We start from the raw sequence: 128,189 nt of genomic DNA on the forward strand, positions 1-128,189 counted from the left end.
TGTAACTTTTGTTTATGTTGTATTTGTTTAGCTCTGTGAAGCTGTGTGACTGTGCCTTTCTAAAACTCTTAGTGGTCTAATAAAGAGTTTAACAGCCAATAGCAAGGCAGGAGAGAGAAATAGAGAGGACTGGAAGGCAGAGAGGATAAATAGAAGGAGAAATCTGGAAGGAAGAAGAAAAAGCAAGAGAACAATGAGAGGAGGACACTAGGGACCAGCCACCCAGCCAGCCATGGAATAAGAGTGAAAGTAGGATATAGAGAAGTAAGAAGGCTTTGTCCTTTTTTGGTTATTATCTCATTCTGGCTTAGACTTGAGTACATGTTGTTCTCCATGTCCTGCTGACAAGGGTGTTGGAGATTGATTGTCCTTTGTTCATGGCTCTCTTAGAAACTGTTTATTCAGTCTCAGGAAACTGAAATTGAGGCCTGATCTCTGAGAGAAGACCTAGCAGCCTATTATATGGTGTTTGCTTGGTCCTCTCAGAAATCATGCATCTAGATTCCTCCTCCCAATTTCTCTTTCTCTGCCCAGAAGTCTGGCCTATCCTCTCTTGCCTAGCTATTGGCCATTCAGCTCTTTATTACACCAGTCACAGCAACACATCTTCACATGGTGTACAAGTATCTCACGACAAAGTATTGATTTATTGACTTATTTAGTGGTTAACTTAAAGCACTGCCCGCACTACTTATTTGCCAAGCATGACTTCACTTGGTAACCTGGAAGAGAATGACCTGGAAAAATAGCTGAAACAATGGATCATTGCCCTTCATAGCCTGCTGACTGCCACGCTGGCCTCGATAAAATCTCAGTGGCTTGCCCGCCCCGCTGTGTGGTTTTAGAGTATGACGGTACAAGTGGACCAGCATTGAAGCCTTTCAGGAGCTGTCCTGGCTTCAGTCCACCAGGGACATCTCCTCTCTTCCGCTCCCACTGGTGTCAGAATGCTTATTCTAGAAAGATTCCCACAACAGTCTCATCCCTATAATACAAGATTGGCTCTACAGTGGAAACCATTGTGCATAACACAGCCATAAAGACAAAATCATGTGAGTTTCTTGTAACTATCTCAAAGTGTAAGAAGTCAAAATGAATGTTTTATTCTGTTGTAAAAGTTTCGAATAAGCAGACCTGTGCGTGAAATCACAGTAAAGTGACCAAAGATAACTAATAAATGTAATCAACGTTACTGTAAGATCTCCACTCACATTCAAACGTCTTCGTTTGCGAGCCCAGGATTTTGAGAGCAGCCGGACTCCCTGCGTGGCTCCCTCTAGCGGCAGAGATGGCACGTTTCACCCCTTTCCCGCCGCCACGCGCCTCCAGCGACCCCGGGGAAATCTCTGTTGCACAGACTTATGGGAAATGTAGTCTCACCCGTTGTGACGTCGCAAGCCAGGCTTGGCCGGGCGGCGCCTTCCGAGTTCGTTCTGTGCACGCGCGCTCCCCCCTCACCCGGCTTCCCTCTCCGATTTGGGCTCACGTTTCTTACTCCCCTGCTGGGGTGGCATCCCTGAGTGAAGGTTGGTTGGTTCAGGGTGCAGGGCAGCCCCCCAGGCCTGAGGGGTTGATTGTGCAGGGTGAGCCGGTAGGTCCATCTTGGAAGCAGTGGGCACGGGGCACACGGGAAGCAGGGCGGGAAGAAGCAGCTCCCCTTGGAGGTGCTGTTCGAACCCAGGCTGGGCCACTGAGCCTGGATTGAGGTCCGTGCTTGGGAGAGGGCGGTAAGGATCAGTCTGCTGCTGCTGCTGCTGCTGCTGCTGCTGCTGCTGCTGCTGCTGCTGCTGCTGCTGCTTCAGGCCACCCAGGGTCTCGCGCCCTCGCTCCCTGGCAGGGCGGGTTAGCTGACTGCCGGCCCCCGAGGCTGTGCCGGGGTCGGGGGCTCACTTTCCAGCTCGCCTCGGGAAGCTTGCTGGCACCGGCTGACTCCCTCTTACCGGGCTGCCGTCAGGTTTCTCAGCCTGTCTAGAGAAGAAAGTGGAGTTTCTGGTCCCCACTGCACTTTAGAGCCGCGTCGTGCTCGTGTTTATGGAGTTGGTAAACCACCTAGTATTCATTCACGCTTGTGAAGTTTATAAACTCTTATCTCAGATTCGAGAAACCGAGGGAGGCAAGAGGCGGGGGCAGGAACAATGTAGCTGACAATGTAGCTGGACTGGAGGAGAGCAGTCAGATGTCTCTGGCTTCTCTCACAAAATCTCCAAGGCACATGGACAGGAGTCGCGAGACTTCTCATGACTTCCTCTCTCTCCATTTTGTTGTGCTAGGCTTGTGTCTAGGACCAGCTTCCATGGAAGGAGGGCGCGACAGAGACTCCGTATTCTGATTAGGGGATGAGTATGAATGCGCAGCAATTCTTAGGGAATCACGTTTTGCTCCCTGTCCGGAAAGGATTTGCTTTTCTTTCACCTAGAGAGTAACCTTTGCCAGACTCAAATATTTGAGTGTCCTCAGATATTTCCTTTTAAGACCCCCCTACATGAGACCATGGCGGCAGGCCTTCTGCCCTCCACCCACAGGCAGCCCACAGTGAGGACAGTGGCCTGTGCTGGGCGGCATTAGGGATGGTCCTTGCAGTTAATTCTTCCATTGGGAATCTGCACTAGTTCTTTACCCAGGGTGGTCTTGAACTCCTGATCTGCCTGCTTCCTCCACCCAACTGCTGAGATCAAAGGTGTGTGCCACCACTGCCTGGCCTCTATGGTTCACTAATGGCTAGCTCCGCCCTCTGATCTCCAGGCAAGCTTTATTTGTCAGAACACAAACAAAAGATCCCCACAGGTGTCACTTTTCATTGGCCTTGATCTACCGCTCAAAATGTGTAATGCTCTTTCACTTGGAGGTCGAGGGAGGCAAGTCAGAATTCAGTGCCTTGGTCAGGCCTGAAACAAGCTAGAAATTGGAAGCCTGTCCCACTCAAAATCCTGAGGAAGAAGTCCAAATGTTGGAGACTGTCCTCTGAGTCACGCCTTGCTGCTCCACGTGTAAGCAGGGAGCGGGCAAGCACAGCATTGTGACTTGTTCTCCTGTCCGCCCCTCTGCTGGGAATTGAACCCAGGCCTCACACTTCTAAGAACTTGTCCCCTGAAGCTGTGTTCCCAGGCCTTGCTATTCTTTTCTATGTTCCTACCCTCCACCTGTCATCGTCCTGAGTGCTACAACTCGGCCACAGTTGGTGGGTTCCCCCCACAAGTCTGTTCCGGCGGAGCTTGTCTTGGTCAGCACTCAACCGTGCATTTCCATCGGGAGTATTTGGATCTTCCTGTATTTCTGAGGGATTGGCAGTGTTTTCTTCGTATTCCATTGGGTGGCTTGATCAACTTGAAATTCGTGAGTTAGGAAAAGAACATTGGAAAGAAATCCATTCAGCTCCCACTTGATGTGCAGAATGCATTGGGGTGTACTGGGAGCAAGGATTAAGACTGAAAACAACTAAGTGTATTTTGGCTTCATTCATGTATCTGAGCTATTCATGGAATTCATATTTTAAAGAAAATTTGCTACAGTGGACAGATGGCTGAAAATTGTAAACTATAGCTCAGAAAACATAAAAAGGGAAACATTAATATAGAAAGGAACAGCTGCCCCATTGTTATTTTTTGTTTTCTTTCATGCTCCTCCGTGGTGTCCATAGAAAGAGCCAAAGCGCCCTCCTCCCACAAATGCATGGTCTCACAGTTGCACAGTTTTCCTGTTGTCAGCCAGGAACACTTCCTGGTGCTGCTTCTCACGCATAGCCCCGTTTTCACTCTTGCAGCAGCAGGTGAAAATATTACTCTACCTTGTCTCTATGTGTGATAGTTCTTCGTAATAGTTTTCTTATTTGTCACAAAAGCAGATCTCAGCACTATTTTGATGCAGGTATGTTAATTTTTTATATTCATTTTTTTTCTAACTAGAAGGTCATCTAAAATGGGATGGAATGCAACTTGTAAAAATCACTTAAATTTAGCTGAGTGGTGGTGGCCCACGCCTTTAATCCCAGCACTTGGGAGGCAGCGCAGGCAGATCTCTGTGAGTTCAAGGCCAGCCTGGTCTACAGAGCGAGATCCCAGGACAGGCACCGAAACTACACGGAGAAACCCTGGGTCGGAAAACAAAACAAAACAAAACAAAACAAAACAAAACAAACAAACAAACAAACAGTCACTTGAATTTTGACAATGTCCTAAATGAGAAACGAACAAGAAGTGCTGTACATGTGCATAGAAAGTGTTCAGGTGCACAGGTGTTCAGGTGCACAGGTGTTCAGGTGCAAGGAGGTGTTCAGGTACACAGGTGTTCAGGTGCACAGGAGGTGTTCAGGTGCACAGGTGTTCAGGTGCACAGGAGGTGTTCAGGTGCACAGGTGTTCAGGTGCACAGGTGTTCAGGTGCAGAGGAGGTGTTCAGGTGCAGAGGAGGTGTTCAGGTGCACAGGAGGTGTTCAGGTGCACAGGTGTTCAGGTGCACAGGAGGTGTTCAGGTGCACAGGTGTTCAGGTGCACAGGAGGTGTTCAGGTGCACAGGTGTTCAGGTGCACAGGTGTTCAGGTGCACAGGAGGTGTTCAGGTGCACAGGTGTTCAGGTGCACAGGAGGTGTTCAGGTGCACAGGTGTTCAGGTGCACAGGAGGTGTTCAGGTGCAGAGGAGGTGTTCAGGTGCACAGGAGGTGTTCAGGTGCACAGGAGGTGTTCAGGTGCACAGGAGGTGTTCAGGTGCACAAGTGTTCAGGTGCACAGGAGGTGTTGAGGTGCACAGGAGGTGTTGAGGTGCACAGGAGGTGTTCAGGTGCAGAGGAGGTGTTCAGCTGCACAGGTGTTCAGGTGCACAGGTGTTCAGGTGCACAGGAGGTGTTCAGGTGCAGAGGAGGTGTTCAGGTGCACAGGAGGTGTTCAGGTGCAGAGGAGGTGTTCAGGTGCACAGGAGGTGTTCAGGTGCACAAGTGTTCAGGTGCACAGGAGGTGTTGAGGTGCACAGGAGGTGTTGAGGTGCACAGGAGGTGTTCAGGTGCAGAGGAGGTGTTCAGGTGCACAGGAGGTGTTCAGGTGCAGAGGAGGTGTTCAGGTGCACAGGAGGTGTTCAGGTGCAGAGGAGGTGTTCAGGTGCAGAGGAGGTGTTCAGGTGCACAGGTGTTCAGGTGCACAGGAGGTGTTCAGGTGCAGAGGAGGTGTTCAGGTGCACAGGTGTTCAGGTGCACAGGAGGTGTTCAGGTGCACAGGAGGTGTTCAGGTGCACAGGAGGTGTTCAGGTGCACAGGTGTTCAGGTGCACAGGAGGTGTTCAGGTGCACAGGAGGTGTTCAGGTGCACAGGTGTTCAGGTGCACAGGAGGTGTTCAGGTGCACAGGAGGTGTTCAGGTGCACAGGAGGTGTTCAGGTGCACAGGAGGTGTTCAGGTGCATAGGAGGTGTTCAGGTGCACAGGAGGTGTTCAGGTGCACACACAAGGGTGGGTTTCTGCCTGCTTTCATGTTCCACTGAATTTGGTTACTTTTTTTTCTTTTATTTCCTTTTCTTTTTATTTATTTATTTATTCATTCATTCATTCATTTAGTCACTCATTCATTTATTATTTATTTATTATTTATTCATTCGTTCATTTATTTATTTATCTAATATTTATTTATTCATTCATTCATTCATTTATTTATTTATTTATTGAGACAGGGTTTCTCCTTGTAGTCTTGGCTGTCCTGGAACTCCTTAGACCAGTCTGCCCTTGAACTCAGAATCTGCCTGCCTCTGCCTCCCCAATGTTGGGATTAAAGGCGTGTGCACTACTGCCCCAGCTTTGGCTACTTTTTTTTTTTTTTAATCATTTACTTTAAGTCAGTGTGTTTTTTAAAACTAAGATTAATTTCCTTTCAAGAACAGAAAGATAGGTTTCGTTTCTTAGTCCATTTAGCCTGTTTTGTGATGGGAAGGTCTATTGATATTTAACGTTATTATTGCAGAGTGTGCATGGTTGTGGCCCTTTTGTTGTTGGGCTGTTTGTGTTTGTGTTTGTTGTTTGCATTCATACTTTGAGTGTGAGTAATTCGACCTCCCTTGTTTCCTTTCTACAGTCTCGTGGCTGTGTTTGTCCACTCTCCAGTCTAAAGTATTGCTGCTAGGCTCTCTTTGGGGCTGGTGTGATTGACATGAATTCTGTTAACCTATTTGTATCCCGCAAAGTTTTCTTTTCTCCTTTTAGTTGCTGAGCATAGTAGTCTAGGTTGGGATATCTGGTCTCATGGAACTTGGAGTGAAATATCCCAGGATCTTACAGATTTCAAAAAATTTCTGAAACTTAATGAACTTAACGTAGTCCTATGATGAAAATGTATATCTTTAAGAGTATTTGTTAAAAATCATAAAGAACACAAATAAATGACTTCATGATACCTCAAGAATTGTGCAAAAGAGCAACAAACCAAACACAAGTCCAGTAGACAAAAATGATAAAAATCAGCATGAAGTGGTGAAGTAGAAACCAAGAAAACTATCAAAACAACCAATGAAACTCAGAGCTTGTTCTTTGGGGAGAAGGCAGACAGACTGTTGGCTCCACCAACTAAAAGGAAGAACTAGTGAAGAGGACCAGGGATAAACAGGGCCACACTACAGCGGACACCAAAGCAACCCAGCATTCTAAGGGAGCACTCAGAACCTTTCCTCCATTCCACTGGAAAATAGAAAAGAAATGCTCACGTCTAGATTCCTCCAAACCATGTATTCCAGACTAAGAGGAGGTCAGCAGCCTGAGCAGACCCTACAAATGAGGGGACTGAAGCAATAATTCAAAGCCTTCTCTCTCACACACACAAAAACCAACAACCCTCTCCCCACCAAAAAGTAAGAAAGAAAGAAAGAAAAACAATCCCAGATGGACTCACTCAAGAATTCTAACACGCTTTTAAAAGAATATCTACAGCCAGTACTTCTTAAAACATTAAAAAGGAAAAGAAGAAAGGAAGAAAAAGAAAAGAAAGAAAGGGAAGTACTTTCAAACTCCTATAAATTCAGTATTACTACTGAACTCCGTGCCTACTAGGAAATTCAGACAGCGTCTGTACCAGAATCTGCATTTTCATTTTATTTCACATTTATTCTGTGTGTTACCTGCTGAGAAGTAACTTCTCACACACTATGACTTTCTCCTGTGAGAAATGTGTAAAAAGTGTGATGCATATTACAAGTGTGTGTATGATTTTTATCCCCTACTAGATATATTCATTTGACATTAACATTCTTAATTGTATGATAGCCATATGCACTTATAGGACCTTTTACCATTCATTCTCTTTAGATGGGTAGTTTGTGAGATCATATGACTATATCAAAAATAAGTTAGTAATATCATTTACCCATATCAGAAGCATTTCTAGCTCTGTTTTTCCCTTAGGTAAACTTTAGAATGGTGTTCACAAGCACATAATGCCTATTGGCATTTATATTACTATTAATGGTTTTAATTAGCTTAACTAATGGTTTTAATTAGTTTAATGTGTGATATTTATTCACTGATCTTTATTTCAGAACATGCTGTCATTCAAGGATGTGGCCATTAATTTCTCTGCAGAGGAGTATGAATGCCTGGACTCTGCTCAGTGGAATCTGTACAGGGATGTGATGCTCGAGAATTACAGCAACCTTGTGTTCCTGGGTGAGGGTCATGTCCATAGTGAATTCCTAATTCACTATTAGCATGTAACCTCCTTTTATAGACCATCTCATGGGAGCTTGCACTTTCTAACATGGTCCATATAGGCCTGCTCTTTTGTTTGTTTTGAGACAGGGCTTCTGTGGCTATCCTGTAACACACTCAGTAGACCAGTCAAGCTAGCCTTGAACTCAGAGATCTGCCTCTTGCCTCCCAAGTGCTGGGGTTAAAGGCATGAGCCACCATGCCCAGCTCACAGCACCACTTTTCAGGCAAAATTGTTGATATAACTAAGACAAATTTCATTTAATTTCTTCTTGTGCTTTTCATCTATTTATTTGAGTGCGTGCATTCTTCACTGTAGTTATAATGTCAGAAATTAAATGGAGTGAGGCATGGAACACACATGGAAAAGAAAATGTTTTATTCTTTTCTGATGTTAAAATTTTCCTTGTAAATGACAGAAATGAAGATCTGTGATTATAAATCCCTCCTAAGGAAGTATTCTAAAATGCCTATCAGGAACAATTTGAAAAGCTAATTTTCTAGTCATTTATTTACTTATTTATTTATAATTTTTTGAGATTTATTTATTTTTTATGTATATTGTGCTCTATCTGTATGCACACCTCCATGTCAGAAGAGGGCATCAGATTCTATTATAGATGGCTGTGAGTCACCATGTGGTTGCTGGGAATTGAACTCAGGACCTCTGGAAGAGCTGCCAATGCTCTTAACCACTGAACTATCTCTCTAGCTGCCTCTACAGTCATTCATTGTATCCTTTTTTTCTTCCTTATAAGCGTAATAATGGAATACAAATGTTAATTCTCTTCTTTGTCCCTTCACACAGGCCTTTCTTTCTCCAAGCCATTACTGGTCAGATTTCTGGAGAAAAACCAAGAGCTTCGGAAGAGTCAAGCAGCAGCTGTGCGCCAAGGTGTGTAGGAATGAGGGGTCGGAGGGCAGGGTCAGGGGTCAGATCCAACAGAAAGCCAGGCTTTACCATGTACATTGAGCTGGCATTTTCCGTTTGCTGGTAGAAATAAGTTTGTAGCTCTCCCTCTTTATGGCTTCTGTTGTCCGAGAAGGGCGTCTCTCAGCTGATTATAGTGCTTCAAGTCTCTAAGCGTGGAGCTCTGCTTATATTTTTAGTGATTGCCAAAGTACTTCATTTTGGTGAGAATCTACATTGCAGTAGACTTTTCACTATTTCCTACACCTCTGAAAAATTGCACACATTTCTAAAGATATACCTGTGAAGTCTTTGTATTCAGTAACTCATAAATACACTTAAAGATTATTTTTTTTTTGAGATTATATCATTTCCTTCCTTTCCTTCTTTCCAAACCCTCCCATATACTCCCCCTTGCTCTCTTTCAAATTCATGGCCTCCTTTTTAATTATTTGTTGTTAAATGAGTGTCTGTCTGTATACTTATATTCCTAAATACACCGCCCAGTCTGTATAATGTTACTCATATGTATGTTTTCAGGACTGAACATATTGGATAACCAATTGGTATGCTCTTCCCTGAGGAAGACTATTTCTCCTTCTCTCCACATTTCTTGGTTGCCTGTAGTTCTTTGTGCAGGGTTAAGGCCTTGTGGGCTTGCCCTGTCCACTGTGGTATGTGTGTTTGCTGTCCGTCTAGCTCTTTTTCAGGGAGTCAAGTTGGTGAGACATTAAGTGTAGTTTCTCACATCACTAGGAGACACTATCCCACAGTACACTTCCTGGTCCTCTGACTCTTCCCGATTGTTTCAGGCCCTCTTCCACAGTGGTCCCTGAGCCGTAGGTGCAGGAGTTGTTTTGGAGATGTGTGATGAACTAGGCTCCACAGCTGTACATTTTGATTATTTGAGGTTTCCTATAATGGTTTTTTGTGTATTGCAAAGAGAAGTGCCCTTGATGAGGGATAAGGACCGCACTTCCCTGGGGGTGTGAGGACAAACATTTAGAATGCAGTGTTAGAGATTATGCTAGTTTAGAAGAGTGGTGGCCGTAGGTTCTTCTTCAAGATCCATGATTTCATTAACCCTGGATAGTTGGCTACGTTTCCCATACCAGGCATGATTTCTCTCTTATTGAGTGAGTCTTAAATTAGAGAGCTGTTGGTTACCACAGAGGTATGCTTGGCAATACTGAACCCTTAGGGTTGTTGTGCCATGCTGGTCATTGTTGGGGTTCATAGGCATCAGGACTGGGTAGGACTTTTGGTTGCTCCCCTTCTTTGGATGCTTGCATGGTGCCATCTGTTACCATGAAAATTAGTCCTCAAGGAGGAAGCATCCAGGTCTTTTCCGGCTCTCAGGACTCTGGACCCTGTGTTTTAAATGCATGCTGTTTTCAGCAATAGGAACTCACCAAGCAACCAAAGGCGTTAATAATAGTCTGCAATGTTGTGGGAGTCTCTTGGACAACCCTGACTAACTACTCAAAAGAAGCTTTCTCGTGCCTGGTGTTCAGGTTCTTTTTTTTTTTTTTTTCAGATGGTCTTTGCTCTTGGAGGGAGCATTGTCAGCTCAGATGGGAAAACTTCACTGAAATTTTATATGTATATTTATACCCAGATTTCCATGTATTACAATACATATAGTTTTAGGTAGATACTTAATAGTATGAGTCCTTATAACTTTTTAAGATAACCTTACTGTTATTTTTCCTCTTCCCTCCTTCTGTATTATCTCCCTCTCTGATTACAATTCCCCCTTCTGTCCTGTCATGTTTCTTTTTTTCTTTGATTTATTGATTTACTTATTTAGAGACAGGGCTTCTCTGTGTAGTCCTGGCTGCCCTGGATCTTACTTTGTAGGCCAGGTTCACCTTAGACTTACAGAGATCCACTTGCCTCTGCCTCCCAAGTTCTGGAATTAAAGGCATGTACCACCATGTCCAGCTCTGTCACAATTCTTTATATCATGTTAATTAAATTGCCTTATCAGAGTGCTATCTGAATCATTGTATTCATCTTCATGTTTTCTCCCAAACAGTGTGAGTGATTTAACATGCATGCCCTTTGTGGGTAGATAGTCATGTGTGAAAACTGTACAAGTTGTTAAGCATTTTGGGGATTTGAGGTTCTTTGTTCTTCATTTTGCAGTTCCATTTTCTCTATTCTAATTTTGCCGTCTAAGCTGCCTGAAATCACCTGTTTGCATGTACTCCATGCCTAAACATTTATGAAAAATCTATATTAAAGTATCTATTTCTGTGACAAACAGAATTGTATACTTCCACTTACACCTGTAAACATGGCCCTCATATTTTCATGACTTGTCTCTCTTTATTAGTTACTCAGTGGCTCTTTCTCTTGTAAATAAATAGTTCTTTTTTAAAAAAAAATTTACCCATAGGCAATTTTATATATGCCTACAATGTATCTTTTTTTGATTTATTATGTATACAGTATTCTGTCTGCATGTATCCCTGCAGGCCAGAAGAGGGCGCCAGATCTCATTACAGATGGTTGTGAGCCACCATGTGGTTGCTGGGATTGAACTCAGGACCTCTGGAAGAGCAGTCAGTGTTCTTAACCTCTGAGCCATCTCCCCAGCCCAATAAATAGTTCTTTAAAATGTGTTAATTGACATGTGTGTTGTTAGCAAAATTTGACATTTTTCCTAATATTATCTTTCTGATATTTATACTCTTGTCATTAAAATATAATATAAAGCCTACTAAATAAATTGATGGAAGATATTATTTAATGGTGTTATGAACAGTCTATGAAAAGTTGTCTGGTTATGCAGCCTATGTTTTCTATGTTCCACAACTAAAACTTCATGCTTAGGATAAAACATTATCTGTTTCCACGTCTACCCAGTTTGGCACAATCGTCATTAACTTCCTGTTTTCCGCGTTTGGCTACTTCATAATTTTCTGTGTATACACTCACATAGTTTCTCTGTTTGTTTAATGGACTTCTTTCTGTTAGCATAATGCTTGAAAAGTTTCCATTACCACCCATGTTACAACTTTGGGAGCTATTTAAATTTGAATTATGTTCCATTATTCCTATATTCTATTTTATTTTTTTCTTCCTATTTCAATTGAAGTTGAAATGATTTCCACATACAGTGGAAATTTTAGGTGTTGAACATGTTATAGTTTCTTATTTATCCATGGAAATGAGTTATAGTCTCCATGTTAAATATAAACATTATAAATATGACAAATGTTCCTAAGCTTTTCTTCATTTCCTTTTACTCACCAGGAAAGAAACCTTATAAATGTAAAGAATGTGGCAAAGCCTTCGCTAAGAACTCATTTCTTACTTATCATCTGAGAATTCATACCGGAGAGAAACCCTACAAGTGTGATAAATGTGGCAAGGCCTTTTCAAAGCTTTTCATACTTACTAACCACCAGAAAGTTCACACTGGAGAGAAACCCTACAAGTGTGAAGTATGTGGCAAGGCCTTTACTGTGCTTTCCACACTTATTAACCACCGTACTGTGCATACTGGAGAGAAACCCTACAAGTGTGATGTATGTGGCAAGGCCTTTTCTTTGGCTTCCACACTTATTAACCACCAGAAAATTCACACTGGAGAGAAACCCTATGAGTGTGAAGTATGTGGCAAAAAGTTTTCCAGTCCTGCAGACTTTAAAAAACACCAAAGAGTTCATACTGGAGAGAAACCTTACAAGTGTAAAGAATGTGAAAAACCCTTTAGTAGTCTTTCAGACCTTAGTAAACACAAAGTTGTTCATACTGGAGAGAAGCGTTACATCTGTGAAAAATGTGGGAAAGCCTATAGTAGGAGACACCACCTTAATCGACACAAGCAGGCTCACACTGGACAGAAATCCTATAAGTGCACAGAATGTGGCAAAATGTTTTACTATGCTTCAGGCCTTAAAAGACATCAAAGAATTCATTCTGAGGAGAGACCCTATGAGTGTGAGGAATGTGGCAAATCCTTTCCCTGTCCTTCAGATGTTACTCAACATGCGAGAACCCATAAGAGACTGAAGCAATACACCTGCGAAAAATGTGGTGAGTGCTTTACTATTCAAACAACGTTTTCCAATCTCCGTAAAATTCGTCTTGAGGGAAAACCATCTGAATGTGAAAGATGTCGAAAGAGCTTTTAAAGGCTTTTAGTAAAACACACAAAGTGTTCAGACAACTAGCCTGCCAATGTGAAAGATGTCGAAAGAGCTTTTAAAGGCTCTTAGTAAAACACACAAAGTGTTCAGACAACTAGCCTGCCAATGTGAAAGATGTCGCAACGGTTTTGTGTGTCTTTTAGTTGTTGCTCAACCTCACACAATTCACACCTGAGAGAAGCCCTGCATGTGTGCAGGAAAGGGACCAGAGTTTAGCTGTTCCTGTGTCTGGTGTATAAGCATCGGCAAATCCATTCCAATGAGGGAGCCCACAAAAGCAATCAATTTGGCAAGTCCTTTACCTGCTCTTTGCACCTTAAGTATCGCCCCTTCATGCTGCAGAGGCACTCTCCATGTACAAGCATTGTGCCAAAGCCTTGACTAATACTTCATCTTCATCACCACCAAAGAACTGACATAGGTGAGAAACTCTGCAGATGTCCTTGTTAGCTTCAAGTGTCAACTTCACATAGCCCTATCATTATCTGAGGGACTTTCAACTAGGTATTTGACTCAATTGGATTAGCCTATAGGCATGTCTTTGGGGACATTTTCTTGATTTTTAAGTGATGTACATTAGTCTATCCAAGGATAAGGAGTGCCACCCCAGGGCAGATGTTCAAAGCTATATAAAAATTCTTGGTGAGCGCAAGCATGATGGAGCAAGGAAGTAGCTGTTTTCTATGGCAGTGATTTTCAATCTTCCTAGACTGTGACCCTTTAATACAGTTCCATAAACGTATTTCATTGCTACTTTGTAACTGTAATTTTGCTAGTTATGCTTTGTAATGTAAATATCTGATATGCAGATGGTCTCAGGTGACCCCTGTGAAAGGATGGTCTGACCCTACAGGTTGAGAACAGCTTCTCTGGTTTCTGCTTTAGTTGCTGCTCTGACTTCCCTGGATGATGAACTATAACCTTTAAGGTGAAACAGAGCTCTCTTCCCCTAAGTTGTTGGTGGTCATGGCATTTGCCATGGGAAGAGAAATCAAAGTAAGAAAGCAGTGAATGTGGGAAGCTTTCCTTCTTCTGTCTACTTTATCTGTCACCAGACTGTACGGGAGATAATGTCACACAGCCTTTACGTTTGTTCAACCTTCGCTGGCCACTGGAGCATTCCCATTGGAGAAAAGCCCTGTTTATGGAAAGAATATGACAAGGACTAGAAAGGAACTTTGTGAAAGTTATGGGATAGCTGTTGAACAGATTCCAATCTCCTGCAATGTTTTCAATTTATGCGTAAGAGAAACCCTGCAAATCTAAGTGTTAAGAGACATTGTTTATTCTTCATATATCAGAGAGTTTGTTTTGTTGAGAAACCATATATATATGTGACACACCTCCTTCAACAAGGCCACATCTCCTAATCCTTCCTAAACAGTCCACCGACTGAGAACCAAGCGTTTAAATATATGTATGAGCCTGGGGGTCCATTTGTACTCAAACCACAACAGTAGTGGACAGTAGCCTTCAACCAGGAGCCAGATTAAACGTTCCTTAAAGATGCTCATGTACATTATCACAGCAATTGGAAAAGTTACTAATAAAAATAATAAAAGTGTCCATTCGACATTTGATATGTATGTATCAGAGTGTTTTCTTCCTACTCCCCTTTAGTTCTGCTTTGCCCCCTTATTACCCTATTCTCTTTCTAAACTGTTTTCTGCTTATACACACACACACACACACACACACACACACACACACACACACACACACACACACACACACACACAGAGCCATGCACAGACACAGATGTAGTATCAGTACAGCTTTATGTATAATGATTATTCATTATGTATAATGAATAGCACAGACATGTTTCAATGTTTCCATGTCTCTGCTATTAGTTACTATAATAATTGTAGTATTTCAGTGTTAATATCTTTCATTCAGTTTGAATTTATTTTTGTGTAGGGTAAGCAAAGTGGATCTAATTTCATTCTTCCTTTGGGAAGAATTTGGATATCTAATTTTGCTAGCAGTATTTGTTGAAAAGGCTGTCTATATTTTTGGAAATTTTGTCAAATGTTATGTGTCCTTTACCTCAATGTTTTCTGTCTGGGTGGTAGTTTGCATTCCATTATTTACATGTTTGTTTTATATGAGTGCCATGTAGTCTTCATCACCAAGGCTATGTAGCATAGTTTGAAGTTGAGTAATATGATACATTTGACTCTTCTTTCTTCATAAATTGCTTGTGTGTGGTCATTTTTGTTTCCATGTAAGTTGTGTGTTTTTCTAGTTCTTTGTCACTGAGATTTTGCTGTGGATTGCATTGAATGTGTAGGTTGCTTTCATTACACTAGGTGCTTTCACAAAATGGGCTCTGCAAATCCCAGAACATGTGATGTCTTTCTGTCTTATAATGCCTTCCTCTAAGTGATGCTTTTTGATATTTTCAAATTTTGCTTGTAGAAGCCCTTCACCTCTTTGGTTAGAGTCATTCCCAAATATATTTCCTTAAAAACAAAACAAAACAAACAAACAAAAAGACTATGGTGACTAGGTGCTATTTTTCCTAATTACTTTCTTTGCAAGTATCTTGTTGTTGTATATAAAGGCTAATGATGTTTTATGTTGATTCTGTGAACAGCTATTTTATTGATAGTATTTATCTTTGTCTTAGGGTTTTCGTTGCTGTGATAAACCACCATGACCAAAAGCAAGCTGGGGAGGGAAGGGCTCATTTTGTTCTATAATTCCAGGTAACAATCCATGACTGAGTGAAGTTAGGGTAGGAGATCAGGTGGGGCTGGAACCTGGAGGCAGGAACTGTGGAGAAGCTTTGGAGGAGGTGCTGCTTGCTGGTTCCCTCTCTACGGCTTGTTCATCCTGCTTTCTTACAGCACCCAGGACCTCCAGACCCGTTGTGGCACCACCCACAATGAGCTGGGCCCTCCAGTGTCAATCATCAGTCAGGAAAGTGTATCACAGGCTTGCCAACAGGTCAGTCTGGTAGGGGCATTTTCTCAGTTGAGGTTCCCTCTTCCAAAATGACTCTAACTTGTGTCAAGATGACATAAAACTAGTCAGCACCATTATATTTAGAAGTCTTTGGTGGAGTATACAAGAAGATCTTTTAGAGTACATTCGTGTCATCTGTAAACTGGCATAGTTGAATTTCTTCCTTTCTAATTTTTCCCTTTGCCTATTTCTATTTTCATCTTTCTTTAGTTAAGAATTTCATTATAGTATTGAAAATGTAGAGATATTAGGAACCTTTGTCTCATACTAGAGTTTTCATTTTTCTTCATTTATTGACGGTTACCAATAGTTTTATCATCCATAGCTTTTTGAAGTTCGTCAAGTGACTTTTCTACAAGAGATGATTTCTGTTGGTCTCCTTTATGGTGTATTATATATTGATTTGCATATATTGAGCCAGCCTTCCATAAGGGGGTGGTGCCAAACATAAGATAAAGTTTGACTATAGTTAATTTTCTCTAAAAAAGTCTATATTAATTAGAGCTATTTGTCGTGTGTGTGTGTGTGTGTGTGTGTGTGTGTGTACTTGGAATAATAGTGTTACAGTGGCTCCTTAGAATGAGTTTGGTAGTGTGCATCTTTTTCTATTTTGTGGAAGGGTTTGAAAAGTGTTGATACTAAACTTTCTTTGAAAGTTTTAATTACTGCTTCAATCTCCTTAGTGCGAGGGGTCTGTTTAGGATGTTTATATCTTCTGGTTTTATTTTCACAGGGCCATAAGTACTTATAAACATAGCTGTTTCTTCTAAACATTTCTGATGTTTTTGGAATATAGGTTTCAGAGTATCCCATGATCATCTCTTTGCTCTGATTTGTTTGGCTAGCGGATGGATACTGCAGAAACTATCATGTGACCTTTAGTAAAGGACCACTCTTTGCTTAATTCTATATGTTGTTCTTCAGTCTCTAACTTATGAATTATGCCTTGGTTTTTTATTATTTTTATTGATCACTATTTCTTGTTAACATCTGTATTTCTGTTTGGCTTCTTTTTCACCTTGGAGTTGCATCTTAGATTTTTTTTTATTTGAGACCTCTTTGCTATTTCAGTTAAGAACTTCTCAGTATAACTGTTCCACTTAGAACTGATTTTCTAATCCTTCAGTGCCACTGCTCATTCAAAGGTGTATCGTTTAGTCACCAATTATTTGTGCATTTTCTTAGGTTAGTCTTTTTATTCCTTTCTAGTTTCAGTACAGTGTGTTTTGATAGGATGCACAAGATTATTTCTTTTTTTCAATTTATAGTGAATTGGTTTGTGGCATGAAATGTGGTCCATTTTAGAGAAGATATCTTATGCCAGTGAGCAAAATATGTATTCCTTATCTGTTGTGTGTCATGTTCTGTAGTTATCTTTTAAACTCAGCTGATACCTTGGAGGATCCTTTGCACCTTGTTTGGAGGACCTATCTAGGATGTGAGAATGCAATGTTGAAGTGTCCTGTTTTTATTTTCTCTGAACTGTTTGTTCTTCATGTCTTTTAATGTTATCTAGGTGGAATTGAGAACCTATTGATTTTGTGTAGAAACATTTGCATTAGTTATGTCCATTTTTATGTACGTGTAGTGACTTCATTTCTTCTGATTAGTTTTTGTTTGTCATCTCTATCAGTTCAGATTATTTTAACCAGGTTTTTGTAGCTTCATTTGCTTTATGGTTTGATGATCTGGTCCAACAGATCATACTTCAGTGATGGGGTATTGAGAGAGAGGACCAAGAGATCAGAAAATGCAGAGGAATGAAAATTGAGAAGATTGGGATGGCTGAAGAAACTCTATTTTATCCTAGGCAGGTACCTCCTAGACATTTGTCTCTGGAGGATAAGTTCCCAGTAACCGCACACACAACAAATGTACAGCCAGACTATCTGCACGTTATGATATGACGGACTGCTTTTTGGCTTCTGTGACCTGCTTATGCAGACATTCGAGGACAGATTTGAGGTGACTTTGACTACCTAACCTTGGCAGAACAGAACAGCTCTTTGGCTGCTTGTGCAGCTGCTTAAGGTCTTCTTGTGGTTTTTGCCTTTAAAAGTCCTTCCTTTATACCCACCCCACCCCCCTTTCAGATGGCATCTCAAGTTTGGCTCAATGAGTATTGTTCTGCTAGCAGCTTTAATAAATTTAATTAATTTTATAATCCAGATCAGGTCTATGGTCTTTTCCCAGGAGTCACAAACTCCGTAACAAAGGTAAGAAAGTTTGAGGTCAGAAGGTCTTGCACAAGCTATACCTTATTCCAAACAAGCTTATTAAGAAGTACAGCATTTTATACAGTCTTATGGAGGCTAGACTGACAAAGTCAGCAAAAACTATCATACAGTGGGACCAAGTCAGCAGGAAGCTAATCAAACCACGTGGCACAAAGGGAACACACAGTATCTCAAGAATATTACAGACTGAGCACACAGCAGCCTTGGGACTGATAGCCATTCCCTGTGGGGAGTGTTGATGTCTCAGGATCTGAAGCCACAACTCTCGCAAGGTCCTGGCACCAAGCTTTTCCAAGCCTATTTCTGGTCTTGGAGAAGGAGCTGTGTTCCTTCTCTGTACACCAAGTTCTTAGGGAAAAGCTCCCCAGGCCCTGGCTCTGGGCCATTACTGGCTCTGCTAAGCATGTGCCTGGTTTTGAGAAGGCCAGGGCCTTTTCCATATTTGCGGCCCCTCAGTTATTCAGATTAGCCCCCCACAGTTTGATTTTCCAGGATTTAGCTCTATTTGTGGGTCTCTTTACTAGCTGTTTTTCTTTTGAACTCAGTACATTAATCTCATTTATTGGGTTTGGTAAGTCCACTTGCATTCAGGGTTGGTTATAACTCAGAAGGGTTGACTTTTGAATAGGATTTCACTTTTTCCCCATGGGTGGCTTCTCTCCACATTGATTCCTTTCCACATTGGCAGTCTTGGATTATGCTAGAGAAAAGTAGAGATGCCTGTAGGTTAATGAAAACTGTTCCAGTACTGACATATATCTTGTTTATTTGATAGTTGGCCTTTGATTAATAGGAAATTTCTCATTAAATACTGTGCTGGATGGTTTTATGACACAGGCTAGAGTCATCAGAGGAAGGAGCCCCAGTTGAGAAAATGTCTCCATAAGATTGGGCTGTAGGCAAGACTGTAGGGCATCTTTTTAATTAGTGATTGATGAGGGAGGCCCAGCCTATTGTGGGTGGGGCCATCGCTGGGCTGGTAGTCCTGGGTTCTCTAAGAGAGTAGACTGAGCAAGCCATGAGGAGCAAGCCAATAAACAGTACTCCTCTGTGGCCTCTGTATCAATTCCTGCCTCCAGGTTTCTGCCATATTTGAGTTCCTGTCCTTCAGTGATGGATTACACTGTGGCAGTGTAAGACCAATACACCCTTTTCTCTCTGACTTGCTGTTGGTCATGGTGTTTCATCATAGTAATAGAAACCCTAACTATGGTACTATAAAATATATGTCTTCAATTTTCTCTCCTGTTCCTTATTGTGGGTTGGTGTATTTGTTTGTGTTCAATGGTGGCATTTCTCCATGAGGCACTGGGAAAAGAGCAAAATGAATGAGATCTAGATCTGTGCACAATGACCGTAAACTGGAGCTCCCAGTAGGAATAACACCTACAGCTGTGTTCGATATCTGTTCAACAAGAAACATCACAAATACCATTATGCTTTGGTAGCTAGGTGTGGTGGAGTTGGCTTATAATCCCAGCACTTAGGCAGTAGAAGAGCCAAGGTTAGATGTTCAGGGTTATCTTCAGCTACACAGGAAGTGTGAAATCCATTTGTACTGTATGACACTCAGTATCAAACTAGAAAAGAGATTATAACTCTTAATGGGACATGTATTGAATTATTTATTTTTACTGATTTTATATTGCAGCATTCCTAGTTCAAAACTCTATAAAATATGTCCCCCTTCATGGATGGGGTGTCTTTGTTTATATGTGAACAAATGAATTTATGTGCTGTATGTACACTGGACTATAATGTGATTACCTAAGCCAGTTGCCCATAGGGTGATGGAGGTGTGAGTGTGTCTACCTTTTTTTTTTTTCCTTTTAAGATTTGTCTTAATTTTATGTGTAAGATTATTTGGCTTGCATGTTTGTCTGCACCGTGTGAACACTTTGCCTCCAGAAGCCACAGTGGGCTTTGGATCCTCAGGAACTGGAGTTACAGGTGACTGTTAGCTTCCATGTTGGTGTTAGAACATGGGTGCTCTTGGCCACTGGCCCATCTCTAACTTCTTACATGTGTGGCCCAAGCTGGCCTTGGCTCCTGGTCTTTGGGCCCCCACCTCTTTAGCCCACCATAACAGTGAGCATTATTACAAATGGATATTTCTTTTTCAGCTCCTTTTAAAAAATACTATTTCTTTTATCTTTTGAGATTATGATTACATCATTTCTCACCTCTTGTTTCTCCCTCCACACTTTTCCATATATTCCTTCTTGCTCTCTTTCAAACTGATGGCCACTCTTCATACACACACACACACACACACACACACACACACACACACACACACACACACAAACTTCTAAGTCTATATTACCTTGTCTGTATTTATGTATTTTCAAGGCTGACAATTTGGTATTGGATAACCAAGTGGTGTGCTCATTCCTGACGAAAACTATTCCTTCTCCTCTTAGCATTCCATAGTTGCCTATCATTCTTTCTGTAGGGTTAAGGCCTCCTGTGTGTTTTCCTATCCATGTTAGCATGTCTGTGGTACCAACTTCTGTTTTAGGATTACTATTCTGTGATGAAACACCATGACCAAAAGCAAGTTAGGGGAGAAAGTGTTTATTTGACTTACATTTCCATATCACTGTTCATCATCAAAGGAAGTCAGAACAGGAACTCAAGTAGAGCAGGAACCTGGAAGCTGGAGCTGATTCAGAAGCCATGGAGGGATACTGCTTACAGACGGATTGCGCAACTTGCTTTCGTATAGAACCTAGGACTACCATTTCAGGGATGGCACTACCTACAATGATCTGGGCCCTCCCCCATTGCTAATTAAGATGTTTTACATGGTTCTAGCAATACTCTACCATCCTGGGACCAACTTGTGTCTTATATCGGATTACTATTTTTATGATAAACCTGACCAAAAGCAAGTTGTGGGATGTATTAGGGTTTTCTAGAGTAACAGAACATAGAGAATGAATCTTTATACATAGAAAGCGGATTTATTTATTAGAATGACTTACAGGCTGCACAGTCCAGCTAATGCAACAGTGATGTGCAGTGAATGAAAAGTCCAAGAATCCAGTATTTGGCTCAGTTCATAAGGCTGGACCTCTCATCTGGTCTTCAGTATATGATGGGATCCTGAAGAAGTAGGCTCCAATGCCAGTGAAGGAATGAATGTGCTAGCAAGGTGAGAGGCACTAGGCAAAGAGCCAAAGCTTCCATCTTCCATGTCTTAATACAGCAGTGCGTTTCAGCCTTCCTGATGTTGCAACCCTTTAATACAGATCCTCAAGTTGTGGTGACTCTCAACCATAAAATTATTTTTGTTGCTACTTCATAATTTTGGTACTATATGAATCATAATGTGACTATCTGTATTTTTCTAAGGGGGTTGCAACCCACAGGTTGAGAACCACTGTTATATAGGCTTCTAGCAGAAAGTGTGGCCCAGATTAAAGGTGTATCTTTCCACCTCAATATCAAGATCAAAGGTGTGTGTATTCCTACCTCAAAGGTCTAGACTAGAAGTGGATCTATCCACTTCAAGCAAAAAAAATTCCTCACAGGTGTAATCCCTCCATTACAGTTAATTCCAGATGTAGTCAAGTTGACAACCACGAATAGTAATCATAGGAATGAAAGTGTTTATTTGGTTTACATATCCTGGATTACTGTCCATTGGAGGAAGCCAGGGCAGGAACTCAAACAGTAGAACTTTGGAGGCTGGAGCTGATGCAGAGTCCAAGGAGGGCTTCTTCTTACTGGTTTGCTCTCCAGGACTTGCTCAGACTGCTTTCTTAGAGAACCCAGGACCATCAGCCCAGGGGTGGTACCAGCCACAATGGCCTGGTCCTTCCCACATCAATTATGTATTGAGAAAATACCCTCCAGGCATGCCTACAGCCTGATCTTTACAGATCCACTTTCTCACTTGAGGCCTACTCTGATGACTTTAGCTTGTGTCAAGTTGAAAAAAAAAAACCAAAAACTTGTGGTAATAAAACAGAGCAAAACCACCTTCTGATCTGGGAAATAATTTCATTGTGAATCGGTGTCCATGGCATAAAAATGAACATTTTCCTCTCGTGGGGTTATAGTTGAGCCTCAGACATTACCAGTACAGGGATAAACACAACTGAGATGAACTGTGTAACTGTGGGAACACCCTGGTGTCAATCTAGCCTCTTTGATCTTCTCAGGACTGTATTTCTGATGCCTTTGTACTAAAGGAAGAATCATTTCTGTGTTCTGAGATGGGGAAGTGGTGGGAAGCTCAAGAAAAAAAAATACCCATTAAATACTGTCACACAGGAGCAATGGCAAGAACAGAAAAAAAGACAGTGGTCAGTTCCCACACCGCACTGATATCAACGCTGATTTTCCTCAAGAGGAGCAGAGAGCTCAGAGAATGCCCGGTGGTGAATACTTGCCTGGGTTTGAGAAAGACTGGAGAGAAGTGGGTGAAGCTCTGGTACAGCTCCTACAACATTAAATTGTTTACCCAGGTAAATGGATAAAAATGTGGACAAGGGACCCACGACCGTTGAAAAGAGTCTCAAAGGGATTCTGGGGCTTATCTGTAGGTGTAATAAGAGATACATGTTTCCTGGCCCATGCTCCAAACTGAGTTCCAGTGTACACACTAAAACCTTTTTTTTTTTAATTTGTAGTTATTAGGTATTAAACCAAGGCCTCTTTCGTTCTATGCAAATGCTTTATCGGTAAGTAACCCCGTCTCTATTCCTACTTTGTGATTTGGGACATAGGCTTGTGATCCTTCTGTCTCAAGACCCAGAGTAGCTCAGATTACAGAACATTTCCAGGAAACTTGGGTTCAAAAACAATTCTAAAAAGAATTTGTGGTGTGTCCCAACTTAGCTTCTTGCTCCGCTTTTTTGAAGTAAAATTGAGTCAATGTGATTTTTTCCTCTTGCCATAAGATTCTATGTACACCTGAGCTTTTAAAGTCAGGACACATTGATTAGAGCCAGAAGTAAGCCCAATACTCTTTGTCGTCAAAAGCTGGACTCACATCCCCTCAACGCCCTTTGCAAATCTGTAAATCTGGGATTTTTAAAGCAGCTTAATTCCAGTTAGAGTCCCTGGGTAATCAACTGTACATCTCACTCTCTTAGGTGCGGGGCAGTCCTTCGCATAGGCTTGTGGGAAATGTAGTCTCTCATCATGAGAGACAGGACTCTGCTGTCTGTGCTTCCGGGTTCATTCTGCATTTTTGTTTCTCCAAACTCTGCATCTTTCTCAAAGTTGGGAGAGTGCGGCTTGTGCTCGGCGTTCGACATGGAGGTTGGTCAAGGGTGCAGCGTAGCCTTGCGGGCCCGAGGGCCGGTGCGGGGTGGGCAGGTCCGGTCTGCAGGGAGCGGAGGTGGGGTGGGTGGGAGGCGGGGAGAAGCTGACTAGGAAGAGCCGTGTTGACACCGGCTTGGCCGGGGTGCTGGGGAGGGATGGGGAGAGGGCGTGCGGATGGTGCCGGGAGTGAATGCTCCGTTAGGACCGGGAGGCTGCCTGAGTACGTCAGTCTTGTGCTTCAGGGACGGGAGAGCTGGCCTCCTAGTGCAAGAGCGGAGAACGTGGAAGGTCCAGGGTTGCTAGAGCTGGGTGGCTTGGTCGACTGCTTGTGCCCGAGATGGTGGTGGGAGCTCACATTCCTGCTTGGCTGGGGAAGCATGCTGTTTTTACCTCTCACACTGCGCTTGTCAGACTTCTCAGGACGTCTAGAGCAAGTGGGGTTTTTCTGGTCCCTCCTTGTACTCTACAGCCGCCCGAAGAATCTTCGAGTTGACAAAAGTTCATAAAGCCCATAGTTCCCGAGACAGAGAGTTCTGCGAGAGAGTTTGGTTATGGGATGTTAGTCTCATTTTTTTTCCCCCCCCCCGGAATAAATTGTTATTTTTTAGGATGGCTCACTTTGGGTAGAGATCTCTTATGTGTACCCTCCTTGACCTGAATCCTCACACTCACACACATATGAGGCCGAAAAATCCCATAAAGGGGACACTCTAAGCTTTGCACGTTCCAACGACCCTACATTGCAGAGTGAAAAATACGAGAAAACATTACCACATCCAATTGCACCAGAGATTGCGATGTCAGAACTTTAGACTCCTTTTTTTTTTTTTTTTTTTTTTTTTTTTTTTTTTTTTTTTTTCCGTTTTTGAGACAGGGTTTCTCTGTGTAGCTTTGCGCCTTTCCTGGAACTCACTTGGTAGCCCAGGCTGGCCTCAAACTCACAGAGATCCACCTGCCTCTGCCTCCCGAGTGCTGGGATTAAAAGGTGTGCGCCACCACTGCCCGGCTAGACTCCTTTTCTGAAAGGAGAGATTAGTTGGTGTGAGGGTTATTAATGGAGTGGCTTGAATGTCTCTGGGGAGGAGGAATAGTCGGGTACAGGCTGTCTATATTGCTCTCTAGTCACAAACTTTTCTTCCATCCTAGCAGTGTCTAGAAACTCTGAAACCAACAACAGAGTTCTTCGTAACAGTTATTCTTGGGGAGTAGGGTGCCCAACTATTTATACAGTGTCAGAAAGATCAAAAGATGAAATTGATCTGTGGTTCACTCAGTGTTCTATGATTTGTATACAGTGGGCAGCTCACCCTGTCTATTTTTGTTGTTTTTTGAGACACAGTTCCAGCTGTCCTGGAACTCACTCTGTAGACCAGGCTGGCCTTGAACTCACAGAGATCTCCCTGCCTCGGCCTCCCGAGTGCTGGGATTAAAGGCGTGTGCCATCGATGCCTGGCTTGCTTTATATTTTGCCACACTACCACATGTGGGGAGGCACACCCCTTTAATCCCAGCACTCGGGAGGCGGATCTCTGTGAGTTCAAGGCCAGCCTAGACTACAGAGCGAGATCCAGGAAAGGCACAAAGCTACACAGAGAAACCCTGTCTCGAAAAACCACAAAAAAAAAAAAAAAAAAAAGCACGAGCTTTAAAACACATTGTCATAAATACTAATATTTTGTATGTATTATCTAACTAATTAAAATAAAGGAGACACTTCCTAGTTATTGTCATTAATCTGCAGGAAACTAATAATATGCCATTTTACACTGTTTAAGGTATAAAAAGAATGTTTTCTTGTACCTCAAATCTTGTTTCTTAGAAAGTAGAAGTGATACAGCAATATGCTCATTTATATTATAGGTCACACACATACACATTTAACACACACACACACACACACACACACACACACACACACACACACACACACACAATTTAACATGTATCAAACAGACCTGTGATTGACAAGAAAAAGCAAGTGTATTCCGTGCCATGTTCTGCCATCTCTGCATTGGGAAGGTGGGAGCAAGGTGTCACTTGTTCAGGGTCACTTGCTGCTTTGTAGCAAATTCAAGGCCAGGTATGCTACATAAGCACTTGTTTCTCTAGCAGAGGAATTGTTCAGTCCCCAGCACCAACATGGGGCTCACAGTTGTCTATAACTGTAGTTCCAGGGGAACCTCCAGCAGCACTGTGCTGTGCACCTACATTTCGAGCTGGCAAACACTCATGCAGAAAAAAATAAAAATAAGTAACTTTAAAAATGAAACATCATGTGACCTGGAGAGGTGGCTCAGGGGTTGAGAATACTTGTGTTTCTGTGTCTATGTATGCATATAATGTATAATTTTTGGTAAGTATAAAACAGTATGATTTTCTGAGGTTTTATCGAATAACCTTGGTGTTATTTGCTCTCATCCTCCCCCTTCTGCATCTGTCTTGACCTCCCTCCCTCCCCAGTTGAAGCTGCCTCCCGTTTTTCCCTTTCCCACTTCAGGCACCTCTCTCATGCCCCAATCCCCACCGGATCCCTTTGTCCTTTCCTCGTTTTTGTGGTTACTCCATGTTGTATCCTCACATCGGGAGATTTTTTTTTTCATCATGAAAGTATATTGGATTTTGTCCAAGGCTTCCCTCTCCATCTACTGAGATGCTCATGTGGTTTGTGTCTTTAAGTTCATTTATATGATTTATTATATTTATTGACTTATGTATGTTGAAACAACCCTAAATTTCCAGGATAAAAGCAGCTTATGCCACCAGGACCATATGCCCAGTATTGGTTCCACCGACAATGAGTTTGGCCCTCCCACATAAATCATTAATCAAGAAAATGCCCCGCAGACCGGCCCAGTGGCCCATCTGATGGTGGCATTTTCTCTCTTTCAGTTTCTTCTTGCTAAATGGTGTCAACTTGACAAAAGCTAACCAGTTGTCTGTCTCTCCTCTTATCTGTTACTTTCTTCAAATAGTGTTGTTGGGAAGCATCTTTTTGAAATTGTTCTCCTTTGTTTCTGATTCTGATTGGTTTTTAGTTTTTTTTTCTTTTGTTGCTGTTTTTAGAGAGGATCTTCTACAGCCCAGGCTCCCTGTGGACCTCTTCTTACTTCCTCTGCATCCCACGTAGTAGGGTTGCTGGCTTATTTCCCCTTTCCTGGCTTCCTCTTCCTTTTTCCCACTTGTCGTGTTTCTTGAATCCTTTAGCCCCTCTTTGGTGGTTTGTTTGTTTGTTTGTCTTGTCTGCCTTCACAGTCCTCGTGCTTGAGGAAGGCCTTCACATTTGCTCAGGCTCCTTCCACAGGCTCTTGTCTGGGACTGGTCTCCTGTGCACATCTGGCCATTCAGTGTGTCATTTTAAGCCTCACCGCTTTTCTTTTCCTACTACATCTCACAGTTGGTTTGGTGACGTTCCTCCTTATTTCGCAGCCATTTTCTTGGTGTGTCCGTCTGTATTCTCCTTCAGGTACCATAGGTGGATTCTTCGGAAATTTGGGGGATGTTCTCTTCTTTTCTAATACAGTTTTCCTTGTTTGGGTTATGCCTTAATTCTTATTTGATAAGGTCTTACTATGCAGCTATAGCTTGAATTCTATGTAGACCAGAGTAGCCTTGAATTTATAGAGATCTGCTTACCTCTGTCTGCTGGGTACTGAGATTAAAGGTGCACCACTATGCCCATGCCTTATTCTTCTTCTTGATGTGTGGAATTTATTAATAACAGTGACCTTTACTGTGCTAGAATTTCTGGAGCTTCTCAAAGCTATCCCAGGGACGTGTGTAATGGCCTTTTGTAGTGGGAATTCACTCTGCCCATGACCTTCGGCTATTGGCCTGATAGAGGTGGTCCTGTATCAGTGAGTCTGTTTTCCCCATAGAACCCCTTAATAAATTTATATATATATATATATATATATATATATATATATATATATATATATATATATATACACACATACAATAACAAAGACCGTTACAGCCTTTGGCCTGTGTTTTCATTGGCATTGTACCTACCATTCAAGTTCCAATGCTCTTCCCATTGGCTCTTTGAGAATGGTGAGTCAGAATTCAATGTTTTGGTCAGGTCTGAAACAAGACCAGAATTGAATGTCTGATCCACTCTTTTTTTTTTTGGTTTTTCGAGACAGGGTTTCTCTGTGTAGCTTTGCGCCTTTCCTGGAGCTCGCTCTGTAGCCCAGGCTGGCCTCGAACTCACAGAGATCCGCCTGCCTCTGCCTCCTGAGTGCTGGGATTAAAGGCATGTGCCACCACTGCCTGGCATCTACTCTTAATAACATCCCAAGGAAGGCGCCAGAAATTAGGCTATTCTCCAGTCCCTGCCTTGGTGATCTCCATGTAAGCAGGGTGTGAGCAGGTACAGCATCATGACTGTTCTGCCGTCTACTGCTTTGTGCTAGGAATGGAACCCAGGCCTCACACAGCCGAGCAAGTGTCTCTCCAACACTTGCTTTCCCTTTTCTATTTTGTGTCCTAGTCTTTGTGCAAGCAGCGACAGCTGGTGAATTCCTCACAGAGGTTTATTTTGGCACATCCTAAGGAAAAAACAGAGACCGTGTTCATTTTAGTGCTGGAATTGTTTTCCACTCCATTGCACTTTCAGCCATATCTCTATGTTAATTATTATTGATTGTTGTAAAGGTTTAAAACCTGAATAATTAATATACCACCATATACTTTGAGCTCTGTTTCAAGCCTGTGCACAAACCAGAAAAACTTCTGTAGTGGTTTGAATGCAATGGACCCATAGCATCATATGTTGGAATACCTGGTCTCCATTGGTGAATGGTTTGTGAAGGATTAAGAGGTGTGGCCTGGTTGGAGGAGGTGTGTCGCTGGGGGCAAGCTTGAGGTTTTTCCAGACTGGCATAATCTGCAGTTGGTTTCCCCTGCCTTCTGCTGGTTTCTCTTCAGCTGGGGCTGAAGAATGAGCTGTCATTATCAAGAGACTAGCACTACTGACATGGATCTATTGCTTTCCTAGGACAATTGCCATTTGATAGCTGGGACTGGGAAATCAGCTGTGATTAAAAGTAGAGCAGAATCACTGAGGTACTAGCTTCTGGGAGTATTTCCTCAGTACACTGAGCTATGGTCTAGAGGGGGTCAAGACTGAATTTCACGCTCACAGCTGCACTTGGTAATGTATGAGTCTCCACGTGGTACTGATTTTGAAAGCATGAAGAGGTAATGGAGAGCAGCTGGTTGGCAGTGTGAGAGGCCTAGAAAGGCCGTTGTTGAGAGTGCCTGCCTCCTTTGCAGTGGAGAGCCCGTGAGTGACAGGGTCATGGAAACTGGATGTATGGAAACATCAAGACCAAGACCATCCACTATGGTCAAGTCACTTCTATCCTAGAAATGCAGGCTTGGTTCAGTCTCTTTGGAGCTGTCCACCTATGAGTGGAGTAGTCATATCATTTAGATAGTTATAGTTTTAGGGTTTTGAAGAACATGCGCAGTGTTTTTCCCAGTGTCTGTGCCAAGTTACAGGGGCACCGAGCATCAACGTTGTTGTTATCCATGATCCTAACAGCTTCGCTTTGCACATTTCACGTGAGAGTAAATTCTGAGACTAGGCTGCAGACAGCTGCGGGAACCCTTGTGACTTTGCATTTTATTGTTACCATCAGAAAGTCTTTTGACAAGGTGTAGAAGATCCTGCAGAGAAAGGAAGGTAGAGGCTCTACATGTGTTCATAGGCGCGCACACACATGTCCAGTGCAGTCCTGTTCAGGCACAAAGAACAGAATCTTGTCTGTGATCATATAGATAGGATTATTATCTCAGACATGGAAAGACAAGTAGCACATGATCTCAGCCATAGACAGACTCCAGAGAATTTGATGTCACTGAAGTTGAAGGTAATACGGGTATTTCCAATGGTCTAGTGACGTGAGGAAGAGATGCTCGGCGGGAAGTATTGATCAGTGGGTGCACAATGCACTTAGGTAGGAGCAGGATGCTTAGGGTACTGTTGCACAGAATCGTGACAGTATACAGTCCTGGAGTGTGTATTTCAGAAGCCTGGAAGTCAGGCTTTTGGACATTTTAAATATAAAAGAAATTTTTTGAATAACATATTTAGAATTACTTAAAGACCATGAAAGGATATATCTAGTATTATCTAACAAAGTATATATCTAATAGTATTTAGTCATTAATATGTAAATCTTGTTTTTATAAGTTAACATAAACAGTAAGAATATTACTGCCTTCATAGATCATTTTGAACATTATATACTAAGAAAAACAGGGGAACTGAAATGTAGAAAATTTACAAATAAGAGAAAAAAATAAAAGGTTGTGTCATGTATTGATAACGCTAGACCTCTGAAGAGCACTGCAACTGGGTCATGAGTTCAAAATCTGCTTTAGGAGCACAGCAGATACACGAATACCTGAAGGAGAAAGAGAAATAAAAATATTAGAATTACATTTAGTGTATTTAAAATATTCAAAATGCTGTTTTTGCTGTTTCAAAATTTTTAAATGTGTAAAATCCTTGCAATTCCATTTTATCTGTGAATTCTTCTTTATTCTGCCCTTGGCTCCTCCACCCCATGCTCTGTGGTGCACTTTCCTAGTTTCCCCAGTGAAGTTAGTGCAAACTCCGAATCCTCAGTCCAGAGCTGCATCAGGGTCTCCATCTTCACGGCGGTTCAGTTTCCGGATAGTATATCCTAAGTGAGAACGTATGGAATGTGTGGCATATAATGTAAGCATACCGTGCTAAATGCATCTACTTGTGGATGCCTACATTTTACCTTTTATATTCCACAGAGTTATATTCATGTAACTTTACTAGCTCTTAGTCATTCTCTTTTCTTTTAAGTAGGGATAATTCAGGAGATAATATAACTTCATTTTGAAGAATCCAATTAACATTACATATCAATCCCAGAAGCATTTCTGACTCTCCTTTCACCTTTGGCAAAATTTAGAATTGCGACTGCAAGCTTGTTGACTTTGGTGTAATTGTCCTATTTAATTAATTTATGATATTCACTTATTTTTACTTCAGGAACTTCTGTCATTCACAGACGTGGCCATTAATTTCTCTGTAGAGGAGTGTGAATGCCTGGAGCCTGCTCAGTGGAATCTGTACAAGGAAGTGATGTTGGAGAACTACAGCAACCTTGTATTCCTGGGTGAGGATCACGTCCACAGTGAATTATTTCCTCATCGTCAACATATAAATAACTTCCTCCATTTGTAGAATATCTCATGGGAACTTGTGCTTTTGATTGATTAGCTTTGTTTTTTTTTTTTTGGTTTTTTTGTTTTTATATTCCTTTTTTTCTTTTGCTTTCTTGAGACAGGGTTTCTCTGTGTGGTCCCGACTCTCCTGGAAGTTGCTCTGTAGACAAGGCTGGCCTCTGCCTGCCCAGTGCTGGGATTAAAGGCATGTGCTACCACCATCACAGCTGACTGATTAGTTTCCTATGCCCATTTTTAAAGGAAAAATTAGGGGAATTGTCAATACAGCTAAGAAACATTTTCTTTTTCCTTTTGTGCTTTTAACAGATTTGTTTTCAAAGTGTGCATCCTATAGTGGCAATGTTAGAAGCTCAGTGGCGTGAGGCATGTGTGTTAAAGAAAGCGCCCCACCCTTCAACTGTAATACTCTTCTTTCTAATGAGGTTCGGGATCTGCAGGGTGTAAATTACTCCTAAGCTCCCTGTCTTTCATGGAATGTTTAAACACAGAATTTTCCACAATCATTTGCCTTCTCTTTCCTTATAAGCACAGAACTGGGGTTCACAGGTTAATTTACAGGAGAAAAGTGGTGATATTGTGTTCCCCAATATATTGTGTACCCAAATAAACTTATCTGGGGTCAGAGAACAGAACAGCCACTAGATAGACATAAAGACCAGAAAATGATGGCACACACGCCTTTAATCCTAGCATTCTGGAGGCAGAGATCCGTCTGGATCTCTGTGAGTTTAAAGCCACACTGGAAACAGCCAGGCATGGTGACTCAGACCTTTAATCCCAGGAAATGATGGCAGAAAGAAGAAAGGTATATAAGGCGTGAAAACCAGGAACTAAAGCCTGGTTACGCTTTTAGGCTTTTGAATAGCTGTTCAGCTGAGATCCATTCTGATGAGGACACAGAGGCTTCCAGTTTGAGGAAATGAGATCAGCTGAGGAATTGGTGAGGCGAGGTTAGCTATGGCTGGTTCTGTTTCTCTGATCTTTCAGTGTTCACCCCAATACCTGGCTCCGGGTTTGTTTTTATTAATAAGACTTTTTAAGATTCATGTTATAGCCAAGCATCTTGTTCCCTTTTCCAAACAGGTCTTGTTTTCTCTAAGCCATATCTGGTCACATTTCTGGAGCAAAATACAGAACCTTGGATTGTGAAGAGAAAAGCACCAGCTGCCAGCCGTCCAGGTGTGTAGGAATGAACACCGTAGAGCCCACAAGTGACAAGTCAATTGGTAAAGTGTGTATTGAGAAGTTGTGTTTTGATGGAAATCTCTTACTGTCAACGGCATTTCCTGCATGATGTTTACCATAATAATCCCTCCAGGAAGCTCTGTATGTGTTTGTAGTGATTGCCAAAGTCCTTTATTTAACTTGTTTTTTTGTATCTCTGTGTAGTGTTTATCTGTATTCATATTTGCATGTGTCCGGGTGCTTGTGCACATACAGGCTCACATGTGTTTGGGGAGGATCAAAGTTGAAGTTAAGACTCTCCCTTGATGGCTCTTCTGTCTTAATCATTGAGTCAGGGTCTCTGTCAAACTCAGAGCTAGTCTAGTCCGTTTGCTCTAGGAATTTCCCAGCCGTCACTTTCCAAGCCTGGAGTGACAAGCTGGACACCTTGCCCACCCCACATTTCCAAAGGTTCTGGGTGTCCAGTCTTCATACCTGTGTGGCAGGCATGCCAACCGCCGAGCCATCCTCCCAGTCCCAGTCCTTTCTTTTTGCCCGAGAGGGTCTAGGTTATTACAGACTTTGCTTTGCTTTCTATAAATCAGAAAAGGTCTAAACATTTCTAAAAGCCTTAGTACCACAGTAACACCACAGATAAGCATCTCTAACAGGTAAGCATCTCTAATTTCATTAGCTCATCAGCCAAACTAGTTTCATCAGAGCTGTCACGTGTGTGCATGTGTGTACACATGACACTGCTCATTTTGAGGTCAGCTGATAAAATACAAGAGTTGATTTTTTTTTTCCCTTCTACCATGTGAGTTGTGGGGATGGAGAAGAGGTGTTCAGGCTTGGGGTCAATGCTCTTTACCTTCTAAGCCATCTTGATGGTCCGATAATGTATTTTTATGAGAGTTGGGTTTATTTTTATATTTTCTTTGCCACACACTAAATGACAGAAATTTTAAATGCCATGCTTTTGTAAGTATGTAGTCATAGCTGAAAACTACACATTTAGATAAGTTTTGTCTAGTAGATCTTTGATACTCCTACAAATTGTTATGGGTCCCAACCTCATTCTCTTTTTTTCTTATTTTGCAACTCTATTTTCTGTGTTTGATTTCTTTATTCTAGACTCCTTTACATTATCTGATAATATACTTAGCTGCACCCAGGATATTTTTTTCTAGATGACACTACTAGTTACTGTATTCTTTAGGACAATGTAAGATATTAAGACACCTATGCCCTAGGTCTGTTAAGAGTGAAATTGTTATCATTTGCGTATAAAAATATTATTCCTGACTTCAAGGCCATTGTATTTTCTTTCTTCATTGGTTACTCAATAGTTGTTGTAGCCCTCTAAATGGGTGTTCCAAGAAATTGTGCAACTTATATATTTATTGACAAACATGCTCCCCTTAGCTGAACTTATGCCACTTCTAAGTAAACTAGAAAGTTTTTCATAATTTCATTTAAAGTATTTATATTATTGTTGGCAAAATAATACTCTCTTAAATATTTCATGTATATTGTGTAAAAGTGTTATGCGGCACATCTTTACAAGATTCTATAGCTTTGAAAACTGAAACTGTATGCTCAAAAAAATTGTATTTCTTCCTCCAACTAATCTATGACAATCACCATTAGCTTCTTGTTTGACATGTGTTCCAACCTGACTTTTCATGTAAGACCAAAACTGCAATCTTTATATAATGTGCTTATAGATTAAAGCTTATAGGGCTTTATATCATGCCCTTTCAGAATTTTTTATTTAGGTGTTATATCAAGTTTGGCTATTTAAAGTAAAGTTATTTTTTGTTCCACATTGTCTTCATATTGTCAGTTCAGTGGTAGATTAGGTTCTTTACACCAATATTTTCTAAATGATGCTACTGGGAATATAGGAATATAGCCTATAATTTCCCATTTATGTGATGCTTATATTGTCAAAATATAGTCAAAATTTTAATGTATTCATATTACAAATTGAGCAGTATAATTATAAAATATGGTTGTATGCTTTTACTGATATGTCAACCTCATTTCAACAGGATCAAAACCCCATAAATGTAAAGAATGTGGGAAGGCCTTTGATAGAAATTCAGTCCTTATTCAACACCAGAGAATTCATACTGGAGAGAGACCTTATACATGTGAAGAATGTGGTAAATCTTTTAACTATTCTTCCAGCCTTAAACAGCACCAAAGAATTCATACCGGAGAGAAACCCTACAAGTGTGAAGTATGTGGTAAAGCTTTTAGCTGTTCTTCATATCTGGGTAAGCATCAAAGAATCCACACTGGAGAGAAACGCTACAGATGTGAAGAGTGTGGTAAACCTTTTACTAACTGTTCAGGCCTTGTTGTTCACCGAAGAGTTCATACCGGAGAGAAACCCTACAAGTGTGAAGAGTGTGGCAAGGCCTTTAGTGTTCGCACAACACTCTCTAAACATCAGATAATTCATACTGGAGAGAAACCGTATAAATGTGATGAATGTGGAAAGACTTTTAATGTTCACTCAACACTTTCTAAACACCAGAGAATTCACACTGGAGAGAAACCTTATAAATGCGAAGAATGCGGCATGGCCTTTAATGTTCGCTGCATACTTTCTAAACACCAGAGGACCCACACTGGAGAGAAACCCTACAAATGTAAAGAGTGTGGCAAAGCCTTTAACTGTTCTTCCAGCCTTCATCAACACCAACAAATACACAGAGGAGAGAAACTCTACAAATGTGATGACTGTGACCAGGCCTTTAGCTGTTCTTCTTATCTGTATAAGCACCGGCGAATCCATAGTGGGATGAAACCCTACAAATGCAAGGAATGTGGCAAGGCCTTTTACTGTTCTGTAAACCTTATTTACCATCAGAGAATTCATACTGGAGAGAAACCATATAAGTGTGATGAGTGTGGAAAAGCCTTTAGCATTTGCTCAACTTATATGAAACACCAGCGGATACATAGTGGAGAAAAACCCTACAAATGCAAAGAATGTGAGAAAGCCTTTAATAATTGTTATAATCTAATTCAACACCAAAGAATTCATACTGGAGAGAAACCCTACAAGTGTAAAGACTGTGGCAAAGCCTTCAATTATACTTCAAGCCTTGCTCAACATCAAAGAATTCACACCGGAGAAAAACCCTACAAATGTGAAGAATGCGGTAAGGCCTTTAATTCTTCTTCAAACCTTAAACATCATTGGAGACTTCATACTGGAGAGAAGCCCTACAAATGTGAACAATGTGGCAAAGCCTTTAAAAATTGTTCAGGCTTTACTCGGCACTACAGAACTCATATCAGAGAAAATGCAGATTAGTGCAAACACTGTCAAAAAGCCTTCAATAATTGTTTATTGATCCTTCAACATTAAAGAATTCATATGAGAGAGAAATTTTAGAAATGAAAGGAATAAGGGAAGACCTCTAATAACAGTTCAACCCTTATTCAACATCCAACATTTCTTTCATACCAGAAAAATCTTGTAGTGGTGAAGAAGATGACTGTGTTGAGCAGTCTATATTTATGCAACATCAAAAATTTACATTTTAGAGAATCCCTATAAATGCAAGTAATGTGGGAAATCCTCATTAACCATGAGTGAATTATAATCAAACTTTATACATGCGTAATGACTTGGGAAGGAACAGTAAAATATATAAAACTGAGAAAAGCTACTGGTAAAAAGCAGTGTAAGCAGTGTTGCAAGACTTTAGTCATTAGGTAGACCTAAAGAGAATATAAGGGAATGATCATAGACAAACTTCATGAATTGTATGTATAGAATTTAACAAAGCATGAAATATTGCTTTTAATTTCTAGGGGAATTGTTGTTGTGATAGAAAAACGCATTACAGACTTTGGGGTCATGCAGATAACTCAAATCTTTGAGGATATGAGTATGCTATAAATCCAAATTATAACATAGGCTCAATTTTGAAAAAAATGTAAAGATCACAACTGCTAGATAATTTTATCAGAAGAACATGACTGAATCCTGAGGCTTGAGAGTCTGTTTTTTTTTTTTTTCCCAGAGATCATACAATACATTATTGGAATATGAAGTTTAGTGACTTTTGTAAATAAAAATAAGTGGTTCTTAATGCACTTTTAATGTTGTGTATAGAATTACATTCCGCTACAGACATTAAAATAAAATCTACCTTAGTGAGGTATGATGGCTAATCTTGGCCATCCACTTGACACATCTAGGAAGAGGGAACCTCAATTAAAGGATTGTCTCTGTCAGATTGGCCTGTGAACATGACTGTTACATTTTCTTGAGTACAATTGATATAGGAGGTCCCAGTCCACTGCGGACAAAACCATCCCGAGGCTATATGGGCCTGGGCTGTATAAGAAAGATGACTGAAAATGAGATGGGAGTAAGCCACTAAGTAGCATTCTTCCATGATCTTTGCTCAGGCTCCTGCCTTCAGTTCCTGCCTTGGATTTCTTCCGTGATGGACTGTTTTGTATAAAATGAAACCCTTTCTTACCCAAGTTGCTTTTTGGTCGTGGGGTGTGTCAAAGTAACAGAGAAACAAACTAGAACATAAGGGATCTAGGTAATATTTTACTTACACACTACTGAGGATTAGTGGGATCGTCTGTTCCCAATGTTCATGTGCTTCAGGTAATTTGTAGCATATTATCTTTTATGTTATATCATTATTCATCCACCTTTCAATTACTTTCATATCATGTGTTTTATAGAAATAAAGTTATACCCTTTTTGACTCTTGTATTTTATATCAAATTCTATCAAAACTTTTACTGTAGACCCTCTTCAGCATAACAGTGCGCACACTGCTAGTGGTCATTCATATCAGCTGAACTATGCAACTGTAATATGAACTTTGGCATGAAACTAAGGGAACTTGAGAATAAAGGGATTGCTCAAATATAGGATGTCTTAGTTAGGGTTTCTGTTGCTATGAAGAGACACCACGATAACAGTAATCTTAGAAAGGACAATATTTAATTGTTGTGGCTCACTAACAGTTCAGAGGTTCAGTCCATTATCATGGTACATGGTGGTGTGCAGGCAGAGGTGCTGCAGAGGTGCAGCATGGTGCTGGAGAGGGAGCTGAGACTTCTACATCTTGCAGGCAACAGGAAATGGATGGTCTCACTGGGTGTGGCTTGCGCATATATGAGACCTCAAAGCCTGCCTTCACAGTGACACACTTCCTCCAACAAGGCTACACCTCTTAACAGTGCCACTCCCTTTGGAGGCCATTTTCTTTTAAACCACCACAGAAGGTAATTTTGAAATAGTTTTCATTATCAAACAGTCAACCACATATTCTGAAACACACACATACCCCTGATCTTCACAGAACTCATTTCTCTGAAATGATTGCTTTTCAGTCTTTTGATGCTAATTCTAGCATTATTGTTAGTCTTTTACCACATAATGCATTGTTTATAAAAGAATGAAGGTTTATTTTACCAATTATGTGCTTTTAATAGTGTCTAATATTTTTTAATCATTTTCAGAAATTGCCTTTAAATTATGATACCAGAACAAATATACTAGGTTACGCATCCATTTATTATTACATCTCATTTTTTTTTAAACTTATTCCTCCTTTCCATTTTGGTAAGACACATCTTAATATTTGATGCTTATTGAGATACTGTGTTAAGGTGAACACAGGGAAAGCTTCATATAGATTATTGTTAGAAACAACAGAACAAAATAATCTTCCCTAGCAATAAAAAAACTCAGAATAGGATTCTTGCTTTTTTGAAAAAAGAAAACTGAGGAAATGGTGTGAAGAGACTTCAGAACAAACACTGAGTTTATGAGACAATGTTCCTTTTCCTAGTTGTCTTATTCTTTGGTGTTCATTTTAACCTGCAGCTGTAGGTGCTTCACAGCCATTGTCCTTTATAACCAATACTATGGCTCTCATTTTCTCATCTCCCCACTCAACTTCATCTCATCAGAAATGACTGTTTCTGATGTGTACTTCCAGTTACTCTAATATAAGGGTAGTTTTGTTTAGGTAGTCATGGCACCCTTCATTTCAAGGGTTTATTCCTAATTGACTCAAAGTAACTGCAGTTGTGCATGCTGTAGAATATGGTTTTGGTATATTTGTCAATTATATAATAAATAAAATTAGCAGATCTGGCTTTTCAAACATTTATGATTTTCATGGTAAAGATATTTAGGATCCTTCAGGCTACTGTGTTACTGAATTGCAAATTATGAGCTGTCAGTATCCTGTAGTGATATTGAGTGCTTCCCATGTGTATTAGCTATTCATATGTCTCATTTGGAGAAATAATTTCTGCGTAATGTCCAATTTTGAACTGAATTATTTTAGCAATTTTTGCTATATTGTTTGACAACACTATCATCTGAATTAACCATTGAGTGACTCATTTTGGATAAACATTCACCATTGAATTCTAGAACAGATGGAATGCACATACTCCTACACGTTGCACAGATTTTGGCTCTTTCTACCAGGTAATCGTTAGGGAAAAATTCATTAGTGAAGCCTCTCTGGAAGCCCAAAGTTATAGTTTTTCACTCTCCCCTGGTCTTCATTTCCTGTTTGCAATCTAGAATCCTACACTGCTGGTTTTTTTCTTGGTAGTATGTGAAAGAATACTGCCTTCATAGCAATCTTTATTAGGGAGTTAGGATCAAAGCATTTACATTCTGTGTTTTCAGTTTCCATTGTTTTGTTTGTGAGCGGGGTGCCACATACACCAAACTTGTTTCCGACTTGCTCTGTACCTAAGGATGACCTCAGCCCTCTGATGTCTCTGTCTCCAGTACCCAAATGCTGGGATTCCCAGCATGGAAAACCACACTTGCTTTCTTTGCAAGCACCTTTAGTTTGAATTTCAAAATACCCAGACCATGAACACTTTTCCACATATCCATTATCTGTTGGCATTTCACATTTTAAGAATTGTCTTCACAGAACATTTGCCTATTTTTTTTAAATCCATGATTTGCTTTTTGTTGTGAATTCTTTTGTAGTACTCCATCATATCCTGGATATTAAACTTCCGTCTGATATAGTTGGCCAAGAATTCTCCCTACTCTTCATCTGTTATTCTCTCTAGTGTTGTTTCCTTTGCTGTGCAGAAGCTTCTTAATTTCACGTGATCCCACTTGTCAATTCCAGTGATCATTTCTTATCTTTCTGGAATCTGGTAACCTATCCCCATAACTTAGAAATTTAAAATCTTTGATTGTTGATTTTTCTCAGCAGGGTCAGAGATGTGGATCTACTTGTATTCCCCTCTATATGGAATCTAGGCTTCCCAGCACGTTATTAAAAAGGTATTTGGGGGCTGGAGAGATGGCTCAGAGGTTAAGAGCACTCAATGGCTGTTCTTCAAGAGGTCCTAAGTTCAATTCCCAGCAACCACATGGTGGTTCACAACCATGTAGAATGAGATCTGATGCCCTCTTCTGGCATGCAGGCATGCATGTAGACAAAACACTACATACATAATAAATAAATAAATCTCTTTTATGAAGGTATCTTCTTCAGTATATGTTTTTGTTACCTTTGTCTGTAACCATTTGGTTTGTTTTAGATCACACACGTTTCTCTCTCTCTCTCTCTCTCTCTCTCTCTCTCTCTCTCTCTCTCTCGTGTGTGTGTGTGTGTGTGTGTGTGTGTGTGTGTGTGTGTGTGTGTGTTTTAATTTTGTTTGAGACAGGGTTTATCTATGTAGCATTGGCTGTTCTCTATAGACCAGGCTGGCCTCACACTCAGAGATTTTGTCCCTCTGTCGCCCAAGTGGAGGGATTAAAAGTGTACCCCTCCACTGCTCAACCCTTGATCTTATATTTTATTCCATTGGGTTACATGTCTGTTTCTGTGATATACCTTGCAGTTTTTGTTACTGTGGCTTTTACTTTTGTCTAATGTAAGTTGAGGTTGGACATTGTGTTACTTCCAACAATGTTCTATTAGAGATTGCTTTTGTTATTCAGAGACCTTTGTGCTTCCTTGTGAATCTTTAAGTTGCTGGATTTTCTATTTCTGTGGTCACTTTCTTTGGAGGTTTTCCATCACTTCTTAACCACTTTCTAAATTTCTCAAGTGATTCTTCCATTGCTCTGTTTATCTAGTTTCCTATCTTTGGTGCATTTTAGAGATGTCTAAATAACTACTAGTCATGAAACATTTTTACATTTCTTGACTTAGGGAGTCTTCCATGTTCAACTTTGTCATTTGATCTTTTAACCTTTCTGAGAATTTGGTCAGATCTTCCTTCTTCCTTTGTTGAATATTAATGACCTCATTCATGGTTTGGTATCTGGTGATTGATTCCAGATTCCTTTGATGATAAGATTCCTCTGGTCACTCATATGTTCTTGATGGGTCTTTAACATCTGTGGCCCAAACCCTGGTAGAAATGGGTTGATCTCTCCCAAATGGCCATGGCAGCCTGCCTAATCATCATCCATTTCCCCTAGGAAGAGAATGTTCTGGATCAACATCTAGTTCATTTTGTATTCTCAGGAACATAATTCTGAAGCTGCCTTGTTATTCAGTGTATAATTGCTTCTTCATCCTGAGTTGGGGGTAGTGAGAGAAGTTTGAGACAGATACCCTTGGTTTTCCGAATACTTACTGAGGAGCAATTTCAGGATCAGGGAAAATACCGGAATTGAACATCCTGGATCAAGCCTAACGTAGAGGGAAATCCTGCCAGACAGATGTCACTTGTACACTCAGGGTGCATCATCCTCCATCCTTAAAATGAATTCTCTCAGGGCAGGGCATAGCCTGAAAAATCCCTTTAAACAACATGGAATAACTCTAAGTAGGATGTAGACTGATCTCAACACTTCTAAACAGATGGCAGATGCCCTGAACAGGGCTTAACCTTGTATCCTATCAACTTTCCAGTGCTAAACTCCTATGTGATAGCACCTAGGTAGGGCAGTGTGATAGAACTAATTTCCCAAATTACAACCTTAAATCAGGCTTAGAGCTTCCATCCATCTGGTAAACTCTAGAGGGTTCCCCTCTGGACTACTCAAAAAGGAATTTCCTTTGTTCTTGCTGGATTGCCTCAATTTCCAGGTTCCCCGCTGGGAATGGCCATCCTTATTAAAAGATTTGATCTCCTGAAATGTGTCTCTGTGCATCTGTATACAGAACCTGGGAAGAATTTTTAATATTTAAAATATTCTGCAGCAAGCAAGTTTTAAATCTCAACATACAGACTCAAAGTAAGCAGTAAATCTAATAAACATTGCTGTCAAAGGTTCGACTCACATCCAAACATCTCATTTGGAGAACCCGAGATTTTAAATGCCGCAGCCTGACCCCTGCGGCTGTCCATGTGCACACATGGCTTGTTCCTACCCATCCTCTTCAGCAAACAGTCAGACACTAACCCAGGAACTTTGCCAATTACCTTCCCAGGCTTCCCGAAACTCGCTCACACGGATTTGTGGGAAATGTAGTCTCGCCCACGGCGACGTCACAAACAAGGACTCTGGGAAGGGCGCTTCCGCGTTCCTTCTGCGCCTGTGCGTTCTGCTCTCTGGCCGCCTTCTCCAAAGTTGGGCCAGTGTCGCGGGTCCTCTTGGCGCTCTGGTAGCATCTCTGACATGGAGGTGGGTCCAGGATGTAGCGGAACCAGAGGGACGCTGCGGGGTGGGCGGGTCCGAGTTGGAGGGAGGCGGGAAGAAGCTGAGTGGGAGGTGCTGTGCTGACCTAGGCTGGGCCATTGCCCCTGGATACAGGTCCGCGCTGGGGAGAGAGGCTGATGGGGATGGTGCAGGGAGCGGCCTTTCCGTTGGGATGCAGCTTCCTTAGTCTGTCCTGCCCTTCTGGGACAGGAGAGCTGGCTCAGAAGCCCAGGAGTGGAGAAAGATGATAGGTGTAGGATTGCCCCGGTAGGGTGCATCTGCTGACAGCCTGTCTGGGAGGTGTGGAAGCATGCCGTTACTAGATAACACTGTGTTGATGGCAGCTCTTCTCCTGAAGTTCTTGGCTTATTTGGAGTAAGTGGAATTTCTGGGCCCTCCTGTGCTTATAGCCTGCTAGAATTTTGTCCGAGGACTCTTGGTGTGATAGTTGTTTCTAATTGTCAACCTGACACAACCTAGTGTCACTGGAAAGAGATTGTCAGTGACCATTTGTCTAGATAAGGTTAGCCTTGGGGACTGATTGCCTTGATTACTTAATTGATGTGGGAAAACTCCGCCCCACAGTGAGCCTCACCATTCCCAGAGTTTGGGTCCTGGACTGTATAACAAGGAAGAAATCAAGCTGAGCCCTGGGAAGCGTGTGTGCATTCCTTCTTTCCCCATTCTTCTGCTGATGTGACTAGCCGCCTTGACATCTTGGCCGTGGTGGACTCTAGTCTAGAACTCTCAGCTTTTTACCCCTAGAATTTGGGGGGGGGGTATTTTATCACAGCAACTGGAAATGAGATTAAAACAGGATATTATTCCCTAACCATTATTTTAATTAAATGTTTTTTTTTGAATTCCATACATGATTACTGTATTTACATAATTTCAACTTTTCTTCTCCTCTTTCTGTTTCCTCTACTTCCTCTTAAATCCAAGACCTCTTCTTGTTATTTTAAACACACACACAAACACACACACACACACACACACACACACACACACACGTAAACACAGCCTGGCAAGTCCGTTTGGTGTTACTTGTATGTCTTTAGTTCTGATTTCTTAGGATTGTATGATCTATCAGAGATTAATCCCTGGAATAGATCCAACACCCATTTTGACACCGGACATGCATATGTGGCATGCACATACAAGCAGGCAAACACTTATACACATAAAATAAAAATAAATAAAACTTTAAAAGGATTAAAATAGTTCTTTTCCACCCTTGGGTATGCTTTCTCATTCACTCTTTTCAGCCCTCTGCTTGCTCCTGCTTTTCCTCTTTTTCTTGGGTTTCCTTCACACCATCCTGTTCACAATGACTTCAGTTACTGATGAAACCAAAATATTGCTTACATTCTGACTATGTCTTAGCATTTAAGCATAAGTGCTGATTGTCTTCTCCTAACAATGTTCGTTGATGTCCAGAGGTATTTATGATCATTCTAATTAGAGATGAGAAATACAGCTTGTTTTATTCATGGTGCAGGGGGTAACACCACCAAGATCTCCTGCCAACCACCCGAGGACTTCCCTTCATCTCCACTCAAAGTTGATTCTTTGATTTTGCCATAGAAAAAAATTTCAGGATGAGCCCATATGAAGCAGAGTTGGAGTTCATTAAAAAACAGAGTTGGGAAGTCAGGGAAGGAATAAGGCACCTCAGAAAGCATGTGGGGTGGGGGCGTGTGTGTGTGTGTGTGTGTGTGTGTGTGTGTGTGTGTGTGAACTTCTCCAAGGAGTATCTTTGCAATAGCCATATGTAGCACTTTGTTAGCTCCCAAGTTAGAACTCAAAGGGTTCCTGAGGAACCTCCTTTGAGAAAATGCCTCCATGAGATCCAGCTGTGCTTCTGGGAGCGGGGACCCTGGATGTTTTCACCTGTTGCTGCTTTGTTACCTCAGACTAGCAGTTATTGGGTCACAGTCCCATTGCGAGTTTTTGATAAGAGAAATGTTTGGGCTTCTCTCTGCTCAGTTGGATTTGTGAATGGAAAGAGCTGTGATCCATAGGTTCTTCAGACTGTCCTTTTGCCACATAGGCACCCATTTACCATTTAGTTCCCCAATCCATGACATTCACCTCACTGTGAAGACGATGGGAAAAAAAGCAAAAACCAATAAATCAAGAAGCTCTTGTGGAGCTGTAACTAGTAAATCTATAAATCACCTCTTCTGGAATCACTAATCATTTTTGTATTGAAATTTTTGATTGAAGTGACTTTTGAGGAAAAAAATGTAATGTAACTTGAATGATTTAAGCCAATATTAACAAGAGTAGTACTTACATCAATTATTGAGCTCAATTTTCTAAGCAGACTGATTCTAGTGTTTACATCTACAATGATGACCTTGACATTGGATCAGGACATCACAAAGGTTTAAATGCTATTACTGATTTGTTTTTTTAAAACAAAATTCTGTATGGTCTTGAGTTTAGGCCATAATAATCCAGGGTGGTTTCTGTTAAATTCCTGCTTGTACAAAAGGACAAGGAAATTGAGGCCAACTTAATCAAATACCTTTAATCAAATATAGAAAATTGTCTAAATCTAATATTTTATACTGAAGTTCCACTCAAGATCAAGGATTGTTAAAGTAGTGAAGCCTGGTAAAAATATCAGACTTAAAGTTAACTCCATGAAGCTCATTTTCTCTTCTCAAAAATATGTATGTAATTAATCTATGTATAGAAAACTCCGGCTGAAAAGGGCCACAGCTAAGAACTGGTTATTCTGGCATCATTTTATTCAGGGAAACCTTGATGGCTTTGGCAGTGGTCGTTTTGTTGCTGTGGGAAAGAGAGAGGAGATGGATCACATAAGCACTAGGAAATAGAAAGTGTGTAGGACTGAACATTCTTAAAGGAGACAGGCGATGATTGGAAGTGACTAACATCATCTGGTGGACTCGTGGGCCACGCTGGGGTCAGTGGTGAGAGTTTGTAGCCCCAGTATGCCCTTGCACAGCTCAGTTCCACTTCGTCCCACATGGTGTAAACTGGGCTGGGTGCTGGGAACACAGGTGTTTCAACCTGTTGCTGTTTGTCTCCTAGGACTGGCAGCACTTGGGTATAGCCCCATATTTCCACTGAGGGTTTAAGGTAAAGGAATGCTGGATTCTGTCTCATAGGTGGGATTTATGGGTATAAGGAGCTGTGGTCCATGGGGTCTTCAGCTCTTTCTCCACATGCTCACCCATTTACCATTAAGTTTTCTAAATATATCACACAGAAAATCTCATGTCTAGGAGTTCTTCCCTGCAGCATGTGTCTTTCTAGAGCTTGGGATATATTTCTACAACTTTAGTTTAACCCCCTGAGCTCCCAAATGCCTAATCATCTTGTACAATAACTTAATTATCTACCCTTTCTTGTACTACATTTTTCCAGGTCAAGAAAATTTTTTAAAGGAATGGATAAATTTCTAGACACAGATGATATGACACAGACTAGGATGAGTGATGTCACTTGGTAGAGTGTTTGCCTACCATGCATGAAGTTTTGGATTTGATTCCCAGTACTCCATAAAGTGATATTCTTCACAGAACTAGAAAAACAATCCTAACATTCATATAGAAATATAAAAGCAAATGAAAAACCAAATAGTCAAAGGAATATTTATCATGAAGAGCAATTCTGGAAGTAGTACAATACCTGATCTCAAGTTATATTACAGAATCACATTAACAGAACCAGCATGGTTCTGCACAAACACAGATATGTATGTAAACTAGTGGAATAAGAGAGAAGACCCAGAAATAAACATATTTAAACCATTTAATTTTTTTTGAGACAGTTTCACTGTGTGGCTGTCCTGGAACTCATTCTGTAGGCCATGATAGCCTCAAACTCACAAAGATCTGCTTGCCTCTGCCTCCCAAGTGCTGGGATTAAAAGGCATGCACCACCACCACCACCACCACCACCAACACCACTTAATTTTTGATATATATTATCAGAAACATATACTGGGAAAAAGACAGTGTCTTTACAGCTACTGTAAGAAAACTGGATTTCACATATAGAATAGCATAGGGAATATTCCCTTGAATGGACAGTTATAATATATAAAAATAAATGTCTTAACTATAATGAAGAGACAGCCTACAGAATGGGAAAAAAATCATTGCTAGTGACATATCAGATGGGGTACTAAGACTAAATACATAAAAAGTAATGCAGAAATTAAGCAGGCCAAAACTAAACCATTCAATCAATAAATTGTCCAATAAACAGACAGTTTTCAAAAGGACAAATGTGATGCATGATCCTACTGAGTCTTAACAATAAAAAACTGGAGTCAGATATTGAAGGTTAAAGCTGAAAGATTAGAGAAGCAGAGTAACAGCCACTAGAAACTAATTACCTCTACAAATCCATTGAATGGAGGTGGTCAAGATCCTGTCTCCACCCACTTTATATTCTTGTCTCCACCTCCCTCGTGCTGGGATTAAAGGTGTGTGCCACCACCACCTGGCCTCTATGGTTAACTAGTGGGTAGCTCTGCCCTCTGATCTCCAGGCAAGCTTTATTTGTCAGAACACAAACAAAATATCATACATTTCCCCCTTTTTGTCCAACTAAAAAGTGAAGGTTTTAACTAACATGGAAAAAACTATGTACAATAACTGTACACAAATATATACAGGCAATAATTACATTAACAATGTCTAGTCCATTAGTATTTGACAAATTCAGAGAAAATACCCATTATCTATCCTGTCTTGGTGAGTCCAAATTGTTGTATCTAATTTACTTTCTATCCTAACTTGTATTACCAACCCAATACCAACCCAAAGCTATCTTTTTATGTCTTTCAACCTTATATCTTTACACCTCTTTTGTGAGTTTCTTTTTTGAGTCTGGTAACAAGGACAGCTATAACTGTCTAGTCTTCAACTCCATTAGGGTTCTGAGAAAGATACAATATTACCTGAGTAAACAGGAAGTGTAGAGCAAACAACTTCCAAAAATAAGAAATGACAGAAACAACCTCGCTGCCTGGACAGTCAACCAGGGTTCCGCTGCAGCATTGGTTCATCCATCTTCGGCCTACAGGCCTAGAATATCTTACAGGCCTAGAATCTGTGAAGCAGGGTTATTGAAGGACTATCCCACCATGTCTTGGCAAAGTTCTGCAGTCTCTTTTTTGTCCTGTTAATCCAGTTTGGACAGCATACTGTCAGCAGTTGAGGCAAGGGCAGTTTCTTGCCCAGTGGCTAACTTTTGCCACAAGGAAAGTAAACTTTGTATGGAATTTCTTCAGTGTCCATTATCTCTGAAGTAGATTGGTGCTGCCAGGAGCAGTCATGTCTCATTGTCATAAAAAAAAAAGAACCTTATGTTATTAAAACATTTTAAATGTCATATTCTATAAATCTCTGAAGTGTTTGAAGACCACTTGCCTATCTAAAATATATCTCTGTTTGACCTTGAAAACATATGTAACATGACTACAAGTTTAATTGTAATAGGTGACTAACTACTAACCTGCATTTCTCTATTATCCTAAATAGTTTTAATAATAGACTTTCAAAGACTAGAAGTTTATATAACATTGTTAGATGAGCTATATAGATACAATACCATGAACAAGAATAGAAACACCTACACAGTATGTTCTAAAAAATTAACCTTAAATTTGTATCGATATACAAAAATTCAAGCCAATTTAAAATATTTAAAGCTAGTAGTTGCCTCTTTGGTTTAAAAGTAGTTTTAATAATTACCTTTTTATATTTATTATATTTCTGTAACATATATGTATATATTAACAAAAATAATGTCAAATTTTTATCAATACACAAAAATCCAAGCCAATGTAGAATATTTAAAACTAGTAGTTGCTTTTAAAAAGTAGATTTAATAATCTACCTTTTCATTCTATTTCTATATTACCCCCTTTTTCTCTTTAGAACAAGATACCTGAATCTAATCTTCTTTGTTCAGCTTTTTTTCCTGACCATTACCAATAACAACTTGTAACCAACCACCCTAAGCAATGACAAATATCTATAACCCAGTAAATGACCAAAAACCATACACTCCCCCTCTTGAGCATCATATTCTTAAATTTACTTCCTGCTGTTTGGGGGCAACAGCATCTTTAGGGGAGCCTGGAGAAGAACTGGGATAATTGTCAAGTCTTGGGATAGCCAGCTGTGTCATTTGATGTCTCTGTGTGATGGGAAAGTGCAGGGCTTGTCTCAAGTCCTGGCTAGAATCATAAGTCTGTGAAGCTGGTTCAATCAGCCAGCCTACCTTGAAACTGTCTTGAGCAGTTTGTAGTCCAAAGCCAATCTTTAGGTGGTGTTTGTCCGCTTAATGGTGTGATCATAATCCAGTTGGAATTGTCATTGTGGAGCTCCATCATCTTTTTGGAGACTCCAGAGATTGCTGTTAGAAAAGTTTATCATTCACTGTAGAAAACTTAAACGTCATTAATATCAAAAGAGAAAGTTTAAATTTTAAGATATTAATATACCTGAAGGAAAGTTTCAAAAGTCAAAATAAATTTCAGGGTTAAAAGATTTGTGACAGTAATAGTCCCTTGATTTTGGTTTTCTTCTATGCCATACCAGGTGGTGATGACTCTTCTGATATGAAACAGAGACTCTGAATTTTTTTTGAACAATATGTGTGGGTTTAGCAAAGGAGAGAGCCACACTCCAACTCCAAACCCAGTTTTAATTTTTTTTTTTTGGTTTTTTTATTATTATTATTATTATTATTTTACAACACCATTCAGTTCAACATAATAGCCACAGAATCCCCTGTTCTCCCCCTCTCGCCCACCCCTCCCCCCAGCCCACCCCCCATTCCCACCTCCTCCAGATCAAGGTCTCCCCCGAGGACCGGGGTTGACCTGGTAGACTCAGTCCAGGCAGGTCCATTCCCCCCTCCCAGACCGATTTTTAATTGAACTGGGACTACAAAAAGAACATTTGCATTATGTATCTGTAGAGAACAGCAGAAACAAACATTTGGGAAGATTTATGAAATTTAATCCTGTTGGAAATGTGATATACCAATATGTTGTTGGTTGTTTTTTGGCTCTTTTTTGGGGGCCCACCACTCAGCTCCCAAGCAAATCACTTGAAATCTTATTCTTAATTATTAATGCCTGGCTTTAGTTCAGCTTAGTTTCTAGCCAGGTTTTCTTAGCTTAACTTATCCAGTCTACCTTTTGCCTCTGGGCTTTTCCTGTTCTATTACTTCTGTAAATCTTACCCTGTGGCTTGCTGTGTAGCTGGGTGGCTGGCCTCTGATGTCCTCTTCCTTCTCTGGCTCCTAGATGCCCCCTCCCAGATTTCTCCCTCTATATATTCTCTCTGCCTGCCAGCCCTGCCTATCCTTTCTCCTGCCTTGTTATTGGCTGTTCAGCTTTTTATTAGACCATCAGGTGTTTTAGACAGGAACAGTAACACAGCTTCACAGAGTTAAACAAATGTGGCACAAACACCTTAAAATAATAGTCTACAACACCAATAGGCCAATTTATTCTTTTTCTTGGCACATTTTCTCTGGATGATTTGTCCTTTTTCTTCAGATGTCTCATTTGTCCAGTGGTCTTCAGATTCCTTAGCTGGATGCCTTCATTCTCCTGGAAAGAAAACAACATAACCCTGTCCCAAGGGTAACTTTGGGGAGTTTCCCTTTTGGCAAATTATATCTGATAAAATGATAAGCATTTGTGAGTCTTATAAGTTAGTTTTCTAATCCGTTCATCTATGGGTGCTGATCTTGTCTTTAAAGTCCTAATTACCCTTTTGCATTGTGAATAAGCATTTTCAAATGCCAAAAAGATTCAATTATTATTTATCTAGCTTCTGAATTTGGTATCATTCTATTTACAGTTGAAGTTAATCTTTGTAAAAAAAAAATTAAGTGAAGATTTCTTTTGGGCCCTGTATAACTTTAATAAATGACTCTCTTCTTTCTGATTTCTTTAGTTCTGTCCTAAGCAATCAAAGTTGCTGCACAGCATAGAGCCAGGGTGTGGTCATCATACAGAGACTGTCTTTGTACATCAGCCATCAGCATAATGGCCTTCTCCAAGAAGTTGGTCTTGGGAAATTTCAATACCTCATCCCTACTTTGTTGTTCAGTGGTCCTAGCCTCACCTGTCCACCAGGTCCTCCACTGTACTTAGGACCAGACTCCAATACTGCTGTAACCAAGCCTTTCCAGTCGTGTGGGACAATTATGTTACTAGTTGACCATGAATTTAACATCTGCTTCACAAAAGATAATATGCATGCCAAATGAGACTATCACTTCCCTATGTCTCCTCAAATCTAAAGTGTGCACAGGAGTCCAGTCAGCTCTTACCTAGCCTTGGGGACGCCTGTCATTTGGCAGTTGTTCCTATAAGGTGACTGGATAAATTAAGGTTGGTTGTTTGATAACCTTGGGCTGCGCCTCTCTGATTTTAAAATGTAATGGTGAGATTGTTTTTTCTTTAAATTCCCCAGTCTGTGTCTGAGTATCTCTATTATCTGTTTTAGTAAGTTCTTCTAAGGTTTGCATATTATCAGTCACCTGTTTTGCTCTCTTCAGCAGTAAATATTTCTAGAACTTTTGTCTTAGCAGTTCGGCAGCAGATGATTCACTATCCTAATTAGTCTTAACAATAAAAACCCAGAGTCAGATATCGAAGGTGGAAGCTGAAAGACCAGAGAACAGAGCAGCAGCCACTAGAGACTTCTTACCTCTATGAATCCTCAGACCAAATGGGGGCTGAGATCCTGTCTCCACCAGCCTCATATTCCTGCATCCACCTCCCTATTGCTGGGTTTAAAGGTATGAGCCACCACTGCCTGGCCTGTATGGTTAACTAGTGACTAGCTCTACCCTCTGATCTCCAGGCAAGCTTTATTTGTCAGAACACAAACAAAATATACAACAGAAATGCAAATGGCCAAGAAATAACTTAAAAAAAAAAGTTCAGCATTTTTAACCATTAGTGAAATGCAGATTAAAACTACTTTAAGATTCCCTCTCACCCCAGTCAGCATGATTGAGTAAATGAATGGCAACATGTATTCACAAAGATGTGTGGGAAAGAGGAAATCTTATTTACTGCTGGTTGCTATGTAAACACGGGTAGCAACAACGGAACTCAGTACGGAAGTTTGTCAAAATACTGAAAGTGGGAGAATCAAATAACTTAGTTATGCCACTCTCCTGTGCACCTGAGGACTTCAAGACAGCATCCTGGAGCAATACTTGCCACTCTCCCCTCCCCCATGTTTGTAGCTGCACCATTATCATTGACTGCTGTGTGAAGCCAGCATGGAGGTCCATGAACAGACACCTGGACAAAGGAAATGTGGTTAATATGCACAACGGATGGAATAGATGTAATGTGAAAGGAGAAGTGGGGACTACCTGGGGAAAGAAGGGGGACTAGCTGTAAAGGAAGAGGGGTTATTCGGGGGCTTCTGCGCATGTCAATATGTAGGTTTGCCATTGTAGCAAATGCATCCCTCTACCACTCTGATGGAGACTAGTGAGTGACATAAGCTATGGATGCGTGTATAGGAGTTTGTGTACTTTCTGCTTAACTTTGTTAGGTACCTGAAGAAACACTCTCTCTCTCTCTCTCTCTCTCTCTCTCTCTCTCTCTCTATATATATATATATATATATATATATATATATATATGTATATATATATGTATATATATATATATTACTAAAGAAGACTGTTGAGGAGGAATATGAATTCAAAGAAAGAATATAGCCTTGTATAGGAGGATGCCATGATAAAACCTATTATTTTTGTATGGTACTCTAAAAATGAAAAAGAAAAAAAAAAAAAAAACAATTCAAGCCCAAGCAACAAAACACGGAAGGAAACATGGGCAGAAGTGGTACTGTATGTTAGGGAGGTGGGCGTACAGTCTGTTTTGAGCAACGGAGATGAGAATGTGGGCTAGAGCTAGGACACCTGGCCTGACTCAGATCACGTTTGTTCTGTCTTCGTAACACAGCTATCCATGAGTTTGTCTTAGTTATTTTTTATTGCTGTGATAAGACACCATGACCATGGCAACTTATAGAAGAGTTTATTTGAAGCTTACATTTTCAGAAGGTCCATGATCCTCATGGCAGTGAGCATGGAACAGACAGGCAGATGTGGTGCTGGAACAGTAGCTGAGAGCAACATCTTGAGACACAATCAAGAGGCAGAGAAAATGTGTGTATGTGTGTGGGGGGGGAAATGGCATGAGTCTTTTCAAACCTCAAAGCCCACCCTTAGTTACACACCTCTTTTAACAAGGCCACACCTCCCAATCCTTCCCAAACAGTTCCACCAACTGGGGGCCAGGTATTCAGACGTTAGAACCTTCAGGGACCATTTTCATTCAAACCTCCACAGTTTGCCATGCTGAACACATCTGTTCAGTAATTTCTAGCCCTATGTACGTAAACAGAACAGTGTCTTCATCAGCACAACATGAAACAGAAATATTTCCAAAAAGCATGATTGAGGTGGATTCCATAAAGGTAAACACTGTACCTTATAGTCTCTCAGTTATACATTCTATTTTTATAACTGGGGTACTGGGAGTTGTGGATGACACAGTGGATACTCTGAGATGATGAGATCTTGTTGTTGATTCAGAACAACCCATGGATCAGGTTCTTCCCACAATCAGCTCCAGATTCTATGTATCTGGGTCTAACTATACTTCAGTTTAGCCTTAGGTTCTCTTCTGAGTGGGAGATAGGTGACTTGCTAGCTGTGAAGGAAACAGAGACTTCTGTACAGAGCCCTCTGAGCCTTTCCACATCTCTCCAACAAATACATGAATATTTATCTAAACCAGGCAGGGTGAGAAAGGAGAGAAGAAAAATGAAGTAAAAGAAAACTTTAAAATGCCATCTAATGTATTTTAATATTTAGAAAGCATTGCACTTTTATTTTTCAAATATAAATTCATTAAAAATCTCCAGTTCCTTTTTATCTATGAATTCTTCCCTTATTGTGCCCCCTTGCATACTCAGACAAGTGTCTTTGGTGAGCTGTCCTTTGCCTTAGCACTGAAGTGGGTGCGTGTTCAGAGACTCAGCCCTTCCTTCCCCAGGAGCTGCTGCCTTAGAATCTGCATTTTCATCTCATTTCATGTGTAACAGTTGAGAAGTGTCACTCTAACTCAGTGTGACCCTCTCCTGTGAAAAATGTGTACCACATCAGCACCGTACATGAAATTCATACTGTATTCATGTTCTGTTTTGTATATCATAAAGTATAATATCCAGATGGGTTTGTTAGGGCATATGCCATTGTCTTCCCTTAAATATGGGTAATGTATAAGATATTATATAAAAATATCTCATTCCGTATCCTACTACTCTTTCATCTTTCTTAAAATTAAAAATTCTGGCCGGGCGGTGGTGGCGCACGCCTTTAATCCCAGCACTCAGGAGGCAGAGCCAGGCGGATCTCTGTGAGTTCGAGGCCAGCCTGGACTACCAAGTGAGTTCCAGGAAAGGCGCAAAGCTACACAGAGAAACCCTGTCTCGAAAAACCAAAAAAAAAAAAAAAAAAAAAAAATTCTGTTTCTAACCACATATTATTTATATATTGATATTGAGCTCTCGATTATACTACTTAACTAAATTAACATATACTGTTCATTTTTTTTTTATTTTAGGCACTGCTCTCCTTCAGGGATGTGGCCATTGATTTCTCTGCAGAGGAGTGTGAATGCCTGGACCTTGCTCAGTGGAATCTGTACAGGGATGTGATGCTGGAGAATTACAGCAACCTTGTATTCCTGGGTGAGAATCACTTCCATAGTGAATTTTTAATTCTCTTTAAACGTGTAACTTCCTCTATTGGTAGAATATCTCATGGGAACTTATGCTTTACAACAATGAGCTTCAAATTTTTGCATTATAACAATTATTCCACAATTTTACACGTGCATGTACATGTGTAATGTATACTGTAATGGACACGTGAATGTACATGTGTGTTTACACATGTATATTGACTATGCCCACCTTTATCCTCTGACCCTTTCCGCAGACCCCTGTTTTCAACCCATGCAGTCTCTGTCCTACTTCCATGTATTTTTTCCTCTGGCCCACTGCATTGGTTAAAGTCGGCAACATGAGCATGAGTAAGGGGTTATTTACTTAAGCATGGCTAGCTTTTAGATAGTTCTGTAGTACCAGGCAGAGTGATTACATGTAATAGTCATGCCACATCTATGCCAGTGGACACATCTTTTCCAGTAGGTTGATATTTTGTGGATGGATTTTTTTTTTTTTGTTGGGACCATCTGCTCCCCAATAATGACATGGAGACTTATTATTATTTATGAAAACTCAGCAGATAGCTTAGGCTTTTTTCTAACTAGCTCCTATAACTTAAATTAACCCATTTCTAGTAACTTACTTTCGGCCTCATGGTTTTATTGCCTTGTCTCCATATTACCCGTCCTCCTTGCTCTGCATCTTCTGGCATCTCTCCCTTTCTTCTTTCCAGAGATCTCTCTGTCCCAGAAATCCTGCCTAACCTCTTCCTGCATATCTAATGGCCATTCAGCTCTTTATTAAACCAATCAGAGTGACACGTCTTCACACCGAATAAAGGAATATTCCACAACAGTATTATAGTTTTCAGGGTTCACAGATGCTGCCGTTTTTATCCAAGAAGCCTTCACATCACCTCCCACTATGTGAAATATGGCTGGCCTGAAGAAAGCCTCCAGCTCTGTTAAAACTCGATGTATCTATTTCCTGCTGCTAGAGTATGTGATGTCTTCAGTGATTGGGTCTTATGGTCTAGTCTGTCAGGCAACCAAGAGGAATGGAACAAGTTTGCATTGCTTTGGTGGTCTCTGGCATACCCTGAGCTAAAATTCACAGGGAGGTATTCTACCTCTGTGATGGTTGGCACTTAAAGAAAAACAAAACAAAACAACCTATGTCTTTTGAACAATAGTATTTATCCACCCATGCAGGGTACATTCCTTTAAACCTTTAAATTATAATTTAAATTAATTTACAGAGTAATAGGATTCTGTGTGGCTTTTTTAATCCTTACTTTTAGCTAATCCTCTCCCCCAGATACTGGACATCCCCACCATGCACATCCATCTGAACTTAAATCTCTCCACCCCCAGTAATGCCTAACTCTACTTTCATACCATTTATGCTGTCCCACTACCTTCTGTTCAGACAGTCCCTCCTCTTCAGTGGCCCTTCTCTACCTTCCAGTCTGCTACAGGTACTCCAAAGGAAACACAGAAACCTGAAATTCAAAGCTAAGATCCACACATGAGAAGGAATGTTTGACATTTGTCTTTCTGACTCTCATTTACCTCCCTCCTCCATTTACCTGCAAAATGCACAGTTTCATGTTTCTTTATATCTGAATACAATTCTGTGGTGTGTGTATAGAACACATTTCACTCTTCACTCGTCATTCTTTGGATATGTAAGTGGATTCAGTTTCCTAGCTGTTGTGAACGGAGCAGCAATGACCATGGAGATGCAAGTATCTCTGTGGTAAGAGATGGAATCTTTTGAGTATATGTCCAAGAGTGATGTAGCTGGGTCATGTGGTAGTTAGCAAGTTTTACTTTCAGCGTTTTGAGAATCCTCTGCCTTGATTTCCATAATGGCTGTACCAGTTTACACTCCCATGATAATTTAAAGTGTGTTCTTTTTATACATACTTGCCAAAATTTCTCATCATTTGTTTTCTTAATGATAACCTCAATTCAGGTGAGATAGAATCTCAAAGTAGTTTTAATCTTCATGTCACTGATGGCTAAAGATGACAATGACTTGTAAAAATACCAGCTGTGGGTTTGTCGTTTTTTGAGATCACTGTTCAGCTTCAGAGCCCATTGTTTGATTGGATTGTTTGTTTTCCTGATGTTTGCTTCATTGAGGTTTGTTATTCATAATATTTCCCACCACATGTATAGCTTCTGGATACTTTGGCCAGTTATGAGTCTCTACGTCAGCTGCTACCAGCTGCAAGCCACAGCTGCTGTGATTAACATTGAGAACAGCACAAATCTATGTATAAATAAAACTATTTAGAAGTCAGTTTGACATCATTGTGCACATTGTAAAATGTCATTTTCACAATATTAAGTCTACCAATCCATAAGCATAGGAGTTTTTTTTCCATCTTCCAGTATTCAATTTCTTTCCCCCCCCTTTGGTTTCTATTCTTTAGTGATTTAAACTTTTCATTATAGAAGTCTTTTATTCCCTGGATTAGGTTTATTCCAATGTATCCTCTTTTTTGGGGAGGGGGGGGTCAGGGATAGGTTTGGTGAGTAATTTCTTCCTCAGTATGTTTGATTTTGGTTGATATTTGTATCCTGCCATTTTGCTGAAAGTGTTTTTCAGCTCTGCTGAGAACTAAGAGTAATATTTCTCATTATTCCATAAAACTAGAGTAGGAAGCATTCAAACTCCGTTCACAAAGTCAGATTCCTGCTCTTAAGGAAAACTTAAGGGAGTTGTAGGTGTAGCTGATAAAGTTAATTACAGTTCTTGTGTTTTCAACCTTGTTGTTTTGGTAGTGTGATTCCTTTTTATTTGGAATTTTAGAAATTGAGAGACATGAAATATGACACATATATCTTAAAGTAAAATATTTTACCCAGCAGCTTAATTTTTTTTCTTGAGGTAAAGCTCGAAGTATTGAATATATCTATCAGGAAACATTTAAAGAAATTATTTTCTGCCATCTGTTATTCTGTTTCCTCTTTTCTTATAAATATAATAGTGATATATAAATGTCAGTCCTAGAGAACAACATACAGTCATCACATTTACCTTTCCTCCTAACAGGTCTAGCTTTTTCTAAGCCATATTTGGTGACATTTCTCGAGCAAAGAAAAGAGCCATGGAATGTGAAGGGACCAGCCCCAGTTGCTGTACACCCAGGTATGTGGGATTGCATAGATCAGAACACACAAGTGGAAGGTCCAGAGATGCCACAGAAAGGCAGGTATCAAAAGCTGGATGGACTAGAGGATCTGTTTCAGGGAAAAACGGTGATTCAGAATGTTCCACTTGTTATCCCTTGAAGTAGGATATTTTCTGACAGATGTTTATCATGCTTTTATTTCCTCAAATCTGTCCTTCCTCTCTAGTGATGTCTGCATGCATTTACAGTGACTTTAGTCTGGCCTTCTGCAGGTGAGGGTCTAGATCACTATAGATCACTTGCCATTGTTTCCCATGCCTCAGAAACTTGTACACAGTTCTAAGATTTATATGTCAAGCCTTTATAGCACAGTGTCACCACAAATAATTTCTCTAATTGCATCTGCATGCTCAGTATTTAAAGTTGTTCCATCAGACTTCTTTATAAATTATTATAGTGTATTTCTGTGAATTTCTCAGCCATACACTGATTGTCAATGATTTATAATTTATGATGCATTGTTTTTGTGGTATATGATAGCAAAAAAGTTATACACAGATAAATCTTGCAGAATATTTATACACCGTGTGAAGATATATTGCTGTGATTGGTGTAATAAAGAGCTGAATGGCCAATAGCTAGGCAGGAGGTATAGACAGGTATAGACTTCCATGGACAGAGAAGACTCTGGGAACAAGAAAGGCAGAGATGCCAGGAGACACAGAGCAAGAAAGATGTGCAGGAGGAGGTAACACTTATGAGCCACATAGTAGAATGTAGATTACTATAAATGGGTTAATTTAAGTTATAAGAACTAGTTAGAAACAAGCCAAATCTATAGACCAAGCTTTCATAATGAATAAGAATTCTCTGTGACATTATTTGGAAGTTGGCAGGACAGAGAAAGACTCATTACATAAAAGGAGGAAATGTTGTGGGATATTTTGATCATATTCTGACGCTCCCAAGACTGCCAATAAAGTTTGCTTTGAATAAGAGGACAGAAATAGGGGGCTGGAGAGATGGCTCAGAGGTTAAGAGCACTGACTGCTCTTCCAGAGGTCCTGAGTTCAATTCTCAGCAACCACATGGTGGCTAACAACCATCTGTAATGAGATCTGGTGCCCTCTTCTGGCCTGCAGACATACATGCTGTATACATAAATCTTTAAAATAAATAAATAAATAAAATAAATAAATAAATCTTTAAAAAAAAAGAAAAAAAAAAAAAAGAAAAACACATGTTTAAAAAAAAAAAAGAGGGCAGAAATAGCTGTTAGCAGACCAAAGTTAGCCATAGAAGTTTTAGAGGACCGAGGAAAAATAGATAGATAGACACAGGAAGTAGTAGGGCAGGGCTGAGGGAGCATCTCTGCCCTTTTTGGGTCAAGGGAGGAGAGACAGACAGACAGACAGACAGAGACAGAGAGAGAGAGACAGAGAGAGAGAGAGAGGGGGTAGGTGGGTAGGTAGGTAGGTCATCACTGGTCGCTTCTCTGCTGCCTCTCTGATCATTCAGGTTCTTACCCTGATATCTGACTCCTGAGTTTTTATTGATAAAGAATAGTTAGATAAGCACTTTCAGGTAGACAAGTATTTTTAGTAGCCTACCAATATTCTTTCAGAATTTTTCTGAACTTGCAATTGTATTTTCTGTGTTTTATTTTTGTATAGGCTCCCTCATATCTGTTGCTAATCTTCTTAGGTATAGCTTACATTATGATTGAATGACAGTTTTTAGTAGTGGCTCTTTAGGGTAATGTAAGATATTAAAATGTCTACAAGTCATGTGCCTAGTTCCAAATAAAATTGATGTTCTTTTTTTTCATGTATTAAATACTAGTTCTATATTTTCATGCTATGTGTATTTATTTCGTCATTGGTTACTTAATAGTTGTTTTATCTTGCTAAATGAATATTTCTAGAAGTTATTAAAATTTCATAAACAATTGATAAATATGTTGACTCTCCTGAAACTCTGTATTTAAAGGTAAACTTGAACATCTTAAAAATCATGTAATAGCTTTTATTTTAACTGAGATTAAAAAAAATATATAACATGAAATTTACTATCTTAAATATTTGGGGCATTGTTCAATACATTCAAATCATTATGTCACAAATCTTTCAGAAATAGTAAAGCTTTCAGAACAAAAAGCATAGGAAAATAATTGTGTATTTTTTTTTGTCCATTCCGTCTATTCACCATTTAAATAGGTATTCTATGATGTTTTCTATTTTAGAATTTTCATGTATTTCTAATCAGATATCTATCTTATGTAATGGGCATATTTCATTTTGTATACTGCCCTTAAGAGTTTTCCTTATCATAAATATTTCATTATTGCTTACCTTAAGTGTGTGTGTGTGTGTATGTGTGTGTGTGTGTGTGTGTGTGTGTGTGTGTGTGTGTGTATGTGTCTGCTAAGGACTTCTGATTCATATGAAGGACAGAAGACAACTTGCAGGATTCAGTTCATCTCTTCCACTACGTAGGTCCCTGGGAATCAGGAACCTATCCACAGAGCCATTTCATTGAGTACATATAAAATTTTGAATATGTTCTATTGTTGTTCAGTGGAAGTTTGTATTGTTTCACTGACTATATTTTTTTGAGTAATGCTATAGTGAATACAGTTATGGAGTCATGTCTATTTTCCCATTAATATGAGAATAAATTGCATTTAGAACTATATCTATGGATATAAGGATCCATATAAAAGATAAGCTTCATAATTATAACTATGTCATTAATCTTTTACTAATACTTCCACCTTTACTCAACAGAAATAAAACCTTATAAATTTAAAGAATGTGGCAAGACCTTTCCTTGGAATTCACTTCTTATCCAACACCATAAAACTCACCCTGGAGAAAAGCTTTACAAATGTGGTGAATGTGGCAAGGCCTTTAATGTTCGCTCAACACTTTATAAACACCAGAGAATTCATACTGGAGAGAAACCCTACAAATGCAAAGAATGTGGCAAAGGTTTTACATGTTCTTCAAGCCTTAACCAACACCACAGAATTCATACTGGAGAGAAACCCTACAAATGTCAATGTGGCAAAGCCTTTAATAATTCTTCAGCTCTCACTCAGCACCAAAGAATTCATACTGGAGAAAGACCATACAAGTGTGAAGAATGTGGCAAAGCCTTTAATAATTGCTCAGCCCGAACGCGACACCAAAGAATTCATACTGGAGAGAGACCCTACAGATGTGCAGCTTGTGGCAAGACCTTCAATTTTCCCACATCACTTTCTCAACATCAGAGAATTCATACTGGAGAGAAACCCTACAAATGTGAAGAATGTGGCAAAGCCTTTAACTGTTCTTCACATCTTAAACAACACCGAATTATTCATACTGGAAAGAAACCCTACAAATGTAAAGAATGTGACAAAGCTTTTAACTGTTCTTCAAGTCTTAACCAACACCGTAGAATTCACACTGGTGAGAAACGCTACATATGTGAGGAATGCGGCAAAGCCTTTAATAATTGTTCAGCTCTTACTCAACACCAAAGAATCCATAGTGGAGAGAAACCCTTCAAGTGTGAAGAATGTGGCAAAGCCTTTTATAATTGCTCGGCCCTCTCTCGACACCACAAGATTCACACTGGAGAAAAACCCTTCAAATGTGCAGATTGTGGCAAAGCTTTTATTTTTCGTTCATCACTTTCTCAGCACCAGAGAATTCACACTGGAGAGAAACCCTACAAATGCAAAGAATGTGGGAAAGCCTTTAACTGTTCTTCACACCTTAACCAACATGGAAGAATTCACAGTGGAGAGAAACCTTATAAATGTGAAGAGTGTGGCCAGACGTTTATCTGTTCATCATACCTACATAAGCATCAGAAGATTCATACTATTGAGAAACTCTATGAATGCAAAGAATGTGGTAAAACCTTTAGCTGTTCTTCATACCTTAAATATCACCAGAGATTTCATACTGGGGGGAAATCTTATACATGCAAAGAATGTGACAAAACCTTTAGGTCCTCTTCATACCTTAGGAATCATCAGAGATTTCACACTGGAGAGAAACCCTACACATGCAAAGACTGTGGCAAAGCCTTTGTTAATTCTTCAAGCCTTCTTGTACACCAAAGAATTCATACTGGAGAGAAACCATACAAGTGCAAAGAATGTGGCAAGGCTTTTAGGTGTTCTTCTTATTTTAAGTATCACCAGAGACTTCATACTGGAGAGAAACCCTATACATGCAAAGAATGTGGCAAAGCCTTTGCTAAATCTTCATGTCTTATTCTACACCAAAGAATTCATACCGGGGAAAAACCCTACAAATGTGCGGAGTGTGGCCAGGCCTTTATCTGTTCTTCATACCTGAGGAAGCATCAGCGAATCCATACTGGTGAGAAACCTTATACATGTGAAGAATGTGGCAAAGCTTTTAGTATTTACTCAACCTTCATTCAACACCAGAGAATTCATACTGGAGAAAAACCTTACAAATGCAAGGAATGTGACAAAGCATTTAATAATCATTCAGCTCTTATAAAGCATCAAAGAATTCATACTGGAGAGAAGCCCTACACATGTAAAGAATGTAATAAAGCCTTTAATAATAGCTCAAGCCTTATTCGACATCAACGAATTCATACTGGAATTGAAACCCTAGAAGTTCAAGGAATGTGGCAAGGCCTTTAATAATAGTTCAACTCTTAGCCCCCCAAACTCACAGTAGTAAGTAAAATGGAAAAAAAGGTGACAAATAAGTGTTTTATACATATACAAGTGTAAAAATTCACGCATGAAAGAAACCCTACAAGTTTAAATAGTGTTGCAAGTCTGTTAGCGCTTCTTCTTATCTTGATAGCAGAGGATTTGTACTGGGGAGCCCTAAAAATATATCAGGGATTTTAATGAACGTTCACTCCTCATCACTGAATTCATGCTTCATGGAAATCTTAGCACTTACTGACTTTGGAATGACCTCTGTCCAATATGTGTGAGCAAAATAGTTATGCCAGAACAAATGAGGTAAGCATAAAGAGTGTAGTGAAGCTCATACCTCAGATCTTACTGGATATGAGAATTACTGTACATGGTAAATCCTATGAATATATAGAATAATGTAAAAATAAAGTGAATACTGCTTATAAATTATGGGACATTATTTGATGTGATAGAAATAAATTATCACAGGTGTCAGAATCATGCACACAGCTCAGTAAGGATATGAATTTGCTAATGAAACCATATTTACTATGTAGCCTCATGTTTGAAAACAGAAGTTAGCACAACTCTCAGACTGTGTTAAAAGAACAAGACTAGTTCCTGATTGATTTCAGTCTAGTTCTTCCCACAGAAAACATAGAGTAGGTATAAAATAGAGGTTGTCTGTGAAGCTTACTTCTTTAAATAAACAAATTTGAATGGTTTGTAATGCAGTGTCTCTGTTTTTATTGTATAATATATTCTATCATTGCCAATAAAATACTCCACTTTACTAAGGGAGGTGGGTGACAGGATTCAGTTCTATATTGCTGAGAATAATTTAAATAACTGGTCACTGTATCCAGATGCCAATGTCTTTCTAATGATTTAGAGGATACTAGACCATATGTTACATATTGGTTCATCCCCTTCTTGTGGTAATTAGGAAAGAAGGAGTTTTTAGAGGATAATTTTGTTCTAGTTTTCTGAATCTTGATTTATATTACTATTTATCAAATTTTACTATATATAAGTGCCACCCTTTGACCTACAACCCCCCTTAAAGTTTTGTTGTTTATTGCACTGAAATATCCTACTCTTAAAACCAAATAAACTCTAGAAATTAGGAGAATGGAAGCACCATGTGTATGTCCATGCTTTTACATACCTGTCACTGGCCTGGCTGGTAGGAATAGATATAGTCTGAAAGAAACACTTGTTCTCCTGTCTTTGTCTTTCAAGGTATTGCAACAGTGGTCCTCAAGAAGTTAGAATTTCTCTAAGGTCCTGCTGGGAGGAGAAAAGCCCTGGGGCACCCACAGGAGGCACTTACCTTCTTGAGACTTAGTTTGTCGGATAACTTTGCTGGAAAGACCAACCTTGCAGGAGAGATGGGCAGTGACTGTGCTGGGCAGGGGACCACTTCTTGGCTGGACTGCTTCGTTATGTGTCCCTTTTGTCTTCTGGTTCAGCCCAGCCATTGCGTTAGGATTCTGAAGATGGACTAGCAAGTTAATGGATCTCTTTTTCCCTTTTGTAATGTGGCTACATGGAATAAATCTTTGTGGGTTTCTTTTTTTTCCTACTTATTTGGCTTATCATTGATGGTTGACAGAACCTGGGTAGTTGAGACACAGGCTGTAAGAAGAAAGGGGAGTTATTGAAATAAAAGTTAATTCCTTGTTTGGAAACTAGATAGTACAGTACCTCAGCACTTTATACAATAAAAGGAGAGTGGCCATTCTCATATGAGGTCCTTGAGGAAGAGGTGATGTCTCTTTACTGTTGATGGTGATATTAGTTGCAGTTTTTTAAATATGTAAGTGATCTTAAAACATTGGAAAATTTTCTTCTCTATATTTTCTGATAGCATTGGTCAAGAAAGTGTGCTAAACGTCAGTGCCTTTTTTCACTTATTTGCACAGTCATTTGATTTTCACCTTAATTCTATTAGTTCCATGAGTTAAATTAACCCTTCATGGTAGAGAACCCCCATCCTGTTGTGTGATATGTTTGAAAGATTCTTGAGTTTGGTCTACTAGTGTAGTGTTTTCTTAAAGATGCTTGTGCCTGTGTTCATGAGGGGGTAACTGTTTAAAGTTGGGCCAATCATTTTCATTCATTTAAAAAAGAAATGGCTAAATACAGTTTGAGGTCTATTAAATAAATCAAACATAATGAGGATGCGGGTAGTTATCTAGGGTATTGCCAAGTTCACTGCTTGGAATGGGCAAAGAACTGAACATCTGGTAAAGAAAGGAGATCCTGCTGTGGACACAGCAACAGTAACAGTGCTGTTGTGGGGCAGGGGAGGATCCCAATAAACAGACTCTGGCTTGGGTATTTTGTGGGGACCTTGGGTCCTTCCCTCTCTCCTGTAGGTCCTGTTTAATGCCTACTCTCCTGTGTTCCTACCATTTTTCCTCAGAATGTCTTCTGCGAACAAGAAGCTATCATCTCAGGGAGCTGGCTTTCATTTTCTTTTACTACCTACACTCTGCTAACTCTCCTTCAGGTATATTTTTGTCAATATATTCAACTTTGGTTGACATGTTTCAACTTAACCAAATTGGTTTTAAAAACCAAGAAGACAACAATGGAGTCATATCCTAAAGAGAGGATCTAATTGAGTCACTATAAAACCACCTGGACTATGTTCCCCGGGACTTTTCTCACCCAGATGACTGTGTACCTCTCCAGCATCTAAGAACTTGTATTGGGTTGTTTTTAATTACAGGGGCATGGAGTTCCAAAGAGAAGAGTGAAGACACAAGAAAGGGAATATGCTAAGAACATCTAAGAGCCAAGGCTTTGCTGCCACTGGAAGACAGGTACCTGCTGAACTTCTAGAAAGCCATTCTACTTAAGCAGGAACAATGCTCCACCCATGACCTCCTCAATCCCCGATACCTTTCTTCCCTCCCTCACCACCATCACCACTACCACCCCCACCTACACACACACACACACACACACACACACACACACACACACACACACACTCGTGGTCTTGTTTAAATTCTCATGTTGTAAATCAGCAATCTGTATTGTGTCATTGCTAATTAACACAACAATGCCTAATTATTAGTACCCAGTATAAAAAAATTAAATATTAAGGGAAGCCCAAGTTCACAAGTACAGTAAAATTTTATGTTAAATATTTATTGAATATTTACATTGCAATTACAGAAATATCATCTAGGGGCATTATAACTATGACACTTTTTTACTTTATTAAGTACAGTCTGCCTGCAATTCAAGGAAATTACATCTTAAACTGCCTTTCACTGTAGGGTATTATTAGCCACACTGTGGAATGATATAATTGAAGAGCTTTATTCTGCTATACCCAAGATACATAATATCATATCAAAGTAAGTAAAATAGAACTTCATTTTAGTAACCACTCTTGTCACAAAGCACCTTTCTGTGGTTCATGTTGCTTTGGACTGGAGTTTGTAACCAAACAGAAGACCACCCCTTTTCCCAAAGCAATCTCTCCCCAACACCACGTATTTGCATTTATGTACCAAAACTATTGTTAATCCAAACAAGATAGCAGCAAATGGGTTGTATTGACTGTCAAGCACTTATACCTAGTTGACCAGTAAAGTGGAATAGCTTTTTGTCCTCTAGTCATTATCTTCCTTCCTTGACCTGCCATTGTCCCACATGACCTCCACATGTGCACCAGAGAGCATAACTGCACTGACATACACTAATGCGCGCACACACACACACACACACACACACACACACACACACACACACACATGCACCACAGACACTTCAAAAAAGAAAAAAAAATGTGAGCTGAGTGCCAGCACTTTGATTAAATAAATATTTTCATCTATATGGTCTTATTCAAACTGTTTTATTTGTCATTTCCCTCCATGATGTCTATTAGTGAATTTTTATGGTCCGCTCCCTTTGGGGGAGATTAGTAAAAGCTTTACCCAGAAGACAGCCTATTTGTAGGATGTGTCCTTAAGAAGGAAATCTGTGCTGCCCAAGCAAACAATTTTAGGTAAGGAAGCCCCTGGCAAGAGCTCATGACACATCTCTGCATGTACCATTCATTATATTGTTTGGTATTACTGTCATCAAATGTGAATAAGCCATGCATCATGACACTTATTTTACAAGGTACTCAGAAAAGGAGATCACACTTTATAGACTTCCTGGCTCTTGTGGTTTATTGGGTCATTTTGTTTACAGTGATATATGTTTATAATAACAACCCTAATAATTTAAATTTTCACTGTAGACTTCAGTTTTCAACTTAAGCAGGTGAAAGGCAATTAATGTTACTGTAAGAAGTTCCAAGAAAATTAATGTTACTATAAGAAGTTCCTGAGACAATCAATTAGAAAAAAAGTGGGTAGATAGCTGGCAATTTCAGAATTTCCAGTTTATGTTCAGCTGGTCCCATTGCTTTGTACCTTTGGGGAGGTACCCTACTATGGTGGGAATGGATATCATTGAAACTACTTACCACATGGCCATGGAGGAGAGATGGTTCAGTTTACCTATATGCTTTAAGGATATAGTCTCCCAAACCTAGAGCTCCCTCTGTGTCAATGCTCCACCCACTACCTCCTCAAACTCCTCAAACTATAAACTCAAACTAAGGCTTTCATAATCTCACAATATTGCCATGGTGAAGCCCAGGCCTTTATTACACAGATGTTCACTGGGACTGTGATCCAAGGTATAGAAATCACATACTAATAAGCAGAAAGAAACTGGGCAAAATGTAAATCAGTGCCTTCCTATAATTATTAGGAGACTGAACACATGGGACAAAACACATTGAACTTAGAGGAAGACATTTCCAGGGTCTAATAGGAGCTGAGCACTTGCCTCCTGGGAAGTTGCTATCATATATCATACAAGTGGGGCTCAAGATTCAGCCACAACATATTTGATTACAATCTCCCTATCACTCTCCAACCCATTCACTCTCTCTGTTCTACTCTCCATATCTTGAGTCCACATCTAAGTGACATCATGTAGTATTTTATCTTTTTTTGTGTCAAAGACACAAAAGGTGAGGGGCGTGGTTTTCATTCTCTAGGTTCACCCATAGGTTTTATGATTTTTCCTGAAGAAAATGCAAACAAATATCTATTCACCACAGAAAGGGCACTAATGGCCAAAGAAAAGATTCCATCAAAGCCACATGTGTTGAGTCAGTGGATTTGTGGGGCTACTTATAGAAGCACGACTGACTTGAAGGCAGCCACATCACTGAGAAGCCCAGCCTAGCATGGGTAACAAAACCCTGGTACCCTCTGCCCAGCTTGCCAGCAACCTCCTCAGAGATTTCGGTCACCCAACAACTATTCAGTGCCTTTGTCACCGCGGGGCCTCTGTGAAATTCATAACTTTAGGAGCTTTCTGAGTCACCTGAACTTCACTTCCTAAGAACTGTGAACTTCCACCCTCTCTCCAGGAGAGAGTGTTTCAATTCACTTCAGATGAAATAGTGACAACGCAAGGTAACAGCTGTGTTCCCTCTTTCTTTCTTTCTTTCTTTCTTTCTTTCTTTCTTTCTTTCTTTCTTTCTTTCTTTCTTTCTTTCTTTCTTTCTTTCTTCCTTCCTTCCTTCCTTCCTTCCTTCCTTCCTTCCTTCCTTCTTTCTTTCTTTCTTTCTTTCATCATCTATCTATATCTATCATTTATCTATCGATCTATTCAATCTATCATCTATCTATCTATCTATCTATCTATCTATCTATCTATCTATCTATCTATCTATCTATCTATCTATCTATCTACCTACCTACCTACTTATTTTGTCTTTCAAAACAAAATTTCTTTTTGTAACAGTCCTGGCACTCACCTTGTAGACCAGGCTGGCCTCAAACTCAGAGAGAGCCACCTGTCTCTGCCTCCCAAGTGCTGGGCTTAAAAGCATGTACTACCACCACCAGGCTTTCGTTCTTTTAAAGACAGAATAATATTCTATTGTGTATGCACATGTACACACACACACACACACACACACACACACACACACACACACACACCATTTTCCTTATCCATTATTGATTACTGATGAACACTCAGGTTATTTCTGTCTGTTGGTTCTAGTGAAAATGGAAATGTAGACATCCTTTTGAGACAATGATCTTATTTATTTCTTCAGGTGTAAAGCCAGGATATGTTTGCTGGCTTGTATGGAAGTCCTTTGTTACTTTTATTTTGAGACCCCCCTGTGGTGATATTGTGTCCCCCAATATATTGTACACTCTAATAAACTTATCTGGGGTCAGAGAACAGAACAGCCATTAGATAGACATAGAGGCCAGAAAATGGTGGCCACACATCTTTAATCCTAGCATTCTGGAGGCAGAGATCCATCCGGATTTCTTTGAGTTCAAAGCCACACTGGAAACAGCCAGGCATGGTGACTCACACCTTTAATCCCAGGAAGTGATGGAAGAAAGGTATATAAGGTGTGAGGACCAGGAACTAGAGTCCTTGTTAAGCTTTTAGGCTTTTAGCAACAGTTCAGTTGAGATCCATTCGGATGAGGACACAGAGGCTTCCAGTTTGAGGAAACAAGATTAGCTGAAGAATTGGTGAGGTGAGGTTGGCTGTGACTTGTTTTGTTTCTTTGATCTTTCAGTGTTTACCCAAATACCTGGCTCCAAGTTTGTTTTTATTAATAAGACCATTTAAGATTCATGTTTTCCACAATGCCATTCTAATCTACATTCCCACTGGCAATGTTTAAGTGTTCTCTTCATGTTCGCAATTATTACACTTCAAATGTCTTTTATATCTTATTTTAACTTACGCATAGTTATATATTATATATTAACAAGATAAGGAGTGATATTTAAATACTTGGGGACCTTGTATAATGAGGCTAGTTAGTTGTCCTTCACCTCAAACATTTATCATTTGGTTGTGTTGGAAATATTAAAAATATTTTCTACTAATTTTAAAATGATTTTAATCAATCTGTGGGAAGTATACTATATTGGACAGAAATGAATGAAAATTCAACACACAAGAACTTTTAGGGTACAGCTAAAGCTTAGATGTGCATTTGTAACTTAAATTAAAAAGTGATGTATCTCAATTCTGACTTCCATCTCAAGACAATTAGGAAAATGATGGAAAATATTACAAGAAATAAGGAAATGATGAGAAGTAGATGATGAATGAAACCAAGCAGAAAACAAAAGAGGGACAGCTGTGAATCAAGACCTTGTTTATGTTGCCTGCTTCTCTGGAGCTCAAGACTCGAGCCAAGAGCAAGAGACAGTCTGGTAAAGATGGCAAGTGCTGCCAGTCTCCACACAGCTGACGTTTAAACAGCATTCTCAGAGGGCCTCACAACCATTTCCAGACCTTGTGTTAGCTCAGTACCAACATGCGTCAGTTCTCACGTATTTTCTCCCATATGTACAGAGTCTAGATTTAAGGTGTCTCTAGCCACATATGTGGACATTAATAGGAGAATATAAAATAAAGAGGACTGTTTGGGAAAACAAAGAAGAAATGCAAAGCAGGGCAAGAGCAGAATGGCAGTGGATATGACAAAATGCAATAGAGCATGCGTATAAGAATATCATAACGAGATCAAGTATTTTGCATGCCTATTAAAAATAAATTTAAAAATTATAGGAAAGAAACTAAAAACAAAACCACTTTATAATCTAGGAAGTTCATTGCTAGTGGAACTCTCAGAGGAAATAAATCAGTATGTGAAACTGTGGTGGCTAATCTTGGTTGTCAACTTGACATTTGAAATCAACTAAGACCCAACTAGCTAGACACACTTTCAAGGAATTTTGTTGATCGGATCATTTGGGGTAGAAATAGCCAACCTAAATCTGGGCCATACCTTCTGGTGGCAGCCCTTATAAAAGGACATGGAAGAAGGAGAAGAAGGAGAAGGAGGAGGAGGAGAGGGAGAGGGAGAGGGAGAGGGAGAAGGAGAGGGAGAGGGAGAGGGAGAGGGAGGAAAGGGAGAGGGGGAGGGGGAGGGGGAGGAGGGGGAGGGGGAGGAGGAGGAGGAGGAGGAGGAGAAGAAGAAGAAAGAAGGGAGAAGGAGAAAAGAAGGAGAAGGAGAAAAGAAGAAGGAAAAAAAGGAGAAGGAGTAGGAGAAGGAGAAGAAGGAGGGGAGGAGGAGGAGGAAGAGGAGGAGGAAGATTTTTACCTTTTGCCTGTCTGTCCTCACTCCTGCTGTCAAGTTTATCTATCCTTCTGCTGAGGCATTTCTTCACTCAAAACCTCCTTCAGAATTCCATCACATACTAAAGACGCCCAGTCTCATGGACTGAACGATTACCAGACTCTTGGCTTTTCTGTTCTGAGACAGCCATTGTTGGACTAGTTTAAGCCACTATGCCAGGCCCCGCCCAACCTGTTGAACAGTCCTGAATAGGGGAGTGAGGACTGAGAAATAATAGATAGGAAAAATAAAGACGTAGACGTAAAAGACAAAGACAAAGACAGAGACACAGGATAGTGGGAGGACTCTGAGTCAATACTGCAGCAGCCCTGAGTTTATTTCTCACAGCCTTTTTATACCGTGTGTGTGTGTGTGTGTGTGTGTGTGTGTGTGTGTGTGTGTGTGTGTGTGTGTGTGTGTAAAAAAGGCCTCCCCCTTTCAAGGACACCATAGTTCAAGGTACAAACACCTCCTTAATTCTCAAGACATCTGGCAAGCACATCTTTGACCAAACATCCTGTTATTTGGCCTTGAAGAGTAAGACATCTGGTAAGGACACCTTTGGCCAAACATGCTGTTATCCAGCCTTAAAGGGTAAAGACAAGCTCGAACTCTTTGACCTTGAGTCGGGATGGAATCAAGCCACAATCTGGATGCACTGTGGGCTCTCATACCACTATAATAAATCCCATATATAGGTAGATTTCATATAGATCTGGATTTCATATAAAAATATCATGTGGAATTATACTATGTATAATTATAATATAATGTAATATAGAAAAATGTATAGAAAACATAAAAGTATACATATTACCTAGATATAATTTCACTGCAGCAGTCCTGTTCCTCTCGAGAAGCCTAATATAGGCAGGCATAGCTCAACTCTTGCACTAACTATAGAACTGTCCACAATAGCCAGATTATTAACTCAACTAATGCCCAGGAGCCACTGACTAGATTTTTAAAACAGTGAGACACAGAATAGAATGTTATTTGGCTAAAGAAGTATGAAACTCTGTCACTTGTGGAGAGGCCCAGAGAACATCGTGTTAAGGGAGATTAAGTCAGAACAAACATTGGGTTACCTCACCCATGATTAGAATTGAAGTACTGCGTCTTGTAGAAGTTCATAGGAGCATAGTGATTGCTGGCAGCTGGGGAGAAGGGTGCTGAGGAGGGCAAGTGAGGATCAGCTGTGATCGATTCAGAGGCATAAGTTCTCATCTTCTGTAGCATTACAGTGAATATAACTAATAATAACATATATGTTTCGAAACAGGGAGCAATTTGAAAATACTTTACATTAAGATATAGTACAATTTTAAAGACAATGGACATGCTGAATTCCCTGAGTTGGTGACTGCTTAGTGTAGACATGAATCAGAACAAAAGGCTGAATTTATGTCTATGGAAATATCACATATTAATCAAAATAATTTTATGCTTTGAAGGAATGAAATAAATTCATAAAAGTCAATACACACACACACAGAGAGAGAGAGAGAGAGAGAGAGAGAGAGAGAGAGAGAGAGAGAGAGAGAGAGAGAGAGAGATTAATTGCTAAACATGATATGGACCAAGAATTCTTTTTCTTTTTTAGGTTTTTTTGAGACAGGATTGCTCTGTGTAACAGCCCTAGTTGTCCTGGAACTCACTTTGTGGACCAGACTAGCCTCAAACTCAGAAATTCACCCGCTTCTGTCTCCTGAGTGTTGAGATTACAGGTGTGGTGGAATGTAATACAAAATCCCATAAGCGTTTGAAATACGTCTCGACAGACTCCTATTGTTAGGTACGCGTTCCCCTGCACTCTTCAGCAGTTGTTCTGAGTTACGCACTAAAACCTTAAGTCAGTAGTAATCAACCTGTAGGGCACAAACCCCCTTTGAGGGTCAGATGACCTTTTCACAGGGGTTGCCTATCAGGTGTTTGCATTGTGACTCAGAACAGCAGCAAAATTGCAGTTAGGAAGAAGCAGCAAAGATGATTTTATGGTTGGAGGTCACCACAGCATGAGGAACTGTGTTAAAGGTCACTGCATTAGGAAGGCTGAGAACCACGGCCTTAAGTACAAACAATATGCTGGAATTATATAGTAGAGTTGTAATAATTGCCTAAAATTCTAAACTTGTGGATACTTTGGATGGCTTAAAAGCATGTGAAAGGAACAGAATCAACTATTTGTGAGTGATGCTACGACTTTTAAATGTATTCTGCTAATTTAAGTGATCTCCAAAGGCAGTACATCTGTTAACTCATTTATATTTCCTCCTGGAAGAAGCTAAACAGCGTAGAGAAGAGAAACATGCCAGTGCTTCCCGGAGGTTGAGTGGGGAGAAGAGGGATGTGCAGAAATCCTCAGCTTGATGGAACCTCTCCTCGTGGGACTGTGATGAAGGATCATTGAATCCCCAGATCTACTAATGATAGACCCAAATACAAGGTGTGGATTTCAATATAAAGCACAAAATTCAACTAGGGTGTTATGAAGGACCATGTGCTGCAGATTGTAAAAAATGAATAAGCCTCATTACAGTTTCACGGTGCAGTTTTCCACTGAGCAAGGGTGGGAAGACCATTGAAAAATGATATTTTGTATAGATTCTACACAAAGAATAAACACAAAAAGAATAACAGAAGCACAGTCTTCTTGTTGGTGAATTCATTTTTCTCAGGGTTAAGCCTCAACGTTTCTGAAACTTGCCTTGATGTGTATGAGAATTACACAGGTATGTAAGTTACCATAGGAAACATGGTTTTCATATTTCTTGATTTCTCATTGGCTGACAAAGTTAAGAACAATCCTACTGTGTGAAAAACAAAAAACAAACCACAGGATAACTAATTTCTCCTGTCTAAGCATAACATTGTCAGTTAGCCTCTCTCCATCCCTGTCTCTCTTGCTGTCCCCACACTCTGTAACTATTATTCTCTTCACAGTGTCAGCAGGATCATCTGCAATGTTTGTGTTCCTTGCTCGGCTACTTCACTTAACCTGCTTTAATTGAAGCGGGATGAATATAAGCAACTACGTGTATCCTAGTGGCTCAGTTGTAGCTTAAGGCAGCACTAGCCGTGAGTTTAATCCTAGCACGAGAAATAACAACAGCAGCAATGCATTCTCCACCACCATCTCAAGGTAAAACAGAGGGATTTGAAGTGTGGATACTCTAGGCTGTTCACCTAAATATGTAAACAAGTCAAAACAGCACCTCTTATATGTCAGTAAAATATATAAAAAAGAGAAAAGATAGTTTTTTGGACATGGGAACAAAGTAACCAATGGGGAAAAATGGTATACATCTGTCATTCTCATTCAAGGCAAAGATACTCTGAACTCTTAAGTATGGAGTCTGGTTTGTTTTCTATCTTGGAATTAATAGATGAGTGTGTATATCCAATTTAGGATATGTCAAACCTCTGTCTACTGAAAGGATCCAAAGTAACTGATACCTAGGAACAGTAAGTAAAGAACCCTGGATCTTGGTGCTGATCTCCAACATAAGGTTCTTTAGAGAAAGGTCTGGTTCTAGAATTATAAACAGTACAAATAAAAAATGGAAGACTGTTACAGATTATCTGGTTGGTGCAGAATGAGGATGTTCAAGGGAAAAAAGAGGAGGTCGGATGGTTTGATGTCCAAAGGATACAAGGAGAACAAAACTTAGGAATGTAGCTGCTTTGCACATAGCCTTTGGTATAGTTTCTGCCTGTGACTTTGTGGCGCTGGTGGAATCAGGAAGCTCTATGTTTTCAAATACAAAACCTTTAGAAACGATGAGCATCATCTTCATCCTTTTTGATGGACAGCAAGAAGCAGAGACTCTAGCTACACTACTAATGACCAATGAGACTGTGAACAGCAGCCTCAGGTCTACACATACAAGCCCAGCACAGCAGGTGAAAGCTTGCATCTCTCTCTCTCTCTCTCTCTCTTTTTTTTCTTTTTTTTGGTTTTTTCGAAACAGGGTTTCTCTGCATAGCTTTGGGCCTTTCCTGGAACTCACTTGGTAGCCCAGGCTGGCCTCGAACTCGCAGAGATCCGCCTGCCTCTGCCTCCCGAGTGCTGGGATTAAAGGCGTGCGCCACCACCGCCTAGCTCTAAAGCTTGCATCTCTTAAGAGAAAGAAGCTGAAGTGATAATTCTTTCTTTTATTTAAAAATGTAAAAATTTAAAGTATGCTTCTTGCTGAAATGCAGTTTGCTATGAATCTGATTTGTGCCACCTTTGACACAAAGAAATCATAAAATAGACATTATCTTTGAATCTATAACAAAAGTGGATGGAAGAGAGATATGTGGTTGGTGTTGCTTGTAATTTCTAAGGCTGGCAAGGGATAGAAGATGTGCCAATCAAAAAAGGCTAAAAAAAAAAGTGCGAGTAGGTCTGCCCACATGATAATGTCATGTGTGTGTGTACCTGCATACACATTTGGAATTATATTTTCTGATAAAAACCCATACATAGAAAATAAACTACATTTTTGTTTTTGCAACATTGCTTTCAAAAGACTGATATGAAATAAAATATCCGTGATTATTCAGGAAAAAATAATTTAAAATTTATAGATCCACTCGACATTGACAAGTTGCAGAATAAAAAGAATGGAAAAAACTAAGGCAATATGGTGCCTGTGGTGGGTGTAGTTTCTTTACAGCATGCCCTTAAGAGTGTTTTATGAAATTACTCAGTATGATTTACATTTACTCATTTCCTTTTTAAATTAGAAATGAATGTTTAACAAGTTAACCCAAGACATCGTAAGTAATTTTTATGAGTATAGGAAAACATTTGAATGAAAGATTAATTTTCCTCCAGCACTTGAAAGCAATAAGATTTCCATGAGTTCCAGCGCAGCCTGGGCTACAGAGAAACACCATGTCTTTTATTTTTGTTTTTACAGTTTTTTTAACTTTTGAATGCGTTAACTAGAATCCAAAGACACTGTAAGTGTTTTAGTTAAAGGTTTAAATTATTTGAAAACTAAGGTTTAACTGGAACAATACAATAGTGTGCAGCAGTGTGTCTTATCAAATGCCCCCTTCAGCTTTCAGCTGAACCACATGTTCTGTGCATGGACTTTGAGTCTCAGCTCTTTGGCGTTAAGAAGTAGTTCTGAACTGCAGTCTTGGGTAGAGACAAAGCAAAGCACCTGGAGATAATTTCCTAAACGGGGCCCCTAAATGATTGGCTGCAGCATGACATTTGCTGAAAAAAAATACTGAAGAAATTTGAAGCAAAGTTTTGGAAACATAGACTCAATCATTTTATAAATAGGTTGACAATATGACTTATAAGTCAATCTGGAACACTTGGGAAAGGGAGACAGGATGTTGTAATTGTGCCAAGAAAATTAAAAGTGTAAATCAAGATGTGTTCTTAGAATTGATCTTCAGAAATTGGCCTGTCACCAACCCCTTGAGGTGACACATCAATGATGGCATATTTCTGTATTATCCATTGAAAATCTGTAGAATGTGGCACGCCTCATTTGTGTCAATTTCATACTTAATGCTACATATATGTATAATTGAGTGTACCTTTGTCCCTTTGCCTTTGTGATGCTATTTTGAAGGAAGAGACAATTGTAAAACAAGTGCTCATTAATCCATTCTAATTTGAAATGTAGAGTTCAAACTCACATGTTCTAGGTGATTTACAAAGAGGGCAGGGATTATATAGCTAAGCCATATGCGTCCAGACCCTGGATTCCATTCCCTATACTTCCCTAAATGAAATGTATTTTACTAAAGGATTTACAAGTAAGAGCGTTCGTCTCTTGATGGAATGCTCTGCCTCCTTAATTCTCAAACACATGTGGCTGGGCAAAGAGGCTACTGCCCCGTTTCCCACACCAATGTAATGCATCCTTTAGTGCCCTTTATCAGATGTATGTACACACAAAGAAAACTTTTACCATTTTCTTGTACTTGGGGGTTAATAATTGCAACTCATCCATCTTTTGCACAAGTCTAAAGCCACAGAAGTCTCTGTGGACATCTTCCAAGCCCCATTTTCCTCCTTTTGGTGAAATCTACCATGAGATACCATATAGAGAGAGGTAAAACAATATGTTTTAAATTATGGATGTGGGAGACACTAATGGAGGTTGTGATGTTGGTGTCCGTGATCATCTCAGAAATGAATGGGAAGAGTGCCTCTAGTGTCTGGAGTCAGTTCAGTTTTCAAGTAACTTTTATGAGGATAGACCCCTATGGAGCCTTGCAAGTGATTATCCGTCTTGAACCTCACTTTGTGATCATCTGTAAATGAAGACAAAACTATCTGCCTTGGAGAATGCCCCATATGCCTGGCACATAAATACCACAGGGAGGCCAACTCTTCAAAACAAACCTTCTGGGACACTGACAGGAGGCTTCTAAGTGGGTCCCACACTGACTAACATAGTCTGTCCAATGACTCCAGGGAAGGTCGAATCAGGCCTGAAAGTTTAGAAGGGATTATTCATTTTTACCATGCCACATCATCATAACGGCTTGTCATGCTTAGTTCACGTTATGACCCAGATCAAAGTTCATGATTCATAAATGTAGCCTTAATCTGATGTTTGCGCCAATGAACACAGTGACACATTTGGAAGCATAGCTCACCAATTCTTGGTCACTGTTTGGAATTCATAGCCATTTTTCATCGTTGTGTTAATGTCCTAGGATTTTTCTGGATCCGTATATTTCGCTCCCAATCCCTGCCCATTTGCTTGTTCTGTCACCTCTATGGCCACTTATGAAATGTCTTCATCAGCAAATGGCACTGGACAAAAGAACACCAAGAAGATATCCTTTACAACTTTGGGGTCACTTGTTATGTGGACTATGCTAGGGGGGGCGGGCTCGCAATGTCTCACCATAATACCTCATCACCATGAGTAGAATTGATTTCTTCTTGTGCTAAGCACATAGAGAGTTATTTCCCTGTAAGTAAATTAACTTTAAACACTTGAAAATTAATGGCCATTATTTTTTCCTTTTATTTTATTTTACATTTTTTTCCTTTTATTTTATAAAAATTTACTTATTTATTATGTATACAGTGTTCTGTCTGCATGTATGCCTGCTGGCCAGAAGAGGGTGCCAGATCTCATTACAGATGGCTGTGAGCCACCGTGTGGTTGCTGGGAATTGAACTGAGGACCTTTGGAAGAGCAGCCAGTGCCCTTAACCAGTGAGCCATCTCTCCAGTCCAAAGATTTATTTATTTATTATGTATAGTGTTCTGTCTGGAAGCATGCCTGCACACCAGAAGAGGGCACCAGATCTCATTACAGATGGTTGTGAGCCACCATGTGGTTGCTGGGAATTGAACTCAGGACCTCTGGAAGAGCAGCTTTATTTTTAAACCACCAGAGTCTATTTCATGCTCAGTACACATCTTCAAACTATTTCAAACCAGGAGAACTTAAGAAGGTTTAAGTCTACCTTATTAAAAAATCTAATAGCTCATAATATGATCACACTGAAGTTAAAAAATACTTTAGATAGGTGATAAGTAAGTGGATAAGATTATCTCAACATGAGATTGGAACTCTCAGAAGAGAGAGAGTTCACTTTGATTTGGACAATTTTGGACAGGCTAATAATAGTTTTTCTGTCAATAGAAAACCAATTAGTATAATTTAATATAGAAAAGCCAGGGTTCTTGTTGAGCTGTTAAAGATGTGTGAAACCATTTTTCTAAGTTCTGATTGACTTCTTTTTTTCATTGTGCAAATAAGTGTGGCACTCATTCTGAACTTAGATGCTCAGCTTCACATTCCAGCTTGGGAACTCCTCTTTTCTCAAGTGCCATATTGCACATCCCCACTTTAGGTTAGTGATTGTTCTTCAATGATTCTCACAGAGTCATTTAAAGAAGATTATTAACTAATTAAAATTGTGGGGCTTAGAACAGTGTAGGTACATACCTAAACATGTGCATTCACTCCTAACTGAAGTTCCTACACAGAGAAAAAACATCTGATTTTGAGTTGCAAATTATGACTAAATATCTGGTTTTGCATTTGTGCTTCCTTTAGTGGAGTATTGGACAACCTTATTTCCCTAAATCAACTGATCGAAAGAGGTGAAAACAGGGGTTATGATATCTGTGAGAATAAGATTTGCTGAATTTTTTTTAAAATTCATTCATTTTTTTAAAAAAAGTCCTAATGTGTTATTTTCTTTAAGTAATGGAGCATTATTCCTCTTATATAACTTGATGTATTTCTCAAAATAACTTATTTCTCATCTTAAAATTATTAACTCTTGACTGTGTTTACTGATCAAAATTAGATAACAGGTGTACAAATGAATAAGATGTCACTCTGAACCTCAAGTACAATAAAGCAACTGTTAGCTCATTCTGTATTAATCTTCTGTTATGACAAAATATAGGAGATAATCAACTTACAAGAATAATAGATTTTTGAGGGGGAAATTTGTGTAGTAGAGGTGGGAAGTAAGGTGCCCAGATTTGGGGAAATGACAAAATCATGGACCTGGAAATCCAGATGTTGAAGTATACATCTCTGTCGGTAAGAGATCCATGCAATTGGGGCAGGGATTTCAGCCAAATTATCCCATTGAGGAATAAGATGAGAGACTACAAATTTGTTCCTCAAAGAAAATTAATGTATCCTAGTCTGGTTGGCCTTCTAGAGCAAAATCCCCCAAAATAGATATCTCAAGGCAACAGAAATTTATTTTTCATTTGTAAAAACTGGAAGTTCTAGGCAGATTCAAAGTCCAGTAAAGTCTTCCTTTGAGACCTCTAAATGGTTTCTTCTGTTCCCCACATGTTGGAAGGAGCAAGAGTCTCTCTGGCACCTTTCTTAGGGGGTGTTAATTCCTTTTATGTGAATTCCACTTTCACGAGCAAATCACCTATCCAGGGTCTTGGCTCCCAATTTCATCATCATGGAGGTTAAGATTTCAAAATATAACTTGGGTGGATGTGATCTAACAGTATCTTAGCTGAGGATTTCAACTAAGTAACAACAAAATGGAGATTTTCACTTGGATTTTGATGCAAATAATAACATAATCATAGATAGTCCATGAGACTCTGTATGTTTGTTCATGTATCCATGCATGTGTGTATGCTCGTATCTTTTTTGTGGTTACTAAGCTCTATGTATTGGCATACACCACATAGATTACATACCGCCACTATTGCCATTCAATGCACTTGATTGCCAGATACAATAATAACAAATACCCAAACATATATTTTAGATTTTCTCCTTTAATAAACATTTATTTTAAATATTAATAAAAACAATGGATTACTATTTTTACTCTATAGTCACAATACTGTATATAATATGAAAGAAGGTGACTGAACAGAGCTATGTGACCTAAATATTTGATGACTATGTTTTAGCTTTCCCGCTCACATTCAGGTTTCATGTAGACATCTGGTTTGAACACAGACTCCCAAATGTACCCACATAGGGGCTTCAGAAATCCTTGGGAGGAAAACAAAATCTTCATTAGTCACATAACCAATAGTTTCAATTCTCCTGCGTTTATAGCCACTGACTTCCGAATAAAAATACTTGTTTGCGCCTTGGGTGAGTTATTTACTCTGTGTGTACATTACACAGCTTGCTTTGCTTTCCTCTGCCTTGGGATGTGTTCTGAAAATGGGAGCAAGTGGTGTGTTATCTCTGAGTCAGTACAGATAGAGCCTAAAGCAGCAGCTGGAAAGTTACAAACGCTCTCCCAGAGTTGTGTGCCATCATCATCATATTTCCAATAACGGAGTAATAATTAAAAAAAAACAATGAACAGGAAACAGTAGTTATTAAATAATGGTTATAAGATTAGTGAATTAGCAGGAGTTCTATAATATTTCTTTATTATTTTTGTTAAAGAAAAATCAATTAGTCTTATTGCGTTACTTTGCTAGGACTGCCACAATAAAGTACTGCAGGTTTAAGCTACAGAAATGAATTATGTCATAACTCTGCACCCCAGGGATCCAAAGTTAATATGTCTGCAGGGTTGGATCCATTGGGGAGGAGGATGTGACAGTGTATGTGTTCCAAGTTTTTTTCTAGCTCTCGATGGCTTTCTGGCATTCATGGTATTTCACGACTTCCTTAAAGCAACATCTTATTTTTGCATTCATCTTTGATAGTCTCTTCATTGTATCTTTTCCTTTTATAAAAAAAACTCCAAATATGATTATGTTCTGAGGTGCAGTGTTTAGGGCTTTACCATGTAAAATTTTAAGAAGAATTTACAAAAGACTTTAAAAAAAAAATCAAGCATATATTTGCATATGGGAGGTTGTCCATTTGAGTGTAGGAGCTTCTGGAGTCCAGAAGAGACTGGAGTTACCAGCAGCTGTGAGCTGGCTTCTTTGTAAGAACAAGTGTTCTTAACCACTGAGGCATCTCTCCTCCCTGAGCATGTGAATTTACAAGGGAAACAGTTTTATCCATAAAAACTGAGTCTGTACAATTACATTTTTGCTCTCATAATCTCACTACCCACATTTTTCCTAGGACGTCTATCCCATATAAAATTTGTTCTTCACAGTATGCTTTCCTCCACTAACCCTCAATTTAGAGGTATTTGCTTCCCCTGTATTATGGGGTTTTGTTATTTTTAACTTAAAATTGTTAGTCTCCACCACAGCAGCAGCCTGCCTCTGCCGCCAAAGCAGTTATGTTACGTCATCATTTGTCGCCAGGTGCCTTTCACCGTCAGCTATGCGACATGTGAACCCCTTAGAAGGGCTCGCTAGAACACGGCTCGCTCTCTTCTCGCTAGAACACGGCTCGCTCTCTCGTCTTTTCTCTTGCTCTCCTCTTCCCTCTCTTTTCTCCCCTGCAGAGGAGAGCCTTTCCTCGGCTGCCTCCTGCATCATCTTGTCCCCGCCCTCACATCCCCACTCCAACACAGCCTTTCGCTCTCCCCCTCCCCTAACACGCTTCCCGCATTAACTCGCTTGCACGTGGCACACCTTAGCGGGTACCCACTTCACCTTTCTGTTTTCTTTATCCTTTCAAAAATACCATAATATTCTTTGGTAAGTAGTTCAAAAACTGCTAGAAAAAAATGAATATGGAGATCAAGTGTAAACTCAATTATTCATGTCACCATTATTCCAAATATAAATAATATAGTCTTGTAATTAAATTATAAAATAGTTATTCAGTGATGATTGTAGTTGACAATTTAAAAAATGTAATTTTTAAATGCATTAATGTCTTAAAGTAATTATTGACTTATATTAGCCAGTGCTCTTCTGAGATACAGATTAGTAGGTTGTGTGCACATAAACATACATACATAAAAATATATATACAATTTTATTTTCAAAAATTGCCTCAGACATTTTGGGGAAATGAAAGGTATGAATCCTCAAAATAAATCAGATGAATGCACACAGAGAAACTAAGGTTGCATTCTCAAGTCTGAATGCAGTCTGCAAGCAGAATTCTTTCTTTCCTGGTGAGTATCAGTCATTTCTCTTAATGCTGTCAGTGATCGGATGAGACCTACCTAGATTATGATTGATAACATAAATTATTATTTTTTTTATTTTTTGGTTTTTCGAGACAGGGTTTCTCTGTGTAGCTTTGCGCCTTTCCTGGAACTCGCTTTGGAGACCAGGCTGGCCTTGAAGTCACAGAGATCCGCCTGCCTCTGCCTCCTGAGTGTTGAGATTAAAGACGTGCGCCACCACTGCCCGGCGATATCATAAATTATTAAGCCTACCGATTTAAATGTTAATATATTTAAAATCTCCACTGATTAGCATCTAGGCTGGTGTTTGATGAAATGCTGAGTTTTATGGCTAGCCACTTTGACATAATACTAGCCATTATGATTTTTGAAATGGCCCTTGAAAACGTCATCATCAAAATGAGAGATAAAATTCTAGGTAATAGAAATTTGTTTTAAATCTAAAATAATATTGTGCAGCACTTAATATGATATATTAACTCTTAGCATGCTTGTCTACATCTGTGACATAAGGGAAAAATCAGGGTGTGGAGTCAGGATGCAAGCCCTTCAGCTCCTTCAAGAGATGGTAGAGAATACTAATTGGAAGCATGCATGAGAACCGGGAAGCAGACCACAACACACTGAAAACACTCCCCAACACGCAACTCAGTGGCTGTGACTTGGCATGCACCCTGGCTTTCCCAACCATAATGGACAGAATAATGGAAGTCTGTAACCCACAAGAGCTGTATGATAAGTCACCTTGTGAACAAGTATTGGAAGAGCTCTTAGTATGCAGAGAACTCTGTCCAGTGCACTAACAACATGTTATATATTTTTAATTATGCTTTTTTTCACATTTTACCCCTCCCCTAAAATGTAGACTAAATAAAATTAATGGTATTTATAAGACACTTCAGTCATTATTTTACCTCTGAGATATTAGAAAATCCCCTATTTTAGGTCTACAGGCATTAAGGGAGCACTCCTAACATGAATAATATAAACTATGTCCACTCATCCTAAGCTGATGATAGTTTCAATACCTCAGGCATCTGCTGACTTCCTTGTCTCTCCTAGGCCTCCAGGCCTAGACATTTATAAGTCCCTTCTATTCTGTGTTCTATGTATTCATCTATTAGCCTGTAAGACCTTTATTAGAAACAATTGTTCTCAGAGCTCATGATATGTTAGAGTGGCTTATTATATCAAAACCATAAAAATATGATTTGTGTGTGTTTAAAATACATTGATCAGTATATATTTTTCATTAATACATATATTAATTTAACCTATATAGGAGCATTATCTTAAATGCTTATAAAAGACTTGCTATATATGATGATAGTAAGTCAATTCTTACTTACCGCTAACATTTCTCATGGAAAAGTATTTGATACCTAAAGGCAATGAAAAAACAAGTTTTTAAAAAAGTATTTTTTTTATATTGCACAATTTCCTTCTCTTTCCTTTCTCTGTACCCTTCCATATGTCTCCCCCTTGCTCTTTTGCCAAATCATGGCCTTTTTTTCTTTAATTTAATTTCTTTAGTTACACACTAATACATACATACGCACACCTATATAATGTTATATATATCTCCATATATTTTATATATATATATATATTCCTAAATGCATATGCTCAGTCTATATAATATTGAATGCATATTTTTTCAGGGCTGACCATTTGGTGTTGGAGAACCAATCAGTGTGCTAATCCCTGGGAAGATTGTTACTCAGCATTCCTTATTGCCTATGGTGATATTTTAATTGTACTGAAATGTGATTTTATTTGTATGTTAATAAATAAAGTTGCCTGGGGGTCAGAGCTAATAGTAAGCCATAGCAGAGCTGGGTGTTTGTGGCACACACCTTTAATCCCAGAACTTGATAGGCAGAGCTAGGTAGATCTCTGTGTCGTCAAGGATACAGCCAGCATTGGAGACACATGCCTTTAATCTCAATACCATAGAAGACCTGGAGGGCTGTACATACAGGCAGTGACGAGGCAGTCATGTGGTTGGGTTTACAACCAATAAGAAGGCAGAACAGAAAGTCTATATAAAGACGAACAGACAGGAAGTAGGTCTCTTTCGTAGAGGTCTCTTGGCTGAAGAGGCTAGCTGCAGCAGGCGGGTAAGGTTCTTAGCTCTGATCTCTTGGCTTTCTTCTTTGCATTGGTTCTGTGTTTCTTATTTAATAAGATGGCTGGTTACATCTACAATTGCCTGTAGTTTTTTGTGTAGGGTTGAGGTCGCCTGGGGTCTCAACATCCATCCATGTTAGCATCTCTATTGGTACTGTTATTGTTTAACTCTTGCTTAGACAGTTATGTTGGTGAAATTCTGAGGTGACACAATCTCACAGCAAACTCCCTGATTCTTTGGCTCTTACAATCATTCTACTCTTTACACAATGTTCCCTGTGATGTAGGTGTGGGAATGTTTTGTAGTTGCAACCATTAGGACTGGACCCCATAACTGTTCATTTTAATTGGTTGTGGCTTTCTGTAATGGTCTCCAACTGTTGCAAAGAGAAGTTTCTTTGATGAGGCGAGAGGGCTATACTAACCTGTGAGTATAAGGACAAATATTTAGAATGTACTTAGGGATTATGCTGGTTTGGTAAAGTGGTGGTTGTAGGTTCTCCTACAAGATCCATGACTTTACTATCCCTGGATAGTTGAATAGGTTCTGGTGCCAGCATGATTTCCCTCTTATTGAGTGGGTCTTAAGCCATGTTCATTGCTGCTCTACAATAATTAGGCAATGGACACAACCTGTGTTATGAGGAGCCCACCAGACATGACCACTCCGATACAGTCTACAGCTGATTGAAGGTCTTTAAATTAACTGGCTAGGACTATATTCAGGTATTTGGACCTAGATGTAGAACCTGTCCATAGAACAGGGATTTTGAAGGCAGAAACCACATCCTAGCATCTTGCTAGGCAGACACAGGGAGGACCTCTACAATCAATCAATTTAACAGAAGCTAAGAGAAGTGGTTTGTGGGATGGGGAGGTTTGCACAAGCAGGCTGTTTAATAGAAGCTAAGTTACTTAGGGCATCTTGACCTTGGGTTCCTAGAGTAAAGTTGGTAATTTTCAATGAGATTCTCCACAAAGGAGATCAAATTTAGCTAAACCTGAAATGGTCTCATCAAGATTACAAGATGGAGGAACCTCTCCACTGTTCTTCTCTGTCACTCCTAAATATCCTTCAACTGACAAATGGATAATGAAAATGAGGTCTATATACAGCTGAAGAAAAATGAAATAATAAAATTTACAGGTAAAAGGATGGAACTAGGAAAGATCCCATGGAGTACAGCAATGGATCCCATGGAGTACAGCAATTCAGACCCAGAAAGACAAATGTCACATGTTTTCTCTCATCTGAAGCTCCTAGCTCCAAATCTTCAGATGTGAGTACATATCTTGTAATAACTGCAGAAACCAGGAGAGTAAAAATGGAGTATTGCTGAGCAATAGAGAAGAGAATAGCAGGAATCCAGGAAATGGGAAAAATGGGGTAGGGCTCTAATTAGGGAGTTGGGAGAAAAGCACAGAATGAGGGCACAATAATAGGATGTTTGAAAAGGTCATGAGGAATCTATTGTTAACTATATACCTAAAATATGTACAACAGGCCAGGTACAGGGGTGCATGCATACCTTTAATTCCAACACTTGAACAGAGGCAGACAGATCTCTGTGAGCTTAAAGCTAGGCTATTCTAGTTCTAGGGTAGCCAGGGCTACATAGAGAGATTCTGTCTTGTAATAAACAAAATAAAAGTATAATACATGTAAGTCATGTATTTCATTAAAACCATGTATGTGTTTAAATGAAATTTTCTCATTGGGGCTAACAAGCTCCCTCTAAGAGCCAAACAAACGCTGTCTAATAAAAATTCCAACACCAGGCATGAGAAGTCCTCTTTTGAGTTATTGGTCATGGTTGTCTAAGAGACTCATCAAATACTGCAAACTATTGCTATTGCCCTTGGTTGCTTCTGAGAGGTGGAAGGTGAATCATTATGGCTGAAGATACCATGTCCCTGAGTTGGAACTTACTTAAGGATCCCCTCCCTAGTGACTAGGTACTATGCAAACTTCCAAAGGAGGGAATCAATTATGACAACCACCAATTATGACAGCTCTGAACTATAGCAATGACCAACAGGAAAAATAACCCTAAAGGTGAAGTAGTGGAACTCATACTTTGGCAGAAAATAATGTTTTTAATAGCCCTTATATTTGTCATGGCTACTTATTATGACACACGCACACACTCACACATCTATCTATTTATCTATATATCTAAATATTTTTTTGAGTCAGGGTTTCTCTGTGTGGCCCTGGCTGTCCTGGAACTTGCTCTGTTGATCAGACTGGCCTCAAACTCAGAGATCCACCTACCTCTGCCTCTCAAGTGCTGGGATTAAAGCATGCACTACCACTGCCTGACATTAAGATGTATTTTAGACTAGTCTACTATTCAAATATTTTATCAAAGGGAGAAAATGCAACTATGGATGAATCTGACTCATCTATTTTGGCATATATTATTCAGTGTTTGTGTACATAATCTCTTAGCTAAAGAGGTAAAAACCCAATTCAGATACTATAAGATAGATGAGCTACTTATAATTTCCTGTTTGCTCACAGCAGGGCTCCTTTTGAAGGAAACTAAGAGTATTAAGTTCTATGTAAATACTGTAATGAAAATATGCCACTGATGTCAAGAACAAGCCTGGAATAAACAGTGATTTAGAAACAAGTAGTTTGATGTTCATTCCAAACCCTTGGCTCTGCCCTAGGGCATGAATACACTCATACAAATATCTAACATAGTAAGTCTGAGACAATAGGAAAACGAGGCAAATCATTCTGCAGCACAGAGTGACAGATGTTGCTGACACTAAGAAAATGTCTTGGCTTTACAAATGACAGCCTGTACCCCTACTTGTATCTTCCCTATATATAACAATTTAGTGAGGGTTCCAATTATAGAATTATCTCAACATTCTGACACAATCTAATGTGGAGCACATTTCTTTTTAAAGACAATCTTCTCAAGCCCTCAAGTCATATAAGAAATTCATTGTAGACTGCTTTTGCTAAGTCATTCCATGGTTCCCAGTATGTATTGATGTTATCATTGTGTTCCTGCAGGTTTTGGATAAATGACATTGACATGAACATTGTCTATTGAATGGTCAGATGAGGTACCATTGTTTTCATTTGCTTATGAGGAAACTCAAGTTGAAGGCTTAAGCATCTTTCCTAAGTTTGTGTGAATAATAAGTGTTATAGCTGAACATCATGCTAGGTTTGTTTTTCTCTCAGCCAGTGGTCTATGAACAATAAGTTTATTTTTAAAAAAGTTTTTTATATAGGTATAATAGTAACATATATGCAAATCAAAACACATAAGGTACCCTTATGAATGTGCTTCCAGGCTTAACAATGGGGAGGTGTGTTATCCCTGTTAGGATGTCTCTTTCCTCATGTTTCAACCCCAAGAGAAACTAATATTATTCTTGTCACGTTCTTCTGTCTTTTCTTGACATAATTGAAAGGTATCTGACATTTACTGGGCAAAATACAGGTATAGCACAGAGAACTTTCTTCTGGCCACGTGAGAACAATTTGTGGACTTAATGTCCCATCATTCCTGAATGCCTTAGTATATATTTCTTTACTAGAAGAAAGGCGTGACTCCTAAGTGCTATGCAACCATCAAAATTATGAAAGTATAATTGATACACTATTCCAATCTAATGGCTAACTTTCATTCTGCCTTACAAATTATTAAAATGATGCCTTTTATAGTGACAGTGGTGACTGTGACTTCAAATGCCACACTGCATGTAGGTTGTCTTTTTTTCTGTTGGTTCTCAATGTTTTCTTAGCTTTCATTATGACTTAAAAATATCAGGACTTGGAGTCTATTCTAAGGGTTCTCAGTTTGTGTTTATGTTTCCTCATGACTAACTAACTTTGGCAGACAGATCACAAAGTGATATCTTTGTTCATAATACATTCCATTAGGCAGGGAGTGACTTCAGTTACTTCTAATACTGGCTACATTAATTTTGATAATATGATTAAAGTGGTATCCCCAAGGATTCTGCTGTATAGTTATTTCTTCTCCCTTATAACCAATGCCATTTTGTGTGGAATGTCTTCAAAGTTATGTATCCAGAATATTTCCCATGACACTTTGTTAACTATATTAATACAGACACTGATAGCTTCCTGTATATCATCTATTATAATCCCTCACTGATGATTTTGATGTTTAAATTGTTCTAGATTTGGCCTGGTAAGACTCATTCATGCTGAAGTTGCTATCTTCTTAACATGTTTCCAACCTTATTTTAGCTCTTTTTCTATTAATTTTTGGCCCAAAATTATGTTTAAAATTCTTCTCATACTGGGGTCTTAAACCTGCCCAGGTACTAGAATTTATCCCACAAGCCCTACGTGCTTTTGCTAGAGAATGATATCATAAACAGTAGACTCACTGTTCTCAGGTTATCTCAGGGAGCAGAACTGAGAATGTGGAAATGCCTTCTTCTTGAAGCTCAGGTTTGAATATGACGAGCAGGAACATATCCACACCCCTCTGAATTAATTCTGGACACCTCTCTTCATTTACTCAGTCTCGTTTATGGACATTATTCCATCCCACCTAGATGTTCAAGACAAGAAAATAGGCTGCTTCTTCTTCTCAGGGGCAGAGTCCTTAACCCTGATCTTACAGAAGACTTGTATGTCCCTCACAAATTAATGCAGAGTGGACAATCTTGAATTTCATGCTGCAGGCAAAAATCTTCTGGACTGTTGTATGTAATACTTATTTAATTCATGTTAATGATGCATCCATTCAGAACTATAAGTCCATGCAAATTTAATTATCTTTCTTTTGAATATACATTTTGGGTTGTTTCCTGTCTCCTTTGTAGAATGTGTCACATCATGTGTGTATTTGTATACAGTTTTATGGTATTTGTAAATGTGTGTGTGTATACATATATGTATATATATATATATATACAATATATACACACACATATATATATTCAATAATTCCTATGTGTGTATGCCTGTGCAATTCTATAGTGTGTTCTTCACTGTAGAATGAAGTGTTAAATGGTCTTATTATAAAAACCCAGAGCCAAATATTGGAGTGAAAAGTTGAGAGATCAGAAAAGCAGAAAGAAGCTAGGACACCCACTTAGAGATCCTCTGACAAAGAGACCTACTTCCTGTATACCCACACCTATATGTCTTTCTGTTCTGCCAGCTCATTTTCTCTCTCCACCCAGCTACATCACTTCTTCTTCCTGCTCAGCTCTGTCACTTCCTGTCTGTCTGTACAGACCTCCAGACCTCTATGGTTAACTAGTGTTGGAACTTAAGGCATGACCCACCACACCTGGCTCTGTTTCTAGTGTGGCCTTGAACGCAGAGATTCAGACAGATCCTTGCCTCCAGAGTAATAGGATTAAAGGCATGTGCTACCACTACCTGACCTCTATGTTTACTATAGTGGCTGGATTTTTCCTCTGATTCTCAGATAAACTTTATTGGGGGGACACAGCTAAAATATTACCACATCTCACAGTTGAGTTTCTAGGTCATTCGTAACACTAACATTTATATTTATAAGAGTTAGTTAGTATCATGTATTTTTAAAAATACCTCTCCCAACTTAGATTCTAGTCAATTCTGTATAAAAGTCTCCATTAATTCCTCCAGTTACCAGAAGTTTTGGCAGTATCAAGTTCAGGTTATCTGTTTATAAATATAGGTGCTAAAACATCTAATTATTGACTTAATCAGCATGTTCCTTCCTCGTGGGCATATTTAGGGATCCTTTTTGTATTATGATAGAAACATTTTGTTTATTTCAGATATATCTTGGCTGTTCTTAGTTCTTGTTCCTCAATATACAGTTTAGTATTAACTTTAGCATAGCCCTTAAGCTTTCATGGAGAACAGTTTTAGAAGTTTGATTGTTATATTGAATCAATAAATCAATTTTCATAAATTGAAGTCCTGATCATTTCACAACTTTCTGTCCTGGAGCAACTTATTGCTCTCCACTTATATAGATTTTTTAATGTCTTTCAATAAATTTTTACATTTTAATGTTGGTTTATATATCTTTGGTTAATTTTATTCCTAGATATAAAATATTTCTCATTGATTTTAAATTATGTCTTTCAAGAAGTTACATGTTCTAAATCATAATTACTAGCGAACATAAACATAACTGTTTTTCTCTGTATTATTCTTGTGTATCTAGTAAACTTGTTACATGTGCTCATAAATTCTAATGTTTTATAGGAAAAAGTCTATAAATCTGAGTTGTATTTCTTGTTTTCCATTCTTCATGCTCCTTATTTTTTGGTTTTCATCAGCTAACATCATGAAGTACTTTGTTTTTAGATAACAACACCACTAAGTAGCAATAGGGAGTATGCCTAACTTTTTATTTGCCCTTTCGAAATTCTTTGACAATTTCATATATGTATATAATGAAATTTAACCTTCTAGATGAAAAGTCAGCACATACTCACTACTAAATACCTACTGAGTTCAGGAAGAAACAATAATGCTAACTTTAATATAATAAAAGCTCAATCATAACAAAAATATCACAAATCAAAATTAGTATAAGATAGTAATAGAAGTACTAAGAAGAGAATAAAACACTTTAAATGCCTGTGTTAGAAAACGCTGTTAGAGTTGTATGTGTCTTAAGTCAAACTGAAAATCAGTATAGCCAAAGAAAAACTGAAGAAATTGAAGACAAGAGCAAATAGTAATGAAATAAAGAACTAAGATATTGTTACTAGGAAGAATGAATACATCCAAAAGAATATTTCTTTAAAGTTTAAAGAAACATACCAAAGGCTATAGACATTAGAAAAAAGAAAAAGTCCAAAAAATAATATTAAGTTTGATATATTCAGCAAGAAAATAAACAATTACTTAAAATAATTTTCAATGACAATGCTATAAAACACATTTATATTAAGAAATGAGAAATTAGAGGTTAATTAGAGGAGCTTTTTTGGCAAAACTTTATTGTGGTGGAGGTCTCCAGGGTAACGATTAGTCTGCTAGGAGGATACACAGATCTCAGGGTATCACCATGCTCCTGTCTATTGTTGTCAACAGTCAGGAGAAGGAAGAGGTACATGGAGGAATGTTCAGGGGAAGACAGGAAGAACTTCCAAGGCCTCTTTCCCCATCACAGAGAACATATTTATTCCCTCTAGAAATAAGCAGGGATGATGCACAGGAGGTTTGGAGTACCACAGGATTGTCTCAGATTATTCCATAAGGAAAAATAAAGCCCGGACAGTGTCCAGGTACATTCTACCCCAACTACTAACAGCAAGTCACTCAAATCTACAAACTCTCTATAATTATTCTCTCTGCATCAGCAGATGAGGGGCAGTTTTCTTAAAGTCCACAATCACTAAATCAAAGGATTTTCTTGCTCTGCAAGCTGATTATTTGTAACAGCATTCATAAGTGTCGTTCTTACCTTCACAAGCTAAAAATGAAATAATATCAATAGATAAGATTTGTTCTTTCTTGGAAAAGAATTGTAAATTATAACACAGCTGCTATCATTGCTAGAACAGAAATGCATCTATTTGTCTAGGTCAGTGAACCGGGGTTTGTTGAGGTGGCTTTCGGGAGGGTGAGTGACTCACAGGAAGCTGTATCACTGTAAAGTCCACCTGTCTCAGTTAGGTTTTTATTGCTGTGAAGAAACATCAGGACCACAGCAACTCTTACGAAGGAAACGTGTCATTGAGGTGGCAGCTTACAGTTTCGGAGATTCAGTCCATTATCGTCACGACAGGGAGCATGGCGGTGTGCAGGCAGACATGGTGCTGGAGCCGAGAGTGCTACATCTTGCAGGCAACAGGAAGTCAACTGACTGTCACACTGAGGGAAGCTTGAGCAAAAGAGACCTTGTAGCCTGCCCGGCTTGAGCAAAAGAGACTTTGTAGCATGACACACTTCCTCCAACAAGGTCACACCTTCTAATAGTGCTACTTCCTTTGGGGGCCATTTTCTTTCAAACCACCACACCCCAACATGGGCATTAGTTCAGGAGCGCTGCATCCTTGGGGCTCCCTTCCCCTGCAGTTGTTTAAGCTTTTAGCACTTTGGGGAGAGGCCTTGTGAAGTTTATAACTTTTTCAGTTTGCCAAGATTTATAAATTTAATTAGATTTTTGAATCTTGTGAGCCACTCTCCTCGCTACAGGAGGAAGTGGTTCAATTTGAAAAAAATAACTATGCAAACATTTAATAATTTTTTTACTTTCACCTCATTTTATGGCCTTGTATATAAGGTCTTTCTTCTAAGACAATGTAGCTGCCCCTCTCTTTGAAACTAAGCTCCATTCTCTCAAAATTCTGGGTATTCAAAAGTTTTGCTAGTGCAGCCTATGCTTACTAATGTTTAGTATATTACAAACTGAAAAAGGAAAACTGTAATGTAATTATTTTGCTCCAGAAATTATTATTAATAAATTAGTCATTTATTAATATAAATATATCATTTTAAAATAACTTTTTCCAAAACAAAGAAAAAGTTATTGCATTGATTATACTTTTTCTCTAAATCTCAAAGAGTGGCTTAATAGAAGGTCTGTATTTTATGTTTTATTGTATCACACATGTTCGAGTGTCTGTAAAACTCAGTTGTACATTCGTGAGAAAGAGGAGAGAAGAGAATGATCCCTTAACATTATCATGAAGATAGTTTTAACCAAACTGTTGACCTCTTCCTCAAGAAATGTGCTAATGTATTGATAACTGCTGATCTGACCTAATGTGAACACCTTTGTATAGAAGCCCTTCAGGACCTATACCAATTATGAATTTCATAATATTCTACTTGCTAATATGATTCTACATGGAATTTTTAGGTTTTCTTTTCTTTTTATGATATTTCTTCCTTTTTGTCCTTTTTAGGAGTGATGTTTTAAAAATTGTGTTCTTAGATAATTTTAGGATTATTTATGTATATGTATCTGTGTATTTAATAACAATTAGTGAAAAAAGAGGCCATAAATTTGAAGAAGAGTGAGGAGGGGTGTATGGGAGAGTTTGAAGGGATAAATGTTGTAATTAAATTATAAATTAAATAATTTAAAAGAATTATGTTCTTGCATGTATCATCTTTCTTCCATACAACGGATTGGAAAATCCTACAATCTATTTCTATGAATTAATCTATTAAATAATAAACACAATATTGAGTTTATTTCCCCAATATAAGAATCATAGATAATATTAAATCAATTTTCCTCTCCCCAATGTTCATGCCATTGTTGTTTAATTGTCATTCTTAACCTCCCCAGTTCTTTCTGTATTATATCATATTATATATGTGTGTGTGTGTGTATTATGCAAATTTACACATAGTGTATTTACCAATCATAATTTTTCTAATTGAGGCTGCCCTTCTTGGACCATTTTCTTTTTATGGGACATCTTTTATAATTTCTCTTGTTGAAGAAACTATGATTATTTTTAAATGTGTTAATTTTTGCTCTTCATTTGAGAAATACAATTTCACATTACCTACTTTTAGGTTTTGATCATATTAATTCAGTGCTTTGACAATATTATTTTACAGGTTTCTGTAGTTGGTTGTTGCTGTTGACAATTGTCTAGGCATAGTTCCTTTATTGTTCAATGATTTTCTCTATACACATTTAAGATATTTCTACATTGGGTGCTCTAATTTTACTGTAGCATATTGCTTATGGATTTGCTTTTCTGTATTCTTCTTTTTTTAAAAAATTTTAATTTAACTTTATTTTATGTATTTTGCCATGGGTGTTGGGTCCCCTGAAACTGGAGTTACAGACAGTTAAGAGCTGCCATGTGGGTGCTGGGGAATTGAACCCGGGTCCTCTGGAAGAGCAGTCAGTGCTCTTAACCACTGAGCCATTTCTCCAGCCCCTCTGTATTCTTCTTATTTCCACTGTATTCATATTTCCATCAGTCCTCAAGTTATATTAGTTGTTTCTTTAAAACAATGAAATTGTCATAGTTGACTACGTGATGCTATTGTGTTTATACAAAGGTATGATTCATTACAGAAAACGGTGAACTTTCAATGCAGAAACTATTACTATGAGTTCTGATGTTCTGCCACTTCACACCATTGCTCATTATACACAGTTCTCCTTAATTACATGGCCAGTGTCTAATGTTCCACAAGCCTCCATGTCACTTTGCATGAAAATAGCAATCTTGCTTGATGTGTGTTTGGAATACTCTTGTCTGCCTTCTACTAATTACTAAAGAAAAGACACATTCACTTGGATATTGATTAACTTTCCAGGCTTTGGCTAAATAGCTGCCTTTTTAAAATCCCAAAGCTGTTAAGAGAGCTCAGGAATCTTCGTTCTTTAACTATTTTCCTTTATCCTTAGGCGGGATTCTCGTTGACAGCCATCAGTACCAAGCTGGTCCTTTGAAGGTCTTTTGTTGTGTATGTTCCCATATGTTGCCCATGGTTTTCAGCAGTGGTTGCCACATATGTTAAAGGCTATATTTTAGAAAGTGAAAGTAACACCGAGCCTTTTCTGAGAGATCTTAGATTGGAACAGAGTATAATATTTTAGTAAAAATTAGTATATAATTTGGTCACTCTCAGGATAGATGGTGTATCAGTTACTTTTAAATTGCTGGACTAAAACACCATGATGGGGAAAATTTAAAGAAGGAAGGGCTTATTTGGGCTTATAGTTCTAGAAAGATAAGAGTCCATCACTATGACAGGGAAGTGACATGGTGGCAGGAGGGGTGGCTGCAGCAGGAAACTGAGAGCTCACATCTTGGACTAAAACTCCCCAAACCTGCCCCAGTGACATACTTCCTACTGAGGGCCGTACCCTCTAAAGCTCCCAAAGAGTACCACCAGCTTGGAAGTAAGGGTTCAAACACCTAGCATTATGGGAGACATCTCATTCAAACAGCCAGATTCAGCTCCCTGGCTACCGAAGGCCTGAGACTATATCATAATGCAAAGTGCATTTTGTCCAGCTTCAAAAGTCCCCAAAGTCTTTCACAGTCTGGACATTGTTTTAAAGTTCAAAGTGTCTTCTGAGACTCAAGGTAATCTCTTAATTGTAATCGCTTGTAAAATCAAATAGGAAATTGCACACTACCAAAATTTAATGGTGTTGTGAAATATTTGTTTACACTGTGTGAAGATGGGTGATTGTGATTGGTTTAATAAAAAGCCAAATGTCCAAGAGGGATAGGTGGGCCTTTGTAGCTAGATTTTTTCTGGTCTTGTTTGGGCCATGGTCAGGACAAATCTCTCTCACCCACCAGTCCCACGGCCACTCAGACCCAACCAATTAAATACACAGATACTTATATTGCTTACAAACTGTATGGCCGTGGCAGGCTTCTTGTTATATAGTTCTTATATCTTAAATTAACCCATTTCTATTAATCTATAAGTTGCCACATGGCTTGTGGCTTACCCGTACTTTACATCTCACTTTCCATGGCGCCGGCTGGCAGCATCTCTCCCTCTGTCTTCCACTTCCCAGCATTCTCCTCTCTCCTTGTCCCGCCTATGCTTCCTGCCTGGCTACTGGCCAATCAGTGTTTTATTTATTAACCAATCAGGACAATACATTTAACATACAGAACATCCCACAGCAGGCCTTCTGGGAAAAAGAAGCTCTGGAGGAATCTAGGCATGTAAGGGAGACTCCAAGTCAGCCATACAGAATGAAAGAATGGTAAGAAGCTATGTGGCAGAATGTAGATTAATAAAAGCAGGTTAATTTAAGTTATAAGAACTAGTTGGGGACAAGCCTAAGCTAAAGGCCAAACTTTCATAATTAATGAGAAGTCTTCCTGTCATTTTTGGGAGAGATGGTGGTCCCACAAAGGGAAGTCCAACTAAATTTTAGAAAGATTGCTACACATGGTATATGATATATATTACCACTCCAAAAGAAAAGAATGAGAGCATAGTGAGGAAATAAGACCAAAACAAAGCAGAGAAAACCACAAACCCTGTAGCACCGTGTCTGATGTCAAAGAGCTTAGAGGGGCCGCCCTTTCAACACACTCCCCTCTCTAGAGCTGGCCTCGCTCCCTGCACTCAGTTCTTCTTAGCAGATATCCGAGACTCTGGCATCTTCAGCATCTTGAGGTCTCCACTGAAGCCTGGTCTTTGTTTCACAGCTTTACATAACAGCCTTTCAGGTCCTCTGGCCCTCTCAGGGATTTCATGCAGGGATTCTCCTGCCACAGGTTGACTGGTCTCAGTGACTCTGAAACTGTGAAAGAAGATTCCATGACTCCCTTACTCTGTCGTTCCAGACTATAAAGCAAGCACTATGTGGACAATACTGCCATGTTTGCAACCAGCTTGGGGTGGACCCTGGCCCCTTGAATCACATTAACAGCATCTATTGATTGCAGCTTTCCAGGGGCAGAAAATACCATATAATCTTTTTACAAGTTGGAAACTTAGCTGGTGGGACCTTCCAATGAGGTCACCCTTCTGTGTATTCCTGTTTCAAGCCTGTGACCTCTCCATATGACAATAGTACCCTTAGGTATTATAGCCTCTCTTTTAGCAAAAGTCTTGGCTGAAACATTAAGCTTGTCAGTGTTCTTTTCCTCTCCAAATTATCCAGTTTGTACTTCTTTTCCCCTCCATGGTCCACATTGCCTTCAGCACTCTTGTCTTCCAGGTTCTACTAGGATGGCCTGTTGAGCTCTGTTTATAGCATTCAACTGCTTTCCTGGTCCAAAGTCTCAATGTCTTCCACATTCCTCCAAAAAACATGATCAGATTCTTTACAACAAGAGCCTACTCCTGGCACCAATTTCCGTATTAGTTACTTTTCTATTTCTGTGCTGAAATACCATACCAAGGCAGCATATAAAAGGAAGGGTTGATTTCGGCTTATTGTTCCAGATGGATAAGGATCTATGATGGCAGAGAGGACCCCTGGCAGCTGTGGCAGGAAGCTAAGGGCTTACATCTTCAAACTGTAAGCACCAAGCAGAAAGAGTGAACCTGGAGTGGCTCATGTCTTTGAACTCTCAAAGCCCACCCCAGTGACTTACTTCCTACAGAAAGGCCATGCCACTTAAGCCCACTCAAATACTTTGACCAACTGGAAACCCAGTAATCAAATGCCTGAGACTATGGAGGATATCTCATTCAAACACACCAAATGTGTTTTGATCTTAACAACTATTTACTCTCCCTTCTAGGTCCCTACCACCATAACATTATGTCTTCTTTTCATAATCCATTAAGTTCAGTAAGTACTGTTCATAAGGGTATGGATATAGGGCCTTCCACTGGAGCATGGGCAGTCTACCAGAACTGGCTTTCCCTGCCCACTGGACGTCAACTGCTAACACTCCTCAGCTATGCTGAATTTTCACTGGCTTGAACTTGTGCAAATCTTGAGCACAAGTCATACTCCCTGGGAGATCATGAGTACAATGTCCCTGTTGTGTCTAGAAGACATTGTTTCACTGAGGTTCTCCAAGGTATCTGGCTCATACTCTTTTCATGTCCTCTTTGCAGTGTCTCCTGAGGTGTGTGTGTGTGTGTGTGTGTGTGTGTGTGTGTGTGTGAGAGAGAGAGAGAGAGAGAGAGAGAGAGAGAGAGAGAGAGAGATAGATGCCCCATTTAGAGCTGAGTACTCTATACTTACCCATTCTCTGCATTTAAACCAGACTGTGAGTTTATATTACTGTTTTTCATTGCAAAAGGGAGCCTTTCTGATGAGGGTTGAGAGATGCACCAATATGTATAGAGATAAGTTTTTAGAAGGCAGTTGGATACTAAATTTGTTTAACAAAGTAATAATAGTATGCTCTGTCCTAGGGTCGATAACCACCCTAGTCGAGGGTTGTTGGCTGAATTTGAGTATCGGGCATGCAAATTAATCTGTGGAGCAAGTTTTAAAGCCAACCAGAAAGTGATTACTTAACCTCCGTAACATTCATGCTACTGTTGAACCCATGGATATATCTTGCTGTGTTAATCATTATTATAGTTAGCAGGGTTCACAGTTGGGTAAGAGTATCGATAACTATTCTTGCTCAGCTACGTGTATAGCAATTTCAGATATTATGAGAGCTAGCAAATAGGAAAGAAGTTTGTGTGGGAGGGAGCCCGTTTTCAGGTTCCCAGTAGTTTTACAGGTCTGCATAGAGAGGATGACTAGACTACGGGCCTGAGTGAAGGTGACTGAGATGGTCTGCACTTGGCTCTGCTGGGGGTTGAGGGGAGGTCTTTTGCTCCACCCCTTGGCGTTTCTATAAAAGCCTTAGGGCAGAGCCAGTCAGGGCTTGTTGGAATAGATTTCAGGCCCTCTTGAGGCTATCCTTTATTTTATATCTGTTTATCTCTACAATCTAAATCCTTCTATCTAATATTTCCCGCTGCTCGCACTCAAAACTCTGGGGAACTGTGGGGTTGGTGGGTAAATTCCCCGCAAGTTTGCAAATTAGTAACTATATGATTTCGTGTCTTATGTCCAAAGTATGTGCTGTGTTCAGTAATAGCGTCTTACCATCTACTTCTAGTGGGCAATAGAGAGTAATAATAGTTGCCCAGAGTTTTGTTGTTGTTGTAGTTTGTCTGTGGGAGAGGATCTGTGGAACCCTTTGATCTGTTGATCAACAAGGATTTAAGGCAGGAAATGAAAGACGCTCTGCTTACTTCTTTAAAAAATCATTTCAGAGTCGGCAAAAATGGCTCAGTGGTAAAGTACTCACACCGCTCTTGCAGAATGCTGGAGATTGATTCCTAGAACCCACATTGGGGGACTCACAACAACCTGTGACTCCATGCCTGGGGGAAATCATGTACATCTGTCTAGGCTCTGTGGGCACCAGCCTTTATGTGCCCATAGCCACAAACAGATAACACACTCGCGCACGTGCGCGCACACACACACACACACACACACACACATCTAATATTTTTACATATATACTTTCCCAAAATGATCACTATAACACTAAGTTTTTTACTGCCTTGAAAAAAACACATTTAAAATATCCTGTATATTTTTAACTAACAAGAATGATTTATTTAATCAAATAGAGTAGTATAACAAAGTATCACTTGAATAACTGTTTAGTGGAATTAATAGATTATAGCCCAACATAAATAATGGCATATATGTATTGGGGGAGCATTTTGTTTACTTAAAGTTTGTTCATTTGTACTGAATTTTCATAAAGAATTTCATGTTGAAACATCATTTAAAGATGTGTCTTAATTCCTGAAATGATATTATTTACTATATAAAGTTAAACATAACTTTATACAAATGTAAATAGTATAAAAGTATAGTGCATAGTATATGATATAGAACACGAAGTATATTCCATGATAATTTTCTAAGTGCTTATATTAGATTTGAAGTCTGTGATGGCAAACAAAAAATCCTAAGAAAATAAAATGACCAGGGCAGAAACTTGTTATGGCAGATGAATTCCATCTCCTGGTATCCATTTATATCCTCTGTAACCTCAAGACATGGAGTTACGAAGCTATTCCTTCTCTCCCATAGAATGAAAAGATTGACATTTTGTTCAGAACCAGACAAGATAATGGGAAGCATATCATGATAGAGGTCCTGAAGAATAGATGATCACGGATTTACATTTTAGATGAGATTTTTATGAGAATGATTTAAAATGGGTCTTTAGTAGAAAATCCTAATGAATGCTCATCCGTCTTCTTTGACCTTGGCTCATGCCCCTGCTCAGCTGGGGACTCTCATGGTAATGTGATAATAGTGTATTCTGAGTGCCAGCCCAGCTTTGAAACAGTTCCATTCTCTCTTGAAAGCTCAAAGCTGCTTTCATCTGAGTACTATTGATTAAGAAATTATTCTTTCAAATAAAGCAAAGAAGAAAAGAAAAATGGGCATGTTCCATAAGGGGTTCAGCACTGAAAAAGTTGAATTTTAAAAGAGAACAACCCTCACCCCGTTTTCTTTACTTTTAATGCACTTACATTAAAAAGTGGAAGAACCATTGTTCTTGACTTTCTTTTCAGTCACCACCACATTTTTCTGGACTCATGTAATTTGCATTTATTAATGATTGCAGCAAAGGGCATTTTGGGCCTTTTGCATAATTAATCATAACTTTCCAGTGATTCATCTCGGAAGACCAGCAGGGGATCGGGGTATACAATTATAGCTGAGAAGTTGGGACTGTACTCTGTAATCTCTGCTATTCAGACTCATTAGTTCATGGCACGAGGTTGGAGGCTTACCCTGGACCTTGATTTCACAGTTTTGAGCTTGAATTATAGCTACCCTCTGCATCTTCCCAACAGAAGAATGGCTTTAAGGTGTTTAAAAATGCTTTTAAACATAATAAAACATAATATACTGATCAAATACTAAGGTTGCCTAATTCCCAGGACAGCTCAAATAAGCGTTACGAGCCTCTTCATGCTCAGCTGTATTCTCGTCCCCCATTATGGTCACTTTCAAACACTGGTTAGCGATCGATTATTTGAAACCCTTCAAAGAATAAATGGTTAGTCTTAAAAACATCACCCGTAGAAGAGATTTAGTTCCAGTCTAGCTTTAACCATCTTAAAATGAAATTGAATTTGGTATTTTCTACAGTACATTCTCAATGCGAAGGCAGATACAGAATAAGAATTAGAGACTTAATTCTCACCACTGAATTTAAGTGAAAGAAAAACTAGCATTCCCATTCCTTGCAGCATCTCCTTGAAAGACCTAACAGTTGCTAGGTTTCTCCTTGTCTCTTGGAGATGTATGCAAATCTTATTTTCCGAGTGAAATGGGCCTTTTGCTCACTTTAAAACAAGCAGTGTTTGTCTAGGACCTGGGATCCATCCTTGGGAAATGTGATCATCAAGGAAGAACTGTTGACTGCCTTGCGTAGGTAATTGAACATCTGCAATTGGGCTGAGCATCACTCATGTTGCTAGAAGTCGTAGCTTGTGTCCCTCAAAGCCAGATTTGGCCACTGGCCCTTAACAAGCCATTGAACAGCAGAGATGAAAAGTGAAAAGCAGTGAAAGCAGACATTCATGTGGCCACATCAGGAAGAGCAACAAAGACCCAGTGAACATCCAAATTCTCCTTTAGCATCCTAACCTGAAGGTAAGGTTTTAACAGAAGTCTTCAGCTTGCCTCAGCAACCTGGGCAAGATGTGGTCCCCACCCCATTGTGAGATCAGCCTCTAGGAAGATCAGCCAACTGGCTGTAGTTCCTGAGCCAAGTTCCTCCTCTGGGTGCCCCCAGGGCTTCAGCCATTTCCTCTCCCAGCAGGAAGCTCTTAGGGAAAATTCTAATTTCCAAGGAAATTAGACAATTGTTAGACAATTAGACTAATCTCAGTCACTGATTGGTGCACAGTATAAATGTTTCTGAAATATATTCATTCCTGCCAGACAGCCTAATTACACCCAGACATGCCTCAAATGGGACAGGCGTCTTGGCTGGCATCCAAATGCCTTTTAGGAAGAAGGTGTGAGCTTTTCAAAGGCATGAAGGAATGTTGCAGGAAGGAGCCCCAGCTTTCACTGACCCTTCTGCAAGGCTGACTGATTCATTAGCATTTCAGTGCTGTGGAGAGGTTGGACTATTGCAGATCCAGAACCAAAGTATCTTGAGGGCATCATTAATCTCTTTAATAGGCTTTGTTGCTTCCTCTGGACAAGGCTCAATTTCTGAACACTGGGGAAATCTTTTAGAATGAGCAGATCTCCAGTCTCCACCTAATCAAGGGGCTAAGAATACTATGGGATGGCACCTGAAGCTCATAGCAGAGTTTCCCCAGGTTGTTGTAATGTGTGTGAGTGGAAGTTTCTGGGGGAAGAATGGCACCTTCATCTGAACCCCGTGAGCCGTGAGCTTCATTTCCTGACTAGAACCATGATTAGGGAAGAAGCTGGAATGCCAAAGGTGTTGAGCCTAATTACATTTTATCCTGGACTTATATTTAGCCCCTAAATAGCTAACCCTGTCTACCTAGGTGTCTGATCTAACATCCTGTGATTACTAGATAAAAAAACTTTTGGGTTATTAATGTAACAAAACCATGGTTCCCACAAATCAAATGGCTAGGAACACCAGCAGGTAACATCTGAGGCTGGTCCCTTTCCCACATGTGCTTTAACCAACCTACTTAATGTTTTGAAAAGTGCCTTAATTTACAACTGCTTTATCAAATGGTCACCACGTTGGGATCAGGGCTAATTTAAATCCATGTTTCTAGGCCATGGTCACTTAGGAATAAACTCATATCCTCTTTGAGGTGAGAGCTGTATTTTTGTATCAACAAAGGCACAATAGGAATATGAATAAATGTTGAGGTTTTGCAGGAAATAAGCAGTAGGATTTGCTCCTCCATTCATATCTGGCACATTGAAAAGGGGTGGCAACTCTCAGTGTCACAGATACAAATCTGTGATACTATGTATTTATTTTGTCCTTAAATTCACCATTTTCTTCCTGTATCAAAAACAACAAAAAGATACAAATTCAACTGCATTCAATTCCTGAGTTATCTTGACAAATAAGCCTCTTCCTGATAGGTATATTGTGTGCGTGCGTGCGTGCGTGCGTGCGTGCGAAATCCTAAGAAAAATCTGCTGTGTTTACCGCAAAAGAAAGAGTGATTTCTGGTTTTCAGGTTGAAAAGGCAAAGCTTCATGATAGGAAACCTTAATATGACAGAGTATGTGCAGCCAGGGTCCAAATTTCATCAAAAATAGGAGATGGGGGGACAAGTGCAGCCTCAGCAGAAGCAGTCTCTGCCGGTCACGTCCTGCTCCCCTTCATCCCGCACACAGTGCTGTTCACTGCCTGTTTCCATTCACAGAAGTCACTAGCTGTGAAAACTCTTCTTTCTGATCTAATTAAAAACGGTGTCCATCTTTAAGGACTTTAAAAAGAACCTAACATAGAACTGCTGGTTTACGGGGTTGTGAAGTGGGATTTGCCCTCAGTGTTGCTGTTTATCAGTCCACATAAGATGTCCAGGCAGGACAAGTTAGTAAGAAATATTTTAGCCAGAGAAGTCAATTAGGCCTCATTTCATTACACTGCTAACAGTGTGTTGTGTTACTCATCTTCACTCATCCCGGAAGGTCAGGACACAGAGGGGATGAGAGGAAAGCCTTGTTCAAAGCCTTCCATGAAGTAGACATTCTGTCGGAGTCTCATTTAGAGAATTTGGAGACGTGAAGGACATTCATAGGAGAAAAGGCGTAAAAAGGGAGACAACGGGCTGAAGCCCAGGTGCTGGTGGGGTTTCCCGCTTTCCCAGGAGGACTATCATGTTGACTTTGATCACCTGTGTTCAAATAACTAAAACCTAAACAAGGACTTCTCAGCAAATTGGAGAGGGCAACAAGAAGCCCAGAGAGCCCCAGCTGCACAAAATAATCTCCCCAAGATATACTACCTCAAATTCTCAAAGTTAAACACAAAGAGAAAAACTTTGAAAATAGCAAGGAAATGTGACCAGTTATTTACCAGGAATTCTTCATTAGACCTTCAGCAGATTACTTTGGACAGACCTGAGAGAACAGAGGAGCATGAAATGATAGTCCAACTTTGTGACAATAAGGAAAATGCCAAGTATGGTAGTTTGAGTGTCACTGGCCCCCATAAGCTCATAGGCACTATTGGGAGGCGTGGCTTTTGAAGTAGGTGTGGTCTTGTTGAAGGAAGTGTGTCACTGTGGGGGCGGGCTTTGAGGTCTCTTTTGTTTAAGCTTTGCTCAGTGTCACAGTCCGCTTGCTATTGCCTTCTGATCAAGACGTAACCACATCACGTCTGCCTGCATGCCACCATGCTCCCCACCATGATGACAATGGACTGAACCTCTGAACTGTAAGTGAGGCACAGAATTTAAATGTTTTCCTTTATAAGACTTGCCGTGGTCATGATGTTTCTTCATAGCAATAGAAACCCTAAGGCAGCAAGAAAGAGCACAGTCCAGGAAATCTGCCCTTCAGAAGAGGCGATAAACACTGTTCCAGACCAAAAAACAAGGGTAAGGAATTCATCACCACTGGACCTGACAAAGAAAGAATGCTAACTGGAGTTGTTTGCATTGAAATTAAAAACTGCCAACATGAAAATATTAAACTTTTTAAAAGACAAAAATATAGTCAAACGCATAGTATTCCAATACTATAGGAATGACACACAAATTGTTTTAGCTTTAGTATAAAAATGAGACAAAATGTTCAGATATTTAAAGCTATAATAATTTGATAACAGATATTCTGTATATGAAAAATGGGACTTAAATTCAGAACTATGAGATGAGAAATTTCTTTGTTCTTTAAAGTCCGCTCTTGTGAACTAGTGTAGATTACTGTGGGTCAGTGCTGAGTGTCCCGTAGCTGAACTAGAAATCATGTCAGAGGTTGAGAAGGTGCAACTCTGGCCATATGAGATCCAGAGTTCTTTCAGGGTCACTTGGAGGCTAGACTCATGAATATTAGGACTTGTAGAACTTTGTAGGTGGCGACTAACAACTGCTTTCTTTGGCAAGGCTTGCTGATTAGTAAATGATAGAGCGCTCTGTCTGTTTTAATGGCATCTGCAAAATCCACACAAGCGTTGATGGTACAGGTGATGTGGTAAGCACAACAGGCATTGTTGTAATTACGGAATCTGTACAAAATAAGATTTGTGTGTGTGTGTGTGTGTGTGCGCGCGCGCTTGCACGTGCACGCGCGCACACTCATGTATCTACGATGACAGATTGAGCATGGCAGTTGCTCTCATAGTAGTTTCTAGCGATGATGTTTCTCATGCACTTGCTTTAACATCTTGAAAGATTCTGCAGTTTACAAAACTAAAGCCCAAAGCACTATTTAAATATGCTTGTAAGCTTTCATACATGTACAGGTGGTTAAGAAGGAGCCCGGGAAAGAAAACTGACCACACTAATAGAAAACAAAAGACATTTGTTACCCTCTGAGTCTTACCTCCATACCACTCCACATATTACCTGGGAAAACTTCTAGATATTTTCTCATTAGTTTTTGATTTGTGCACCATATATTCTCCTTTGCTGCCTTTGTGAGTTCATGAGGAATATAAAACTATGCTTCCTTGGGCACAGTTTTCTCCAGCAAGAAGGCTGGGGACAATTTTAATAAAACTGTCATTCAGATTCATGAGTGGTGCCTGCTGCTTGCAGCATTTCCAGGAGCGGGTCCTTCTCCGCAGGAAATACTGAGAGCATCACAGTTTGTATGGCACATCCTGATATTAGAAACATGCTTGCAGGCAGCTCCCTAGTCCTGACTCTGTGACAGTCTCCGTGTGAAATCTCATAGTATAAAACCCATTTGCTTGATAATATTGATACACAGAAAATAAGCCCTCTTACTGTCTTCACTTCAGACTCATTTTCTCCCTAAAGCAATGGCCCTTTCTTCTGTCTGATGCTCATGGGTCATCTAAAGGTAAATGTGTACGGTACCTGGTCCTTCTCTGTCATCTCCTCCTCTCGTCTATAAGCCAACGCGGGTCTGGGAAGGTTGCCTGGCACTGGCAGATAAAACAAAGGAGTAAGGCTGTTAGTTAATCCTGTAGCAAACAAACACAAGGCATGCCTCATACTTGTAGTGACATAGAAGCACATGTTCAATTATCAAGCTTCCCACTAGCTAGATTCCACAAATGTAGCTGGAGGGCTTCTCTCCAGGTTCCCCAAGCCCCGCAGTCCCACAATCCACTTATAAAATAATCACTCAGACGCTTATATCACTTATAAACTGTATGGCCGTGGCAGGCTTTCTGCTAACTCTTCTTTCATCTTAAATTAACCCATTTCTATAAATCTATACCTTGCCACGTGGCTGGTGGCTTACTGGCGTCTTTACAGGTTGCCTCTCCTGGCTGTGGCTGCAGTGTCTCTCCCTCAGCCTTCCGCTTCCCAGAATTCTCCTCTCTCCTTGTCCCACCTACTTCTTGCCTCGTCACTGGCCACCAGTGTTTTATTTATATAGAACAATATCCACAGCACACAAAGTTAGCGATTGCATGATATTTTCATTCTTTGTTAAAAAGCTTCACACTTGTTTGTGTGTGTTTGTATGCATACACAGTGGCACACTTGTGTGGATCAAGGAACAGAGTGAGTTCTACTCTGTAGACTCCAGGGGTCAAATCCATGTCATCGTTCAGGCTTGGCAGCAAGCACCTTCACTCACTGAACTCTTCTATCAGGCCAGCATTTCCCCAGTGCATTCCCAGTGTATGTAGAGAAGGGGTCTTGGAGGGTGACTGGGGCTCAATCTATTACTATATTTAAGAATGAATATGTGTTTTCTATTCTTTATAAAAAAATTTACACAATGTATTTTGATCATGTTTTCCCTTTCCTCAAATCTCCTAATATTCTTCCTACCTTCCTACACACCCAACTTTATGTTCTCTTTGCCTATCTCTTATAAAAAAAAAAAAACAGAAAAAATAAAGTAAGAAACAAAGAGACCCCACAAACCCACAAAAATGAAAATGAAAACAAACAAGCAAAAGAACAATATGAAATTTCTACTGAGAAGAGTGTCTCTATCAGGAATGTCTGTCACTGATCAGTCACAGTCACCTTATTTTTCTGTCTCATGGCTTCTTCTCACTTCCTGATTCCATGCTCAGTTGATTACTCTGTCTCTTCTCCAGTGGCCTGGCCTTGTCTTGGCCAACAACAGTGGTTCTCAAACTGTGGGTCATGACCCCACAGGGGTCACATATCAGATATCCTACATATCAGATATTTACACTATGGTTCCTAACAGTGGCAAAGTACAGTTCTGAAGTAGCAATGAAATAATCTTATGGTTGAGGGGCATCACAACATGAGAAAGTGTATTAAGGGATGCAGCATCAGGAAGGTTGAGAACCACTGGCCTCCAGCATGGGAAGGTGGACGGTCTGTCTTGCATTTGTTTTCACATCAGCTTCCTGTTTGTGGCTCATTGGATGCTGGTTTCACAGTCACCTTCTCCTTCTGCTCTTCAAGCTTGTTTCTCCACAGGGTTCCATGTTGCCATGTCTGCAAACCAGTCACCTCTTGTGATGTTGCTCACTTGAAGGTGGACACCAGAGTCCCTTGATGTTCCAGATGAGCACACACCAGTTCCTATTAAGCTCTTTTTGCTCAAGAGAGTAGCAGAAACATCCCATTTTGGCTTCGTATCCAAAGGCAACTGGTGGGTAAAAACATGCCATTAATTTACACATTCAATATAGCCACAGACCTGACCATGATAAGAATAAGGATCATTTCTTCCAGAATCCAAGGGGGCAGGAGGTCAACCCTCAGAGTGATGACTGGTTAGTAGACAGCAAACTCTTTTTGTTTCATTACCTTATCTTTTCTGATCCCACTCTATGGACCTCTGACCATTTTCTGAAAACCAAGTACAGATCTATCTCTGACAACACACAAGGCCAAGCAGAGAACAGAAAATGAAGTGGTGTTGATTCAGGCATCCGATTTATGCTTCTTACTAACACTTACTGATCTGCTGGAGTGAGTTTACACCTGCCCATCATTTTCCCAGGTATTGGAAAAATAGTAATTTGTAAGAGCAAATGAATGACTTGCACATCCGGGTACCTTATGGACCATTCACCTGTGGAACTCTATATCCCAGCATAGGTGTCACCTAGTTGCCTTGGGAGATGTCAGAATGACCGAGTTATATAATTATATCCTCAGGGATAACCTTGAATCCTTTCCTTGGTAAATAATGTGCCTTGTGTATTTTTCTTTAAACATCCGCTAGGGGATTAAAATTGTTCCTTGGCGTACTCCACTTGTATAGAACCCCTATGGTGGTTTAAAAGAAAATGGTCCCCGAAGGGAGTGGCTCTATTAGGACATGTGGCTTTATTGGAGTAGGTGTGGTCTTGTTGGGGAAAGTGTGTCACTGTGGAGGCAGGCTTTCAGGTCTTTTATATGCTCATGACACGCCCAGTATCTCAGAACACTTTCTGCTGCCTTTGGATCAAGATGTAGAATTCTCCAGCACCATGTCTGCCTGCATGCTGTCTTGTTCCTCACTATGATGATAATGGACGGAACCTCTGAACTGCAAGTGAGTCACCCCAACTAATGTTTTCCTTTATAAGAGTTGCTGTCATCAAGGTGTCTCTTCACAGCAATAGAAACCCTAAGACAACTCCTTACCTACTACTTATGCATCTCATAGCAAGATTAATTTGTCCTTGTACCTTGTCATATCCTGATGCTACTTCTTAGAATGGCCCATGCCATTGGCTGTCTGTAAGCAGACAGATTAACATAGTGCTTTGTGTTTTGAGATAACTGTTACAGCAAGGAGCAAGGCCCCACCTTGAGGGTTTGCTCTCCCTGCCATCTTTTACATGATGGTAGAAAGTGTGAGTCTATAACACCCTTCAGTCTCACTTTATTTGGTGCCAAAGTCAGAGAGCTCATCCAGAGCCTCTGAGGTTCTATGGACCACTGAAGTAATACGTGGGGTTGGTGTTTCTGTGTGGCACCAAAGCGAGTTTATGACCCATGTGTTTGGACCCATTTCTTTCTCTTAAGTGTTTGCATGGGGACTCTGTAGTTATGGAGAATCTATTGCCTGGGAAGTCAATTGGGATCTCGTGCCCACAGGAGTGCAGGCTTGGGAAAGACTCTACCTGTTACAGAAGGGAGTGCACATCTTCACTACTGAGTTTCACCACAAATCTGCTGCTGCTGCCCGGAGTCAGACCTAGATAACTTTCTGAAGCAGACTTCCAACTTGGCCAAGGCATGTTTTCCTCTAGGTGGGCCTGAACTGAGTGCTCATATTTGAGTCTACTTTCTTGTACTTACCCCTTTATACAAACCTTTGAGGGAGTTACCCTAGTTCTAAGAAAGCCCATCATTCATTGCAAGACCTTTGTAGCAGGCAGTCCACATATTTACAAGTCACAGTTACAATGTTAAAGTAGAAGTACACTGACTGTGTTCTTAAATTTAACCTCAAGTGGGAAAAGCCCCTAACAAACAAACCCCATGGCTTTCCTTCATGTGCATCACTCTATTAATAATGGTCCCAATTTGTCCACCTTTGATGAAATGGTCCACCTGTAATCCAGTCACAAGTCCTTCCTTTATCCTGATTAATTTTTAATGTTAGAGATTAATGTAAGAACCCATTTAAACATTTGCCAGGAGCCCAGTAAAATAATTTAAAATAATTTATTCAAAATCCTGTACTGAAATTCTTTTCAGTGCTAGGCCCCTGCTAGAAGCCCCTGTGTTTGGTCCTGAGCACATGGAATCCATTGTCACAGTGGGGTATGTGTAAGGGACAAAGAGCTGAGTGCACAGTCCTGTTTTACTGGGACTCTGATGGATGCTGCTCCTTCTTAAAACCCTCACAGCCACTGGGTTAGCTTTGCTTTCCTTAAAGAGTGAAATATAACCATGGAGCCAGGATACATAATCAGTTCATAAAGCAAAATGTCAAAAAGAAAATAGGTTTGTATTTCTGTCAAATATCCTTCCTGGAGAGAAATGTTGAAAATATGATGTTGATTAATTGGATGAAAATAGAATAACTTTGCAGAGCTTGTTAGTTGTTGCTTTCTGAACCATTTAAAACTGTAACCATTAGCAGGTGTGATATTTGTCTCAACAGCCATATGTTCAGTGATACAATCAGGCACATATTGGGTGAGCCTTATCATCTCCAAGGTATGGTCGACTCACAGAGGCAGAATATGTTCCACAAGGCCATCTCCTTCATAGTGGAGGCCCTGACATCTCAATAGATGTTCCACTGTCTAAACCACTTGAAGAAAGAAATTTCATGGGATTTTCACTACTGAAGAGGCAGCAAGGAAGAGACACAGGGCTCCGGTTCAGGGCCTGCCCAACTACAGGGGGCTGACAATGAAGAGTCTCATCCATGAGCAGAGGAAGAGAGACAGGGCTTTACAAACATTACTAACTTTAAACACATAAAAGGGGACACTGGAACTGGTAGCACATGACTTTGGGGATATGTCACACTTATAATTTTGTTGTCTCTTCTGTTTAGCGTGCTATGTCCCATTCACTTACATTAGTGAGCATATTTTCATCTCCTCAGAGTTAAGTACCTAATGGCAGAAATATGGCTGTCAAATCTTTTGGCAACCTGCCTTCATGAACTATATGAAATGTCAAGAAAGAAGAAAGATACTACTTATTGTCTTTCCTTTATTTGGACATTAAGGATTAGGCTTAGTTATCTGCATCCAACATCTAAATAGCTCACGTCCGCAACACACAATACTGAGTTCAGAGAGCTAGAGATGTTCTCATGTTTTTATTAATCAATCAATTATAATTCCAGTCTCTCCCCCACCCCATTAGTATGCTCTTCTGTCTCTAGGGTTTGCCTTGCATTGCCGTTGCATGGCCCCAAGTGGCCATTGGAGGCAGTAATTGCACCTTTTCCCTACAATCAGGGAGCAGGAGACAGAGGCCTGTGTATGCTTTGAGAAAGATTCTCATGATGTCATTTTCCTTGTTTACTTTCACTTGTCCAGTGTATAGTGATATAATCTGACCTCACTGAATGCCTGGGAAATGTAGTACACAGTGTGCACATGGCTACAGCTAAGATTTTCATTACTGTGGAGAGAAGGGACGGAGGGTGGGTATTAGGATGACTAGAAATTTCTGTCATAGACAGTGAGGAAAAGCTGGCAAGAAAGTCCCCAGCACTTCCCTCTGCTTCCATATTCAAGCAGTCACAGGTCAGTGTATATTAATTTACAGCCTCATTATAGGTGCCAAATTTTACCTAACCAGTTAAGAATGGCATTTATGGCTTTATCAGTAATACAGTTATGGCACCCTAATTAGTGACTCTGACAGTTTCTAAGCCTAAGTCCCTTCTGAATTGAATATTTATTTTGAATTGATCAAAATAAAGAAGCTGAGAGTTGTTTATACAGATAGACTTTCTATAATGACTAAAACCCATCCTTATAGAATCACCATGTAATTTAACTTTCAAGCCATGATATATTGGTGAGCAGACATGCTGCCACAGTTACCCTCAGAGAACAGTCATGATCTGGGCTGCCTACACACCAACATATTGCCACTATAATTAGATCCACAATTACAAGCCCAACTGTTGGGAATAAAGAATTATTCCCAAACATGCTACACCTTTGTGTTTTGTGCTTTTGTTTTAAGAATAATATTCTTTCTCTGAGCCACAAAAAGGAAATTGCCAAGACGCCTTCCATTATTAAATGTGTGAACAAAGCAGGGTGAAACCCTATGGACTATTATTTAGTGCTATTTCTCCTACATGAGTGAACCTTAAAAACACTGAGAAACGCTAAACACGAGAGGGCATATTGTCTATTATATTTATATAAGGTATATATAAGAGAAAAATCTACAGGAACATAAAAAATTAGCAGCTGTCTCAGGCTGGATATGGAAATATGTTTGCTCTAAATGGGCAAAGGGAGTCTTACTAAAAAGCTTAATAACGATGATCATCATACTGTTTAATAAATGTATTAAAATTGATTACTTACAATGAGAGTTTTTTTTATGCTTCATTGGGTTATTTTGAGATGGGGTCTCGAGTTGTGCAGACTGATATTTCAAAATCACTGTGCAGCAGAGGCTGGCCTTGAACTCCTGATTTTCCTGCCTCTTCTTCCCAAGAGCTGATATTAAAATCAGTGCTATCATGCCAGATGAGATGAGTTGCTGTTGGATGTTCTATATGGCAAATGTGTTGCTCTGATTGGTTAATAAATAAAACACTGATTGGACAGTAGCCAGACAGGAAGCATAGGCAGGACTAACAGAGAGGAAACCTGAGAAAACAGGAAGACAGAGAGAAAGACCGGCCAGCTGCCACCATGACAAGCGAGATGTAAGGTACAGGTAAGCCAGGAGCCACGTGGCAACTTATAGATTAATAGAAATGGGTTAATTTAAGATAGAAGAAGTAGATAACAAGAAGCCTGCCATGGCCATACAGTTTATAAGTAATATAAGTGTCTGAGTGATTATTTTATATGTGGGTTGTGGGACTGCAGGGGTTTGATGGGACCTGGAGAGAAGCTCTCCAACTACAATGAGTGAATTTCATGAAATGCAAATTGTACCTCAATAAGGTTTTGAAAAATGAGAATAATCTGAAATGATTTTCCTTTTCTAATACTAAATTGTACTGTGACAATGCCTTTTGCATACCTATGAAAGAAGAGACATCACTTGTTACCTTTTAAAAACTAGGAAAATATTATAGTGCATTTGCTTAAAAATGTCAATTCCATTTCCAGATTTTCAAATGTCAATATAACTGGAGAGCTATCAGCATTTTTAATGGCTGGTTCTAATATTTGACTCCATCTAGATCTTAGCATCTGATACTAACATTTAAAATTAATAGTTTTAAAAACAGAAATCTGAAAGAACTCTGACAAAAAAGAATAACTAATTGTGTTGGATAGTTTCATGCCAACTTGGCATGAGCTAGTTATTTGAAAGGAGGGAACCTCAACTGAGAAAATGCCTCCATAAGGTCCAACTAGAAGGAATTTTCTAAATTAGCAATTTGATGGGAGAGGGCCCAGCCCACTGTGGGTGGTGCCATCCCTGGACTGGTGGTCTTGGTTTCAATAAGAAAGCGGGCTGTACAAGCCATCTGGAACAAGCCAGAAAGCAGTAACCCACCATGGTCTGTGCATCAGTTCCTGCCTCCAGATTCCTTCCCTGCCTGAGTTTCTGTCCTGGTTTCCTTCAAAGTTGGACTAAGATGTGTAAGTGTAGACCAAATAAACCCTTTCTTCCCTAACTTGCTTTTGGTCACAATGTTTCATTGCAGCAATAGAAACCCTGGCTAAGCCACTAATTAAACTAAACCTTCTCAGGAATGTAATCAAGTTTAAAATGAAAGAAAAATGCCTGTAAAGTCTTAAATACCCCCCATGACTTGTAGGGTTGTTTCACCAAAGTGAAATCCTATTTTGTGAACCTGCTTATAAGTGGTGATATTTTGTGTATGTGCTAACAAATAAAACTTGCCTGAAGATCAGAGGGCAAAGCCAGCCACTAGTTAGCCATAGGGTCAGGCAGTGGTAGCACACACCTTTAATCCCACCACTTGGGAGGTTGAGACAGGGAGTGATATGGCTGGGCGGAGAACAGGAATATAAGGCAGGAGGAGAGAGGAACTCAGTCTTTTTTCAGGCTGAGGATTAGGTAGAGGTAAGAACTCTTTCTAGTGGCTGACTGCTCTCCTGCTCTGATCTGTCAGCTTCCACCCTGATATCTGACTCTGGGTTTTTGTTAATAAGACCAATTAGGATTCATACTCCTCTTACATGCATTGCTTTTAAAACTTTTCTAACACAAATGTATTAAGATTTTAGTTCATTGGATATTTAATAATATACCATTTGCACAAGATGGGATGATTTAAATACATACCTTTGGTATCATTAAAGAAAATGCTATAAAGATCTTCCAGACTTCTGATTATCAAGTCACAGTAATACTAACAATCTTTACTAAATGTATCAGAGACAACATCATTACACATAAAACAGATGCCATGAGACAAGAGTCCGAATATCTTCACTGATAGTTCCAGTCACTGCTATTCCTTCATTCTTTTTAAAGCTACAACATCGGGGTGATTGGTGTGAGCTCTCTAAATCTCCAGGACTCTTGCTTTTATTCTGCATTCTTATCAAATTTCACCGAAGACTGAAAGAAGGAAAGAAACCAAAGAAGCATTTGACATTACACACTCACTGGTTTTTAAGATTTCTGAGCCTAATTAGACCTACTTATTAACAGCCCAGTGTCCTGGACCATCATGGCCTTCCATCCATGCATTGCTAATAGGATCAGGGAAAATTTTAAACAATGAAGTTAAACACAGCACAGGATGATTTATTTTTATGCAGAACATGCATTTATTTTCTCTTATTTTTAATTCTGAAAAAAAAAATTAGGTATTCAAACCTGTCAAGATTTTGTTACTCTTCCTTCTCTTTAGACTGAATGAAACCTGGACATTAAGTGAGATGATGGTCACAACTGCAGTTTGGAGAAATAAAAATTAATAGTAGTGGGTACGTCAGTGGACAGCACCAAATTCAGTGGTTATATGAGAGAGAAAAAAAGAAAAAGAAAGAGAAAGAAAGACATAAGAAAAATCAAGAAAGAAACTATTTTTCTCCTCCTAAAAATATAACTGAGAAATGGCACCACCAGAGGGAAGGATGTTGAGGACATCACAGCCTGAACCACATGAACCAAAACAGCGATTTTCTCACTCCAAATCACAACTCTTTAAAACTCTGATTTGGCAGGGTTGGGGAGAGGTTTGTGTTTGAACAGAAACAAGCATGATGCTTGCATTTGTTAAATACCAACCATTTCCAACCTTCTTGTTTAAGTATTAACTTTCAAACTTGACTAGCTATGACTTTGAATAATAAAATCTGAGAGAGGCTTGCACATAGAAATCAAACTGTTTCCATATGCATTAGGAGAAATTGCTAACTTTCTGCATTTGAAATTAACAGATAAAACAGTAGTCATCAAAACTCACAATTTAAAAATTAAACAAATCTATTTTATATTTAGAGCAATAAATGAGTATAGAAAAGGGGGTAAAGAAAGGAACAGAAGAATAAAGGAGAGAAAATGGGCAGAGATAGCATCCATAGGAATAATGAGAAGGTAATCAAAACAAAATATCAGACATCAGAAATGAAACCACAAAAAGTGGGTGGAGCAGAAATTTGATTACTAAAGCATGGGTTCCATTGTCTTGTCAATTTATGGCAGAGGGGTCAGGCGGTGGTGGTATATGCCTTTAATCCCAGCACTTGGGAGGCAAAGGTGGTCAGATCTTTATGAGGTCAAGGCCAGGCTGCTCTACAGAGCAACTTATGGCAGAGGAGAGATGAACTGTAATTTTTACTCTTTATATAAAGAAAGCTCAGACATATTCTGGCTTGGCTTTGGGGCATAGAAGGAAATTGTAGTTGCTAGGTTGACTGTGATTCTTCACTTGACCCAGGATTTAGTTTAGGTCCCTTGGCAGATTTGTTTCTATTGGGAGTGTATGCGTATGTTGTGCTCTCCAATGTTGAGACAGATAATCAGTCTGTGCACACATTTTCTCTTATCTAGAAGAAGAGTAAAGAAATGGGTGAAAGCATATGCTGATTGAGATGTTGTGAGGACATTGTGCGTGTACTTCAGATTGGTGCTGCTCTTGCTCACATGGGCACCTGGTAGGAATTGTCATTGTTCTTTTGCTGCTGTCTTTCACGGCTACTTTACCCACTTGTTATCTGACCTTGGAGGTGTGAAAGACTCATTTTCCCATGACAGGAACCTTGTATCAATCACCTGAAGTATATGCAAATCAAATCAGATAACATTAAGTGAATTTGGAAATGCAGTGAATAGGAAACTCTAATATCCGGTCAAGGTTGTAAATTAACCAGAGAGCCACTTCCTTGGGCTTTGTATTTTGTTATCTATTAAAATGTTGGACAAGCTCCAGTGTGGTCCTCTACCACAGAATCTGCATTCAGAGTGCCTCTGGCCTGTTCTGATACCAGGAGAGCCTTGAATACAGCTTAGCCTTACTTTAACACACACTTTTAAATTTCAGAGTTAGTCTGGTTTGTGCATACTTCACAGGACACCTGTATAAATTTACACCTGATGCTCATCATGAATCACCAGATGAGAAAAACCATTGCTCTCAAGCATCTCCGGTCACTATAACACATATCCTCTGGAAAGCTATGAAATTTAAAGTGGTAAGAGGACATAGCCAGATTTTATAATCCCATGTGTATTATTCTGTAATATAACACTATTAATTACAGCTCATTTTAATACATTTATGAGACATAGAAAACAAGAATTACCTTGCATATGGTCACCTCTGGTTCTTATCACAGGCCTAAGTCCCTCAAGACCTCCCAGAACAACTCACAGTTCCATTCTCACCAGGCTTTTTAATTAGGCTCTTATCTATCTTGCTGCCCTAGGCCGTTCTTGCTAGGTTAAGCTGCTTCAGGACTTATGAAAGAGCTTCATTTGCTAAACGTAGGTATGATATTGGATGAAGTGCTTTGTGAACCTGCCTATTTTACATTTTTCCCAAGGTTATTTCTTACTCCTGCTTCAACAGTCCCCAAATTGAAAGTTTCTCACCCCTGAGGATCTCTGACCTTTCTCCTTCCCAGCAACAAATTGGTTTGATAAAAAGTACAGACAGAAGAGCGTTCTGTAATATACCATTGCTGTTGGACTTGCTGTTCAGAAACGCAGCTGTATCGTTTCTTTCATAAGACTGCAGCAATTTAAATATAATGAACGGAATAACTTTAACCAGATAAACACCACATGATTAAACAGCTTGATGTAGTTTACTTTCAGAGGAACGGGGCAAAAGTAGAAAGGTAGCCTCCGATTCCGCGCAGCATTCACAGAGAGCTAGAACACCCAATGTTAATGACTACATTTGTATTACCCACTTAGATGCATGAAAACCTTTAGCAATAATTATTGCCAGTTTTGTTTGTTTGTTTGGTTTTTCTAAGCATCAAGAGGTTTCCTGGCAAAATCTCTGAAACTGTTTCTTAAAACCAGGGAAGTTGTATATAGACAATTCTTCCCAGTGAAGATGGTCATGGAGACATCATTATGATCAGTCACGGTGAGCTGCTGCTGTTGGTAGCAGGCTGCCCCTGGTGGTGGTTGTAGTTGTTACTATTGATAGTGTGGTTATGGGCATGAAAAATATTTTTGTTGTTGCTGACAGTTTGTCATAGTTTAAATGGGCGTAGGCCTTTGAACACTGGATTCCCAGTTAGGTGGTGCTGGTTGAGGAGGTTGAGGAGGTGTGATCTTGCTGCAGGGTTAGTCATTGGAGGTGTTGAGGGTTCGTAGACTCTGTTTAGTATGCTTTCTTGGAGCTGGTAGTTGAGAACACTCTCAGCACCATGATGGACTCTAACCCTCAGCAACCATAAGCCAAAGCAAACTCTCCCTTCCAATAGTTTCTCTGGGACGTGGTACTTTATTATTACAGCGCCAGAGAAGTAACTAATACACACTTTCATACAGGCTGGTGATGAATTTGAGTCATTTTACCACTTCCCACTTTCTCTTCCCATCTGCTCACCCACTGAGAGAGAGCCCTACTCTCAGCAAGCCCCTCCCACTTTCACACGTTTGCCTAGTCTTACTTACATGAGCACTGCTGGGAAAGTGTGCAGTTTATCAGCGGCTACCCCACTAAGGAAAATGACAGTCCTCCTCCCTCACCCCTGATGAAATGTTGAATGGTCCAGTCTCGTCTAGGTCTTGTACATATAATCACAGCTGCAGGGAGGTGATAAGTGAAACATACATGTCATATTCAGAAAAAGAAATCATTTTAGGTACATCTCCCCATTTTTTGGCTCTTACATTCTTCTGTTCTCACTTTGTTGAAGTTCTCCGTGCCTTGAGGGGGTATGTTATAAGTGTCTTGTTTAGGGCCGAGCACGCCAGTCTCTCATTCTTATCACTTGGATCAGTAATGAGTCTTTATATAATTGCTTCCTACTGCAAAGAGGTTTCTCTGTTGCGACTTGAGAGCAGCATTAATCTTTGGATATGAACATGAGTATTTAGAAGGAAGTTTGGTATCATGTCCACTTACAAAGTGTTATTAATTTTTCTCCAATCAGGTTCTTTACCAGGTTTTACTACCAGCATGAGTTCCCTCTTGTGTGGCAGCCCTCTAAGCCAATCAGGTTGTGGGCTACTTTTAATGGTGACGATGGTGCTAAGGCATGTGATGGGTTGTGATCATGTGACATTGGTATATGTGGTAGAAGGGTTAGTTCAGCCTTGTATCTAGTATTTCCTGTCTGCCAGTGGATGGCTGTATTGGGAAGGAACTGGCTATCCTGTTTTCTCTGTAACAAATGAGACAGTGGAGAGTTATTACGAGGAGTTTGTATTATTGGTGTTTACATTGAGAATGTACAAGGATTAAGACCCTTTGACCTCAAGACTAGATTTCTTAGAAACACACAGGAATTTGGAAATTTGACTTCTCTGAAACTGATCAGTTGTGTATACAAGACCATGGAAAAATAAGGAATGATGTTTAATATATTGTAATTATCTCAACTAACTTCTTTCTAAATCTGTAGGGCCTCCTCATTCCACTTTAAATGAAACCCCACATGAGTAATTTTGTTTTACTTAATTGAGTAATATTCTATTTTTTTTCATGAATCATTCCACCTATTTAAATGAACCAAGCTGATTTTTGGCTATTACAAATAAGGCTATCATGAATGATTTTAAGCTTGTGGTTTTGTGTGTGTGTGTGTGTGTGTGTGTGTGTGTGTGTGTGTGTGTGTGTACAAGAATTTTATTTAACTTTTCCAGGGTAAATTCTCCCAGAATGCAACTGATAGATAGTTGCATATAGCGTTTCTTGAGTCAGATTCAGTTATCAAAGATGGCTGTACCAATGAGCATCCTCATGAGCCTCCTTTTCTGAATTCTTCCCAGCATTTTATGTTCTTCTTATTTTATACTTTATCCATTCTAAAATTGTGGGTACTGACACTGCTTGTGATTTGATTGCATTTCCTCCTTAGTTAATCATGTTGGGCATTACTTCTTTGTTGTATGAGTGATTTCTAGTAGGCATCTGTCTGCGGCTTGCCTTTCCATTGTCTTGACAACACATTGAACACAACAAACTCTTAATATTGATGAAGTTCAGTTTAACTAGTACACCTAAGAATTGTCACTTAAGAGTAACTGTAAGAACTCTTCACTAGGCCCTAAATCCTGAAAATGTTCTCCTTTCCCCTATAATTTTTAAGCATATATTTTACAATAATTATCATGACCCATTTTGAATTAAATTTTATGTAAATTTGGCAATTGCAGTGAGTCTTTGCCCTGGGCTTGTAGAAGTTCAGTTACTTTAGCACTTTTTATGAGAAAGGATTTGTTTCCTTGTGAGTTGCTTTTGCAGCCATGTAAGAGTCACATATTATACAGATTTCCTAGTGTGGTGACGCAGGCCTCAAACCCTGGCACCAAGGCTGTGGCAGAATGGTTGCAAGCTGAGGGCCAGCTTTGGCTACATAGCAAGACTCTGTCTCCCACCACACAACACACACACACACACACACACACACACACACACACACAAATTATGTATAAAACATCATAATTCAAAAACTCCAATGCGTAAAATGGCAAAGTGGCATTATAAGAATGAAAAGGCAAACTACACAGTTGAGGAAAGTATGTGAAACTCATATGTCTGGTAAGCTGTTAACATCAATAAAAGCTAAGTTAAGTAATAAAATAACATAATTTTAAAGTGGACAAAGGAGTTCTGCAGCCATTTTCTCAAAGATAATAAGCAAGAATATGAGAAGACAGAGCTGTGTGTGGTGGTGCATGCATCCCAACATTCGGGAGGCAGAGGCAGGCAGATTTCATGTTTAAGGCTACTCTGGTCTACACAGAAAGTTCCAGGACAGCCAGAGATATAAAGAGAGACCCTGTCTAAACAAACACACAAACAAGTAGAAAGAAAAAAAAGAGAGAAAGAAAGAAAGAAAGAAAAGAAAGAAAGAAAGGAGGGAGGGAGGGAGGGAGGGAGGGAGGGAGGGAGGGAGGAAGGAAGGAAGGAAGGAAGGAAGGGAGGAAGGAAGGAAGGACATGAGACTAACTACTAAAGGACAAATCAAAGCTCTGGTGTGATAACAGTTCACACTAATTGGACCAGGTTCTGGGAATCAAATCAGGTCAGCTGAAAGAGCAGCCAGTGCTCATAACTGCAGAGCCAGCTCATCAGCCCTGCATCTTTTAAATCACTTACTATGCCATAAAGTCACTTAGCTTGGAGGATACAGAATAGAATCTGTTTAACTGCGATCCCTGAGCTAGAATCCATTTTCTGCCATTTTCTAGCTCTGGGCAGGACTTGGCTAACTTCTTTGATTTGCTGGAGTTTCCTTATGGTTGAAATGGGAGATAATGGCATCTGCCACAGAGTACATCATACATTGCAGCAGACTGTATTTGTGAAAGTTTATTATTATTATTATTATTATTATTATTATTATTATTGTGGTCTATGTACTACTGTTCCCTGGTCAGTAGAGTCCTATCTGTGAACACAGCAGAACCATGTGATTAAGGTGGCCTCTAGAATCCAGGGGTACAGTGTAGGGCAGCTTGGGATAGCTTGCTGGAAACTTTTTCTCTGGTGCCTGCCTTAGTGTCCTGTTACTTTCTGTGACTGTGAGTATTCCCTGACACATGGTCCCTTCCTATACATTCAAAGGCCATCACTTCAATTTATTCCTATCCACTATCCACTATGATATCCACTATCATATCACCTCTTTGTCTCTACTCTTTCTGTGTCCCCCTTATCAGCATTGTTTAATTACAGGGGGTTCAATCTGATGATCAAATAGACTCTCCCCACTGTGCATCCTTGATGACATAGAAGGTAGATATTTATAGCTTCTTGGGGTAAGGTGTGGGCATCTTCAGGAGGCTCCAGTGCAAGTGCTTGCTATTATTTGACTATGAAATGCTTCTCAAAGCCTCGTGTGTTTGAGTCCTTGATCCCTAGTTGGTGAGACTACTGTAGGAGATGACATGTTTGGATTATGGGACATAGCCTGGTCACAGCAGCAGACCTCTGAGAATTATATCCTGCTCCCACTCCTGGTCCTCTGTTCTTTACTTTCTGATCTACCAGAATGTGACTGAATACCACCTCAAGCCACACCCATTGCCATACTCTCCCTGACATAGTAGACTTACCTCTCAACCATAAGCCCAAATAAATCCTTTCTTCCCTAATATGTTTCTGTTAGGCATTTTGTCACAGTAACTGATAACTAACACAACCTTTCTCTGGACAGAGCTGACTCTAAGCACTAAGAGTTAGGGGACATATCTCTAGACTGTTCTGTCCTTTTAATCCACATGCTGATTTTTTTTTAATTCTTGAAAAGACAACTTTGAGCAAAACTTCCAGAGTTTCTGGGTAGGAAAGACAGGAGTCTTGGCAACTTTTGTTCTCTTTATGGTGTCTAACCTCCTTTTTCCCTCTGAAGAGTGAAGCTGTACCCGGGGATTATTTTCTCTTCCAGCACACCTGTACCTCCACAGTCTTTAGCACTTTCTGAAGGTTTTTGGTTTCTACCCAGGTACAGACTTAGTGTCACCCACACAAACATGCATAGACAGGTATCTTCAAGGGCCTGTCTCCCTCCAGAAAATGAAGCACCAAAGCTTTAGTTTCTCTTTGTCCTTTAGCTGTCCTTCAAAGGAGATGTGAGCAGGATGTGGTCCCTATTGCCACATCTATGCACACAGTGCCTCATCACTTTTTCTACTTTATACCAATCTCTACCAAGCTAAAGACTTGGGTGGCATAAGAGAAAGTGTGAAGATGGCTGTACCATTGAAAGGCATGCTCTTCTGCCTTAGGTTTTTAGTTTCTTCAGAAAATGGCTAGATGTGCTAAGAGGCAGGCGGTCTGGTGGTCTCTACTGCAGTGCTGTTAACACATAGATAGAGGAATTTTGATTAACATGTGACTGCAAACAATGTATGCCCTGGTAATTAACAGTGCTATTGAGTCTGGGACACTATCGATTCCTAAAATATTAATTTCATCTGGTAGACACATGTGAATATAAGCAGAGCCCATTGATGGTGTGTATACATATACATATGAAAATGTCATAACAAATCCTATTTGTATGCTAACTGAAAATGGCAACATTAATAAAGCAGTAACAAATGTGATCCTCTCAAAATACTAATTCCATGAATATAAAATATGGATCTAATCATAACATTTCATGAGGAAAGTTAATAAGAGTTTCTGACCTCACAAACCCCCATTCCTGCATCTCAGACTTGATTGCTTACAATGTTTTTTTTTTTTTATATTTAATCTGGTTTCGTCCTTGGAGAATCTATTTCCTTTAGCTCTTGCTCCTGTTTCACATATACTGAAGGGATTAGTATCTGCTCAGGACCTCTAAGACTAGGTTCTCAGCATGAAAGAGATTTAATTGCCCCAGAGGGACAAAGGGCTGCCTCTGGATAGAGAGGAGGCAGACATGGCTCACAGGCAAATGGCAGTTTAAAAGGGTAAAAGGGCAAACCCTGTGTCAGGATGGGGAGTGTAATTTTAATTGTGCATGTTAATTAGATGAGTCAAAGGGGGCTTTTGATTTCTGGACTTCAATACTTTGATAGCTGGACCTTGGTGGTCAGCCTCGGCAGGAGGAACTGACCAAATGAGGGAACAGAGCTTGGTGGCTCGCTTTAGGAATGTAATCTAATGGGTTTTTAGCAAGGCAGACGGAATGGGGGAGAAGGGCAAGGCCTGTCAGAGCCATGCTTGCCTTGCTCAGGTTGGCTGGAGTCCCTTCACATACAACCATCATTTCTGATTTTCCGTGAATTGATGTCTTAATTTTCTGTATATTGCTGGGTTATTTTTTTCCCAAAATGTTTACTCATTGCCTCTTCTGTGTAGCTGAGCATACACTGGAGTGGTAGAGCTTCTTTTTCTAGCCAGTTAATGTTGAACAGCCTTAAGACTCACTTTGGACAATGAAATATCACTGATGAACTGAAGAATACTTGTGTGGTTGGTCTTGCCTTCATAGGCCTCTGCTGTCCTTAGAAGTGTGCTCCAGGGATCTGCTGACTCTGATTTATAAAAGAGCACAGTGTGAGGAAATAGTGTCAACTCACAAAGTACAGCTGAAGAGGAATCAACCAGCCAAACCCAGCCTGTGTGACCCATGCCAATAGCTGACAGGCAGACTGTGGAATAAGGTGAGTGAATGTTGTGTAGCCTTAGGATAGTGTGTCACATGGAACTACTGAAATGGCAGGCAACCTGGATATTTGGGGTGTTGGATGGCATGGTGGACGTGTCAATCGTCTTACATATGGCGCTCCTTTAGTCTCACTTTCCGTAAGTGGTGGGGATTGTGGTCCTGACTATTTGTCTCTTGAGCATTCAGCTTCCTACATCCACCCTTTGGTTGCAGGGCTGATGTCTGCATTTTAGGGTTTTCATTGCTGGGAAGAGACACCATAACCATGGTAACTCTTATGAAGAAAACATTTAATTGAGGGGCCTCACTTACAGTTTCAGAGGTTCAGTCCATTATCATCAAGGCAGGGAACATGGCAGCATGCAGGTAGATGTGGTGCTGGAAAACCAAAGCACTTCCATTTTAAGAAAGCTCCTAACCCCAGCTTGACACAGGTCTGAGTTTCAGATTCTCAGAACTGCTGACATAGGTTCCAGGAACTCAAACGTACAAAGCCAGGACGTCTGGAGGGCCTTCTGGTAGCAACTGATTAACCACAGAATCTTCTAACATGGGGGATAGCCTATAAAAAGTTTTTGACAAACAACCAGCCAAACTGAAAACTAAGAAATTCTGGAAAGTCCCTAAAATTGAGCCAATCAGAACTGTACTAGTACTGGAACCCTTAACTGATGCAACCTTGTGGTTTTTGCCTTTAAAAACTGAGCTTGCAAAGGGGCGGGCACTTCCTCCAGCCTCCGCTGTGTCAGTGTGCTTGACGAGGTCCCTGCTGCAGCTTGTACTGCTTTCAGTAAAACTTGCTTTTGCATTTTGTAGTATTCGCATCTCTGGTGGTCTCTTGGGGGAGGGTGGGGGGACTTGCAACCAGAGCACAACAGTACTGGAGGAGTAGCTGAGAGTCCTACATCTTGTAGGCAACAGGAAATTGACCAAGAGTAACATCAAGGGGAAGCTGAAGCAAAAGAGACTTCAAAGCCAACGCCCACAGGGACACACTTCCTCCAACACAGCCACACCTGCTTCAACAAAGCCACACCTCCTAACAGTGCCATTTCCTTTGGGGGCCATTTTCCTTCAAACCACGGCACAGACCATCATGCAGCTACAGTGCGTCTGCTGCTGTTGTCCAGCAAAGAAGGTGAAGGTGAAGGTCAACTGGTTATCAAAATGTTCAAAAGTAAAGTTATCCATAGCACACCCAGGTACATGACGATGAGTTTTTAAATATGGCTTCTTGAGCTTGCACTATTGGAAATCACTTTGGGGGTATTCATTGGCGTACCATCCCTATCTTTTAATTTGCCATAAAAGAACCTCCATTTCCCTCTTAGAAGGCTTCTTAAAATTTACATAACAAATTCAAACCGGCTGTATTGGTTACTTGTCTCATTGCTGTGACAAAATACTCTGAGAGAGCAACTTAAGGAAGGAAGGCTTATTTTCGTTCAGTTTGAATATCCAGTCCATCAAGGCTAGGAAGACACAGCACCAGGAGCTTCAAGTGGCCACTCCCATTACCTCAGCACTAAGGCAGTGCACAAAGATAGTTTTATTGTGCTCAGCTGGCTACCACCTCCGCTGCCTTCACCTTCTTTCCTCCTTTTTCCCCCTTTCTTTGTTTTGTTTTTGTGAGACAGGATCTCACCACATAATTCTAGCTGGCCTGGTACTCACTATGGAAATAAGTATGGCCTTGAACTCACAGAGATATAAGTATGCGCCCCCCCTCTGTGTGTGTGTGTGTGTGTGTGTGTGTGTGTGTGTGTGTGTGTGTATGTATGTGTATGTGTGTGTGTGTATGTATGTGTATGTGTGTGTGTGTATGTGTATGTGTGTGTGTATGTATGTGTGTGTATGTATGTGTATGTGTGTGTATGTGCATGTGTGTATGTGTATGTGTATGTGTGTGTATGTGTGTATGTATGTGTGTGTGTGTGTGTGTGTGTGTGTGTGTGTGTGTATCTGTACAAGTATGCTTCTGCCTCCCGAGTGTTAGGATTAAAGGAGGGTGCCACCATGCCTGGCTTCTGGCTTCCCCCTCCTGACACAGTCCGGGACACTAGCCATGGAATAGATGGTACTGACCACCCAGGTCTCCCCACCTCAGTTAGCCCTCACAGCAGTACCCAGAGATTTGTTTTCATTTGGATTCTAAATGCCATTGAACTGACAATCAGGATGAAGCATAGCCCTGGCTTAATATTTTTGAGACATACTTTTAATTTCTCTCAGATAGTAGTTAATTATCCCAGAATCAACTTTGACTAATCAATTATTTATCTACTGATTTAGAAATTTTCCTACTTAGCATAGACATGTGAATCTTTTAGTAACTGGGTTACCATTCCTCTGCTAGGAAACTGCCATAGAAAATCTTCAATAAATATGTTTAATATATTTATAAAATAAATATATTTAATAAGTATTAGTTAAATTATTTATGGTTTGGTTTTAAATAACTCTCAAAGATTTGGGTAAGAGGCTTGGTCCTGAGCTGATTGTGCTGGTAAATAGTGGAGATTTGGAAGATGAGGTCTAACTGGAGGCAGAGGAACCCAGGCCTACATTTGTAACAGCATGTTGAGACCTACAATCCTTCATTTCTAATCTTGCTTTTTGGTGAATAACTTTGCTCAACCCTGCATTCTCTACCAGGGCTAAACTATGAAACCAAGCAACCACAATCTGAAACTGTAAACAAATAAACGTCTCTTCTCCTGATCTCATGCATTTTCCACAGAAATAGAAAGCCAACAGCACACTCCTGTATTAATTAGATTTAATTTCAAATCAATTTCTGCAGTATGAAGAATACATCATTAAACTCTTATTGAAGTTTTATGAAAAATTATACATTCCCCGAAGAGAAGATGGTGTCTACGTGACATTTTCTTCATCCCGGGGAACTTTGTTGTTCTCTGTGAAATACAGCAATTTTCTGTGTGTGTCTGTGTTTTCTTGATTTTATTTTCTTATAAGCATTTGATAGCTCATTGTAATTGTTGTTTGTAATGTTTATGTTTCCATTTCTATGTATAGATGGTTTCAGTATATTTAAAGGACATCCGCTGGTTTATCTGTAACTTTTTGCATTTAGGTATTCCACAAAGACAGCTTTTTCTCCCTAATTACTGAGAAAGTTTTTATTGTTTATTTCACGTAAGTATGCATGTGGTGTGCCGATCTTGAATTGCTTTCTTGTCTAGGCTGTCTCAGCAGGGTGGGCATCAGTCTTATTTCCATCTGACCCTGTCTTCAGGCTCACAGTGCCTCTCAGAACCTAATTGATCCCACAATTGTCTACACTTCCCAAGGATTTTTCATTACGCTGCAACTGCCAATGCTTTGATATAAACTGAAGTGACTAAGGGTGTCAGGTAGTAATCCATGTTTGATACAAAAGTGTGTACTGTATATAAGGTGCTTTTATCTTCCTGAGCACCAAGAAAAGGCTCCCGGGATGCCTGGAAAATTGAAAGGCATTCATGTCTGCATCTGACTCTGAGAGCACCCCAGGCTATGCTCTGAGCCCCAGATAAAGAATCCCTTTTGGCCATTGAAATAGCCTGGTGAGCTGGACAGAGAAACTGAGCAAATGAAACTAGAAAAAGGAGGAGGGAAGGCAGCCATAGAGAGGGAAGACATTGAGATACCATCCACCTCAGAGAAGTCTAAATGCTACAGTGAGAAGATTTGAGATAAGCCAAACCATTCCCTTGTGGAGATAGCACAGTATCAGAAGATCAGAAGGTTACTAGAATAGAAATAAAAAAAAGGGAAGGAGAAAAGATCTTTTTCTAGTAATGCTGTTAGGATGAGAACAATGAAATCACATATGGTGGCCTTAGCAGACTCCTGGAAAACAGAAATGAGAGAGGATAATCTAATGGTACCTTCTTCCCAGTCAGCAGAAAAGGTAGAAACAGATCTGCAGGTAAAGGGCAGCCTTGTCCCCAGGGCTCCATAATCTCTGTAAATCTGCACACGAGCCCAGATGTAAGGATAAGCATTCTGAGGAGAGGATCATGATAGTACTCTTTATTACCAAATCGATTATTTTCTTTCTAACTCATTTTCTCCACTGAAAAGAAGACAAGGTTGGTATTATTTTAGTCCAAAACAACATAAAGGGTATAGCTTCAGGGGGGATTTTACCCTACTAGCCAACAGGCTGATGATTGAAGTGCGGCTCACCAACTTATGTTCTCGATGGTGACATTGTGCATAGTCATTAGTCTCTTTCTCACTTGTGATTTTTTATGTTTTCCTGTATGCTTCTATCTGTGGTGGGCTTAGTATTTCTGTAAGCCTCTTTCTTTTCTCATGTCTTCTAAATAGTACTGTAATATATTTTTTATTTTAAAATGGGAAAATAGGTCCTGGTGTGAAGACTCAGAGGGTAAAGATAATTGTTATCAAGACTAATGACCTGAGTTCAGTTCCCAGGACACATGTGGAAAAAGGAGAGGACCAGCTACTGTAAGTTGTCCTCTGACCTTCACATGCCCACAGAGAGACAGACAGACAGACAGACAGACAGACACACACACACACACACACTCACACACACACACAAAAAAATAAACAAAACCAATTTTATTGTGCTTGTTTAGAGCAATTTAATGTAATTGATCTGAAAATTGAGATATATTTTCTTCTGCAATGTGCAGTTCGATAGATACCATCGTATTCAAATGTCTCATACCCATAATTACTATCTAATTCTAGACCTGAGATACACAGTCCTGCCTCCTCATTCCTGTGTTGTTTAGTGCTTTTTTTTTCAGACTAAAAAGCATATAAAAAAGCTGCTTCTTATAAAAGCATGTGGGGACTTTTGCAGCTGTAGCAACAGAGCTGGTGTAGAACTGTGAGTCCCCTCCTTATTTCTCTTGTACAAGGAGTGGGGAAACACTGGCCCCACATACGCACAGTTGAGTCATCAAGGGGCTGTGCCAGGGCCATGAATCTGTTTCAACAAAACAGGGCCTTGGAGGCTCTGGACTGTGATATCAATGACTGCCATTATCTGGATAACAGAAGGGTTAAAGAAGAGTATAGGTAGTGAGCTATGGTGGATATGCTCAAAATACTCTATACACTTGGATGAAAAAAGCATTATGTAAGCTTGTGTAATAAAAAAAATGGAACATGGAAACAAACCAACAAATATTTGAGGCAAAAAGAATGCATTTGCGGGTTCTCAAAGTTGACAGAATGAAAGCTCACATGAATGAACGTTTGTGTTTTGGGATAGGGGATGGATTTGTGGGTAAAGTGCTTGTGTGTTGTGTGACACTGTTCCTGGGGAGATGTGTACCAACTTCTCCTCAGCTCACATAGGTAACTGACAATAGACCTAAGTACAGATGCTAACATAACCCAACTCTGTGAGCCAATGAGTTTTCTTGGGGTAATGGGAATATGGGTCAGGGTTACTTATGGGAGCAGTGATTCAAAGACAGCTCCATCTCCAAAGCCCACCCCATGGTGACAGTTCAGGCAACCCATAGTGCACTGCACAGCCTGGAGGCAGCTCAGCAGGTTGGAGCGCGCCCTTTCCAGGTAGCACTGTGGATCTGAGCCTCTTTCAGGCAGATTGGCTTTTTTCTGCCTCTTCATAGGGGACTGGATGATTTCTGCTTCTTCAAAGGGAGTCACCGATGTCTGCTTCTTCTGTCTGTCTGTGCAGATCTGAGCCTTTTTAGGTGTCTCAGCTTGTCTGAGAATGTGTCTCTGCAGTCCTTGCTCACAGAGGCAAGGAGAGGAGAGGGTCTAGTGAATCCAGTTAGTTTTATGGGATTCCTGAATCTATTGAGTTGCTGACTTCCTGAGCTTTACCAGCTTTGTTTCTGGATGGAGTGTTTTGGCTCCTTTTAGAATATCCCATGTCTTGGTAAGGTTTCTTCTAAGATGGGAAGTTTTATCTCAGACAAAATTTCTATACAATAGTATGAGAACCTGCATCAGGATCCCTAGACTCACATAGAAGCTGGATGCAGTAGCAAGCATCTGTAACCCCAGCATTAGTTGGGGGTGACTGGGTAGAGAGGCTCCCTGACCATCCAGTCTAGCTATATCTACAAGGTCCAAGTTCAGTAAGACATTATATTTTTTAAAAAATTAGGTGGGGAGTGATAAAGGAGACAGGTTCCATCAGACTCAGGCCTCCTCAGGCACATTCATGAGCAAGCACCCTCCACCATGCATATATACACAAAATGACACTATATTTTAAAAAGTAATATGTATTTAGACTTTATATGAGAAGTAACATATATTACTCTCATATCTACAGTTCAAGCTTATTGATTTAAATTTCTGCTGTTTTCCTGTGTGATTTTTGCTTTAAAAGGAAGCCCCTTTCTAAGTGCTGACTGAAAGGTATTTACTGGGCCCAAGAATTATCCTTAACGTTCCTATTTATTTGTGCCACTGTTGTTTATTCACAGTCCTAGCAAATGGTGTGGAGCTTTTCTTCTCTGTTGGCCATGTTGTGGCCATTAGTGAGTGATGAGCCACAGCTGTCTGGGTAGGGCACCGATATCCCAGTTAGCAGGAACATCTGCATCATTTCTAGGAAAGGCGAATGGACTCAAGGCTCCCTCTAGGGACTTGTAGAGGGAGACAGCCCTTCTCCTGTTC

The 128,189-nt window shown here is 39.8% G+C and overlaps 2 protein-coding genes and 1 long non-coding RNA gene across 5 annotated transcripts; 2 read left to right on the forward strand and 1 right to left on the reverse strand.

Moving 5' to 3' along the window:
- The first annotated feature begins 1,768 nt into the window (after positions 1 to 1,768).
- LOC102903815 (uncharacterized) lies at positions 1,769 to 36,370 on the forward strand. Of its 2 annotated transcripts, XM_076552268.1 has the most exons (5): positions 1,769 to 3,864; positions 7,500 to 7,626; positions 8,477 to 8,563; positions 11,840 to 12,583; positions 33,662 to 36,370. In XM_076552268.1, exons 1-5 carry the CDS (start codon positions 3,859 to 3,861, stop codon positions 34,948 to 34,950), a joined length of 2,253 nt encoding a protein of 750 aa, XP_076408383.1. In that variant the 5' UTR covers positions 1,769 to 3,858; the 3' UTR covers positions 34,951 to 36,370. The 2 variants fall into 2 exon arrangements, with proteins under 2 accessions (XP_076408383.1, XP_006980031.4); XM_006979969.4 differs by lacking the exons at positions 1,769 to 3,864; positions 7,500 to 7,626; positions 8,477 to 8,563; positions 11,840 to 12,583 and adding exons at positions 23,111 to 23,219; positions 30,259 to 30,385; positions 31,539 to 31,634 and having other exon boundaries at positions 33,674 to 36,370.
- LOC143268738 (uncharacterized) lies at positions 35,645 to 41,230 on the reverse strand. Its single transcript, XR_013044857.1, has 2 exons — positions 40,901 to 41,230; positions 35,645 to 40,190 (listed from the first exon to the last, which is right to left on the reverse strand). It is a non-coding gene; the product is annotated as an uncharacterized LOC143268738 (long non-coding RNA).
- LOC102904131 (uncharacterized) lies at positions 41,092 to 71,698 on the forward strand. 2 transcript variants are annotated; one of them, XM_042261840.2, is made up of 6 exons: positions 41,092 to 41,244; positions 52,934 to 53,060; positions 56,103 to 56,198; positions 58,968 to 60,560; positions 63,603 to 63,696; positions 70,660 to 71,698. In XM_042261840.2, the coding sequence occupies exons 1-5, from the start codon at positions 41,239 to 41,241 to the stop codon at positions 63,653 to 63,655; spliced, it is 1,875 nt and encodes a 624-aa protein (XP_042117774.1). In that variant the 5' UTR covers positions 41,092 to 41,238; the 3' UTR covers positions 63,656 to 63,696; positions 70,660 to 71,698. The 2 variants fall into 2 exon arrangements, with proteins under 2 accessions (XP_042117774.1, XP_042117775.1); XM_042261841.2 differs by having other exon boundaries at positions 71,338 to 71,698.
- Positions 71,699 to 128,189: the final 56,491 nt, after the last annotated feature.

This window comes from Peromyscus maniculatus, chromosome 15 (genome assembly GCF_049852395.1).
Source record: "Peromyscus maniculatus bairdii isolate BWxNUB_F1_BW_parent chromosome 15, HU_Pman_BW_mat_3.1, whole genome shotgun sequence".
Lineage (NCBI taxonomy): Eukaryota > Metazoa > Chordata > Mammalia > Rodentia > Cricetidae > Peromyscus > Peromyscus maniculatus.

What these genes read in the sequence shown, in the direction of transcription:
- LOC102903815 (XM_076552268.1), top strand. An exon ending in CAGCAACCTTGTGTTCCTGG is followed by an intron (nt 7,627 to 8,476) that starts GTGAGGGTCATG and finishes CCCTTCACACAG; the next exon opens with GCCTTTCTTTCTCCAAGCCA. An exon ending in AGATGTTACTCAACATGCGA is followed by an intron (nt 12,584 to 33,661) that starts GAACCCATAAGA and finishes GATATGTCAACC; the next exon opens with TCATTTCAACAGGATCAAAA.
- LOC102904131 (XM_042261840.2), top strand. An exon ending in CAGCAACCTTGTATTCCTGG is followed by an intron (nt 53,061 to 56,102) that starts GTGAGAATCACT and finishes TCCTCCTAACAG; the next exon opens with GTCTAGCTTTTTCTAAGCCA. An exon ending in GCATCAGCGAATCCATACTG is followed by an intron (nt 60,561 to 63,602) that starts GTGAGAAACCTT and finishes TTTTAATTACAG; the next exon opens with GGGCATGGAGTTCCAAAGAG.